We start from the raw sequence: 144,179 nt of genomic DNA on the forward strand, positions 1-144,179 counted from the left end.
GCTGCCGGCGGCTCCCGCCCTCCCTCCTCGGCGGCGGTTTCGGCGGGGTTCGGCAGGACAAGAGTGGCACCCAGCGGCTGGTGACTCCATCACAGGGATGCTCCCCTCGGCCCGGCCCCGGGCCGCGGAGGAGGGCGACCGGCGGCCAGCGCTGCCCGGGCTGGGCTCCGCGGCGGAGCGGGACACGGCCGGGGCCACCGCCGGGCTGGAGGTGGGTCTCCGGCCCAGGACTCCCAGCCTTGGGAAGGACTTGTAAACTGCCCTTTTTTTTTTTTTAATAGGAAGCACACACACGAAGGAGTGGCAGAGGCCCGAGGACGCCGGCGGGAAGGTCTGGGCTTGCTGTGCTGTGGTGGGCTGGGGAGGAAGGGAGCTACACGCGTTGGGACCTTTCTCTTGCTATTGCCAACATCAGAGAGCAGGGTTTCTCCACCCGCCAGTCCTGTCCTGAGGTAGTCCTCCCAAGATGGCGACAGCGGTGCTCCAGGGCTGGATTGCATGAGGCAAACCGCGACTTTCTCTGCCAAAAAGAGGACTGGAAGAGGAGATGGAAAGCTACCGGACTCGGCTCCAGTCCCAGCCAGTGGCGTTTCGGTGGAGTTGCTGGGCCCGCCGGAGCGCCTGGGTTGGGAGCACTGCACTGAAAAAGAGATTTTTTTTGGCAAAAATAATACAGTCCACCGCCTTAGAGTAACAAAGACTGCATTAATCGTGCCTAGCAAGTAATGGTCTGCATGCTCTTGTGAACCAGCCCCAAAGCCCACAGCGAGCATGGGTAGTGTCTGCTGCAATGCAGCCATGGACGCCCATGGGCCACCAAGCCCAGCCAGGAGCGATCAAACTGGAGAGCAGAAGCCAGCCTGTCACTCACCTTCCTCCTCCGGGTCTGATCCAGAAGACAGCTCCAACAGAAACAGTGCCAGGCTCTGCCGGTTTTACTCCAGCTGAACTCCTAGAGCGAGTGGATCTTAACCCTAGCCCTGTTTAGGGCATTGAACATTGCTGTCTGTAAGAAGAGGCTGTTGATAGGGATGATCCAACTGTGGTTTTGGAAATGTGATAAATAAATGGTGCTCAAGTGGCTGCATTTCAATAGAAGTAGAGTTTGGTGGAAAAAATATTTTAGGAAAAAAACCTGTATTTATTATTGTTTTTAATCCTTTTAGCATAATTACAGACCGGGTAGACAATCTACTTTTCTTGTGGTGTAAAAGAATCCTCCTAAATGAATAAAATATGGGATATGTTAGAACTCAGCTTAAAACCTAGAAAAAAGAGAAAAGAAAAAACCAGAGACAACACAGGCAATTCCCCGTCTCAGCTCTCACTGCCATCTGAGAATCCGTGGTTGGGATCCTATGAAAGAACAACCCCTGGTGGGACAAGAATTAAAATTAGAAGAAGAAGAAAAAAAAATGAAATACAAAGTGACCCATGAAACCTAGCCCAGAAAGAAGGAGGGCCACCAGAGGAAATGAAGTTAAGGGTATGTTTGGAGGGAGTTTGTTTTCTCAAAGCCTTCCGTTTCACTGCAGCTGATTTAAAATGAGGGTTGTGTTTCAGCAGCAGCAGTTGTAGGAGTGCAAGAAGGGAGCCTGATGCCTTGGCCTTTGCCGGCACGCTTTACATGGAGTTGTTTCTGGGCCCAGACTCAGAACTGTTCCTGGCACCAGACCCAGAGGAGAGGCTGCCCTTTCACTCCTGCGAACCAAGCAATGCCGCACAGGGGCATCAAGGGTGTCCCTTGGCCTGGCTGCAGACAAACATGCGAGTTTGCTGCCCAGCAGTTTTCCCTACTTGGAGAAATGGTCAGCAGTGATGCAGGCCAGTGCCTACCAACACAGTGATTTGAACAGTGCAAGAACTGAACCAGATTTCATGTGCTGAGGAGCTAGTGCCATGCCACACTTTCACATGATAAACACTTGCAGAGTCATCATTCACCCATCAGCTCAACTTCTTCCCTCTCAGATTAGGGCCTCACAAATATGCCCGTTTGCTTATTTTTTTACTTCTTGCCTTCATTGTAAAGACAGCAAATCACCAAAGAACACATCCTTTTTTTTTCAGGAGAATTCACCTATTCAGCTCACTTACTGTCTTGAAAACATCTCTGGAGGACACCTGAGGAAGCCTTCACAGAGCAGAGCTGACCTTGAGGTCCAATACCAAAAAATTAGCCCCAAGCTGCTGTTCAGCACAGCAAATTCCCACAAGGAGATTGGGGATGGAGGTAGGAGCAGAGAAGGGGTTTGCTCTGGAGGACATGGGCTCCCAGGGCAGAAAGCCAAGCATGCGGTGTGGTGGTGGTGGGGAGACAGCTCTACTCCTGGTAGTAACCTCAGTGCAGTCAAGATTTCCATGTTGTGGCTAAAGTGTTTTTTCTCCTCGTGGCCAAGTGTTTGTTAAGCAATGCCGTGATTGCCTGTTGCCTGACTCTCCTAAACACACCAGACAATGGGAGGGGCAAGACACGAAGCCAGGCTCAAAAATCATGTTTTAGCAAATTCAGTGAAAATTTCACTCCTTCTGCAAGCATACCCGGCCACGCAATGCCCTCCGTTCCCCCAGGCTGGCTGTTTTCTAAAGTCTGGGGAGTCACAAACTGCTAACAGCATCACTTTTCATCTCAAAGTGCTTCTCCAAGCGGGCCACATCTGGGCTGCCCTCCACCTCTGGGCACGGTCTCGATGTCCGTCACAAACCTGCTCTCCTCAGGGCAATCCCACTCCAGCCAGCAAAGCCTCGCTCCTCCGCAAGCTCCCTCTTTTACCTTCTTCTTAACCACAAAATGCTTCCCTTCTCTCTCCCCATCGAGAAACTCTGGGGACCGTGGCAAAAACAAATGACATCTGGAGATTTTGTAGGTCTTTGCTGGGTCAGGAGGCTTGGACTGAGAGATGGTCCTGCAGCGGTGGCTGGATGAAGGTGTGGTGGTGCCTGCAGCTCCATCTTTCCTGGTTGATGGCAGGAGCAGCCACCTTTGTTTCCTGGTGCCCCAAGCTCCAGCCCTCCTCAGGGGTGTGATGGGGGTCCATGATGTCCAGTGATGTCAACTGGAGGTTGCTGACACCATCAAGCAAACACATTTCAAGGGATGGTTTAAATAGATAAATTAAGGGGAAGTTCCTGCTTAGTAAGGGTCTTTACGCTTGAAATACTGGTACTAACTATGTCTGAAAGTAGCAGTGTGGATGGGGAAAAATAAATTACACTGCCAAAAGCTGAGCTGAGTAAATGCTGCAGCAGGGATGTTTCAAGTCCATTAGCTCTTTACAAAGCCATACTTATACCAAATCGAATAGAAAAATATCTCCAGCAAAGGGGGGTAATCCTGCCACCATGGTCCAGAGACCGAAGAGTCCAGTTGTCCCTTGCTGCAGCACAGGTGCCCAGGTGCTGAGCCACACTTTGGACCACAATGTCTAACTGCATGTCATGGCTGAGGACACTTTATTGCTTTCTGTCAACACCCTTGCACTGAGCTAGGAAGTAATATGTGCTTCTAGTGATGTGATCCCTCAGATGACATTTTAAATCAAGCTTCTGTCTGTGGGGAGGCATGAAAGATCCCATGACACCATTTTTATTTCAAGAAGAATAAATGCATTCATCTCCGCAACATTGGCTAAATTCACTGCCTTATCCCAATAGGGCATCTTCACATAAACAGCTGAATTAAACTGCTGTCTGGAATAGCAGTCAGGGGTAGGAAACTCAGGTCAGAAACTCAGGAAGTAATTCTACTTCTTCACTAAAGCTATCCATGTTTTATCACTCTGAAGGAGGGTAGCAGGCAGTTTGTAGTATGGCTTCCAAATAATGGCACCCTTTTTCCTCAGAGTCCAGAGTAATTTTTATTTGAATGCTGACGGCTGGTATTTATGTTTTCAAGCCCAGTTGTGGCCAAGAGTGTGAGAAGAAAATCAAAAGCAAGGTCCAACCCCTATTTTCAAGGAATCTGGCCAAGCTGTGGAGGTCAAATTGCAGTTTAAAGCTTTGAAATGCAGTTTTAGTTCTAAAAGGAGAAAGATCGCACTGACAGCCAAAAGACGAATGGTGATAACAATTTTAATATCAGTGGGGACAGCTGATTTGAATTAAGCCTTTTCTCTCAGGAGAGAGACAGCAGCCCTTATAAGGGCCACATCTCTGCCATGGTGGAGCTTTTCATGACCATTAATAGTCACGGCCCTCCCGAAAGCCATGTAAGCTTTGAAAACATTATCCCCATTTTACAGATGTGGGACTGTGGCCTAGGACTTGGCCCAAGACCTCTCCGAGGGCACTCAGCAATCCTGCAGTTGAGCCAGTACCGAAACTTGTGGGAGTCACTCCCATGCCCTGCTCACCTTCCTTGCCCTGTGCCAGAGTCCTCCAGGCTGGACCTCACCCCCTGCCCCTTGGGCTAATGAGAGCCCCTAGATGGACGTTCATGCCCTGGTGAAGATTGGCCCAGCCGACTGGCTCAGCTGCTTTGTGTGAGGGCAGAATAACCAGGAATCTTCTCTGGCCAGGCTGATTTCATTCTCAAAGCAGCAGAAAATAAAGATAAGGAGAAAAAAAAAAAATCAGTGTGAAGGGTAGAAAGCAAAGTCGATGAAGGATATAGGTATGTATACTCTCTGCAGTCTATGGTGTACTTGAATAACGTAGCAAGGATTTTAAAAATCCAATCTTGATCCTTTTATTTTAAAAGTAAGCATCACTTGTGACTATACATCTGGATAAGTTAATCATTGGTCTTATTTTTAGTTGATTTGTTTATGCATTTTGAAAGTTGCTTCAGCCTCAGTGGGTCTAACAACCCAAGAGGACAGGGAAATGTGAAACACGTTATTCTTGTATCTTTTCTCTTTTTTAGGTTTTGCATCAATTTGAATTTTTTTCAGGTCAGTTTATATTTCTGTTAGTTTGGATCTGGCTGTGTGCATTGCCACATTATAAAGATCCAAACCTGGAAAGCCACAATTCACAGATCATTGCTACTTTATAAGCATACATTTAAGAACCACTTAGAGTTTTTTCATCTCACCTTTTCACAGACTCAACAATTTCTGTTGTTGTTGGCAGCAGCTGGGGATAAAATGTCTAGATGAACTGCTTACAACATGATCTGCCCTATTCCCCTCATTGGATAGGACTTCTCTGCCTTCTCTCCACCTGCCCTTTGCAGGATTTTCCATGCAGCATCCATGTTTCTCCTGGCCCCCAGCAGGTCGAACTACTGGGGTAGGGGGAGAGCTCTCCTCTGTGCAACCACTTCTCCCTCCTCCCAAGCAACTCTGCTGGAGAGACACAGAGGTTTACCATCTCCCACCTGGCACCAGAGATGTTGATGTGAAATACCCTTTCTCCTTTTGTCCAGAAAGCTGCACCCCTCCCTCCCTCCCTCCCCAGGTCTGGGGTGACTCCTGAGGAGCAGAAATCCAACCCTGGGGCATCTCTGCTGCAGAAACTATACCTTGCTGGAGACAAGTTCTGCAGACGGCTGCAGCTGCTCAAGCCAACTGGGATGGCAGCCACCAGCCCCCACGCGCCAGCCCCATGGCTCAGGTGTCCTCAGGAAGGAGAGAATTAGCGAGGACTTTAATGCTGGATTAGGCTGCCCCAAGTTTTCCCTTTCTCTCCTACCACCAGCTCAGCCCGTGGAAGCGAGCGGGCGGTCTCCGGTGTGGGTTACAGCCTGGGACTACCCCTCGGGGTGGCCACGTCCTCTCCGTGATCCACAGCCCTGCTGCCTCTCCAAGCGTCTGGAGACAGCTGATGCCTGGGGGTGAGCCCCGGGATGCCCTGGGGGCATGGGGACAGGAGCTCCTTGGGGTTATGACTCACAACCCGCCCTGTCCTCTGCCCTGCAAAACCTGGGGCCAGAATGGAGCATTTTGCAAAAGGGTCCTCCCCACTCTGTGTCTGGGGTGGACATTAACTGGCTCCCAGGAGCCCGTCTTATTCAAAACCCGTCCACCAGACCACGGGTAGAGCCCTCTTTGCAGACAAAATGTTCTGCCCTGTGTTTTTAGGCATTTCCCTTCTCCACAAAACCTTTGGGATGTTTCACCAAGCTGCAGAGAAATCTACAGCAGTCCTGGCAGACCTTAATGGCCCTTTAGCCCTGGAGGACTGAGCAACACAGCGCTGTGGCCTTGCTTTCATGCCGCAGAGGAGTATGCACCATTCCCCCTGTGGTCAGGGTTGCAACCATTAATGTAACCACTAGGAAACTGGAGTTGACGTGACTTGTTGAGTGGTATTTGGTAGGCTTCCTGGCTGGATTTAGATAGCCTGGCAGGCTGCCCTTCCACAGCAGTCATGTGGAAAGCCACGGAGAAGATCTGGCTATTGCGATAATGCCATCTTTCTGAAAAGCCTGTTTAATGGCTGAATAAGCTCATGTGGATTCAGGACAAAAATCCCATAGTCATGCATCACAGAAATAAGAATTAAAAAAGATCTCATATATGATTTTTCCCTGGGACTTTCAGATTTGTCAAAACCACTGTGTGTCTAAAGCCGGGAGGACATATAAGGAGATCACTTTGCATTTACCCTGTTTCTCATCTTTCCTTGAACATCTGCTACTCGTTGTTGCTAGAGGGAGGTTTAGGATGAGGAGTCACACCAGATCTGACCCACTGTCATCATTCTTTTACTTTCTGCTATGTAGCGTTCATTTTTTAACTCCAGTTGACTTTGACAGCTCAGCAAGGCTCATCTGCCACCCTTCTTGGGAGCTGCTCTGCACCTTCTAAGAAGACCCAGTTGAGTAGTTTTCCTCCTGATAGTTCATCAGCATTTCCCAAAGGGTAGTTAAAAGGCTTTTGTTAAAAATATGTTGGGTCTGTCTTGCTGTATTGAACACACCTTGGAGGCATTAGCGTGCTGCATTGTGGATTACAATCGTGTCCGTGTCAAAAAGCCAGAGCATGATGATCTTGCTTTGGCTCTCAATTTCAGCAAAGGTGCCAGGTCCTGAGGAATCATATCTTGAAAGAGCAGATTCCTCCACTGTTTTGTGGTCTCAGGTAACCAGTACTGTCCTCTGGGTTCTAATGTCTGACATTAGAAGAGATAATCCCACTTCTGCAGACTGGAAGAAAGTCCCCTCATGTCTAAGTCAAAGGCAAAGCAGCAGAAAGAAATATAAGCTCCGTATTTCAGAGGTATCACACTCCTCCCGTCAAGTGTTGGGAAGAGTTGCCCATGCAAAATGGATATTTGGTCCTGGTTTGTCTCTTAAGCATAGTTCACTACCAGATCCTTTCCAGCCTCTGACCAGTGGTCCAACATGAGGAACTAAGTGCACCAAGTCACATTTTAATTTGCTGAGCAAGGGTCTAGGTACATGAGAAAGCAAGCTGAATCGCCTTCAGAAGGGCATGAAAACATGGCCAAACTACCTGTGCAGGTTATCACCACTCAATAAGTTCCCCTGGACATGTCATACATCCCCCTAGGGAGAAAACCAATCTAGCCAGGGACTGGGAAGAATGATACTTTATATTTTCTATGGGTAAAACCAGGCATAGAGGAATTAGCAGCATCAATGACAAACCAGAAGGAATTCAACTGGTGACCACTCTTTGTATAAACACAACCTTGAAAGACAAACCTCTGGCCCCAGAGGTTTGCTTTTAATTTGCTGCCCTGCAAGTGCAAACAGTTCAGTAGGGAAACCGCACCCAGGATGATGGCTCCTGACCCTCCTCCTGCTCAAGGTGTGAGGCAGCAGGAGCCTGAAAATCACGGTTGCAACACATCAACTAATTGGACTCCATCTACCACAGCAACTGCCGTACCCTGTGCAGCACCACTTGGCTGCTGGGATATGAAGGACAGCTGATGCAAATCTCATACTTTGGGAAGCTGGTGGAGCTTAAGGAGTCCATGCCAAAATGAATCAGTGTTTTTCACAATAAATATTTTGCAGTGAGCCCAACTCTCCTTCAACCAGGGTGAGTTATCCCTCAGTATTTTCAGTCTTGTCTAAACCAGGATTCTCTCAGGAAGTTTTCATTCCCAGCACACATTTTTCTTCATAGGACGAGTAAGAGGAGGTGGGACCATCTCATGGTACAGGCCCTGGGCTGAGCTACAGGGTACGCTGAGTCAATTCATAGCTCAGGCCACAGATCCTGTCTGCTTGTAATCATGCCCCTTGGAGCACAAATGGGGCACAAGTGTGTTTGGCTTCTGCTGAATGTGTCAGAAGCCCTGACACAGGATTTACACCAGTGCATGCTGTGGGCACGTGCTCTGTGTACCAGAACCCGCTGCACCGCATGCTGCCATGTTCTTGTTCCTCTGCCATATGCTCTGCAATGCTGCTGCTGCTGCTGCTGCTTGTGGGTAAATGCCTGAGGGTCTGGCCAAGGTCAGCCAACGCTGTGGAAAAAAACCTCGAGAAAAACATCCAGAGCTGGGCTCGCCCACACGGCTTTTTTTCTGCCTGAAGAGGTGATGCCAGACATCACGATGTTTGGGTCCAGCCTCCTTGGGTAAGCTTGGTGCCCCTCTTCAAGATGCTCAGCTGAGATGGACGTAGAGGCAAGTTTTCCTTGCACAAGCAAGTCAGCTTTTGGGAAGAGTTTTCATCAACTTTCAGAAGAAGTTGCCACGTATGGTCATAAAAATTCACAGAGTTTTTTTGGACTGAACACGAGGTGATCCTGTGACTCCTAGCGCTGACACAGGCCCATGCACTTTGGCAGTCACGTGGCTGACAAGACGCAGTTTGGTGGATGACCCCCCCCCCGACTCTGGTGGGAAGCGTGAGCCTGTGACAGCCTCCCCCAGATTGCTAAGAGCAAGATTTCGATCCCCAAAATAGCATTTCCCGCTCATGAGCAGTGTGGGGCTGCTGTGCCAAGGTGTGCTAAGCCAGTACATGCAGTGCTCAAGACCATGAAACCAGTTATCAGTCTTTGGGGCACTGCTGTCTGTGGGGTTCCTGGGAGCCCACAGGGGTCTTGATACCAACGTCCCCATCAGCTGAGGTCTGTGCAAGCCTCATGGGAATGGCACCCCCTGAGCCCCTACATCCTTCCCTGGGGCTGCATGTGGTCTGGCACCCAGGGATTTTATTTCTGATGTCCCAGAACTGGATCTGGGGGAGTGAGGGGGAGGTGCATTGGCATCTATAGTTCTAGCAAGAATTGATCAGTATGAAGAATAAAAAAAATAATCAGTGGATCCCATTTTACAAAACGCAGGTCAACAGGGTGCAAGTGCATTAAACCTGCAGTCTCATAACACTGCCTCACCTTTCCTCCACCAGGTCACGTAGGATGTTTTGGAGACGATGGCCCACATACATCCTTTTGGACTGCGAGCAGGGGTGCCTGCTGTCTAGAGACACCTTACAGGTTTGAAGACACTCACGGCCATGAACTTTCTTGTGTCAGCTGGGAGTGCTAAGAGCTCATGCAACAGCCGATGTCTCCAGGTACCACTTAGCATCACCAGCTGGGCTGAGACAGTCTCCTACAGAAACTTTTTCATCAGTTTGCATGGCAGATCCCATCTGAGACAGGGAAACTTCCTATTCTAAGGGCTTGGTTTTATTTTTTTTAAAGCAGCTCTTTGATTTATTTGCCAAGCTAAAGTTTTTCAAGGATCCTGAGGCAAATCCCGCCTTGGATGGCGGATCCTGGTATTGCAGATAAAGCAAATAACCAGTAAAAATGACATGTGCCAGGTTTTCCACACATCATTACAGAGGAAGCCACATGCCAAGAATAGATTTAAAATGTACAGAAGCAGAAAAATGCAGGAGTAATGAATATTTTAAAGCAGAGAATATGCCTGTTTAGTAGGTATTTCTTCTTGTGTAAAGAAAAAGGGGTATCATTCTGAATATACCCTTTCAGAATGATTTTCTAGTATTAACATTTTGGATTTTACACAAGTTATCAACTATATTGAGGATACATATTATATTTATACTGATATATTGATCTATTGTATTAATATAATAAAAACATTTAGTTGAAAAGCAAAACAAACCGATCCTGTGCTCATCAGCTGCAAATTCAGTTCTAACTCGTCAGCTTCTTCACTGTTTTTAATTCTTGTTTTCCACTGCCTCTTCTTATACAAGATAACTGTTTTATTTACTCATTCTCACGATAAACTTATGCAGAACTTCATTCAGCTTTAGCACAATGGCGGGAGAGGATGGGGGCAGCTCTGTAGGATGCAAATGCGGAGCTGAGGCCTCAGCAGGGGGAAAGGGATTTGTGTGGGGACCTGAGCCTTGGCAGGAGTAAGCAAAAGGGGAAATTTGGCGAGACCCGCCCCGTGCATCCGTCTGGGACACTATCTGCTGGCAGGATGGCTTGTGCAAAGCGTGCGCACAGCTACTTGCTGCTCCTGCAAAACAGTTATTTTCTGTACGACAGCCACCACCTCCCCGTGTGCCACAGTTATTTTGGGCAAGGTTGGGTGGACTGGCATGGAGACAACCTGCTTTGAAATCCTCCGCTGTTCTTTATAAGGAAGGATCCCAGGTATGCAGGATGCAGGAGGAGGGCTGAGGCGTGGGCAAGTGAGAGGGAAGTGCTGGGGACGTGGCGGCTGGAGCTTTTTAGGATAGATGCAGGGGAGAAGGACAAAGCGAGGGGACAGCAAAGCGCTGAAGACAGAGTGCTACAGTGCTGAATATTTCAAGTGGTTAAAATAACGATTCACACCTCAGAAACGTTGAGGTTTATTTAATATGTCATTTTTTTTGCCCTCTTGCCCCCAGCCCTGGAGATGAGTAAGCAGCAGCCCTTTGCCTGCCCAGCAGAGAGCGAGGGGCTCTCCTCCCACGCCGATGCTGTGTGGCATCCCCAGAAACACAGACCCCCCCCTCCCCTCTGGAGAAGAAACATGTTATTGGAGCTTTGCCTGCAGCGATCACGCTCCAGCAGATCCTACATCCACAGGCACCAGCCAGCACACGGTGCAGACTTTGTCTGCCCCTGGGATGCACAGAGCTGAAAGCACCCAAGGATCCGGTTTGCTGCACTATTACATTCTCCTGCTGCAAGAAAATCAGACTATTGAGTAAAATGCTCCCGGTAGGAAACATGACGACCTGCAAATGGAGAACCCAGAGTGGGTTTTTATTACTGTACCAGCCCAGTACACACTGATAAACGGTGAAATATGGTGTCTTCTGCTGCAGCTTTCATAAATGCAGACTGCTGGGGCAGACTTGGTGCTGGCAGAGACAGAGGATACTCAAAGTGGCTTTTTGGTTCGACCCTGAGAGTGGACATGTGCTCTTCACTGCACCAAAAGGAAAGATAAGGCAAAGCATGAATCCTGAGTCATGCCTGCACAGAGCACATATACATTAAAAACAATTATCCAACATTTTCAGAAGTTATTTGAGCAGCAGAAAAGCAAAGGAGGATGGAGGCATTTCTCACCAGATGGGAAAAATGAGACCGTAATTGCAAAGTCACCATTACCTCTGCCTTTCCCACTCTGGGTCTTGAGTTCTCAGTATGAAACGCACCACGTTATTCTCTTATGATTTCAATAAAATCAAACAGAGCTGCGTGGCCACGCAGGCCATCTGTGGAAACCCAACACTTGCGGGCTCGTGAACAGAAAATGCTGGGTGCCTCCCTGCGCCCACCTGGCACGGAGCGGGGCTCAAGCACCCCCAAAATCAATGCGGCTCTGGCAGGAGTCGCGGCAGAGCGGGTCGGCCCCGTGAGGCGACCACAGCAAGGAGCCAGGGATGGAGCCCTGGGTGCCCACCGGTGCTTTTCTCCAGGTGAGGAAGGAGCCGGTCACAGGCGGCAGGAAGGCGGACGGGGAGGGATGAAAAGGAAGAACCCCCCGACCAGAGGCCACAGCTGATGGCCGTGCCCAGGGCACGCGCCCCAGCCGCTTCTGGTCCGGAAACGCCGGCAGGAGGCCCAGCGAAGGCGAGCCACGCCGGGAGAAAAGCAGCCTCGGAGCACGTCTAAGGTCGTGACACTCGACCTTTTCATTTCTTTTCCTCTTTGAAACCTGATTACATCTATTTTTAGGCCCGTGCTTGGGGAAGGAGTGGGGGCAGGGGTGACCTGACCCTGCCCGATAGCACAGCTCTGCTGCTTTCCCTCCCCTGTGCGTGCCCCCATTTGCACATCGCAGCGATGGCCCCGGGTGCCCATGCACGCTCCGAGTCGCCGAGCGAGCTGGTTTGGTACTGGGGCTGCTTTCACCACCCCAAATCCCCTGCAGATGGACGTCCGCCCCGTCCGCTCGGCATGTGCGAAGAGGAGGAGCACGTGCCCCAGCTGGCTCAGACAGGCAGCGGCGCTCAGCCATGAGGAGCTTCCAAGGGGATTTGCTCTTGGAAAGGCAAGGTTTGGTGCAAAGGAGTGCGGCTACTGCCAGATGTCTGTTCCCTATTGAGATAGCCCCACGTGCACTGCTGGTGAGCGAGGGAGGGACTGTCGGAAAGGTACCGGAGCGGAGGAGGGACTTCGGGGTGTCAGAGGCAGAACACAGAAATCATTGATTTAGAGGCTGATTATTGCAAACCAACGTACGCTCTGGGTTTTTTCCATTTAAGACGGACAAAATCATGCTTGCAGAAACAAGGAAAAGGGGTGAAATAACCATGGGTGGTGATAGCAAAGCTGGGTCCCAAGACAACACCCCCTTCACCAAGCATAACATCTTATTTTATTTTACCATTTTAGCTTAACTGAGCAATAAGAAAATACCCCCCCCCCCCCAACCTTCTGGCAGACTGTTCTGCCAGGCAGACACCGGTTTTCTCCCACTCCAGCTACCCAAGTGCCAGGAGCACAAAGGGGGAAAGCCAGGAGCTGAGCAGGACCTGTCGGCGTGGGGGTGTCCCCAGGCAGGGCTGGGCTCTCCCTTCCCTCCCCAGGGGCAGCAGCCGGGGCTGCTGGGACCTGGTGAGCGGGTGTTACTTCACCCAGTATGAGTTTTGCATCTTGCCTTTCCCACAGCTCTGGCCAAAAGCAAGCCAGGAGCAGTGCCGGTGGGAATGAGGGGGGGGGGGCTCTCTGGTGCTTTGCGCTGTTTTGTACATCAGCATTTTTAAAAAACTAATGCTGAAGGCCACTTTGGTGACAGTGACTGGGAGAAGAGGGACTTGGATCCCCAGGAATTGGTCCCCGTGATCATCAGCACACAGCTTTTCAGGGGGATGCAAGATCACACCCTAAAGGGACCTTTCAAAACCCGAGAAAGTGCTGCTTGGCCTTGCTGACATGGCAGAATATTTCTCTTTCTCCCTCTCTTTATTTTAAAGCAAGGGTTATCCTGTCCACCCAAGGCCTGACTTGTTTCAAATCACCCATGCAGCAGCATCTCACAAACACATTCAACAAAAAGAAATACTGGGGCTCTGTATGCTAATATGATATTTACACGTTATTTCATATGCCCCTAACACAAACACACAGAGCTTTCTGCTTGGTTTTTTTTTACTGCTGTTGTTTCTTTTTTTTTTAAAAGGCCCAGGGTATGGTCAACCAATTCTCTTGGCTGCTTAGCAACAGGCAATTGAGACTGCCTATCAATTCTCAGTTTATAATAACCTGAGGCAGACCTAGATTTTTGTTTTCCCTTGAGCTTTTGTCTTCCCTCTATAATAAATACCAGAAACATAGGGGCAGCGTGTGTCAGAAATCCCCTGGTGGAATATCTTTCATCGTGCTGGCGGGGCTGCTCCTCTGGCAGGACAGAGCTCTGGGTCTCACACACACCCTCTTCCCCTTTGTTAGAACATTTTAGAGATTCATTCTGTACTAGACCACACCGCACAGTAGATTTATCTTTAAAATAGATTTATCTTTAAAATAGATAAGTTAAAAATGGACATTTTCTGTTTTGTGTTAAAAAGAAGACGCAAAGTGTTCACCTGGACAGACAGACTGAACGCAACCCTCAAAATACACAAATAACCTGGATATTCATGTCTTTGAATGTGCTGTAAAAAAAGACAGAACATAATTCGTTTTACCAGCTAATGGAGCCCTAAACAGCGCATCCTGCACTGCAACTTAAGGGGCTGGAGCTGAGGGGCCCAGCCCTGCTCCCGGGGGGATGCGGCGGTGGCAGTGCACGAAGGTGGTGGGAGCACGGTGCTGTGCCCCGGCGAGTGCCGGGGAGCTGCTGCCTCGTGTTCGAGGAGGGCAGCCCGTGGCGACGATGGAGAGGTGGGGTACTCAGCCCACCCTGAGAGGTGCTTGATGGGCAGCGGAGAAGCGTGGCGGGGTCCCTACGGCCAGCCTTGCTGCTACAGCATGCTTTCCCTGAAACCCTTTTGTCCTCCACTGGGAGCACCTTTGGGATGCTGCTTGCTGACTATCGCTGCTCTTAGGAAGGAAAAGCAACCTGTAATGCCTGGAGGTAAGGCAAAACTATGGAGATAAAGCGTGAGCAAATGGGGGGAGCCTGCTCACCCCCTTCTGCCCCACAAGCAGCCCCATCCCCAGAGCTTGGGGCAGCTTCAGGCTGGTGGGGACTGCGTGGTCTTTTCAGGTGTGACCCCTCCATACTGGGACGACTACAATTCTCATAGTTACCCTGTACCAGACCTAAGCATTTCTATTATAAGAAGCATTTCCAGGAGACTGACACATGGTTTTTACAAGCGGTGAGCAGGAGGAGCCCAGCCACCCCACGTGCCTTGGATCACCCTAGCAAGGGAGTCACATCCCTGGCACTGGTCCACAGTCCTCGGCTTCATCAGGGCCGCAGATCTCCTGCTCACCCAGTGCGGCGCAAAGCAGCCGTCTGCAGCCCTTCTGCCGGCAGCTGCCTGCAGCCGTGCTGCGCTCCCTGCCCGCGGTGGCCCCTGCCCCATCTCCAGGCAGGCTCCAGCTCTCCTGGCTGGGCTCCCCGCAGAGGACGAGCGTTTTCCCCCATGTGGGGAGAGGTTTCACACCAGCCAGCCCCTCACCCCACCAAGACATACCTGCTCACTGCGGGGCCCCGGGCTCCCGTGCTCCCCAGGCATCGCTGGCCCGTGACCCTCAGCAGCAGCAGAGGTAACAGCAGGTACAGCATCCTAATTGCAGGTGACCAACGTGACCAGCAAGCAGCACTGTCCCTCGCAGCCAGGCTGCCTGAAGGGGACCTGCAAACCAACTGCTGCAGGGACGACTGAAATGCTCTGCTTTCATTGAGATCTCCACAAATCCCGCAGGCAGACTCTGATCCTTACCTGGTCTCCACCGTATGCACGTCACAGGACCAAGCACTGTTTCTCCACAGAGCTCATGACCTGAATTGATGGCCAGAAACCGCCAGCAATGCCTTTTCTTTCTTGATCTTTCTGTGCAGATGAACGGGTCCTTCAGATGCTGGTTCATGCTGTTCCCGGAGGTGGCAGAGATGGTGGAGACTGGGAAATCCAATAATAAGCATGAATCCTCTCCCACAAGGAGACTGAAGGATCATCAGAACCTTGCCCTTGCAGCAAGAACGGTGGGGCCGGGGAAGGAGGACTGGGCGTCCCCACGGTCCCAGCGCAGCCTGTGTACTCACTCACAGCCCTTCCCTCCGGCTCTGGGCTGCCGGATCACCTAATACCATCACTCGTCTTGCATTTGCTGGGAATTTAGCAGAGGATCCAGCTATTTACAAATCAGAAGGCCTGGAAACAAATCATAGGCAGGGTATACGTAGGGACTGGTCTAGGTGTTCACTTAACCCAAGGGCCCTGCTGTCCCCGCAGAGACCACTCAGCAGCTTTCCTCACCTTGAGTGGTAGGAGCATGCTGTGTGCACGTGTTGCCCCACTGGCATGGCTTTGTAAGGTACGATTAGCAAATAAATACACACATATTCACGCATGCCTAGAATACAAGGGCACATCTAGAAAATGCGTCTGTGGAAAAGCAGTACGCTTGATGCTCCACTTGATCTAAAAATGACGTTTTTACCTCAAAATGGGTTAATGAATTAATCACAAGTAAAGCAAGTACAGGAACTGTCATTAGCAGGACATTGACCATCCCAGGAGGTGGTAAGTGTCCCTATACAAAGGGCAGGAGCATTTCTAAAGCTGGAAGGGGCAGAGTCTGGCCGGGAAGATTAACAGGTCCTTCCCAATTTAAAAAGATGCAGGTGGGAGGTGGTGGTGGGGGGGTTGTCTTGCATCATACCAACGTCAAATACAAATCTGGCTTATCAAACAAATATGGGTCCAGAAATCCAGAGCTTGTCCCAGCAAATCCACCTAAGCAAGTTAACCAGGAACCACACCAGCACTATCTCTGGCGGCTCGAGGTCCCCGCCGGCTGCTGGGGGAGGCTGCAGCGTGCCATTGACCCAACCCTCCCGCCTTCGCACCGATGAAGACAGCGGTTGATCAGCTCCCCTCAAGCCTGCGACACAGCGTCACCAGTCGCTCACCCTCCAGGTCACACACGTGCCACTGGGAAAGGAGGGGGTGCTGGCACGTACCCGCAGGGCTGCAGCTGAGCTGGTTTTGGAGGCATCGGGGAGCGAATACCCAGAGCAGACACAAAGGGAAAGGGCTGCCTTCTGTGTTCGCCTGTCGCGAGCTCTTCTGCCACAGAATTAGCACATCCCTGGGAACACGAGCGGCCGGGACCTTTCTCCAAGAGAAATCCTGCATGAAAGCCACGTCTCTGCACAATGAAAACACAGAGCTGAGTGACTGCCAAGGTTTCCAACACCAGTGCCAGCCTTCACAGCGGGATTTTGCCAGTGTCAAGTTTGTGGTACGGTATTCTGCACCTTCTTACAGTGGGAGGGAAAAGTCACATTGCTTTTCTTGAAAGTTCAGTTATAACTGTGTTGAAAATTGTACCAATCTATCTTCTGCCTACATACCTCTCCCTATGCTCTGCCCTCCTGTTAGGAAAGTAAAATTACAGGAGAAAGCAAGCTCTACCGTCCAAAATAAGATGTTAAGGGGAAAAAAATGTTTCTCACAAAATCTGTGCATTTGACCTGTTCATAGCAGGAATTAAAAAATCTACAAAAAGAAATGCAGGACACTTGGTGCACTGTTGTTTGAACAGCCATTTCTGGATGCAAAGCATCCAACAGGGATTACAGAAACATCGAACTCCAATGCAATCCTTTAGGAATGGGGAAATATTTTAAAACAGATCAGCTGCGGTATAAATCAGAAACAGCTTCACTGAAGCCACGCAAGAGCTTGTCATCACAAAAGCGATAGCATTATAAGCGTACATTTAACTTATGGTAACTCTGGTGTAATTCTCCACTGGGAACTTACTTCTGGAACAGTTAATATACTTTTTAAAGTTTACTTATGGCTAAGAGTATATGTTTAAGGAAATACAACAACCAAAAAGAAAATGAAATACTGGAACAAGTATCCACACAAGAGGTTATGCTATTTTAACCACCCTGAATTCAACTCTGGTTCTCAAACGTGACATTTTCCCAGATACACCCTTCCCATAGAGCCTTGTACATTTGTGCAACTGTACATCTGGTGCATGAGGCAGAATGAGGCCCTTTCCCAGAGCATGGATGCAGCACTGGCAGCTCCATAATTAAGCAGTTTCTTTGAGGAAAACAGGTTTGCTTTAAAAAAAAAAAAAAAAAAAAAAAAAAAAAAGAATTGGCAACAACTAGAAAGTCCAAACCAGAATAATATCAAAGATAGAAGAACAGTAACTGGGAGTGCAAGCTGCTGAGAAAACGGCTCTAGTGTACAAGAAAGTTACCCATACTAATGCTGTGTAATTTGTGTGTTGAACTATTTATTATGTTCACACACATGGTGATATATTAAAATTCTTGTTGGCAAAACGTCCATTGAAAATTAAATGATGCTTTAGCCTCACCACCAGGATTTCTCACAAACCAAGTCATGTTTGTAATAAACTTTATTAAATGCGATAAATTATTGCACAGTTCAAACGAGAAACCCAACAGGGAAATCATGTCCATTTCTGTTAAACTAAGTAGCAGAGCTTTGTTGCTGGCATTAGGAGAACAGCTTTAAGCTTCACTAGAGATATGTTCTAGAAAATCCCCATAGTTCTTAATGAATAATTGAAGACAATATATAACTGAGATGCTTGTTTGCTACCTCCAGAGTTGGATCCTAGAGGACCATTAAATTAATTTTTAATAATGTATGCTATGGTTAAAGTTATGGGACACAAAATTTGACTCTAAATATGCTCATCGTATAAAGAATAATCCCAAGGTTATAACCCGGGTAGCAGGAGGTTTATAATGACTAATAAAGCAGAAAGGGAAACATTAGGAGAGCTCACAGCTACTCCAAATTGTTTTTCACATATCATTTGTTTATGCCTCTTACCTAAAGACATATTCTGTGACTTTAACAGTGCACCATGATGATAATGCTCAAACTCTCCAGCACAGTTCTCACTTACAGTCAAGTTGCCCGCCCCCCCCGAAGCTAGGAATTGTGCAGGCCTTTCAAGTGTGCAGGATCTGTGCAAGAGCCTATCCATTTTAGTTATTTGTCATACATGGTCAGTGAGGAGGCAATTTCTGCTTCTGCCTCAGGGTGATGTTGAAAATGCCTCACAAATTCATTATCCAAGAATAATTCAGTATAGTAAGTTGTCTGCAAAAAAAATTTGTACAGAACAAAGTAATCATTAGGAAATCCAGCCCATTTTAAGTAATTGCTAACTGCATCTAGGCTTCCATTAATCGCTGCATAATAGTGTTTCACCTAGTATTAACTCGGTCCTCAAGAAAGGCTGGTTTATCTTTGGAATAAATGAACATTATAAAGGAAGGTAACAACGACAGAATGACAAAACCAGGACAAACTTTAAAGCAAGAAAGAACAGAGGAGTTACCAAATATCCTGTGCCATGGATGACTCAGTATTTGTACAAAATCTCTACAGACTACCACTGAGATAAGCAACATGCTAGAACATATCTGAATGCAGGTAGAGTACATTTTGTAACGCTATGATGGAGCATGAGGATGTAAGACAGAGCGACAGCCTGTACCCAGCAATGCTTTTATTTCATCGGAAGCAGAAAGAAGTTTTGGAAACCCTGGATTGTTATTTCTTGACAAACTCTTTGTCACCATCACAGCCAATGGTCCATGTTCACTCAAGGTGGAAAAGCCCAATGGCACGAGTGCTTGAGACAACAAATGGAGGAGATGGAGGAGGAAGACAGATGTGCTCAACACCAAATCCCTTCATGCTTAACCACTTTTGAACACAGGCATTTAGAATAAACCGGTCTGTCATTTGTACCTACCAAGAATAACCTGATGAAGGAGAAATTCAGGACATTCATACCTAGCCAGAACAACAGTCCTTTTCTCTGAAAGAAACTTCTAGTGCCAACCAGCCACACAGACACACTACGCTCACCATACAGCCTTATACAGCTTTACTTGGATGAGAGAGTATCTTTTCACAAGAGATTTTTCAAATTAAGACATAATTAAGTTTCAAGGCTTCTAAGAGAGACCTGTGAGCTGAGAAGGTCTGTTAGGACTTGTTGAAGACCTCTGAAGATACCTGCAAAGGCAATAAGGTCTCCAAGGCTTTCAAAGGGCTGCCACCCAGGTAGTGACATGCTACTAAATTATACCTAGAAATCTCAGTTGGAACCTGCTCTTAAGATCAGCCATTCAGTGTTGGCCACGACAAACTACATTACGAAGGAGGTAGGCAAAAACTGTAAGCACCAAGCTGTGCAATCCTAAACCTTGTTGTTCCTTTCCGCATTTTTATACCAGAGCATAAATTGTAGATGAAATGTGGTTCTTGCCAGATTACAGTTAACGGTTTCCATACCCAGCAAAGATGGAAAGAACCATACAGTAGCAAGAAAGATATATAATTTTCTTTTTTAAGTCCTGATCTTGGCCAGGAGGGGTTCAGACCTGCAGGGCCTTCTGTTCCACTTTTCACCATCTCAAAATCAAGATAGGGGATCTTGGGCTTCAGCACAGATTTCTGGCTAAAACCAGAATGCATATACATCCCCCAGTTTACAGCACAGCTTGTTTTCCCTCCAAAGTCTGTCATACCAGGACAGCAAAGATCTGAGAAGTGAAAAAACATTTGCAACCATACAGGCTTCTAAATTCTGATTAATTAATTTGATTTTTTTTGGTGGTAATAAAGAGTGCAAGAGACCCAGGTATTCCAGGCATCATACAACTACTGACCAAGACAAGATTCCCTGTTGCCAAAACCTTTGTGAACTGGTTAGTCACATTTAGATGAACCCTTTGTGACCTTTGGAGAAAGGTCTCACAAGCTTCAAGACTAAACAGAGAGGAATATGCATCTAATCTCGCAATACACCAACAGCCCTGTGTTTAAATATCACCTGGCTAGAGGGATTGTCCATACTGAAGACAGCATCATCATCCTCCAGGAATCTTCCCTTATTTGAAATGTGCAAAACTGCACCAGAGAATTGGCTTGTAACACCATGAGCTGCTACTCTCTCAACACTGCTGCAAAACCAGGTATCAGTTTCAGAAAGGCCATTCCTCGCTTGTTTTTGTGGAGGTTTTTTTGTTTGGTTGGTTTGTGTTTTTTGGGTGTTTTTTCTTTTCTTTAAAATGAGCAGGGCTCCTCAGGCTACCCCACTTGGAGAGGTTGCTGCAATCAGATGTCCTCCCCTGGGGCTGCACAGGCAGTGCTGATGAAGACAGCATTGACTCACCCTTGGTAGCTCTGCTTCTCTGAGCCAATACTGCCTTTGCAGATCCCGGCTAGCAGGGTGAGCCCCAAATCATGCAGACTCTGTACAAGGCTGCCCTGGCTGCAGATCGGTGAGAGAAAGCAAATTAAAGTTAGATGTAGTGCTTATCGTTAAGTACTTTCTAGGAATTTTAGTTAAGTGTGAAATTGAGGGATTTGCGTTTAGATTTTTTTTTGAGCATTGTGTGATTGTGTAGAAGTTAGAGCTCTATCTCGATGGACTGTCAGAAATCAATGCAAGTTGAAAACAGGTTACCCATGCCCTTGAACTATAACACAAGCAGGATTCAAAATCTCAGGCTACAACTATGACCCGCTGACTCAATGAACTTGAAACATCCCATTAAAAAAACAACCCTGAACGAGAGGTTCCCAGGAGCATGACAAACTGATGGGTAAAATAACGTGTGGGTTGGACAAAGCACTATCAAAGAAACGCCTTGATCTTGAACTGTGGCCGCCAGATCACAGAGCAGTCTTGAAGGAGGACATCAGGTTCTCATCCGATTGCTGCTTTTAGTAAATGGTCCCAGAATATCCCATTACAGAGAGAGGGTGCACACAGCTACCACAGGCATTAGCTGACTGCTCAACTATGCCCCTGCAACATATAAAAATCAAATGACAAAGCAGATGATTAAAGAGAAATAATCAAAAAGAAATTAAAGCTGACTGGTATCTTAAGCTACATCAAATTCCCTTCTGTTCTCCTGAGCAGCTAGGTAGGGATGTTGGAACTAAATTAAGAAGAAAATTATAACCCTGCTCTTTTTATCTAAGCTCTATGTTAAACACTATTTCACATTGTCATCGCAGCCGTTACATTTGGCACAAACTCTGGCCACTCTCATTTTTCTGAAATCTTATTCCCTGTTAAAATCCAAGAGAAATTTACAAGGAGCTTAAGCAGCTCCATTTAAGGCATGTCTGGGCAGTCTGTAGTTAGTACAGTCCACAGCATAGATAGGGCCAATTTAAACCTATGTTCTTTCGGCAGACATGTTAAGAAAAGCAAAAAGGTTAAAAAAACCTAAACATTTAAACTTGCTAAAATATGGAGCCACACAATAGCCAAAAGCTATGGAAATAGAAGATCACAGAAAAGACACTTTCAGAATATAAAAGCTGGCAAGAAATATTAAATTTCAGCTCTACTAAATAAAATATCTTCAAAAGCTTTTTTGAAGACATTACTGAGATCATAATCAATCAAGTCTGGCTACTTAGACACAGAGCGCCCCATCAGAGAATTTAGCAAAAATGAAGTACTAAATTATTCAGCATTTAAGCAATCGTGTAAGGAATATGTAGCTGGAAAGGACAAACTGCAAAACAAGATTATTCTTCTGTTACTTCAGTATATACTGTAGTTTTAATAGGGCCTTCCAGGGAGATATCTAAACATTTTTTCCACGCACAGAATTGAGATCCCAGTTTTTAATCTTGTACTTATAAGTCAAATCATTTTAGTATTTATATGCAACAGAAAAGCATGATCTCCATCTCTGAACTTTTTAAACTAACATTTTTACTGTATTTACAAGCTATGTTTTCTCCTTCTCAGCTAGGTTGCCATTTTTTTTAAACTGCCCTACTCTATTACAAGTCTTTGGACACATGTACTACACACATATAGGACATGCATATGTCCAAGAAATCACACAGATAACTGTTCAGATGAATACTATATTCTCAGAATGACAAATTTAAATTAATAAGCTCTAGAATTTCACAGTTTCCTCAGGAAGTTTTTTTTAGCTGTAAAGTATACAAACTAGAGGGGATTTATGCTCTCCATGAAAAGTTCTGATGAATTTTGGATATGCTTTGATAAATTGGCTCTAATATTCCAGAAGATCTTCCCTTTTTAAGTCTTTCTCAAGATTCTTTATCAACATTTTGAATGTCTTACAAAACATGAATACAAGCCTATTAGTCCCTAGAGACTGTATCACAGCAGTTAAGAGCCAAAAGAACAATGACAAAATGGGCACTATTTCACACAATTTCATACAATTTTCATATACAGCTCAAAGAATAAAAATCACATATCAAGCTATTAAAACACAGGCAGGAGCCCGTGGCACTGGAATTCATACAGAACTGATACTGTAAAAGATTATGCTGACACCTGACAAAATGGAAATTGCTGTTTACCAATGCACGCGTCTCAAGGTCACAGTATTAAACAGCATCAAAAATAACTCGTTAAGGTGATAAATTTTGTCTTGAGTCCCATCTCTTTTATTCTAGCATTGACTCTAGCATTGAATTTCCTTCTGGCAGCTGCACTAAAATACTAAACCATTCTCAGAGACTGAATGACACGATCTAGGCATCACGGTTTATTGACTCATGACAGATGACGAGCACACATTTAGTCTTTGATCACTGGTAGAGATTCTTACTTATCTTTCAAATGTTTATTGCAAATTTCTAAACAGGACAAGAAAAACTCAAATCTAAGCCAAACAATAATGATTAAAACAGCAAGACATCAACTCTACCTAATTTAATATTAGGATTTGTTTTTAAAGAGAACACTTTTTGAAACTTCATACCAAGCATGTTTTCGGTTGTTGGCCCCAGAGCAAGCACGAATTCTGTACTGAATAAACTATAGTAGATGTTAATACTCATTCAAATCTATTTCTATAATGAGTTGATAGCAGTCTGTTGAACAGAATTTGAGGTGTTATGCACAGTTTAAAAACAGACAAAAGTTTCCATCATTGTCCATTTCCACCCTGCCATTGTGACAAAAGGCCTTCAGAAGTTCTAAACCTTTTTTTTTTCCCCCATCTCTTTAAAAAGTTGGGAAGTAAAATGTAATTCTGACAGATTTAACCCATACACATCTACCTAAATGGACAATTCTCCATTACTTTTGGGACAGTCTTCAAAGTCAGTCAAACCTGTCAAAATGAATACCTACAAACACTAAGTTTATCCTTTTGTTTTTTTCTGCTGCTTTTCTAAGTATGTTAAAAAATGTTGGGAGGCCCATATGTGTTTGTACAGTCAACTCAACCATTCCGCAGTAAAACTAATTTACAGAAAATGCACTACAAAATAACTCTAAGACCCAGACCTATATACAACCTTAATTTTTATATTGCTTGACTTTTGAGCAGTTTTAAGAGATTTTGACATGCATCTCCTTTAGAACTCAGGAAAACAAACCCCAAAACCTAACAGAAAAGGAAAGAGCCACCCCCACAGCACTTGAGCTGACCAGCTCTCTGGTGGGACAGCAGCAGGACTGGAACTCCATCTTATTGCACAGACCTGAGACCCCAGCCTGGAGGTAACTGTCAGAAAAACAGACTGCCATGCCACATTTTTGGGGGCTGACACATTTTGCCAGATGATTTTCGCTACTTCCCCTTAGAAGGAATGGTGAGAATCTTCAGATCTATCCCAGGCTGGAAACATTTAACAACTATTTTCACCGCTTCCACATTTAAACTCAGTCCTGCTCCCTCCTGCCTGCCTTTGCCTACTGTGATCCACATTCCAAGTCAGGGTCTCCACTGCCCCATTTTACTTGCAGAAATATCCCATGCTCTATTTCATAAAGGCTTTTACAGCTTATGTTTCCTCCTCCAGCCAGTTCTAGTCATCTTCTCTACGCCACAAAGAGAAGGTCCTTAGGTCTAGTCACTGCTTTCTGCAGCATTAGCATCAGTCCTTACAGAATTGCATCAGGCTCTTGATTTGAGTCTACTCACCTTCCCTCAGACTTTTTTTTTTTTTTTATCTCCTCTACAGTCAAACTGGACAGCTGCTTCTTGCCTGAAGACCTGTAAGGAGTCATTCAATTCAAGCAGGGAAAAAAAAATTACTACTCTCAGCTTTTATTCCTGAAGACATCCTACTTCCAAAGAGCTGTTACAGGGAATATTGCTGGGCTACAACTGACAGGACTGGATCACTTGCTTAGCACAACTGGGACACAGACAGTATCATCAATGCCAGATGGAGCGACGGGAAGTAATGTGCAATGGAAGTTAACTACTTAGAAGAAACTATCAACTAATCTTCAGAACCTATACAGGAATTTGGCTGAATTAAAGGCCTGAGAAAGTCACAGCTTTGTCTCAATGTTTTAAAACGGACATGCTTGAGATCACACTGGCGGGGGTGGGGGGGATGGGGGGACAGGGCACAGGCAGTGGTGGTGGTGGTGTTTGTTTTACGTTTGGCAACATAATAAACAACTTGACACCTAGCCTTTTAACAGGGGAAAACAGAGAACCACAACAATTTCCCTGCCTAATACAAATATAAATACAAGGCAAGTAAGCATTTGACAACTTTTTTTTTTTCTTTTTTTCTTTTTGCCAGTTGTTATAGGTGAATTCAAGTCCAGAAACATGTTGGTTCTTCTCCAAGGGTATTTTGCAAAGTAGTAAACCAAACACAAAATGCATCTTGGCATGTATTACAATGAAAAAGTGTTGACATACATTCACACTTTAATTCATTTTTTTCAAGGAATAAAGTACCAGTAAAGATCCATGCATTTGCCTTACTGCAAACTCCTTGCTCTCACTGAGAAGTACTTACTCTTGTAGACAATCCCACACAAATCAATGCTTCCTTTTCCTCAGATGTCACATTAATCTACACAGGTTTCAAGTGTTGTGAATGCAATTTGCAACCTGTTATAGTGTAGGTAAAGAGGATTGTCTGTATTTATGGAGCAAATGCCGGAAAACAAAAAGAGAACAACATCTCCTTTAAAGTAACTGCAGACAGTACAACTGGCATATTTTGAAATTTTAAGGCAACAATATTGGACCAGCATATGAAACTCTACTGTAGAGACCAAGTTAATGAACCTCTTTCTTCTGCAAAGTAGAAATACTCTGACGTTTTTTCCTTTGTCTTTTTTTTTTTTTTTTTTAACTCAGTAAGAGGTAGCAATATGAAATGCCAATATTGCCACCAGGTAACTCATGTACTCAACTTCTGCATTCAGTGAATCCCTTAAAATGACATGTAATGTCTGGTTTGAGTCGTACACTCTATTTAAGAAGATCTTTCTGGCAATATCCATGTATATCAAAAATACACATGCACATTTTTGCAGACTTGTAATTTAATATATTTTTGTAATTCACTACAAAAATGCGGTTTCACAACTGCTACCATACACTGGGACTCCTACAGTAGTATGGAGAATGTACAGATATCTTTCCCAGAACTGGCAACACTGCGCATTGTGCAAATTGTCTAGGACTCCAATCCTTTTTGAGCAGCAGTTAGAAGAAAATTTGTGGGTTGAATACTGATATCAAAATACAGATTTAAATAATTTACTCTTAAAAACATTCATATTTATAGCCTCTTACAGAAAATAAACAATTCATCTGATTATCAGATATGTCCTCAGTTTTTCCAGTTCCAAGGTATACACAGGTCTCCATCCTGCAGCACAGAGTAGAAATGTGAAATGCAAAGGTGCATGCCTTGTAGGTATGGCAACGATTCTTCTAGCAGTCGCTTACAACAATCTATCATCTGTGCACTGGAAACACTGGGTTCTTTATACAGCCGATCCAAAGAAAATTTTTCAGTGGAAGTATCGATTAGCTCTTTTTCTGTAATCATCATCCTAGCAAATGAAGACAACATACAGTGACAAAATTAGAACTTAATTTCTTAAAAAAATCCTTGAAATAAGTATATTTGTAGGTTATATGCATGTAAGCAGAGGGGCCACTTCATGTACAGCTACGGTACAGCTGAGATTTTTTGTGCGGGTTGATACCCATGTCCACCTCAGAGGCTAGACTGAATGAACATGCTTCCATGACTACGGGCAACAGCATGCCTATGCAGGGTCACATTCGATAGCCTGCACCATGACATTCTTTTGCCCACAAGGTAATGGGCAAAAATACTAAAATAATCCCATGCGGCTGCATTTTTACTGCAAGGGATGGAAGTACTTAAATAACCTTGGAAGTGTAAGCTTTAAGAATAAAACCATGTTAGTAACTACTCTGTCTTCTTAACTAAGACCAGTACTCTGCAAGTCATCAAAACCAACAGATGACAGGTACAGTCACCTGATGCATATTAAACGTGTTAATAACTTACTAATTGCAGGAAGTATATGGAATATTGAATTCATAGCTTGCAGATGATTTTTTCCCTTCACCCCAGACAAAGAGTGGTAAGACACCACCTGACAAACTCAAGCTACTTTGAAATAATGTGTAGAATTAATTAAGAGTTACTGGAACTGTGGATCATCTGATGCAGACAAAGTTCAGGTTCAGCAAGCCTTACTACCTCAGGCACTGTGTCACATTAACATAGCTATACTTCTTCCAGAGCCAGCTTGGTTACAGAAACAGCACCATCGCTGCCCTACAACACAGACCCTGTGCTAAACAGGGGAGGAACTACAAAGCAGCAGCACATTTGCAGAGCCACTGGGATGTGAATCTGCCCAAGCTAAGCACGGACACACCCACTATTTGACTTGGGTAAAAACAGTACTGAGGGCCTCAACACCACTCTTTCCAGAGCTCCGTATGGGATCTGCATGTTCTTGCATGGCACTACCCGGTGCTGGGGCACTCAGATTGCTCTACGAGAACCCAGCCCAGCTCTGGCAGTGAGGGAGTTAACCTGGAGCAAGCCTGTCCTCTCTACTGGTTGTATCCACACCACACTCCTGAGCACATTCTCTATTACCTGAGTGCCAAGCTTTCCTGTTCTGTGAAACCTCAGGCTCCCTTGAACAATATAAAGTTAGCTGCACATAGTGAGAACTGCAGGTTTATTTTTAGTCACTTCCACAACGAGGCTCACACCTCTATCACAATACAAAACTGATACTTTACAAACGCAAGGGAAGGAGAAGTAGATTCATACTAAATCCTCCATTACTAGAAGACTGACATTATCCACACAGATAAGACAATTTTCTAGAGCAGCAGCGTCTGAACTCCCCAGTGCACCAGGTCATAAAGAATTCCAGCTATGCTATGCTGTTTACTGCATGTAAAACATTCATCTGCATGTGCAAAGTAAATCCAGTACATCTCAAAATATTTTCCTTTATCTCAGGGCCCCTTAACAACCACAGGAGGCTAAGGAAAATCAGAAGTACAGAACGGGTTCTGTTCAAAGCAGCATTACGTGGAAAAGGATTTTTCAGCTTCAATAAAAAGACAACTAAGGGGAAATATGACATAACCACAAAAAAACCCAAAAACTTGAGGTGACAGATACAGAACGACTGTTTTGTATTTTCTACAGCACAGGAGAATAACAGTTGAAGTCATCAGGCCATGGGTCTATAAAACAAAGGACACCTCTTCCCTCCTTCATGTACACACACTACATGTAATTCAACTGTGCAATTTGCTGCCATGGGATATTTTGGAGCCACAAAGTGTAAATCATCCCCCAAAATAACTGGACAATTAAGAGGGGAAAAAAAGATGATCTACTGAACACTCTTAACATGAGCTAATGTTTCCAGCTTCAAATATTTTTGAGTGCAGTCAAACTGAGAAGGAGCACAGAATAAAAAAAAACCACCACATTTTTTGCCCCATTCATACAGCCTTTCTGTAAGCTAATAGATGATGGGGACAGACCTTCAATATGACCCAGTACAGTTGTTCTTTACTATTTTATACAAACCAGCACATTGTCCAACACACAACAGAAGAGCTGAGATATTTAGTTTGGGTCTTACATGCTTACAACACAGCTGCTTATACTGACAGGGGCCCCACATTTTTCCTGGATAAGTGCCTTTATAATGTGGGGTAGTGTGATGTTTTTGGAGAGTGAGTTACACAGATGCAAATTGATACATTTGCTACAACATCCCTCTGAACCTCTACAGACAATACTTTCCCACCTGTCACATACGGACAGCTACACAGAGAGCTATTAAGCAGTTACAACTCATATGGCAAAAAAAAATAATCTAACTTCAAAGCTGGACTAAGGTTATAAAAAAATTCCAACAAACCTCCATGTTTTACCAAAGTCCACCTCCAAAATATGTTCTCCCAAGTAACCAGGTCTTAACAGAGCTAAAACCATAAAGCCTTCAGTAAGACTCATGCCTAAAATAACCTTCACAAAAAAATATCTGGATCTATACATCATGTATACACTCATGACAGTGTGATATTTCAACAATTCATTAAAAGCTTTCCCAAGCAGAAAAATAAACTTGCAGTAACAACCTCTAAAAGGACAGTAACACCCAGTTACCTATCACAGTATTTTATTCAAAATAAAACCAGTATCCCTACCTTATGCTCTTAATCCTCAAAGACACATATAGCATAGGAGGTCAAGAAGAAAATGTACAGTTCTGATGGATATTACAAGTCATGGACTTAAGTATGGTACTGTGACTTACCACTGTCATCTCTCTCATCTCACTCGCATCTGTGAAAGAGTACCAAGGAGATATTTCTCTCATCATTCTACCCCTATTATTTTTAAGTGCTAACTAGAAATAATAATTCTCTAGTTGGTCTCAGTTATTTTTAGTTTAGATTTTACTGTTTTTTTGTCACAATGTAAGTAACATTAATAGAAGTTTGTTGCTTTTCTTACTCAATAAAATGGTCTCTTCCTTAAAAAAACCCCATCTCTCCTTTGGGGAAGTAATTGTAAAAAGATTATGCAATTTTGTCCTGTAAGCAAAGATCTTTTATTTCTGAATAAAGTACAACTGTTCCTACAAGGTGGAGGAGGGGTATTTTCCAACAACTGTGTTCACTGAACATTGAAATTTTTAACTTCGTAAAGCCGATGAGTAAAGTTCTATTTTATAAACAGAAGTTTCTTCCACCAAAAGAACAGGAATACGTTCTTCAGAGTTCTCCTCCTCCTCCAAATAAAACATATGACATGCAAAGATTTTCATGAGCTAAATGCATCAAGTCACAAGAATACTTACTCCTCCTTTCTTTTCAGATTCTCTCTTGCCTCCTGTGCTTTAGCAAAAATAAACCATTGAAGGGTTGCTGGATCACAGACCGTTGGGATTGTAAAGTGTCCAAATTCATGTAAGCTTGGTGCGTATCTGTCACTAATGAAACGATGGAAGCAAAAAACTAGGTATCTTTTTTTTAATGCTAGCATTTAAATGAATTACTTTCAGAATGAATTCTGAAGATAAAAGAACATCAATTAATCACAATCAGAATAATTGGTAAAAAATTAATCACATTCAGATCATGAGAATAGAGAAGCATCATATATAAAGCTTTTTTAGAATTACATTTCAAAAGCAACTGTCAACAATACTCAAAAAATATAAACAGAAGCACCATCATACACCACTGAGTGTTGACCTGACAGCACAAAACCTTTGATTTAACCCAGCACAACATTGTAAGATAAAGACAGAACGGAGTCTAACTTGAACAAAATAAGCAGGATTTTCTTCAATCTCATTCCTTCTTAACCCATAAAAAGGCGCTTTAAACCTTTAGAAACAAAAAGACTTTGACATAATGAAAATCCAAGAAAACATTAGTTTTCTTCTTAGCAAGAGCAATAATCAGTGTAACGAAACCCCCAAAAAACTAAAAAAAAAAAAAAAAAAAACAGAACAAAAAACCCGCCCAACCAAAACACTAAAAAACCCCAAAACAAAACAAAGAGTAAAAGCTCTAAAAGGAAGAAACTTTTCCTGCAAATACCTACCTTTCCAGAATCATTTGCAAGCCTCGCAGACTGCGAGGATGAAAAGGTAGTCTACTGTCACGCAATTTATTATAGAAAGAGTCCAGAGTCTCGTAGTACTCTTCCAGAGTCAACAGGGGTTGCAGTTCTTCAATATATATTACTTGTATGCCTCCCAGAAGCTGGCTTATCCGATCTTCCAAGAACAGCAGCCTTTTTTGAAGTTTATAATAATTTGGCAATCTCTCAAAAATCTGTGCACACACACAAACATTTCCTATGTTACAAAGCACAAAACTTAAAGAAATGAAAAAAAAAATAAAAAGCAGCTATAAGCAGCTATAACAACACAAACATGGAACCCAAGGGGGAAAAAAAAAAATTGAATACCAAAAATCAGAAATACCAAGTATATATATTTTGGGGCAAGATAGAACAGTAAGTATTTTCAGTATTTATACTATAAAGGCACCAAAAGGCTGTAACAAGATTGATAGATGTCCTCTTTTCCCTATATATCCAGAAATTAATTAATTAATAATTAATCCAGATTAAAAAAAAAGTAAGAAAATCTGACATCTACATAAAATGTTTATCACCACAGTTTGCCAGCCTAATTTATACCAATTCTCAAAAAAGAGAAGTCTCTGTGCCTGCAACTAGTTCTTTCCAAAGGTTTGGATGATAACCTGCTCATCCTGAGTCTGAAGGGAGAGGAGAAAGGAGGAAGGTACCAGATCTCTAATTTACAAAACCTATACCAGAAAAGGTTAAAAAACGATCAGACTTGTGAGTTGAGACACAGAAGGTATGATAGGGAGATGGCTGGAACAGGGCAACAAGTGAAAGAGGAAAGTCTGTAGTAATAGTCACTGCTTACCATCTACCCAGTTATTACTAGAACACGGTTTTCCATACAAAAAAGTACTGCTGCTGGAACAAGTCAAGTGAAATCAGAATAATCTCTTCAGAAATCCAAGACAGTAGTAGAATCAGAACAGCTTTTGGCACAATAAAATCCCTTGGTTCAGCATTTCCATTTATTATGGAGAAAAATGGCAAAAATCCTCTAAATACTGTGCCTCTGACCAAGCATTCTACAGCCTGACTTGGACACTACTCTACTGCTTCCTTTTTCTATGAGAAACAAAAGTACTAGCACTTAGGACTGCTTTCTAAAATGGGTTAGAACTGGGAAAAAAAATTCTGCTCTCTAAAAAAACAAGTGGCTAACCAATCTCATTAATATTTTCAGACTTTTTCTGTGTGTCACTTAACATAACCTTCGGTGCATTTTAAAACAAAAAGCCCCTGACTTCAGGTTTAAATACCTCTCCTCTGTCTTCCAAAGCAAATACCATCACCACAACCAACTCTACACATTGTTCCATTTGCACAAAGTATTCTTTAGAAAACCCCTTGGCAAAAGCTAGAAAGAGGCAGCATTTCTCTTTTCAAGGAACTAAGTGGGTTTTTTAGTATTAATCAGAAGTACAGTTTTACTCCAATGACTATCAACACTTGCAAATCTGAGAGTAGAAAGTTTTGCGTTAAATTCTAGTTTCTCAGTTTAAGTTCTTTGTAAATCATTCACATTAACAAATCACATTTTGTATTCTGCCTCAGTGAAACATATATAAGAGAAAGATTTGGATTGAGTGCTAAATTTTTGTATTATTAACTGATTGGAATATAGAATATTATGATATTCCTGCTATATTCCCAACTATGAAATTCCACTGATATTTCCTTTATAAAGAAATCTTTTTTTGATAGAACTATCAACAACATTTCAGTAACCAAGATTCAAGAAAACTTCCTTAAGTGACATGCTGATATTGCTATATACTGTGTGGTTCTTTGCATATAATACTTTATCATTCAGGATGCCAGAAAGCTTGTTAACTCCAAACTTTACACAAACAGCAGCAGAATTTGCATGGTCACTAAATATAAATTTCTGCAACATCCACCTTATCTGCCTAAAAGAACAAAGTGGAGTGACAGGGTTGGTTAGCAGCCATTGACTGAAATGACCACTTCACAACTACCTTTATGTCCCATTTTTATGAAAAAGCTGAATAAAATTCCTAAATTCTTCATGGGAATGAGCTCTTTATGGATAATGCAATATTCTGCCAGTGCTCATTGCATAGACTGGAACACTGCATAACAAATTAGTTTTCTTTGTATCTAATCAGGGGTAGGACTGATTTGTTAGTGAAAGCAGCAGTAAAGATCTGACAAAGATTGTTGTTAGGAACAGTGTATCACAGGATTAAATTTAGAATGCAATGTACACAGTTATGCTAAATATAGCAGCTATGTGTTTGCTTTACTCATCAGTCATCTGCATCAATTAATATTTTGGTTATAGTTTGAAAAAGGATGTCATGAACAAGAGGCATTATCATTTACTTTGAAATCTTCTTACTTTGGTCCAGTGATGGTGAACATCCATGGTCCCCAGCATTATGTGGCCTGCTGCACTCATACCTGAACGGTCTGTAAATACCACCGTGCGTCCTAAAGGTCAAACAAAGCTCTTTACTAATCTGGGTTACTGCAATTATTCCCACAATTATTTTAGGCTGAACTATGCTACTAATGTCACAAGCAACACGCTTCTGCAGCACAAACACACACGAGTAGGTGTTTTCATTACTCTCAAAATTTGGAAGAGCGATTCTTGAAAACTCCAAGAATTTTTTTCATACAAACCTTACCTAGCATTTGCCTTCTCCTTGTTTAAACTTGATAGATTTTTAGTTAACTGGACTTTTTTCTTACAAAGGCTACTTTTAAAATAGGAGAAAATCTCAGCAGACAGCATATTCAAAGAACCTGTACAAATCACGTATACAATAGGATATATATGCTATATGCTTAAAGTATGTATCAGTAAGGTAAAGGTTGGTCAAAGAACTGTTAGCACAGCCATTCAACACTACTTCCACAGAACTCTAACACACAAGCTGTGATAAACACTTTCACATTAGGTTTTTGCTCTTTTTTTAAAGAAATAGAGACAACATAAAAGGATAATACTAGGTTTACTTTTGGGGGGACAAATCAGTTTTGAGTCCAAGTATGGGTTTTTTAAGTGAAGTACAATGATCCTCCAGAATTCTTTGGGGTAAAAGCACAGGCAACTATCAAAATAAGCTTCCACAAAAGTCTTCAGTGTGGTGTATTAAACTACAAGACAAGGCTTAAACAGAAGCGCTCTCTCTCAGAAATGTTTTCCAAAATCCTTAAGAAACAGTGTATTGGGTTTGTGTGGTGGGGTTTTGGTAGTGGGGGAGGGGTTGCAGGGGTGGGTCCTGTAAGAAGCTGCTAGAAGTTTCCCCAGCTCCAAGTCGGACCTGCCTCTGGCCAAGGCCGAGCCCATCAGTGACAGTGGTAGTGCCTCTGGGATAAAATTTTAAGAAGGGAAACCTGCAGCAGAGAGGGAAGTGGGATGTGAGAGGAACCCCTGTGCAGACAGCAAGGTCAGTGAAGAAGGAGGGGAGGAGGAGCTGGGGAGGAGGGGATGCCCCTGCAGCCCGTGGTGAGATGGCAGGCTGTCCCCCCCCAGCCCCTGGAGGGGAGCGGGGGAGCAGATGCCCACCCTGAAGATGGCCATGATCCATGGGAAAGTCTGCGCTGGAGCAGTCTGTGCCTGAAGAACAGCAGCCTGCAGGAAGGACCCACACTGGAGCAGTTCGTGAAGAACTGCAGCCTGTGGGAAGGACCCATGCAGGAAAAGTTCATGGAGGACTGTCTCCTGTGGGAGGGACCCCATGCTGGAGCAGGGGAAGAGTGAGGAGTCCTCCCCCTGAGGAGGAAGGAGCGGCAGAGACAACATGTGATGAACTGACCCCAACCCCCATTCCCCACCACCCTGCACCGCTGGGGGGTTGTAGTGAGAGAAACTGGGAGACGAGTTGAGCTGGGAAGGAGGGAGGTGTGTGGGGGAAGGTGTTCTAAGGTTTGGTTTTACTTCTCATTGTCCTGTTTCAATTTGATTGGTAACAAATTAAATTGATTTTGTCATTTTTTTCCCCAAGTCGAGTCTGTTTTTTGCCCATGACCATAACTGGTGAGTGATCCCTCCATGTCCTTGTCTCAACCCACCAGCTTTTCTTTGTATTTTCTTCTCCTCATCCCACCGGGGCCAGAGGGGGGAGTGAGTGAGTGGCTTCCTGGTGCTTTGTTACCAGCTGAGCTTAAACCATGACAGAGGGCAACGCTGACTTAGGCATCTAGTCCATCCTTGTACCCCAAGGCAAGACCAACTGTACCTGTATAATTACTGACAGGTATTTGTCCAGTACATTATTGAGGATCTTCAAAGATGGAGACTACAACAAGTTCACAAAACAGACTTCTCTAGCACTTTTAAGTCCTTGGTGTGCTTAGGTAAAGAAACTAATTTGAAACTTAATGCAATTTATAACTACTATTTATTGTCCTATCCCCTCTGTTTGACAAATGATTATGTTAACCCTCAAATGAAAGCCGCTTAGAACTGAGTATCTGCAGAAGGGCATAAAATGTGGAGTTACAATTAGAGCAAAGAGGTCAAACAGCTGTACGAGAAGAATGGTAGATCAGGTTTACAGAATTTTTTAGTTTTTCCTGAGAAAATACAGACTTTAATACAGGTATTTTATGGAACATGCATGATAAGAGAAGACAATACGATTTTAAAGGTATTCTAGCAAGCCCTCCTTATACTGGCTCTTTAGAGAGCTACTCGCATTTTTGGCTTAAATCTAGCATGGGTAACATTCCATTGCTACCTCTACCCTTTCAGAGATTCAGTATGGATTTTTTACTTTCATTCTTAGTACTAAGTCTAGCACCTTCAACTCACTCAGTTTGCACCTATTAAGAAGTAAAACAGAAACCAAGTGTAGCAAATACACTATAAGGAAATGTCACTTCGAAAAATACCCAGTAGCTTAAAATGTAAGTTCTCACCAGCTTTTCAGTAGCCTGGCAGGTTTGTTTTTGCAGTTATCAAAAGCATTCATGAAAAGAGTGAGAGCTCCCTTCCCACAGAATACTCATGCTCATCTTTGAATCAATACTCTATTAGGATATAAGAAACAAGCAACAGAAATACCTTTAACATTCTTTAATACTTCAGGTCTCTGCTGGACTAAGCGACCTAGACTGTGTAGTTGGCTGCAGCGGTGAGCAATACCCCAGCTTCTCTGCCACCTGAATGAAAATATAGTTGAAAGCATTTCATTCTCAACATTATTCAAAAAAAAAAAATCACAGAAGTTGAGATGCAGCTGAAAGCCTTATAACACAAACAACTCAAAATAGCACTCCAACAGTAATAAAAGCAAAAGCCTACTGAAAAGATGTGTCATATGCTATTTGAACAGATAAAAGCCTAAATAAAATGTCAGTCTTTCTTAAAGTGAGTGCCAAAAAAAAAAAGGAATAAAACCAGATATAGGAAAAATAAATGTAAAACCTAGTAGACAGAACAGAACTTGCAAATCTCTCCCCAAATAAGAAGGAGGTTAGTAAGTAAATCGCAAGACAACCCAGTATTTTGTTCAGTCATGTGGCACGCAGTTTCTGTCTGTACACTGTGTAATGTTTGTGTAGAGGAGCAAATACTGTATATAAGGACATTGCCTCTTTTTTTTTTTCCTTTTTCTCCTTTGAGTTCCAAGCCCAAAACATTACTATGATTCCAGTGGTAAGTTGCTATATATATTCATATTTCACAGTGGAATAATTTTTGTTAAACCATACAGGAGCCAGGTGTTAGTTACACCGGTGACTTTAATATACATAGTTTTGACACCTCTTCCATCACAGACAGATCAGAAACTCCTGACTAAATTTCTAAAAGCATTTAAACTGTAAAGTTGTCCCAGTGTATTGAAAAATTGCATCATTTTACCAACTTCTAGCTCATCTAAAACTGCCTCAAAATGGGAAGTTACCCTTCCCTCATTGTACTGGGTCTCTCTGGGATGGCGTTATTTTTCCTCACAGCACCCCTGTGTTTTTGTATTTTTTACTAAAACAGCGTTGAAGACACACCACTGTTTTGGCTATTGTGCAGTGCTGGCACAGTGCCCAGGTTTTTGCTTTTTCTTCCCACTCTGCCCACCTCGATCAGCGAGTAAGCTGGGATGGGCAAGAAGCTGGGAGGGGACACAGTCAGAACAGGTGACTCCAACTCACCAAGGAATATTCCAGACCATATGATGTCACGCTCATCAATAAATGCTCAGGGAAAGGAGGAGGAAAGGGAGACCCTCATAGTTATGGCATTTGTCTCCCCAAGCAAGCATTACACATACTGAGGTCCTGCTTTCCAGAAGGGGCTAAACACCTGCCTGCTGATGGGGAGTAGAGGATGAATTCCTCCTTCTGCTTTGCTTGAACGCCCAGCTTTGCTTCACTTCACCTACTGAACTTCTAACTTGATCCATGAGTTTTCTTGCTTTTGCTCTTCCTATTCTCTTCCTCCCATATCACTGGGGGTGCGTGAGCGAGCAGCTGTGTGGGTATTTAGCTGCTAGCTGGGGTCAACCCACATCATCTCATTTAGGGAAACCTAACTGGCAAAACCCCACTCTTTGGCACGCAGAGAATAGGTACTATGCCACAGCACTTATGAGGCAATTCAATCTATTCTAATGCAAGTCATTCTAATAACTATTTACTGTTACCTAGCAGTATCACTTTGCTTTCAGTAGCACCAGACAGGAATGTAAAAAGGTGGCTTATAGATCCTACCTTCTCTTCAACTGTCCTAAACTTAGCAATGGAATGAATAAAGCCAATGACCCTGTTATTTTTTCAAACCTCTGTGAACACTAGCATTAGGCTGCAGGATCACAAGCAGTAGTTTCTGATTAAGATACTTGCTTGTCAGATTTCTGACACTCACATTCTTTTCTGAATTACGACAATATAACTCTTGGAAGGTTAGTAACTCCTCATGGAATGCAATAGTTTTAGTGTATTTTAAAACAACAAACTACAAAAAAATTAAATAAAAGCCATGAATAAAACCAAACTTACGCATGTAATACTGAAGACTGTTTCAGAAACTTAAACCCCCCCACCACAGCACAGTTGCAGAGGATTAGAAATCGTGTTCAAAAAACCTGGTATCAGTTTAAAGGAAGCCAGGCTCTTTTACAGAGTGAAAGGAACAAAAGCATGACTTCAGAAGCTCCAACTCTCTCTTTCCTGGTTAAAAGAAGAACTGAACAGACTAGCCCTTGAAATAATCCCCAAAGTTTATTTTTCCATTGTTGAATACTCTCACTGCCATTTCCCATCCTGAATATCCCACTTCAGAATGTCCTCATTCAAAAGCACAAAATTTAAAAAAGAATCATAAATTATTTTCTGGAAAAATATTCTGACGAATCAAGATTACCAACTGTACTCAGTCCCTTCAAGCAAACAAATATCCTTCTCCTCTGGAGTATGGGAAATGAGACAGTAGAAAAACCAACATTTTTATTAAGCCTTCACAGGATGTCATCCATGTACCATGTGCAAAGTTGCATTTCATTGCCAATCCAGTTATCTTTGTAGACATTCACCTGACTTCAAGAAGAACAATTTTATCCAGCAAAACACCCAAACTAATGCATACACACATGTCCCATTTCAAGTGCTTATATGTTTGCCTCAACTGGAGCCTATGTTATCAGTTACAAATACTAGGTCTTTTTAAGCAAATTGTAACAGCAAACTTTTGCCCCGATAGAATTCTTCTAGAAAAATAGTGCAATAACACTTTTACATATGTGAAACATAGCTGTTTTGCTGGAATAAACCTTTAAAGCTCATGGTGTAGTATTACACAACACTTCCTTGCTTTGACTGTCTTAATGCTAAGTCCAGCTGATCTAATTTATTACCTGATATCTGAGAGCTCAAGTTGATGAGAGAGTTCAAATTTTAAACGTTCTAGTTCTTTTCTAAGTGGCAAACTCTTTTTCAGCTTTTTTACTGCACTTGCTTCATTACCATCTAGCCAGGATCTGAAAGAAGAGGAGAAAAAAACCCCAACAGTAGAGGCATGATGTATTATTATCTTTCAAGTAAACAGTACAGCTAACATAATTCTTACTGTTAACATTAATGTTTTATGTCAAATTATCAGGTAAAGGCATTTTTTAAAAGTAGAGGACAGAAACGGAAATTGCTAAATGCAAGATATCGACAAAGGAAAATCTGGCACTTAATGTCTTCGAGGGGGACTAGGGAATCAAATCAAGCCAAAAGACACCGGCAGTGTTACAACTGTAAGACTTAGAGGTGTGAAAGGTATAGAGCAGCAGATCAGTGTGATTTAGGGGGGCAGCTTCAGAGAACGTAGTGCTTTAGTAAAAGAAGTTCCCATACATATACCTTTAAAAAATAACAAAAACCAAACCACAAAAGTCATCATAGTAGACTATCAAATAAGGGAGGTGGTACCAAAGGACTAAGTTAGGTAACTCTTACAGAGCTGGAATGAACATAGATTAAGCAGGTCAAAGTTTTACAGTTCTTTTGTCAATAATCAGGCAAACATGACTCATGGAGTACATCTAAAATTTTCAATAAACAGGATCACTCTATATCTAGGAAAAAGCTAATCTAAGAGGTTTAGCCTTTGTTCATGGCATAAACTTATTTTCATACTCTTTGTTTTTACAAACAAGTACTTCCATTCTCATACTGTATTCTAACCAAAACAATTCGAAGTCAGAAGCAAAAAGAGAGGCCCATTGCCAAACAGCTAGGTATTAAAACCAGACTGTTAATATGTAACTGTTCACGGCACTTCTTGTAAATGTGTAAAAATAGGTAAAAATATTCTCTAGTGTTTTAAATCTCAATTAAGCGTTTTACAGTAGCATATAGTATAGTAGTTTTATTTGAGAGGTGCTAGGCAGGATGAGGGGTATTCTTTGCCCCAAAGATACCACTACAGCTCTGCGTTTATTTCAAATGGCACCTAATCCTCATTGTTACAAAAAAAATTTTTCAAGGCAGTATTTTACACCCTTCCCCAAAATGAGCACATGCAGATTTCATAAACAACCAACTTCTTATACACAACATGCTGCATTTAATGCAAGTACAGTGTTTATAATTGCGTCAATTTAAGTATTAGGGTTGGTATGCTGAACAACAAATCAGAGGCACAACACTAAGACATCTGGCAAATTAAAACATTCTAACCTTAGTTTTCATGTATTATCTCCCACCCCCAACAGAATGTGATAATGAAATATTAACAATAAAGTTAATAGTTTTGTGTTACAGAAGTCCTGTAAGAGGTAAGGAGCTATTTGGAGCAAGAAAAACTAGATTGACCAAATGTGAATGCTGGGCAAAGAGACAAGAATGCCTCAGCTTAGCTGGCACTATAGTTATCCCAGGAGCTCATTTGAAATCTCTTCAATTATAAAAAGCATGACAGAATTACATGTCGGACAATAAAGCTTTGTATTGTTCAGAATGTTTATTGATTGCCTTTCAAAAACTCAGCATTAGAATAAGACCAATTTAGGTTACAAAACACCAGTTAAATAAAAGCCTTACATACATTAAAGTTGTTTCCACTCTCTGGGCTTGTTCTAGTTCCTCCTCAGGATCCTTGAATCCAGTGAATGAATAGTAAGTCTTATCCCATTTGATAGGTCTGTTCACTGCGCTTTTTGCTTCCTTGTGGGTCTGAGAGTTCACATTCAAACTCTGAATATGCTCCGTAGATAAACTGCAGGAGTTGAGAATATCTAATACTGTGCTCAGGAGATCCCTAGTATGTAACGTAAAACTGACTGCTCGAAATCCTATAAAATACAAGTCCCACACAATTAGTATTATTTAATCAAAATTATTTAAAATGCATTTACATTTCTCTCATCTTACAAGAACCAAACAAGGCGTACCTAGCTGGAAATTATGATGATATTGTAATTTCAACACTCACTACAAAATTCACGTGCAGTTTAACTTTTAAAACTGTTATGTGTCCAAAAATATAAACAGAGCTGTTTTAAATATCTGAATCATTGGACAAACTGGAAACCTACCTACAGATGCAGTGTAACCGAAAAAAGGATGCTTTTGCTTTAGCAGTAGCAGTTTTGTCCAACGCCTCTAAAGAATTCACATCATTACTGATCATCATGTTGGATATAACTTACTGTAGAAATGCAGCACTACAGCAGCTCTTCACAGGCTATGAACAGAACAAACCATTACACTTGCACACCACCTAAAACTAAGTCCCATCACTTAGCTATCGGGCCTAACTGCCCCATTAGAAACCAAGCAAGTATTAGACTCAACAGCAGAACACAGGCTGCCAGTTCAACTGTTATTTTAAGTAGACTGGACATAACGCTATATTTTCTTGAAAAACAGTATGATTTTGTTTTCTAGCACTAGGGTCCCTCACAATTTTCTCAAGTGTTTTGACTAGCAGGATATAGAACATAAAACTCATCTGTTAGATAAGGCATATTGGTACACCAGAGACAAATACGTAGAATAAAATTAATCAAACCAAATATTCCAAACTTGGCAATATTTTCTGTAGTCTCAAGGCTAAGAGACAATGCGGTAAACTGAAGTTCCAGATATTATATAACTTCTGCTTCCAGACTAAATTCCTACTAATCCTACAATCACCCTGACATTGTGTACTGCACATTATCTGCAATGAAAACAAGGACCCAACTGTTGTTCCAGTGAAACATGACAACAGTATTAAAAGCAGAAAAATTATCATTTATATCAACCTATGTTTTTTACTGCCTCATACTGTAACTTGACCTCAACTTTGTTATTTCTCATTCTTTCAATACTTTTTAAAGCTTAAGATGTTTAATTACTTGGGAAGGTCCTGTCTGACCTAATACATATTTTCATGGATTGAGAGGATTTTATTCAGTTGAAAAGTCATTATGACTACACAAGGCCAAGTAATGGTCTGAAAGAATTTAAATACAGGAAGATACATTCTGCGCAATATAAAAGCACCTGAAGCACTGAAGGATTCTTGAACATCAGAAGAGTTTGGTTCTCTTTCTCTTACATAAAAAGTAAGCTGAGTTGGCTTAAAGGAGCGAAATCCTGGTTTCTGTAGATTCTCCAAGTAGCCATTTAACCTCTTCAGAGAGTTTTCATTTACTTCCTGTTTAAAAAAGAAAAAAACCCAAAACATTACAGATTATTAATTTGGCCATTTTTCATCTAAACCTTTTGAATCTTACATCCAGAATTAGTTTTTACAAACTGCCGGCTGCTTTTAACAAGTAGTAATATAGTTCATATTCTCAGTGTAAATGAATAATTATCTTGCATGAATAAATTCTATGATGTACATACTTGTACATTCCTGTACGTTCCAAAACACCACTTTTAAGGCTTTCAAGCTTAAAGAAATCCATTCATTCAAATATAATGCACAGCATTTCAATGTGACAAAGCAAGTAATATGTATTATAAATTAGTCTGGAAGGATTCTGTATTTTCTTTTTAACAATTAAACAGAAAATATGACTAATAAATAATGGATGTTTAAGAGACCTATCCTTGTTAAAAATAAAGTGTGTATTTTTGTCCTCTGGTAACAACCATATTCAATTCTAATACTACTTTTTTTAACGTGACAGCAGGAAAACTAGAAAATTTCCATCCTTGATATAGGACACACTTACAAAGAAAGCATACTAAAAGATTTTTACCCTCTCTTTGGGATGCTGGCCAAAGAAATCTGGATGCACAGCAAAATAGAAAGGTCTGAGAGCATTGATGGCATCAGCTCCTGACAAAGTTCTTGACTGAAGAATGCACTGTACCAATATCTTCTCCAGACATAACCTAATAAAGTAATAAAATGTTTATGTATGATGCAACCAATCAAGTGACAAACTGATATAAATTACTTTAGAATGTGACAGAATGGAGTAAACATTCACAGTTGCAAGTATAACCATTTAAAACTGGTATTAGAAGTCCGAGTTCTGGATTTTTCCCCTTCACACTCACAGAGCTGTATTTATACAGAGCAAATCCAACAGGTTCGAGAGATGGTGGACGCTAACAGCTGATTAAAGACATGTAAATAAGTACAATAACTTTTCCCTCTACTTTCTCAAAGCAGGCTCAAATAAAAATTCTCCACTCAAGTAGTTCAAACAATGAAGACTGGCTTTAGTGGTATTTTTTTGTAGCTATTGCTGAAGCTGCTCTTAAAAGCCAACTCTTACATACTTTTTGAACCTTCAAGTTAAAAAGCCAAACCCACTATTTTTCAAGCAGTGCCAAAAGAATAGTAAATTTTACCCAGGAATAATAATCACTGTTCAATCAAATGAAGCTCTGCATTAGTCTCTGAGGTCCACATACTTGTGTCCATTTAAAAAAAAACAAACCAACAACCTACTTTCCCAAACATACTCTTCTATAGAAGGCATCAAGTAAAAAACCAGTACGTTTTTGCCCTTTGATCTTCACTGAAATAGAAGAAAACAAGGACTAAAAGAAATTTCAGTGGTGGGAAAAGAAGATTGTTTCACCTAAGATCAAAAGGAAAAGTTAAGTTGAAGAAGTTCTAGGAAGTTCAGAAAGTACAAAAGATTGAATACCTCCAATTACGCATAAATTAAACTACAGTTCTGCAATGAGCACACTTGTGTAACAGAAGACCGAAATGGAAGGAAAAACAAGTTCTGAATTAAAGACCACCATAATTTCCTGCCATAGCTCAAAGTTGATATTCAGGTTAGCAAACTGATTACCAAAAGACAGTATATATAAAAGCAGCAAGAAAATGTGAATTGGTAAATATTTAATAATAGATTTCTCCTTCAGCTGGTTTCACAGGCTAACAAATTCAATGGGCCAACCGTTTTCTCTGTGATTAATGTTCATTTTAGTTAGCAACTCAGAAGGCTAGGGATTCTGCTCTGTTAAGCAATACAATGCTGTTTTACTCCTCACAGTATCATTCAAACTGTGAGCCCCAAATAAGAAAATATATGGCAGATTGAGGCAAAGCTGCTTCCAATTCACTAATAACTTTATTAATAATAGTGAGCAAGACTGTTTTACAAAGCTATTTGTTCAGCATCCTAGACCAAATAATTGCCCTGGACACAGAAACATGTGACACTATTTCCTGGATGCTTTCATTAATTAAAAAGGAAAAAAAATCCCCAAATTTCTGCTCAGACAATAAGCAATATTTTTCATTTTGGCAAATGGTAGAGTAAATGACGACAACTGAGTTGTCAAGCAGACGCAGTGACCCTTACTTTACCTTTTTTCCTGTCAACCTTTCCAGCTCTTCAATTAGAAACATGAAAGCAATTAAAGCTAATGCATTCTGCCTAAGAGGTGGGCAAATATTTAATTAGTAGGTCTTAAAAGTCAGCTTGCTGAAAACAGGATAAGTTTTCATAGAAAAGTGGGATGGAAGACTTGTAATGGAAGATGACTGATGAAATTTCAAACCGTTATGACTAAAACCAATTTTCATGTGCATTAATTAAATGGAGGATTAAAAAAAACAAACCATAAAATGTACTACTGGCAAACACTTCTACCTCCTTGCTGGCTGCACCTCAGAAAGACTCTGAAGACTACTTATCACGATAGCCCATGATCCTACTCAAAATAGCAGGAAACGGTGAAGTACCACAGCAATATCATGTTTTTATGGAGAGCAAAAGCTCTCAATGACAAGAACATGCCAGAGTTGCTCAGTGACACATGAAAAAACCCTCTACCTGACCTGGTAAGAAAGGAAGGAAAGCACACTGGATAAAAGTCTACTTGGTCATATGGTATACCATTTTGGATCTAGAAACACCAAAATAATTGTCTTGCTGAGAAAAAAAAATAGCAGAAATTTTCTCCCCCTCCCCCCCTTTTTTTTTAGCAAGTGGACACAAAGCAGTGAAAAAGAAAAAAAATTCTTTCCAACAAAGGAAAAAGTAAATTAATCAGCTACCTATCTGATAGCAGTTTTGACAAACAGCCTTGCAAGAAACCCACATCCGTCTGGACCCAGCTGCTAGGAGGAAGTAAGGAGCGCAATTCTCTCCCCTTATTCGTACACCATTTCCCACATACACTCTTGAGCTACATTATTGCATGCCGTTTCCAGTAGTTAGGAAAAAAAGTTCCAACATACCTGGAAACTATTAAGCATACTTCCAAGTTTATTAATCATAAACTTCCATCTGGTATTCTACAAGAAAAACAGCCAAGTATGGTTAACTTTAGTTCCCTTGTTTTGTATCTAAACAACACTGTCATGCTAGTAGGAAGGCTGAGGATTCCAGCCAAAAGTCTATTTTGAACTTGCTTAAAAGAGAAACGCTCAAAGGCCAAAATTAGTCTGCGTGACAGAAGGAAGAATTCATTCACTGAAGGTGAAAGACAGAACTCTGAGGCATCCTTCAAGTGACAAAATAAATGAATTAAAATGAATTTGGAGAGAGAAAATGCAAGAAAGATGCTTATGGCTTCACTCACAAGGAGCAAGGATTGTTCCAAGAGCTTCATTCAGATTTGAAGAGCAGAGAAAGGCTTCATGTTAAAATCAAGGTCATAACCAGTTTGAGGGCAGCCGTCTCCACTTCATGAAAGATAGGAAACACAATCTCCACTAGAACACATTATGCAACAGTACTCTAGGACCGATTTAATTTATTGATTAAATAATTCCCTTCAGCTTTCTTTTTACTTTTTCTTCAGATATCTCTGAAGTTTAACTTTTTGGCTTATAGCTTTGACACTGAAAAGCTTTGTTAAATTAAGCTCATTATTACAGATATATTCACTCATTTTGAAACACTGAGTTTTAATAACTCAATAATGCAGTAATATATTGGACATCATATTCAGATTTAGACGACCACTTTCTCATAATTAAGCTATTTTAAAACCCTTGTTTTGTTGAGAGCTTTTTTTAGTGTCTCACTCGAGGATAGGCATATGGCTTTTGGGGATTTTCAACTGTGGATGCTTTGTTGAAAGCTTCAAGCTGTAAAGATGAGAGAGCCAAAGAAATAAGCATTAAACAAAAAAACTGAACCAGTTTTACATATATGCAAGTCATAAGCAAACACTTAAACACATGCTAAAGGTAAATAAGGTCAGCAACACACCATACCTTCGCACGGCTCTCAAGCAGCAAAACATTTCAGCAACTCAATGGTCAAGCCAACTTTCAGCCATCCACTAACTCACTTAAAAAAAGAAAAAAATATCCTGTTTAGTAAGGGCACAAGTATTTTCCCCTGTTACTTATCAGTGCATTCTCTAAATCCTAGGTGATAACTTTTAAAGTCACAACTGTAATATAAAATTGAGAAATCCACATAAAACCTAAAGCTTTGCACAAGAATGTTTTCAGTTTCCTCTACTAACAGCGAGTCTTACAAACATTAATAGTTGTTATCATATTTAGATTTGAAGATGAGTAAAGATATTACCAAAAAAACCACCTAAAAAATTATTTATTGAAAATGTTTCCCGCTCTTCCCCATGTTCAGTTTTTGTCTTGAAGTATAGAAACAAAACAACAGAAGCTTTCTTTAAGCATTAACGCATACCAGCTTGTGGAATTCCACGTAAATTTTTACTCTGCCATGTCAAAAACTTCCGAACAAATGATAATACTTTAAAATTTATGTGCCAACTATTTTATGCAAGCACGATATAAAACCAAAGGGAAAGACACTGTCATACAACAATGCCTGGAAATCTTTTATCAAAACTTTGCGGGCATCATAAAAATAAATTAGCAATTTTTATTAGTAACTTCTGCACTATGCAACTGTAATTGAGAGTTTTCCAACAGGAGATAAACCACTTAGCACATCAGAGTGCAAACGTATACCTAATTATTTGGTATTATGAGGGAAGGTCCCTATTCCTCATATGTTTTCATGCACTTTTTAAAAAAATATATTTTTCTTTGCACTTTTCAAAATAACATGTTCCCACTAAGTATGCCATTTTAAAGCACCTGGGATGAGCACTTATCAGAGAAATACCATCCCTGTTCCAATACAGCATGATAGTTCCTATGACTATTTTGCAAAACACTGGAAGTTTTAGAAGTGCATCTTACTAATAAAAAATACTTAACTAAGAACGTAACTTGTTTACCAAGTATTTCACTAGAGGCGAATAGGGTGAGAAAAAGATATGCTGAGCTAAAATATCCCCAAAATACTTTATAATTCTTGTCTTCTGATTTTCAACTGGGTGAGCAAGACAGTAGTAATTTCATTTTTAGTGTCCCTAACAACAATCCTAATCATAAACTATCTTAAATACATTAACAAACTCTCTGGCAATAAAACAGTTTTCTCTCTCTGTAATTCTAGCTTCAGGGATTTGGACAGAGGATGGAAAAACCCAACAGTCTCACTAATCTGTGGTGACACTTTATATAACCAGACAAAAGCATCATTGTTTCTTGTTTTAAAAGGTCTACTAACCTCTTACAAATTGTTACATTGCTTAGTTAAAAAATAAAATCTCCTGGTTTTAAGTTTCACCTGCACCCCACCTCAAAGCCACGCTTGTAACACAAAACAAAATATTAATTACATTGCAGTCATTTTGCAAAAGCCTTTGGAAACATGACATTGCATGCTGCTACCTCACCACTCGAGCCGAGATTATTATCTATTTCAGGTGTTTACCTACGCTCGACCCCTAAGGTAGTACGCAGAAGGCAGAATGAAAACAAACAAGATGACAATGCCCAGAAAATAAACCTGGGTGAAACCGGTTCGCTCACTGCTGGAAAGAAAACGAGCTCTAGTGACCCAACCACTAACAGTTTTAACGATTTAGAGCAGACCCCTGAGAGAATTCACCTCAGAAGTCACTACAGGTAAGTAAGGTCTTTCCCGCAGCTCCTCAGCGGCACAGCCGCTCGTGATGTGTGTCACGGCCGCCCCTCACTCCCCCCCGCCATTAAAAAGGCGCGGAATAACGGGCAACCCCGCCCGCCGGCAGCGCCTCTCGGGCACGTCGATGCTGACCCTGCGCCTCGGGACTCGGCTACCGGAGAACGACGGCGCCCCGGCGGCGACGGGCGCTCGGATGAGCTGGCGCCTGCCCCGCCGCCTCCCCAAGGCGGCCTACGGAGACTGCGCCACCGGAGGAGCCGAGCGAGGCGGCCCCGCCGGACACCTGCCGGGCCCGCCCCGCCGCCGCCGCCGCTGCGGACGGCCGCCCCGCCCGTGCCCCCGCGCACGGAGCCGCCACCGCGCGCACTCTGTCGCGGGCAGCCTCCGCCAGAGCGGCGGCGGGCAGCTGCCCCTCGCCCGGCCCCCGGCCCGCCGGCGGCGGGAGCGACAGAGCCCGGCCCGGCTTCAGCGCAGAACACCCGCTCCCCCCCCGCCTCTCTACGCCCGGGCTCGGCCTCGCACCGTCCTCCGACGCCGGCGGGGGCCGAGCCGCCCCCCCGCGCAGGAGAGGAGCGGCGGGGTCGCGCCGCCGCCGCCTCCTCCCCAACGTGTCCCCCACTCGCGGAGGAGCCCGGCCCCGCTTACCGCCACGGCCGGACGGCGCCCGCCGGGGCTCGGTCCCCATCGCCTGGCGCAGCCACCGCCGCCGCCGGCCCCAGTAGACGGCGGGAGGGGGGATTCCCGCCGGGGGCGGGGCCGGGGGCGGCGGGGGCAGCGCGCGCCTGCGCTCCCGGCCCCGCCGGTTTCTCCGCGAGCTGCCGCTCCGCCGCTGCCTCCCCGCGCCCCGCCCCCCGGAGCTCACGTGGCGGCCGCGCCCCCCCCCCCCCCCCCGCGCAGGCGCAGTCGGCCGCCGCCCGCCGGCAGTTCCTCGGGGCCGCGGACGGACCCCCCCCCCCGAGGGCGCTCCGGGGCGGGGTGGGGGCCCGCGGCCGCGGGAGCGGCTTCGTAGGTGAAACAAACCCGTAATAGCTATAGATTTCGTGCTTGAGGTGTTGCTGCTGCCCGTGGCTGCGAAGCGCGCCCCGTCTTGCGAAGCGGCGCGGTGGGACCGGGGGCGTCTCTGAGAGGCCTGTAACACACGACGGGGAGAAGCAGCCCCGTCTCCTCCAGCCAGAGTACGTCCGCAGCCGCCACGCGGGGACGCGGAAGGGGAACGCCTCGCACAAGAAACCCCTGCTTTTTGGCAAAGAGGGTGGAAGGGGTTTCTCCAAACGCTAGCACCGGCTTCACGTTTCCTTTGTTCCGCAGAAAAGAAAAGAAACGGGCGAAGAACCAACCGTGAGCTCTGCAGTCCCAAGGGGAAAAGCAAACGCTGTTCTGCAGTTGCAAACGGTCGATGGACACGTACATTTATTTATACGTCCGTTTTTCTTCCAAGGTAGTCGGTGTCAAGGAGCAGCTGATGCAGAGACGTGCAACCTCAGAGCAAAAACGTCTATTGCTGATCGAGTTTCAGAACAAAGGGAGATTAACTGTTAGGGATTGGAGTTATTTTGCATACAGTCTATTGCATTTCCAGGCAGAAAAGGTTAAAAAGAGGACTGACGTGGTTTAGGAACTATCTGTAGCTCAGTGAAGCTTTAAATCAAGTTAACGCTCTCACAGCCCTTGGGGGATTTGCATAATTTCCATAATGTGCAGCATGTTTTTTGCTTCCCAATAGAAACCATCAGTTATGTAAGCAAATTGGTTGCATAATTAATGGAAAAATAAATTTAATTGATTCAACAGAAAAGCGTGCTGTTCATTTCACCTGGGATTTCTTTTAACTCTGTGAGGAATAAAATAAATTGGGAGAGGTAATCAGCAGGTGACACTGCCAGATACCAGCTCCACTGCATCAGGTATGTATTTTGAAACAGAGCCAGAGCACCCCCCCCCCCCCCCCCCAAGCACAGGAATGAATTCCTGCTTTTTAGCTAAAGGTCTCAAAACTTACTGTTCATGAATATCACCGCAATATTCCATGGGAGTAGTGTTGTGGCTTTATCTGGTCTCATTATTCCTTATCAGTTCCCAGAATACATCCCACTGGCTGAGCAAGAGCGGCACAGACACTTCCGAATGGAAAGCTTGTTTTATACCAGATAAAATTAACATCTCAAAAAGTTTGTATTTTGACTACCTCTTGTCCCCTAACAGATGGAGAATTTTAAGCACCACAATAAAGTTGCTACAAGCAGCAACTGAGCCATTTTCTCTTTGCTCCCTTGTTTCGATTCTGGTCCTTGGTCTGAAGATGGTCAAAAAGTGGCATCAGTTCCTCCAGTCCCAGAACACTCGATGGCACAGGAGCTCTGAGGCCAATGATGTCAGCATTAATTTTTGATGCTACTCATCATACTGGTCATTTTAGAAAAGGGTTATGCATGTGAACTAGTAATTGCTCTTAATGTAGCCATATTTTACTAAGCTGAGGAGCATGGCATTAAGATTTTGGTAATTAAAAGTTTGATTACTACGCCAGGGACATTTAATTTTACTACTTCTCCTTATGTGAAACTCTCACTAGCATCCACTACAGTTCTTCAGTGAATTGAGCACAGCCCATAGGCCTAGCTGTAGCCTCCACTTGAGTCTGTAGTTAAAACTGGAAGCTGGCCACTTCCACAGCTGGGAGTGTCAGTCCAATTTATTTGTAAGCATTTGCTACATTATGTGCTATGGCGTAGTGAAAAACTGCATAGTCTGACTGATTTCACACATTCTTAACCTCCTCGTGCAGCACACCATGCTCTAGATTCTTGTAGTAGTTATGAGATATTAAAGTCTCCGTGTCTACTTTGCCATTTGCCTATCCTCCTGCATACCTAAGAATATTAATTACAGGGATCTGAACAGAATTAAATAATTTAATGACAATAATGACTCACAGATACTTTGGATACTTCATATCAAGAATAAAAAACATTTATTAACATCTTAACAACTCCTCCAAAATTATCCCCCCAATTGCTCTTTATAAAACATTGTAAAACTATCAAGCTTCTATTTCCAGCTTCTCACTTCTGTTCCCAATGTGGGTTAAGGAACTCTCAAAATTTTCAATGCTTTGAAATAGATTTGTGCTACATCTTCCCAACAACATTATTCTGTTTTAGTTACAAGAGACTGTCCATACCTCACAAAAGTAATCTTCCAAGAGCATACCTTGTACTCAGTGAAAACTGCAGAAAGATTTTCACAAAGGGAATTTCTCATGCATCTAACAACATACTGAAGGAACACAGCATTGTCTAAACCTAGCTACTCAGCACAGCATAGGAAAGTTTTTTTGCACATTTTTCTGCCTCTCTCTGCAAACAGGTAAACATACATTTTATTTCCTATATGAAAAATTAAATATATCAAACGAGTTGCTTAATCTCAAACACAGAAGTTCTTTCAGCTACTAAGAAACAGTAACTTATACCTGGGGAAAAGCAAAAATATGGATATTGTCTACTGAGTGGCTGGCTCTGCAAAACTGCATTGTCTCTGTTGTACTTAACTTTATCCTTTGGAACATTTTTTCATTTTTCCAGGCTCATTTCCATTTCGCATTGGAGTTTTGTCCTGTTTAGCACATGGAATTTCTGTCACCAAAACGGTACTCAGAATGTTGCTCGAGAAACCTTTTTGGCATTTTGATACACATCAAAATGACCAGATTTGTGTGGTATTTCAAGTGGACCCAGACAGTACAAAAACGTGAAATACAGGACTTAACGGTCAAGTTGTTTAAATTGCCTGCTGGTTTATCATGGTGATAGTGAGAAACACTGTATTGATGGAAACACCAGATGCACCAGTTGTAACAAAACTTCTGAGCAATGATGTGGGGAGTTTGCTTTGCTCGTTAATATAAACCATGAGTGAGACTGCATCCTATCAGCTGAAGATGATACTCAGGAGATGGAGCCAAAACATTGCACAAATTTTACACAGTTCCAAGTTAAGCTAGAAAGTCAATGATTAACCTCTGTCTGCAAAATAAAGCAACATTTTGGATTTTTTTCTGGGGATGATCTAAGTGAAAATTCAAGGTTGCTTATAATGGAAAAAATGATGCTGTCTCTAGAACATCCCAAGCTTTGAAGCCATACAGATTACGAAGAGAATTTTGTCCTTCTGTGTCTCTCAAACACAGTATTAGCCACATCTGGTACCGCTTACAGAAATGTGGGATTTAGCTGAGGTTCAGATAGCCTCTGTCTAATTCCAAGGGAGATTAAGCTACAAAGGATCTTACAAGAAGTAATTAGCAAAAACGACTTAGTTTCTCACTGCCAGTTTCAGTTTGTTGAAACCTTCCAAAATTGCTCTTGCCACTAATGCTGGAGTGGCTGGAAGAATATCAGTTTAGATCCCTCATTTGAAACGTGATCACTTCTTATCCAGGCTTTCAGCTACTGGGTTTGACCAGGTGGATAGCCGTACAAATGGCAGAGCCATCTCGGTGAATACCAGTGGTGGAACCCGAAGTCTGTTTGAACTAGTCCCAACTGTTCTTTAAGAGAAATTTTGAGGTAAAGGGATTTTAAAGAAATGCCATCTGATTGTTAGTACTGAATCTACCATTTTTTAGAAGGAAAGCAGATGAGATCCCTACAGAAGAATGATACCCTGTGAAAACACAAGAGCCTGTATCCTTGCATTTTTCTGCGCAGGTGACACAGGAGGAAGGCAGTGATTGTGGTGGTCATCAGATTCAATCCTCTCTCTTCCAGTAGCAACTCCCAGACAGACTGGATGAACAGTGGTATTGAAAAGGGTCAGAATCTGACCCTGAAGAGGGTCAGGAATGTAATAACTGTTGATCAGATTAATGACATCAGATTAATGGCATGAACCTCTAGACTGGAGTGGCCCCCCCCCCCCCCCCCCCAACAAAAAAACCACCGGCACCCCTCCAAAACCCTCCACAACCATCCAGTGCTAAGATCATGATGGCTTTCATGATTCAGAGGCACAAAGGACACCTGCAATAATGCTGCTGGAACTGGGAAGACACTCATGCTGCCCAAAAGGAGGGAAAGATTTTTCAAACATTGAGGGCTAATGCCACCATCTTGATCTCACTTACGATGGAACAGCCTTAAAAACCCCATAAACTACTATACCCAAGAGAGCAGGAATTTTTAGCACAAAAAGCTCTGAAGCAGATGCAGAACAGGGCAAAAGAGCTGTATTATTGGCTTGTTTGTGATGGTACTGGACATCTAAACTAACACCACAGAAGTGGGGAGCTCAGGCAAGTATCAGCCTTGACAAGAGGTCTCACTGATTTGCCATGAGAGTTTTCTGATATGAAATGTTTCGTTCTTCTTACTCAGGCTGCAGATCAGTAGATGAAGTGTGACTTAAGCAATTCATACTCCAAATCTGATTCAGGATTTGCAGGTGGGAAAAAGAATTCCTGAAGAACCAGGAATCCTAGAACGAGCTTGCTAGAAGCCTCCAGCTCATCATGCAGTTGGCAGAAACTAAAAAATGGAGCAAACCCACTTCCCTCCAAGAGCACAATCAAGGACAAAAGCAAGTTCTCCTTTTCAGTGGGACTATGCATATATACAAATATGAAGTCATATACAAGTCATTAGCAAGACACAACTAAACCTTCAGCTGTGAGCAACTTATGTAGACCCTCTCAGTTCTGTTAAGGACGGTATCCTAAGTCAGGCACGTCTCAAGTGATTTTGAAGTTATTTTATTCTCCGTGCTTTTTACTGGGGTTTTGGAGTAAGGAAATTGAGATCTAAGGGCACACAGATGGGACAATACCCTCACAAGATATTGTGAGGAAGACAAAAGGAAACATATTAATTCTACAAACTATGAAGCAATGTGGAAAATGTCTCACTCAAGAACAGTAGGTACAGTCAGTCAATGCACTTATATCACCTGCTGGGAGAAGAGTAACAGTGCTAGATTCTCTGTAAAAAAGGAGAATGTAGGTTCTGAGGCTGCAGCTTCCTCATTATCTAATGATGCCATTACAAAACATCTATGTAAGTCAGTGTGACAATCTACATAGTTAGGGAAAAAAATGACTCTTTCTGTGCTACTATCTGCATCATCATCTATATAAGTATTGAAAAAACCCCTTGAGTTCAAAGTCTCAAGTTATAAGTAAGGCACAGTCTGAACACAGTGGGAACTGCCTTTATTAATATTATTTTCAGCAATAATCGCTTTAACCATTAAAAACCAAAAGTCTTTACAATTGACTGCTGAAACAGCCAGACCTTCCCAGCCCATTTCATATTCTCCTGAAGCCATTTTAGAGCAGATGTAAGCTCCAGGCTGTAAACTTCTTCCATATTGACATTCATTGTCATATGCTTAAGAAAAAGCTTTGGATCAGATAAACGAGCAGCCAGGATCAGTCTCTCCACTGCTGCTTGATAGACACTGTTATTCTGAACTGTCTGATCTTCACATCTGTAAGTGAATTTTCACAAATACAAAATTAGGTACCATACAGGCCCTGCATCGCTTGCCTGACACTTCATACTGGCAACAAGATTACAAAAGCATTAAAATAGTGCCTTGTGTTCACTTAACTTATAATAGATTATGTTAATTTCTAGACAAGTTTTAGCTGATTATTCTGAAGAATTAAAAAGTTAGAAAAAGTGTATTTTTAACATACTTTATGGTAATGAAAAGTAATAGGATTTAATGCCAGTGCAAAGTAGGTCTGCAATATTCACAGGACGCTTCATGAAGAAATGTTCGACTCTGGGCTGGAAAACTCAGTACAGGAATGTAAACCATTTTATGAACTGGATATAGCAAGAATTCTTCTATGTGCTTGAATCCAAAAGGATTACTCATTTTTGGCATGTAATCACTTTTGGAATAAGGATGTGACTAAGTGACATGTCTATGTTTTTGCAAGAGCAGAACTTATTCTCTGAGCAAACAAGCAGAGGTACAATACCATACACATGAAAACAAGAGATAAAAAAATTCTCATTTATCAAAAGAACAAAATTACAAGATGTATTCCTTGGGAAGGGTAGAGGGGAAGGAAGACAGAGTACTCAAGTTTGAGATGCCCCTGTTCATCCTTCTTAACAAATGTAGCTTTTCTATGCAGCTTCATATTTTGATGCTGAGCCACTCAATCTCAGAGAAAATGGGGTCTTGAAAAATAAATTTTAGGTATAATCTAGTGACAGTGGTTGGTGGTTTATGGACAAAAGGAAAAAGCAACAAAACACATTTTTATCTGAAGGTGTTAAGTCTCACAGAGAGGGGAAAACAAATTTAATATTAAGATATCCCCTATAAAGAGAATCATGCACTTCCCAAAAAACAGCCAAGAAATGTTGCTTTTTGAAAGGAGTAACATTTTGACTGTGCCCTTCTACTCCACTGCTTAACCGCAACACAAGAATCTAAACACCAGGATATCAAGCTATCCTGTTTTTGAAAATACAGTACACTCTTAGTGTGGTAGACACGTTCAGTTAGGAAACACAGGCCAATATCAGTCTGGAACAATTACATTTCTGCTACACACATGTAAAAACTACTACTACTACTAATAATAATACCCCCAAACATGTAGTGTGCTATAACCAGTTTAGAAACAAGGATTAAAAACAAGTTTAAAACCAAGCATTCTCTTTCCCAGCCAATGGAAAATAATATCTCTCATTAATTACATGATCACATGGATAATACAATAAAAATGGTACGTATCTGACAACAAACCTTTTCAGTATTATTTGAAGAGTCTGACTAGTAGCCATTGGACTTTGAATATCACTGGCATTTGAAACAAGGAACATTTCAATGGCCAACAGCATCTCAACCTCAGACAAGTAAGATGGAATTGTCAAAAGTTTGTGATATAAATTTCCTTGCAGTGGTGGGTAGCAACCCAATGATAAAGCACCTGAGAGTAAATGCAGAAACGTAAGGAGTTAGGATTACCAATACTGAACATAGATCTGTTTTCTTCAGTATATGGCTAAGAATGTGGGAAAAAAAACCCCAAACTCTTAATGGATTTTGCTATTTCACCTGTGAAATGGCCTGATTTGAGAACACAGCAAATAGTATTCACTCATAATATGCACTGTTGTAAAATGTTATTTTTATCAATGAGTATTATCAATGATGATTAAAAAGCTCTGTCAGAAATATGTGGACTCCAAGTGCGTAATAACGCCAAGTACAATTTAGGACATGTCAGAGAAAAACTTTGTTAACTATGATCACAGTGAGAGGACATTTGAACACCATCTCCCCCTTTGCTCCCCCGTCTTCTGCCAAGTGATCCCAGAGACTCAACCTATATAGCATTTCAGAAAAAAAAAGAGGTGAGGAAAAACAATCACTTCAATGTTAAAAGAGCCAAGTGTCCATCCCGGGAGGGGTGGACTCCTTAAGTAGCTTGCTAACCGCCACAATTCTAAGATGGAATCAAACAGTAAATACTGTGACAATATGGAGAAATGGCTCTTGGTGGATCCTATCAGAGTGGCACACCTGGTATTATCTTAGCTCAGAAATGTGGAGTTGTAAACAATCACAGACTGTTAGCTTTTAGTTGAAAGGAATTTTCTTTTAGTAAGGATAAACTTCTTAGCCAGACCTCTGAAATCTTAAATTTTAGTAATTTTACCACCACGGCTCTAAACAAGTATAAAGAAATCTAATTTGCCTAGATGAAAAAGTGAAGATGATGCACTTTTTAACCATTTCAGCGTTCACATTTTTGAAATTCTGAAATTTAGTGTAAAAAATTAATTTTATCAGAATTTATTTCATGCCAGGTAGTATGCACTGATTCATAATTTCCACTGTCACTATTTCCCAATAAACATTTTGGTTACAAATAAATTCCTGCTAGCAGCACAGAAAGTGCTGTTTTCTTTATACAAAGTACACTCTTACCCATTTCTCCCCAACATACTGAGCTGTTATGAGCATATGTTATTCAAAGAACATAAGGGAAGGATATTGTTTAAGAAGGTACTTACTTTTGTAATAGGACCTAGCTTTAGACCACAAAGAACTTCTTCCCAAAGCTGTGATTAATCCTCTCAGTAAAAAAAAATCAATAGCTATGTTTTTTGAAAGCATGAAGTCTACTGCACGAGATGAGACCCCAAGGTTCTTGCTCTCAAAACAGGCATTTATCAGCTTGTTAAAAAGGCAGCTGTAGTGAGAAACATCTACAGTATCTGAAATGAAACGAAGAATATTAACTCCTAAATTAAGTCAAATGCAAATCTAATTGAAGAATCACTTCTCAATCAAAACCTAAATCAGGACTCTTGCTTCTATTAGCAAAATGGAACAAGGTTTAGATAACTTATGATAATGCTTTATTCATCAAAAGTCTTTCCATACAGTTAGTTCATTCACTAATGTTCTAGTGAAACTCTAGTTCTAGAAACTAATGTTTCACTTTTAGTTGTGAAAGTGAAGTGTTAAGGTCCAAGTAGTAATTTGCTGCCTAAACCAACAAGATCAGATAAAAACATATTCACTTGCTCAAGCCTATAAGTACAATCTTCACCTGATCTCTCAGACTTAAAATTTGCACCAATCAAAATCAACTTGGTGCTTCAAGTTCTGCTTCTACCCTAACTTTGAACTGTTCACTTCCTCTCAACCGTCCCCTGCTTGGCAGGACTGAGCAGTCTTTATCTACTTCATGACCCAAAGGACTAGATCCTTTTAGAACTCTCTAAGTAGATGGTCTTCCAACTAAGCTCTCCTAACATACCTAAAAGCACACACTGGCAATAGGACTGAGACCTACATACAGGAATCAGCTGACGTTTCCCCAGTGGAGCATAAGTAACTACACATCACATCTTGGAAATACACATCCAAAATTTGTCAGGTAAATTGAACTGAAAAGAGCACTCAGTTCTTAACATGGTATGTAAAAGAAGCCTCGGTTAGCTAGCTCAGTTATAGAAAACAACACGTTCATCTGAAGTTAAGATAAAATCAATTGCCCCAATGATATCCCTATTTTATGTTATTGTATAGAGTACGTATGATTCTTAAAAATTTAGTGGGTCTTTCCTGTTGCCCTGTCTAACTGAGCCAACTGGAAGAAGAGGATAGGTGTATAAACTCTGTGTGTGTGCATGTACGTGCATGTGTGTGTGGCAAAAGCTGCAGAGTACAATACATATTTTATCTGACACTACACTCTGGAAAAAAAAAAGGGCTTGTCTAAAACCATCTTACTTCTTCAACAAATTTTAGCCGGAAAACAAACAAAATGAACAGTACAGAATCATCTGTTAAATTTTTAGCTCTTAACACAGTACTTTTTTCTTTACTTACCAGAATGATTTTGAAAACCTGGCAAGTTCTGCAGAACTTCAAATGCCTGCTTGTATAAACTCTTCCTCAAGTAGTTGTGCACTAGTGTGGATAACAGATTATGTCGACTGAGGATGTCCATTTTATCACAGGGCCACGATGGTGCATTTGTGGTCCACTCTGACTCTGTGGCAAACAACAGTGCAGCGTTATTTCTATGAACTGAAACTGCTGGACGCTGAGTCTTTTAGCCATTGAGAATACACTGCAAACTGTAGCAGAAAACAAATTTCAGAATTTCACAGAAAATGCAGTTCTAGTTATTAATAATTCATTCCTTATCACCAATACTTCTCTGATGGATTCTCTGAACCTTTATATAGTAAATAACCCCTTTTATTAACTATCATGGTAGTAAAATGGACTATCAGTGGTATATGTATGTATAAGTATGTATATATCTATATACATATATGAACTTGAATAGCAAATTTTAGATCCTCAGTATTACTTTGTAGAACGCCTTCTATTGTTGTTTATACTTCTGAGTTTCTTCTCGTTTCAGCAGATCAGAATTCCAAAAAGCCAGTAATTACATGTTATTTAATTGCAGAAATATGGTACTATTCTAAAGCTATTTTACTAAATGTGGATACTGTGAAGGGTAAAGAAACACTGCATTGACCCAAGCCTGAAATTTTTTTGACACTGAATGTCACCTGGCTTAAAGGAAATCTACATGGGGCAGGGTCACTTTCCATGCTGCACCCCTGCCTTTTTATGGCAGGCTTTTGAGTAGAATGGTGTTGATGGCAGACTACTGTGAAAACTTTCCTGAAAAAAAATTTAGTATTAGTCATAATATTTCTTACACATATCAAGAATAATACTAACCAGTAAGATGGATCACATTTTATTTTTGTTGTCCCAGTGTCATTAACTTTATTTAATAACATAGACCAGCTTGTAACTTTTATCTGAAATCTGTCACAGGTGGGGACTGTTCAAATTTAAGTCAAAACTTAGCTATTTATAAGACAAGCTTACCTCTTAATACCCATGTCGCTCCATTCAAACTTCCAGTTTTAAGAAAAATTTCTGCAGCTTTATTAACAATTTGACATCTTGATGCTAACCTCTCTGTACCTATAAGTCCTTTCAAGACTGTAAAATGTATCTGTAACTCATGCAATTTATCCAAAACCTTCCTTCCCTAGCATAAGCAGGAGGAGGGAAAGGGGGAAGGTCAGAGAAAACAACGACATCAGTGAACACAGTATATTTACACAAAATAAGCAGATTTGATTCGATGATACAGATTTATAGGCATCAGTTTAGTTATCCAAACTAAGTAGAGAAAAAAAATGCGTAGGCAAAAAACCTCCACCAACCCACTGTCAAACAGTTCCCAGCACACTATTCCCCATAACATTATTTCTACTATATAATGTTCCTATATAGTATTTTTAAGATACTTTGTAATTAATTTATATTTGCTTACTTTAGTATATTTCTACTCTTTTGATTCCATTCAGCACTACACAACCTATAAAATTCTAATCATACAGAGAACTTTCATTTTGCAGCAGAGGCATAATCATTAAACTGAAATAATTACTCCAACATAAGCCAAAAAAACCAGATAGTTGTACCCAGCAGGACAGTAAGATGAAAAAAGTTGGGCCTATCTGGCCAACAGCATAACAACCAAAAACTTTATCATACTCCAGGTTGATATTTAGACTGGTTTCCTACAGAAGCTTCTTCTTAACAACTTTTTGGTTGGCCTTTTCAGTCAAAGATGGAAGAAAGGTAGCAGTCTCAAAGATAATTAAGATCTGACCAATCTAGAAAAGATGATGATTGCGTCAAGGTGAGATATCAAATTAATGTCCCCAGTAAGGCAAGGACAGGCAGGATTCACCCCTTGTCCTGTCTGGCTGCATGTTGCTGGTGAAGCAACATGAACAAAACTCCAAACTAGACATGTTTCAGTTCTTGCTTAGTGGGTGCATCGATGAGGAGGTGGCTTATTAAAAACTGCGGTCATGTGTGTGCACACATTGTGGTGGTGCAACAAGGGTTGTGGAGGTAGAGGGAAAGGGAGGTTTAGGAGAACAGACAAGTTGACAGAAAATGAAACTTACTTATTAGGAAGCTCGTTTTTTGAATATGCTTTATGCATATGCAGATACATACTGTGGACTGACATATGCTCAAAACTGGAGACTTGAAGGCCTACAGGTATCTGCAATGGTTTATCTCAGCATAACCCATAAAAGAATACTAACTACATCATTGCAGTTAACATTTAAGGTGTAAAGAACCCATTCAACTGTAGATGTATGTGGTTGAAGGGAAAAAATATACACCAGAAAGACTCAGGTGAAACTTTGACAGCAAAATAGATACTTGAAGTTTAAGTGCAAACCAGAAACAAAATACAAAATTAAGGAGGATCTGCATCTATTCTATCCTTCTAGCAAAAGGAAGGGCTACTAAGTGGGTCTTTATAGAAAGATGGAAAGCATGCAGCTATAAACACACATGATCTGTAAAGGAAGGGCACCCAATTAAAATGCAGTTGTGGAATGAGATCCTTAATTGGACAAGAACCTCTGACCAATCCTCTGAAAATAAGGTTGGGCAAAAATAAACCATAGCAAAGTTCCTCAAGATAGGAAATATTAGAAATAGGAAGTGGATGAAATAGTTGCCAAAGGAGCGTTAATGTTGCAGGATTCTCTACAAGTAAATATCCAGAAAGTAGACTAGTGTTGCTTGAAGAGCTGTCTTCATGGAAGACCTATTCACATGTTTCAAATTTGCATGTTTATTCTAAGTAAGTACATCTGTTTTATGAACTTTCCTTAGCTCTTATAAAGAACAGTCTCTTCAGGACCAAGAAGCGTATGTATTTTACCCCTGAGAACCACCAAGCATCAAAGCTATGTGCTAAAGAAGTTTAATGTTCACACAGGGAAAGTGATCTGAAAAGCATATCTAGAGCTTTAGGCAGTCCAACACATTTGTAAAATGGCGTAGGGCATGTCCTAAAGCCAAAATTACTTTGGGCACAGCAGGAAGAACAAATCCATCACTATTTTATTTTCTGGACCACTTTTTGGAAGAAATAAGACATGGGATCAAGCAGATAATTAGCCCATAATCACAGGATTAGGGACTTACCCAATACATATAATGAAGTGATGCTGGTTGCAGAGAAGTAGGAATGACCATTCTAGTTCATCCCTGAAGCAGAGATCAATTTGGGATCCGCCAGTTCTGATAAAAATCATTCAGAGCACAGCCTCATTCACACTCCCATATGGTCAACATAGGTTGTCTACAAGGCTATTTGAGGATCTTGGTGAGCAGTCTGTTGAGAGGTGGGTCTGATACCTAACACAACATTCTCAAAGAAGCAATGATCTTTTGCTCTAGACATGAAAAAAAATCATAGTATCGTAAGAACTGTGTACTTTTAGTAACTCTTGTTATACAAGGGAAACGTTACACATGCTTTTGACACCTTGCACCTCTGAAATTAGGACATGAAGATGAACGTCCTTGGAATATCAGAGGTCCTGGAACCGGAATATCAGGATCTCCCTTAAGATGAATCTGGAAAATAGCTAAAATGAAGGCATTTCCCTACAAACACTGAATATATGGTGTCTCTGCTGAAGAAGACAGCCAAAACCCAAGTCAAACTAAGCTCTTTGATGTGAGCGTGTGAGCACTGACTGCTCCTCAATGCCAAAAATTTAGACTACCTCTTCTATGGCCAGGAATATCTTAACTGTTCTAACTGCTGAGTTTTGTGGAACAAAAATGCTTAGAAAAGTTCTAGTGCAGTACTACAAAAGTGCTAATGCAAAGACCCTCTTCTCCTTCCCTTTATTCCTAAACAGTACCACACTGTGCTGCAGCTTGACAGGGACATGCTAAAGACCACTCAACTCAACAAGGTGATGGTGCAAAATTAATGATTCATCAAAACGGGTGTATTGCCTCTAGACTAAGCACCTCTATCAAATATCTCCTGTGTCTTGGGTTGACCTTGGAAACAGACTGAGCAGTGCACAGGTTTTACATAACAGAATTCCTGAAGGTTATCCCCTAGAGACAATAGTACAAAAGACATTTTAATCCTTTGATGCAAACTAGAAAGGGTTCCTCGACAATAATTCTCAAAAAAACCCCAAGAGACAAAAGGGGACAAGGAGAGTGTTTGCTTTTGTTCATAAAAATACATGCTGGAAGTCATCTTGCATGGGATGAGGAACATCCCACTACAGCATAGTTAGTTCTAAGATCAGGCCCATTGACACAAAGGTAAGTTCAGAATGCGATCACTGACAAAAATACACTCCAAAGTCATTGGTGATTTATCTGATTTCTTATGTTGTCACTGGTCATGTTGCATTGTATATGAGATCCAGCTTGGTATACACTACTTCCTTCCAGGAACAAAAAGACAAATTTAACATTGAAATGGATCTTGCTGCAGTGAACTTATGATCAAAACTGCATGATCAGGCCTCGCACTCATGCCTAAAGAACGTAAAACATCCAGTGAAACGTCTAGTTTCTTAACCCTGGCCGTTTGTAATATTTGACAGCAAAGAAAGGATTGTAAAGGGTGTTTCTTTGTGAGGTCCAAGTCTTTGCAAGATTCACAGAACTTAGAACCCTAGACTCAATGAAAGAAAACCACTTCTAGTGATGTTCTAAGGAATGAGCAGTTCACCAAGTACAATAGCAGCCTTGCTATGCTTCTCTTCTATCTTCCTGGCCTTATCCATTCTATTTGACATCAGGTTCAGAAGGATCAGTGCAGGAAAGGGCCCACTCGAACTTCTGTAAATGTTGCTTGAGTTGGGAGGTCTCAGAATACAGCAGTATTGCCAGATGGAAGAAAGTGACATTTCTGGGAAACAATCCCATCAGCACCTCACCTCAGAATCTCAGGAAGACTGCCTCCTAATCCAGATTCGTCCTTAGCTCAGAAAAATCAAAAGCTGAACTTGAACAATCAAGTTTCTAGGTTGCAAAACAAAGTTACAATGGGTTCCACAGAAGACTACTGCTCAGAAAAGCACAATAAAATGCTTTGATCCAGCCGGACAATTAAGAAGTACTAAGATGGTGGGGAGGCAGGAAGCACATCCAGCCATTGAACTAGAGAAACACAGTTTAACATCTAGAAAAGAAATGAGTCATTCATTTTCTTCCAGTCAGGTTTTTATAGTCCAGTATACCTTTATCCACTGTAGTGCTTTGTGATAAGAATACATTACGCTTATCCCACTCCTTCCAATGAAAATTCTGTCTGCTTCATTATGTTGTGAATTTTTTATTACTGGAAAGAAAAAAAATATTTTTTTTTTTAAATTTTACATGTAAATGAAGTTTTCAAGAAATTACACACTTGAAAAACACAGTCATTGTGAAAAAATTAAATATACTTTCTGAAATATTTGCCATTAAATGTAGTAACTTCCTAGGTATTAACATCAGAAGTAGGGTAAATAACTATAGTTTATTCAGTTTATTTCACAGTAGTCTAATTCATCCATAAGACGCTTGAACATGTAATGGCATAATTTAGTAACAACCTTATTTGTAAAGTAAGGTTTGCATTTTCTGGCACCATGAAGAAATGTTGGCAATAACAGAACTGAGTAATTACAAGTTTTTCCAACCATATTATACAACCACTTTGGAAGCACTGTTGGTATTCTAGAGCTGTGGTCTCTGAAGTGGGGTGTGAGCACAACAATCCATTCAGGTGTGGGAAGAAAGTATTTTTTGTACCATTAAAAAAAAAAAAATCGAAACATTATAAAAAGTAGTGTTTATTTAATCTTTACCTCATCTTTTTAATTTCTGTTTTTGTGTATGTTTTATAATGTACTTAATGTATTAGTGCAGTAGTACATGTATTAAATAAATAAATAAATAGGGGGCAAGTGCTTAGAAATTTTTTACTGATAGAGGTGTCTATCAGTTTGGAGACCACTGCTCTATGGAAGACAAAGTTCCAAGCCCTGCCAAAGTCTTCTGTCTGTCACAACTGGAAACTGTGATACCTGTTTTATAACATGAAAGTCTGTGGTCAGAAATGTCATGTCACATACCTGGAATATATTCATCATGTTTTAGTAGTTAATACAGGTTGAAAAAGATCTGAGTCATCCATTATAAAATGCTTTAATAACCCACTGACACCTCACTGAGCCTCAGTTTTCTGCAAACTTACTGGGAAGAATGATACAGATATGTAAATGAAGGGGCATAGGGAGGAAAGGGGTAAGAAAACCTGCCAGAACTATTAAAAAACTAGAAGGTGTTTTGTGGACCCAGTCCTTGCAGAAATTCTTGGTTCTTTAGAAAATAAAATAATTCTGAAAATCCAAATTACTAAAAAAAAAGTACAAATGATATATATGATGTAACCCTGTTCAATGTGTTTTGAAATATATGAGTATATATATAGCTGTATTTACAGCTCTAAAGTTTATTTATGCTATTAAGAGTGTGACACTTCACATGGCAATACTTACATACGTTTGCCTTTGTCCTGAGAACAGGACATTCTTATTAAAAGACCACCAATTCTGGTTTCTCTTCTTGATTTCACAAAGCTCAAATGTTCTTCCTTCAGAACTTTCTTTAAGTACAAGCACTATGGATTTTACTTCTACAAGAAAATGGCTTCTATTGAGTGTTTTAGCTGACTGTATTTTCACCTCAAGAAATCATGAATATTGTAACATGTAAAATTAACTAACATTCAGAAAACAGTATATGAATTTGTTTTTTTACTTCTTTTAAAAACTTTACAAAGAATAGGGATGAACAAAAATCTTAATTTTACCTGCATCAGCAAAATCACAAAAAGGAACTCCTGGTCTGTCTGTCTCTGAATCTCTAGTTAGTATTTCAACAATACATAAAGACAGTTTCTGAAGATCATCAAAATGTTCACATCCAGTTCTCGCATAAACATACAAGGATCCTAGTTTGGTCCAATCACTTTTTTCCTTGCAATGCTGCGAAGAAGGCAAGGGATAAATATTAACGAACCTGTTTCCAGAATACCAAGCAGAAAATACATTGAAATTCGAGAGATACACCTAGGATAGACTTAAAGCAGAAAAAAGATGCAGATGAAACACTACTGCCAAGAACTCCATGTTCAATATGGCACAGTTACATGTTGCCTGACTTGCATGGACTGCTAATCACTTTTGTCCCTCAAGAAATTGGAATCCTTTTTCCATTTATGTCACGACCCCAATTGGGGAGGCTCATAACTTATTCATCCTATTTAAGAACTGGCATTCATCCACTATTTTACTATCTTTTTTTTGCATGATGCATGCCAAATGGATGGTTATTTTCTATATTAATTAGTCTTTTGCTTGCCAGATCCCTTGATGACTTTGGTTTTAAAGGAGTAAAAAATTGGTCCTGGTTCTTCCCTTCTTAAATTTTGGTCTCAGGAACTGTGCAGTAAGTGTGATAATATGTAAACTATATTATAATTGTGCATAATAAGTAATCTGTCCTTGAATATGAAAAATGCAAGTGTCCAATTAAAGAATTTTTTATACTATTTTCCTAGTCTTTAAAATACCTGTTTAGTGTTGCCAATTACAGCATTTTACAATTGCACCTTTTTATACTAGATATGAATTCTATCTGCTAAACAATATAATTTTAAATAATTATATAATAAATAATAATTAAATAATTTTTCAGCGAGGAATGATGTACCACTACCAATTACAAGCATAACAAATGTAAGGCATAGGAAATAATTGCTTAAACCTATAAAATCTTTGAATTAGATGCAAAACTAAGATAAAATCTACAAGTATGTAAATTAAAATACTGACATTACAGAAAAGCCAAAGATAGTTTTCCCCTGCATGTTAATCTTTCCCAAACATGGCTTTGCATAAAAATATTTTATCATAATCTCGATATGGTTAATAATAATAACCACTAATTTTAAGTTCTGTAGAAATTGCTATTTCTTCTAGGTTTAAAAGAAGTCATGGTTTCAGTATTCCAACATGCTTGAAGAATGCACGTACTGTACCTGAATTTCAGCCACTGCCAAGTTAAAGTCAAAAAGCCAGTTCTTTTCAAAATGTCTTTCCTGAAATCTTCCATAAGAAAGAAATATTAATACTTAACACATCCTATTGAACTAACCTATGCACCAGCAGAAGGCAATCAACAAATTATCATATATGAATTAAAAAAATGATGTGATTTTTGATCCTATTTACTACACACTATGCAAACTGGACACTGAAAACAGACATTTACAATCATGCCAAGGGAAGTCAGTACATGTATTAAGCAAATAACTGGGCAGAGCTATTTTCACAGAAAATATTCCTTTGTCTCAGTAGAAATGTAACTGAAAAGGTAGGAATAAGACTTGCAATCCATTAAGTAAATGCAGAACTGTATGGTATGTATTTCTGACATAAAGGTAAAAAAAAAAGTTAATTACATAAAAGAAAGTGCTATGCATCTTCAAATAGCTAGGAGCATAATACTTTATTCTGATGCTGCCACTGAAACAATGGATACATCCACCCAGTGTGATGCTATCATGTAGGGATACATAACCTACACATGAATGTGCTAACACAAGTAGTACAGCTGCTCAGTCTTCATAGATACAGACTGTTTCTCAGTTTGTGCTGAAAACACATACATACTGAGGCAACCTGGAAGGGGTCATTCCTTTGTGAATCAGATTCCTGATCTGAAAAGTGATAAAAATTACCTCCAACATGTGTGGTAAGTTGCACTGGTAAAACACTGAGATCCATGGCTGAAAGGTACTCTATGGGAAAAGTATGAAAAGCAGCAAATAATTTCTACAGTGCTTTCACTTGAAACAGTGATGGCTTGTTTTCACACCATAGATGCTGCATATTTGGTTTCCTCTAAGAATCAAAGGTTGCTTTATGAATCGCAAGTTTAGTTTCTCAACTTGTGTGTGTGAGTATGATGCAGATGAGGAAAAGGAGACATCAACAGTTTTGGAACAGATTTGGACTGTGATTTCACATTTTGTCCAGCATAATGCAGCAGTACTTAAAAAATGACCCTCCTGCCTAGTTCTGTTGGCACAAGTGTTTATACAGTTGCACAAGAAATGAAAATAGAAAACTACTTCAGATTATAACTAATCTTCTTATTGCCTAGAAGAGTTCATTGCAGAAGTACTGTTTGCTTATGCAGGCCTAAAAGATCTATTTAACTATGATGCTTCTAATTTGACTACAGTTATATAAACTTGTAGCACAGCTGGGAACAGATTATACAATGATGATCAATATGGAAAAAATTAATCATAACTGTGGTCAGAATCTAAGCTTTGACTTAACAATCCTTGATTTTTAAAGCACAACAGATTGACAGCACTTTAAAATACAATTAGGCACAATATGATAGTATTTTCATCCAAAACACTAAATTCGCATTTTCTAATTGCCTTTTAAAGTTTTAAAATAAATTTATAAAAATAGAACCTGAGGAAGGAACTAGACAGATATAATTATAAAATAGCTCCTTAAAGACATACCTGGATTTTATGTTCAAAACAGTATTTATTTCCTGACTGGAAACTTGCAGTTGGTGAAGGAACTTAATAATATAGTCAAAATGTTCAAACTCAAGGAACATACCTGCATCAATGAGCTGTAATATCAAACAGGGGGAAGAAAAGTAAGCATACAAAAAATTGTGATCACTTACACGTTTCCAGAGGCAAGTGGCAATCAACAGTGGGAAAAACATGTCAGAGTGAATCTCAGTCAAAAAATAAGGAATAAATGGAAACCTGTACCACAAATTCAGCTAGTTACAATGTAACTTTTAAAAAATAGTACTGAAATAATATTAAAGTGATATGTTTGAGTTTTAAAACAGGCAAGGTATTTCAGAAATTCCAACAAGTAGCAGTAGTACAATCAAACTCATACCTTACAAAAAGTATTGATTAATGTAGGCACAGCATCTCTTATATTCAAAGCAGCCACATGCTCAAAAACTTTCAGAAGAACATCTACAGCTGGCTAATTTAGACAAAAAAGCACAATCAGTTTTGCAACTCTGTTCAATTAGAAAGCTTAGAGTTTTTATAATAGTAACTTTTTAATTGCTCTCCCCCCCCACTCCCTGCCCCAAGATTTGGGTACCAGAGTAAAAATGAACATATTACTACAAATGGCATAGTACTCAAAAAACTAAGAAACTATGGATCAAAGATTTAAAAAATACTACAAGGTCACCTACCAGTGTATTGATTTGTGCAGTTACATTCAATATCTTAAATACTTCCTGCAATAAACAGTTCTTGAGCAAAGAAATGAGAAGATCATTCAGTACTTGAGAAACAAAATCCACACCAGGAGTAACTTCTCTGTAATATTTCACAAATATTTGGACTGAAAAAAAAATTAAATTTATTTCACTTGGGGTAATTGATGCTAACTATTTAAACAAATTATTTCCTTAAATTTTAAATGCAGTGTAACAACCCTTGATTATCCAGGACATTATGGGACAGGGATATTGAAAAAAATGGGTGAAAGGATCCAGTTTGAATACAGTGTTAACCTTACTAGACCCAGACTGACTATTCTGAAATGTCTCATGTCATGGAGCTGAACACTATAAGCCCTGTAGATTTCAAGAAAGCTTAGCTCATTTGGTGCAGCACAAGAAAAATGCACAAAAACAGGTTAGATTTGGTAAGTGCATCAAGATAGTAAAGCCTGACATAAAGCTCTAGAAAGTCAAGCGCAGTGTTATTATGGTAGGTGGTCTTACAACCTGTTCTAGTGCTAGCCTTGATAGACACATACTGTAGCCTGCTGGTACCCAGTTTTACCTGCATTACAATGCTCAGTATTTCAGCATGGGAACATTACTACACAGGGTGCAACTGGATCCCACGTTCACATTGTGCTACACTCTAATAAGCTTTCAAAAACTTACGAGTGCACAGGACAGGTACAAAAGGAATGACTGCCCAGAGTAAAATTTATCCCTTTCTGACTGAACTCAAAAGCTCAGATGTATCTGAATCAACTACAGTCCCTAAAATGTGTTAATCATAATTGTTTGCATATATTGTAATGTGAAAGGACTAAACTAAAGCTGTTTGGGTGCTGTAACAGCACTTCATTTCAAGAGCTTAATTCTAAAATTTTTGGATTTGTGATGTTTGGCCAGGGTGTTCAAAAGTGCCTTAAGAAAATCTTGGTTCTGTTAAAGCTCCCCCCTGCCCCAGTTACTCGTTTCTACTCTCAAGTCTAGTTACATTCAGGCTAAGTTCATTTCCCATGGAAGTACGATTTGTAACAACCTCCTGAGATAACTGCACATGTAAATACCTAGCCTCAATGGGAAACTAGAACATGAAAATACATGGACTGAATGTACTCCTCTGAAATCAGAACTTTTTATTCGCTGTTGAAGTGGCACCTATTTCTCTCCTGACAGCCCATTTAATTTGGTTTAAATAAGCTAAGTATCAAAGATACATCAAAAGCTACTACTATATCGTACCTGCACGTTTTAGAAGGCCTGATTCATTGATACTAGCGTATGCCCTAAGTATTGCCATGCAAATCTAGAAAAAGAGGAAAAAAAAGAAATCCATAGCAAAATGTTACTTCTGTTTATGCCAAACAAAAGAACTACCTACAAACATGAGTTCTAGAAGGAAACGAGCTTTACATTGCTTCTATTTAACCCATACAATCTGACAAACGGTATAAGAAGGTAATTGGGTCTGTAGGCAAAGACTCTGTCAAAAGGACAGCAAATCAAGTAGAAAAATAATGTAGATTAAATGTTTGGGAAAGGAGCTGCTGCATGCATGTGTGTGTATATACTCATAGCAAACAATGAATTTGAAAATACAGTTACTTTGGAATTAGTATAAACGTGGGAGACTGTAAACAGAGAAAGGGAAGCAGAAAGGTGAAAGTGAAAACATGATAAACAAATATTACATGAATGTACCAACTAGGAAGTAAAAAAATCACCTAGAAATGAAGTTGGGAACAGTGATTATCACAGGGAATCACTCATAAGGACATAGAAGAAAAAACTCAGAACTAATTTGATTTAATGAACCACTTCACCCCAGACCCACTTGGTTAAAAAAAAAAATCCACACCCTAGATATTTTAATATGTTATTTGGTATTGGAACATTCTTGTCTTAACATCTTAAGCTGTCAGCTTTGTGATACACATTTTGTTCCATCTCTGCAGATGAAGAAATAAAGACTACTGAGATTAAATCTTAGAATGCCAAGTTAGGAAAAAAACCACCCACCCTTTCAGATACCCTTTGTCACTTCTGGAGCATTTACAGTCTTTCTGCACAACAATGTAAAGGGGTCATATTTATTACCATTTTGTGAAATAATGAAAAAAAACAAGAGACAGAAAATGCCCTAAATTAGTAGTCACGTTATTACAGAACTGAGTTGGATTTATTTTTACATGCAACTTCAAAAATAGACAAGATCCACTCATGGAGTTTGTTACACAGCAAATGAATTATCATGAAAGCAGAAGATACTGGCTTGTGGTCAAGATATCTTTCTTTTTTTAAAACCATTAACCTGTTCTGGTCATCAGTCAAAGAAACCAAAAATTGTACATGTAAATATGTTGAACATAAATAAAGCTTATTGTTTTTATTTTGAAACAGTGTCATAATGTTGTTGAACTATAGTCTAAGATATACCTTTCAGAAAATCATGTAGAATATTTGATCGTTAATATATATGCAGTGTCACTTGGCATTGGGCTAACTCATTTAATCCAAATCTACAATCCCAGGTGGCTGAGGGCATTTCCAAAACAAACTTTAGCACATGCTTACAGTATGTAAATTAGTTTGCTTTCTTTTAGAATGTTTTCCTCCTTCTTTGGACTGACTCCCAAAAAAAGCCAAGACTGCATCTGGAGCTCTGACTGTTCCAACTATTAGTGAAATTGCTTGGAAAATCCAGTTGTAGTAGTATTTAATCATGGGACATGTTACATTACATTCATAAAAGAAACTAAATGTGCTACTCATTTACAGCTTCTAGGAGGCTTCAGCTGATTTAGTTGTACAGACCACGTAAAAATGTGAGAATCTCTAAATTTTGAGTTAACCATAATAGATTTCAAATGAAGATACATGAAAGAGACAATTCCCATTTTTCTGTCACCTAATAGTTGATTCCACAACTCATTTAACATGATAGTTTTATAAAAAACATAACAAAGGGCTGTGTATCTTATACAAGCAACCAACTGTCCAGTAAAACACAGTTGTACTACAGTTACACAGAGGTGCTTAAATCAGAAGAACAAGCACCAGAATTTATGAAATATTTCAGCATCTCCCAGTCAGTGTGCACTCTGATGTTTAACAAGGGGGAAAACCCCATACTGCAGCTCTTTGCTAAGTAAGATCAAAATGAGGATCCTTTTTACAGGAGGTTCCGTTCATGAAACCTGTGGCATGTTTGAGACACACACTCCATATTAAATGTGGCTGAAACTGACCAATGGGTTAAAAAATTATTTAAAGGTGGTTGGAGACAGTAATAAAAGGACAGTGCAACTTTAAGTCTGATTTCTTTAGGAAGCCAGATTTAAAAAAACCCAACAAAACACAACAGAAGCATTCACCCAAGACCCTGAAGTTGCAAGACAACATTAACGAAGACAGAAACCTTCCTACTTTATACCCTGTTTGTTTCCAGTTAGAGGTTCATAAGATCAAGGGAAAAACCAGTAAGAAGTCACAAGAAGTAAATATTTCTTTAGTGCATATGAGTCCAAAAAAGTTAATGAGTAAGGTGCAGAAAGCTAAAATAAAATCAGAGAAATACAGTTTGCATAAAGACATGTTTTCAAACCACTTATTTAACTGTGCAGTTATTATCTATGCTAGTCTGAAGTGTCATTCAAGCCAAACTGAATTTCCTGTAATTTCAATTTATGCCCACTGTCTCTTGTCCTTTCACTGGGCACCACTAAGAAGAGTCCAGCTTCATCTTCTTACCCTGCCCCCCCCCCCCCCCCCAATCAGATACTGATACACATTGTTAAGATCCCCTCACCCCTTTAAATACTTTGGGGAGTATTTAAAACACAGTCTTAATAGTTTTGTTTACTTTGCCTAATACAAAAGAGATTTCACTGTTTGAAATTAAAGGCATCTTTTAAAAAAAAGAAAAACTGGTAACTTGTAGAACTTGCTGAGCTCAAGAGTATGCTGATTTTCAAAACATATGATGTTTTTATGAATTAAATTATTGCTGTGTTGTGTGATCAACGACAACTGTGAAGAGTGTTAAATCCTAGTCAGTTATGCCTTAAAGCATGTCCATGAATGAAAAGGAAGGAATATCCATTATGGGGAAAGGTATTTCTCTTCAAAAAATCTGGTAATGATCAACACTGAAAACATAGTACTAAGCAAGTGGACTACCAGTCTGCATAACAGTTCCTAAAGAGATTTACTTCCTCTGTGTTTGACTAGATTACTTTGTTGCTGCTTTACCTGTCTTCCATTCATGTACTTTGGTGCCACCATGAGGTGCTCGGCCTATTATCATTTTTAAAAGGGACAGTTCTAAAAAAAAAATAATAAATACACAAACAAACAAGCCCCAAAGTATACTTCCAGACTACCAAGAAAGTTAGACTAGGTTTGTCAGACAGAACAGTAAGTGTGCTGGAGTGCTGCGCCTCAAGTAAAATCAAATGGAATTTTTTTTAATAGTTTTAGGCAAGTAATTTAATTCTTTAATATGTCTGTATACAATGAAGCACTACAAACCATGATAATTCATACAAAAGAGCTGAAAATTACTGATATTCACTACAGTATGCCAAAGATATTTCACAACTGAGGAAAAGGGAAAATGTCCCATACAAAATTACTCTCAAATGATCTTAGTATTTTTAAGCTGTCATATAAATTTTCAAAGGGGTTACAAAGCATTAGAAAAAACCCCCAGTTCTTTTTTGAGACATAAAAAGGAAAGGAGAAAACATTAAGAAAAATAAAATCAAATTACACTGATGTATTTTAAAAATTCTGACACAGTATATTTAAGATATCAAGGAGATGGATAAGGTCCTTTAAATGCTACCTTTTTTTATTTTATTTATGTCTCACAGGTTCATCAAAAGTTATTTTTTTACATTTTGATTCTGTAATTTCTTACTTACTGACACCAACGATAAAACTGTACTCATACCAATGAGATGGTAGATCTGATGAGGGCAAGTTTAGGCATTTGTCTTTTTTTAGTTGTTTTAATGTTTTTGTTTGCTTCCAAGTGACTTACAGAAACACGTAAGTCTTGCTTTTGTACAGCCAATTCCAAAATCTTATTACATGATAGCACAATTAGCTTGCCTTGTACAGTTCTTAGAAGTATTACAGATTCATAATTTCTTTGCTAAATGGTCTGAAAACTCATCTACTTTGCCCACCACTGGAAAAGTATTTTTGCTTGCAAATATTATGAGAATTGTTGCTCCATTTAAGGACATTACAGCATCTTTAAATAAACATGCCCCTGTTGCACAAAACTTGCAGAAAGTAATATACCACAGATGGCATTGCAATTTAAGAATACATATGAAGTCTGGGTTTGCTTACAGGTCTCTGATGCTTGGGTTAAAAATGTCTCAGAATCTCCCCGTTCTACTACTCTTTATTCATACAGCCTAATTCTTGCTCTTTTTGCTGATGTCTGTTCTCTTAAAAAGTCTACTGGTTCAAAATTTTACCATTTTTTAAAAAAGAACTTTAAAAGACCTTGAGAGGAAGAATTTCTGAACATTTTTTTTTGATCTATCAATCTCTGAAATTTACTGCCTTTCCATATATAGATGAATAAAAGAGATGTCATTTTGCATTTAAGAAGTGTTCACACTTACAATCTGTTCCTTTGTTCAATAAATCTCTTTACCTTTTCATCCCCTTGTTCAGGAACATGCCAAAACCAACATTTTGCTCTTTCACACCCACGCAAAGTTGTGAAATAAAATTTGCAATATTTACGGGGCAACTCAATCATCTCAAGGATCCGTTGGACTGAATAAGAATCCTAAAATAAAATGAAATTAAAATAAAATGAAATTAAAAGAAGCAGAAAAAAAACAACAGATAATGTTTTTTGAAAGCAAACAGGCTCATTTTTTTGAGAATTTCAAAATACCTACAAATTATAAACAAAAGCAAAAAATATGTGATCTACAACTAAACCTTTGAAACAACCCTCATCTCTATACTGTATTTGCAGCATTTCAAAGCAGACCAAGATCAGTCCCTTGCCATGTCAGGTTAGTGTCTAACACAACAAAAATCTGTCTTGAAAACCACAGAGAGAATGCAAGAACTGCTAAATGAGACGGACAATGAGTAGAGAGGAGGAAGAAAGGTGACAAACTCCTGCATGGCTCTGGATAACAGTCTGAGAATTCTGGGGCATCAATTTCCTTTATGCTTTTTTAGTGCCCAGCACAATGGATAATGCTATCTTAAATATGTGAAACTGTGTCTGCTTTTCAGTTTTACAAAAACAATAAAGCAAAAAGCATTATTTGATTTTGCTTAAGCTGGAAATAGAAATCAACAAAGTTCCACTGTAATAGCTATCCCCTCACCATTGATTTTATTCTCAGAAATTGTATTTACTCAGTGATAACATCTTTAGAGGAGCAGAAACATAAATATGCATAGATTCATAATTTCTGACTAACAAAATTAGTGCCAAAGGATCAGAAATCATTAAAGATTTAACAACTCACCATTGCATTTTTTTCCACCTTCCATGGCTCAAAACCTCCAGAATTCTGCAATGGAAGTAAAGGACTTTTTCCTGAAAATCTGTAATCTAAAAATTAGGATGAGGGCAATAAATGGATCATGTACTAAAACGAATCATACTGAAACCACTCTCATTTATCTTATTTCCCTTTATATTTATAGTTCCTTCAAGTCACAGCAATGATTAATGAAAATTTGATTAATACAATCTAAAGCCAGTAATTTAAGTTAGTTTTCTAAATTATCCTAAAACTGAGACTTCACACAAACTTAAAGAGTAAGCACATTTAAATTAAAAGCTTCACTACTTTATCCAAGGTTTCTAATCTAATTTACAGAGATAAGAAAAGAAATGGAATAAAAATATCCAGAAGTTTTAATTTAAAGAGGACCCCCCCCCTTTATCAGTAATCTGCATTCCCACATCACTAGCTATAAATGTACACTATTTTTCCAGAACTGAAATAAAACCTTTGATGCTCTGTGTTTTAAGCAGTGCAATATCAAGCTTAAGCCCAATGTAAGTTACTGGTTTCTTGACCATGAAACTTAGGTTTAGAACTTTAATTATTACTGATAACAGATTTCCTTCTCTGAAAAATGAATAATGTTAATGGAAGATAAAAGTTCAAATTTTCAACTCCATATCTAAAGAGAAATAAGGGCTTTGGAATGCCTTGCTTTCTAGGGTTCCCATCTGGCCCCTTGAAAGAACTGGGTATTCAAAAGGCAGGGTGCTTAGCCGTTTCCGACAAACTATAGTTACTGAAGAGCATCCAATAATGACACATGTTTGTCCTGGTTTCAGCTGGGATAGAGTTAACTGTCTTCCTAGTAGCTGGTAGGTGCTATGTTTTGAGTTCAGTATACGAAGAATGTTGATTACACTGATGTTTTCAGTTGTTGCTAAGTAGTGTTTAGACTAAAGTCAAGGATTTTTCAGCTTCTCATCCCCAGTCAGCGAGAAAGCTGGAGGGGCACAAGAAGTTGGCACAGGACACAGCCAGGGCACCTGACCCAAGCCGGCCAAAGGGGTATTCCACACCATGGGACGTCACATCTAGTTTAGGAACTAGGAAGTGGGGGTGGGGAATCGCTGCTCGGGGACTGGCTGGGTGTTGGTCAGCGGGTGGTGAGCAATTGCCCTGCGCATCATTTATACATTCCAATGCTTTTATTACTACTGTTGTCATTTTATTAGTGTTATCATTATCATTATTAGTTTCTTCTTTTCTGTTCTATTAAACCGTTCTTATCTCAACCCATGGGTTTTGCTTCTTTTCTCCCGATTTTCTCCCCCATCCCACTGGGTGGGTGGGGAGTGAGTGAGCAGCTGCGTGGTGCTTAGTTGCTGGCTGGGGTTAAACCACGACAATGTTCTACTAGAGGCTTGCACTAGGTACATGGTTCTTACTCTGCATGTCTTTCTAAACAGGCAGGACTATCACAGGATAGGAAGGAGAAATGTAATGTAGAACAATTAAATATCTAAATGTTACGTACTATCACAGCTGCATAATTTTGTGCAGTGATGGTGGACAATTTGGTAAATTCAGGATTGGATAAATTTTGTGACAGGAAAAAGACCGGGAAAATGGTCAACCACTAGCTGCAGAAAAATGCCACTGGGAACTTGAGCTCAGAAGTCTTTCCTCCAGATTCTTGCCATCCCCACAGCACAGAATTTCTGACCAGCTCCTTTCAAGAGTTTGTACTCTCCCTGTTGACTGTTTGACAAATTTGTAGGGGACCAGGCACTAAAATGAAATAGCCAATCCCACCTGCACAGTTCTGAGGAAAAAAAAGGCTGATTTGCCCTCTCCTAGCACAGAAACTCTTGCTTTGGCAACCGTTTCAAATGATTTTAAGAAGATTGATTTAGAAGAACTCTTCAGAAGGTGTATATACTTTTAAGGCCAAAGACATGAGCAACTTCAAACTACTGTAGTCTAGAGATGTATTTCGCAGTTGCTTTTTATAGCATCTATGTTTCTTGAACTTCCTGAAAATATTGTTAAATGACTTGGTGGTAAAATCATTCTGCAAGCTCAGACTGGAAGTATAATTTGAAACTAAGCAAGAACCTCTGCCACTGATCTCAATTCAGGAAATCCATGCTTATAAACATCCATATTAACCAATAACTGTAAAAATATTAATTCCCAAAACAGCTGTTGCAAAGAAACAGAATGCAGTATCTATCCATAAGTAATCAATTCCTGTTTTTGCTGTATCTTGTACGCCAAAAAACCCTATGCATTTATATAAGGCTAAATGTCAAGAGTTGTTATGTGCAGAGAAAAAGAGAAGGAAACTTTGACTACAGTTCCATTTCATTATGATTTCTCTGGTGGTAGAGACACTTATGAGGTACCTGTCCCAGGTGTGACAGATACCAGGTCAAAACAAAGTGCTGCTTTTTAAACCCAGATAATTTCCTTGATCCAGTCTAGTGAATGCCTCACAAACAATTGAATTGGCATAAACAAAAACGTTCTGACCTTCGGCAAGGTAGGAAGTCCCTTAGCCAAGTTTTGCCGACAGGTAACAACCAACCAAGAAAATCTGCAGTCACATTCTCTGACCACAAATAAAGAAAAACAAGTTATTTGCCAATAACATGGCTTAAACACAATGTGTCAAAATACTAAGAATGCAGGCATTGTTGTACCATTGAAGTATCTGAGAACCATAAATACCAAGACAGAATGATTGCTATTTGACCCTACCAAATAGGATTTTGCTAAAAAACCCCACCCAACCCCCAAACCCTCACTAATCTTATCACAAGAGCTTGCATTTTTGCTTCTGTGTATGCAAACTAAAACAAATTCCAGCCAAGGCCTTCAGGAATTGAAGAAATTCCTTAATATTTTATAGGCAAATAAAACAAACGTAAAAATAAATTCTGGAGGGTTCACCAGTACAGCATACAATACCATTTGTCCGGGGTTTCATCACTGTGGCTTCACTGAGGGCATTTACTTTCGGGGCATGCAATGGCAATCCTGATAGCAATTCACAGTTCACAAGATCTTTGTCTATACAGTCACTGTTGAGTATTAAAAAAAAAAAAACAAACAAAAATTTGTTTAACTAAATTAAACAGGTGCTTCTCCCATATACTAAACACCTAAAAAGGGAGATAAAGTGTATAAAAGATGAGAATTTCAACAATTTACACAACATTTGAAAACTTGCTGTAAATTTAAAGAGCTAGCAGTCCCAACAACTTTACTTTCATTACTCTTATTGCCTGGTCCAATCTGATTATGATTTTAGCTGAGATTATTCTGTCCTAAAGTGTAACTATATGAAATTCAACAAATAAGTAGAAAAGGCACCTGTGAACCACTTCTATTTTTTTTCACTATGCTGACAGGTAGACTGAGACGATTTCTGTCACCTCTGAAGAAGCATCTACTTTTCAGTAGTCTGTTATGTAGTATCTTCCAGAGAAGTAATCCTCAAAGCTTTTGAAATTACATTTGAAGAGCCAACTGTTTTCTTTCGTAAGAAGAAAAACTGACTCTACTTGGCAAAAGATTCAGGTGATTTCAAAGGGAACTCCAATTAAAGACTGTTCTGCCTTTAACTATTCCCAAATATGTACATTCCAGATACTTAAGCTACTAAAATGTGACGTTTTCCAAAATAAGCTACAAATATTGCTAGCAAAATACTTAGTGATCTCTTTCTTATTTGTAAATAAAGCCACAGAAAAAAATTATCCCCTTTTATGAGATCTTCCTCCTCTCCCCCCTTCGATTAAGAATCTAAGTTCAGTACAAAGGACATTTCAGCCTGCTTGCTGTTTGGAGACAGAAATAGACTTGCTATCCCCTATGAGGGGCACATTCTAGCTATTTAGTACTTCTCATAGCCAGGATAATTCAAATCTTTCCTAAATTGCAGGCCATTTTTAACACAGTTTGAAATAAAAATGCTACAGCAAATAAGAATAAATTCTAGCTAATAACCCCAAATTCCTCAATATCAATCTTTGTTTTTATTCTAGGCAATGTATTGTATTGGTCTCCAGAGAAAAAAAGTCTGCAGATCTAGTTACTCAGAATTTTCAAATTACCATGTAGAATTTTTTTATGCTTTGTGATGACAGCCTCAGATCTGACACAACAGGATTTTCATAGCAGCTTATCTTCAGGATAATAAATCTCAGCTCTCTTTTTAATCTAGACATGAAACTACGCACAATTTTGCCAGGAACTGTAAACTATATAGCTCTACAATAAATTTCTTTTTTTTAAGTAACAGCACCACTAGAAGCAGAGTTTGCTAAATAAGAACAGTAACTATGTTTTCTTCTAGATGAAACTTTGCAATGGTAACATTTTTGAGTAAATTAGAGAAAACAGTTTGACTCCAAATGAAGGAATAAATGCCTCTTCTCTAACTGCAGAGTGTGCTGCATTTCAACTAAGGAAGTGAAGTAATGCGGTATTACTTGCACATATTTTATCCAGCATAATCTACTTATTCTAGAGCATAAAGAACTATTTATGCTACTAAGGTAAATTTAAATGGGTATTTTACCAGAAGGAGGAGCTTGGAGCTTTCTAGTTGATTAATGAAAAGATGCAATATTCTCCATTTAACGGACTTCTGGTACACTTCAAGTCTGTCACAGAACTGTGAATGGTGCTGGAAAAAAGCAACCCCTTCTTCTATGCCAGCTAAGGTTTCTTGATTATTGTGAAAATGACTCTGAAATATCTGTTATTTCTCTTCTAATTACTTAACTATTCCATCAGTTAAGTATACTTTTTCTACAAAGTCTTATTCTGCTTCATTTTTGGGCTGATGTTGAATGGAAGTTTCTTAGTCTGACATTTGAAGTCATATGTACTATAAACACTGTAAGCATAGCTTGAAGCTAGCAGAACAGTAAAGCATGTGCTTAGCTCCACATGCCATGTTTTTAAGTGCCTTTTTCTATTGCTGTTCAAGTATTTGTCAGCCTGAATTTGAATGAGATCTTTCACTTCTTTTATCAGTTTAGAAAGTCCCAAGAGGCAGAAAAGAAAGCTGAAAGTTTCATTGATTTTTTTTTTTTTTTTAAAGTTCTGGTAACTGCTATTGCAGCTGGAAATGTATCTTATGCTATACTCACATTGAGATGCCAAGGTGAGACACGGGCATAAAGTGGATATATTTCATCACCAGCCAGAGGACAAAATAACCTCTATTGTCCTGTCAGGCTATGACTATACTTGTCTTGTACTTTGCACAGTGAAATTATATTATTTCACATACTTATTTTCTTAATCACATAGTCACAATAACATAGAAAAATTGAATTAAAATGCTGATGGTGTTTCAGTAAAAACATCACATTTCATTAGTACAGCAACTGGGGAACATCACAGGTTGCATGAAGGACACAGATATATACCTTTTTTCAGCTTCACCCTTTTTTTCTTGTTTAACATCAGGCACTCCATCTGCAAACCTGGACTGTGAAGATATTTAAAATGTATTTTTAGATACAGCAAAGCACTACTAAGCCTGTTACACTTTACACTACAGACTTAAAACTGTTAGTGGTTGTTGGAAGGTGTGATAATACAGTCTTGACTGTAAAAACTGTAATTTGGACTGCAGAGTTACTCTTACACCATCTTTTAAAATGGACACACTGCCATTATATTCTGTGATCTTTAAAATAGTGATTTTTAATTGGAAAAAAGGGTAACATGATTGTCTTCACTTCTCTTTGCTCCCACTGATAATCCCAGCAATTTTTAGACCCACTGCCCAATTTTAACTGCGTCTGACAGATGTGTAGAAACCCCCAAAAGACATTCCATCAAGTTCAATGAAAATTTAAAGCTGTATTGAGGAGAAATCTAAGGCTTCTGCTCAGCTGTGCACCATGGTGTGTAGGTAAAAAATCCTCAAAGATATGGAGAAAAAAGACAGCACCTAACATATTTGGGGATGAGAATTTAAAGGACTGTTATAGAACAAAGTCATGGAATCCTGGCTTTGTTTTGGGTGTTATTCATGAAGTAATTTGAACTTCACGTTATATCACAAATTTATGATAGCCAAAGAATTAGAGATGGATATGCTCTCATCAGACTTCCAAACTTCATTTTACCAGTTCCCCAAATATTTTTAGGGTTTTCTCCATGGTCTCTCACATCATTATTAGTTGGAAAAGCCATCAAAAAAACCAAACGCCTAAAATCACCCCAAATGGTAGATACTTGCAACATGTGTTCTGCCATTCCACTCCCTCCACAGGTCTGCACAGCTAGTTTTCCATCCACATAGAGGAATAGGTTTAGGGCTGTAGCATGTATTTTATGGCATAACTTTGGTTAAATTTGAAGTTTGGGTGAGATTAGTTATACATATTCACTGTTATCCAACACAGCAAAGAAAAGCAAACTTTAGGACACTGATTTTATAAAGCTACAACACTACAAAGTAGTCCAACTGGGATTGACCTGGCAATATTGCAACAAGTACTACACCTCCAGCAACCTATATGATTTGACAGACTCTTTTATCTTCTCTAAGAAGTCAGGGAACAAAATGGCACTGTTCACTTCACGAATCAGATGTTAGCAGCCCCAATTCCATTGCTAAAGGAAATGTTTCTATTCTGCTTTTAAATAATGATTTTGCCAAGGAAACTGATTCCCTACTGTTTGATTAACTTATCAATTACCTACCAGTTTTTAGCCATGTGAATTTTACAGTTTAACTTATCCAGTTAAAACCATTATCCACTCTTGAAGTAGTGGAAAATAGTAAATGCTATCAGCAGCTATGTCTGAGTGGCAGCGAGGTGTAAATTCCAAACCATTATCAAAGAAGTAAATAGTATAAAACTTCAAGTCTTAAAAGACCTAGACTTCCTATCTAGAGGAAGGAGGACAGAGAGAGTAGAAAGGTCAGATAAAGTCAGTGAGCATGAAAATGGCTTAACGTTCCCTCTGAACTGCCAGGAAGTCAGTATGTTAATGTAATGGCCCTTCTGCCCAAGTAATGAGCCACAGAATGATCCTCCTGGGATGCATGATGGCTGTGCAGCTCCCCAACTTTCCAACACTACCCCATCCTTCTGAGACTGTGTGGTTACAAGCACTTAATACCAACTTTTAAAACTAGGTGTGTTATGTAAAAATGTCACATATGCACAGTAGTACACTTAGGTGTTCACTGGAACAGTAATTTTCATACAGTTGGTAATACAGAGTTACTGTAAGACCTGATATAAAAATATTTTAATTCATGTTCAAATCTGAAATGAAACATTAGCGGCAAGGTAAAAAAACCAAGTTCTGTCAAGCAAAACTTAGGCTGTCAATAGTACAGTAATCTATGAAATGCTAATATTCTTTTTATTACAGGAAATTGAAAATTTTGTTGACAAAACAGCATTAGTAATTAAAATTATCCAATCATATAGACTAATTTCTTAAACTATTTAGTGACAGAAAGCACGATTTCTCAGTACCTTTTCATCCATGTCAAAACTCTTTAAAAGTTCATCTAGTTCTCTCAGTTGCCCATCTTCAAGAAAGTCTTCAGTAACACCTCTCAAAGGACTGCTTCCTCTGGAGGAGTTGTGGGTTTTAATATCTTTAGCTGGAAATGTATAAACACATTACTTTATGTGTTTCCCATGCTACAAGACAACAAAGTTTTTATTTCCAAAATATTACAAAGCCTTAATACTAATGACATTTAAGAACTCCTAGGACTTACTAAATGTGAAATTTATATGTAAAATTATTTCACCTTTAAAGCACGAACCATTTCAAATAAATATTAAACTGAATCTGCAATTAAAATTCTATCCAAACTGTATGTTCCGTAATAGTCCCTGTAGAACAGTACAACAGGTTTATTTATGTAATTCAATATTCTAGAAATAAATTCAGTTAAACTTTGTTATTAAAACAGAACCAAAGATATTTATGGTAATTTGCTATGCAAATAAATACTTAGTCTTTTCTGGAGAAGGAGGTAAGTTGATTGTAATGACATGATGCAACCCTGAACTAAATACAGATAGCTCTGAGAAACTCTAAATTCCTATAATACAGTAAACTCAATGAGAATGCAGTGTCAGGAAATTTCAACACCTTTTGCAGATGCCACAGGAAATGAACAGAACACCCGACTGGGGCTTTCTGAAGCAGCTGTTTATGGACAAGAGAACAACTCTGCATAGAAAAGAAACTCACTATTTCATTGGATCACATGAATGAATTTCAGCTGCACTGTGTTGTCTAGATACAGGAAGAAAGAATCAGATTATGATTGGAAAGGCTTTTATCTTATAGTCACTGGTGTCCGTATCATCATCCGTACAAGACACATCTGCTTGAAGATAATGTACACAAGATTTCCACTTGAAAGGTGAAGAGGATTGATGTCATCCAGAATACCTTAACTGTAGTATTTGTCGCCCTTCTTAGACTGTGAAGCCACTGAGATGAGCAGCCATGACCTCACTACATAACACAAGACACCAAAGCAGTAATACATATTTCTAAATAAATACATAAATTGTCAGTAATTATCAAAACCAGGCACCTTTCTTGATCTGTACAGATCTTTTTAAAAAGTCATACAATCAAACATAAGTTACCATGTGCATATTAATCCAAGAGTGTGATGTGATCCTAAGCTTCTCAGATCTGGGAAGAAGGACCTACTTAAACCTTTTTCTTTATTTTAAGCACCACAAAAAGACCCAAAGACTTTTAGCCTCAAACTTCATTAGAACATGAAGTAAAACAAGAAACAGTCTAAGAAAATGCAGAAGTTACTAAGTAGTACAGGACTTGTTCCCAGGTTTGGCTGCAGTCACCTCAGTACTGCAGATGCCATGGCACAGGCCCCTCTGGCTCTTTACATCACCAGAGCCCTAACTGTGTACTTACTCCCTATTCCTCCTCGGGGAACTTATGTCTATTTCTTGGTGTCTGAGCTCTTAAACCCTCATTACCTTTTATTCTGCCTTCTAATCACTGAAGCCTGAAACTCTCTCCCACAAATAGTCACTATTCAATCCTTTTTCTCCAGGAGGCTACATCTGTCCAAACCACTCACTCTACATGAACACAACATATGAATATGAAAAAACAGCACAAGAGCTACCGTCACAGACACTTTTCAAGCCTGCAACAAAATCAATACATAATGGCAGAGTGTCAGATTAACAGCAAGCTGACAAACTGACAACAGAAAGGGAAACACCAAGAACCTTCAAAACCAGCCTCAGCACTCTGTGCCTTCTCCAGTGTGTCAGTAATGGACTTCTGTTTAAAGTCAAAATCCTGTTTCTCCAACCTAAGAGAAACTTCCACATCAGACGTACCTTGCATAGTAGGTCTGTATGCAAGCTGTAGAAAACAGAACAAATCACATTCAGATGCTGCCTAGTTGGGACTGTTCTGCTTAAAATAGGAAGAAAAAACCATTAAGTCGGAAGTATCCTTCTCTAAAAAAAAAATAAGCATTCTTAAAAACCAAAACAGTTTGTCAAAGCAATGGGCATAGCATCTGCAAAAAACAGAAGTACAACCTGGAAAAAAAACTATTATAAAATTCTGTCTGCTGATGAACACAAGAGAACGACCAAGTGACATTATGAGTCAGACTCCAAAGCAGTATCACAGTACTTGGTGTCTTACTATCACCTCATCAACTAACAGAATTCCTTGCCTTGTATCAGAGAGATGTCAAAAAACCCACAACCAAAACAAAAAAAAAAACCAGTACTACCAACAGACAAGTACAACAGAGAAGTAGATGTTCCCTATGAGGCTCAATTTTGTACCATTTCAAAAGACATCCATTTTATATGCATTAGGAAACAAAATGCTGTTACAATAAAAAGTATTACTGAACTGACAAGTTCTCATTCTATGTGGAAAGTAGAAAGCCTAGGTTTTCCCACTGAACATCTTTGTGGTTACTTTCTTCTCTTGATCACAAAAATCAGCAAAAATCTCCAAAGACTCTTACCTTTCAGCACCCAATCACAGGAATTTTCAGTATCATTTTCAGTATCATTTGACATTCCAGATTCTTGTATGGTAATATATCTGTTTTGAATAAAAAGTGTATTTAAGATTTCCACCTTGCACAAAAGCAGAATTAATCTAACCAGTCCCATAAAATTAAAGTTCTCAGTAATACTTTTAGCTATAGACAGAATCCTTACATACAACACACTGTTCTAAGACTGTTCTTAATTCTTCTTTCGGCTTTCTTATGTCCATCCCTACAGGTACACACCTAAACACAATAAGTAAAACCAAAATATTTCAAATCCCAAAATTTATCAGTAAATGCTCATTATCTCAATTCACCTTTGCCTAAAATACTGAGAAGGGAAAATCTCTGTACAGCAAATTATGGAAATACTGTGCTAATGAGCCAATTCATCAGTTTCTACAAAGTGTGATTTATAGTAATTTTATATTCAAGACAATTTGCATAAAAATGAATCTCAAAAGAGAGTAACAAAAACATTTGTTCATAGAAAGATACTTCACCTCTTTTAAAGATAAGTTGGGAAAAAAATAAATATTTCTCCTTATAAAAGCTCAGAAGATAAAAATACATATTAAAATATTATATATAGAATATATAAATCAACAATGTCATCACCAAAGATTTTGGAAGCTCACACCTGGTGAATGACACCAAGTATAATGACAGCAAGCTGCCTAGTAAAATGGAACGATGAAAATCTGCAACAATCTAGTGGAAATTAAAGTTCCCCAGCATGTGTAACTTGGAACTATACAAACGTTCAGGCACAGGTATCTATGTATATACGCAAGATACATTAAGAAGCAGAGTTTAATAAGTTACAGCAAGTTTGCAGAGATGAGAGGGATTTTTATTAGAGGCAGGCTCTCTGTAGGCTCATTTCCGCTCTCCCCAACATTTTATGTGAAATGCAAAGTTTGAGTGATTTTGCCTACAACAACAATTGACTTTTTTTTTGGTAAAACTGCAGTGCAGACAGTTCCAGAAAGCTGTCATCTTCATAAACACTGCTTAAAACTGAAAATATTTAACAGATGAAGAGACTGAAATCTTCATGTTCAGGTCAAAAGCCACTTCCAAATCTTTACCAGATTCTGCTAATTGTGTAGTGTGAAATAGTTACAGAAACACTTTATAAGTTCTTGTAAAGAAGGTGCCTAAAACACATACAGAAAACTACATTTATTACAGTACTTGGCATTTGCTCACCAGCTGACAAGTCTAGGAGCAGTGACACGAACCAGAAGTCAGCCCATTTTAGAGATGTAGAAATGGAGACAGACTAGACCATCTCAGAACGCAGGATGCTCTTGTATGCTGCTGCTAAGTTTAAACAAATCTCTCTTTACAGCACAAGTTACAGAAACCACAGTGTTCAGTTTGCTATTCTGGATATGAAAAATGGATTCAAGTTTAGGTTTTCTATTCAAAAGGAAAACAGTAAAATACATAGGTCTCCTAAAAGCAAGAATGGCTGCTGATGCGCTTTCAGAGGTATCCACTGAACCTACTAATTCTGTTGGGATGAAAAGACATACTGGATGCCACTTAAGAGTAAATGTTTAGGTACCCTACATGAGAGGAAAGAATGATGATTGATTAAAAAACCTGCGCTGTTGGGAGTCACATAAGGGTAGGCAATAGAAAATGGCAAACAGAAGTGAATGTGAAAACTGAGTTTCACTGCCCCACTCAGGCTGCAGGGCCAGAATCCTTTCCTGATGACTGGCAATTAATCCCTGGAAGTGACCAGCACTCTTCTTAAAACGCAACCACCAGAGGAGTAACCAGTCCTACTTATCCTAAAGGTCAGAGCATGCTAACTGAATCAAACCATTCAGGACATACACACACAGAGCCTTTTCTGAATTTTCCTGGGGATTAAGAGACAGTACCTGCTTGTCCTACTTAAATCTACTTGTTCAGAGACATCAGTTCTGGGCACATGCACAAGCACAATTACAGTAGTTAGGAAACTTTAAGTTAGAGATGTGTAGCAATGTTAGGTGCCTCTTTGGTTGTTGGGTGCTTTGTTAGTTTGCTTAAAAACCCAACCAACCAAAGAAAAAAGCCCTATTTGAATTTTGGACCTCAATCACTGTTGTGACCTGTATGTTCTGCTTTTCAAGGACACGCGCTCTCATTATCTGAAATTTGGAAGCCAAAAATTATTATCCTTGAATTTTTGTAACTAAAAATACCCTTCCAGCTTTTAAGGTCACAGTCAAAGATGAAAAGTGTCATTGGCTAAACACATCTTGTGTTTAAATTGAAAGCTCAAACAAAATGGACCCACAGTGGCTAATAGTTACACATCCACAGTGGCTAAGAGTTGCCACTGAACACTTGTCAGTTACTCAGTCAATCTGGTACATCCTTCACACAGTTTCAGTGCTTTGGTTTCACAATGAAACTTGAATAAAAAGTATTACTTCATTATAGCAACTGACATTTTGACAAGCTGCTAGATCTCAGACTTTTGTAGCTGGAAGAACACCACAAATTAAGGCACCAATCGTTTCCTTTACAATTACAATTTAAATTCTATTAAACTCTTAAGTAACACTCGACACATTTTTAAAAGCTTTTTAACAACCCAGCTATACTTTCAGAATAACTTGCTGCTAGCAGAAATACAGTTCTTACTGCTCCATACCAATGCCAGACTAAAATATCAGTACACAAGAAGTAACGTACTGAAGTCCATCCCCATGCATACGTGCACTAAAGTAGTTTTAGCAAAGATCCAGATTCTCTCATCATCTGCCTGCTCTTACTAATCTGAAGGGAAATCGTAACAAAAGCTATGTACTGATACAGTTAAAACATTCAGCAACAACCACCATGTGCAGGCATTAAGTGCTTACATTGCTCTTCTACCTAAAATCACCTAGATTACATTCATCTAGAGTGTAATGGCTAACATTAACCAAATATTAAACAAAACATGCATATAAATTAATATTTATACAAGTTAGAGATAGTTTACAGTAGCGCAGTTCTGACTCGCTGTTCTATGTGGACAGACTAAAGTGGCATTACAAACTAATACTGCAATGAAGCTGTCCTGGTTTTGGCTGGGATAGAGTTAACTGTCTTCCTAGTAGCTGGTAGGTGCTATGTTTTGAGTTCAGTATGTGAAGAATGTTGATAACACTGATGATTTCAGTTGCTGCTCAGTAGTGTTTAGACTATAGTCAAGGATTTTTCAGCTTCTCATGCCCAGCCAGGGCACCTGACCCAAACTGGCCAACGGTGTATTCCATACCATGTGACGTCCCATCTAGTTTAGGAACTGGGAAGTGGGGGCGGGGAATCGTCGCTCGGGGACTGGCTGGGTGTCGGTCGGCGGGTGGTGAGCAATTGCCCTGTGCATCATTTGTACATTCCAATCCTTTTATTACTACTGTTGTCATTTTATTAGTGTTATCATTATCATTATTAGTTTCTTCTTTTCTGTTCTGTTAAACCGTTCTTATCTCAACCCATGAGTTTTACTTCTTTTCCCGATTTTCTCCCCCATCCCACTGGATGGGTGGGGAGCCAGTGAGCAGCTGCGTGGTGCTTAGTTGCTGGCTGGGGTTAAACCACAACAGAAGCAAAACTGAGTATACATAAAATAAGAAGCCAAACAAGAAAACATTGACAATACTCTAGAATATCTCTAAAGAAAAAAGACATTAACAGAAAAATATTTTATTTTAAAATATGTAGTATGACGTGAGCATAACTCTACCAGCATAATCACCTTTTTGGGTTGGCCAAACAAAGTTGAAGTCCCAGCTGTATCTGGTAAATACTAACAAAATAAAAACCAACAGTATGAACTAGCCATTATCTGGTATTATCTGGTGATATCATAAATTACCTGATAAAACTGTGGCAAGGTCTATTGCCTTATTTTAATATTCTCATATTCAGTTCATAAGTATGCTCCTGACCGTTACCATGTATGATTAGTCACTGTCTAATGATCTTTGCATCAAACTATGGAAGGTAAAAAGCAAAACCAGACAATTTTGCTTGCTTCTTTAGTAAATTAAGGGGAAATTCTAAGAAATAAGAACCATGCATTTTTATTTTCCTTGGCTGATGGCAAGCAAATTCAGTAGATACCAGGAAGAAAGTTGAAATATGACTTCAAACAAGTTCAGTTTTCACCTATCTAATGGTTGTGATAAATGTTACTCTAACTCAATGTCATTACTAATTAAAGGGAATATTTGTCCTCCCTACAAAGTACTTACAAGATCCAATAAAATTTTCAGTTAGTATTTATGTAAATAACAAACTTTACTACCATAACCAACACATAAGTGTAAAGGGCTGAGAAGTTCTGGTCTTCCACTCTGGGCAACAGCTGTCTGGACTGTCAGCTGGAAACTGTCTCTGAAGAGCCACTATTACCCTGGGGTAATACACAGTGAATACTCACTCTGTTAAACAGTGTATATAAGATATAATACACACTGTACACAAAATGAATACTCATTCTAATAAACTTACTATGATACAGCCTAGCTGCTTCTTAAGTTGGATGCTCCTACTATAGACTTGCCCTGTTCTCCAGAGGCTTGTTTTGGCAGAAGTTCTATTCTGTTAACATCTGAAAGTTTTACATTCTCATGTCTAAAAAACTGTTCAGCACCTTAGCGAAGATTCCTTCCTCTTGCACATTGGTTTAATGAAGAAGAAAGGATAAGGAGAGCAAAGAGTAAAAAAAAAAAAGAATGCAGTTATAAGATGGTCCCATGTTGAAAATAATTAAAACATTATTTAAAATAAGGATAACATAAAGCCACATAGAAAGAGCAGAGGAAGAAAATTAAAACACTCCTCCCAATAAAAAAAACTAATCTTCAGAGGAAAATCTTGTACTATCTCTACCTAAGCTTTATTCGTAAGCTAAAAAGTTTAATCTTAAAACTCATTTATTGAATACAAGTATCGAAGCTTAGAGAGAAAACAGACTAGACAGTTGATGAGTTCCATCTATTCCACGAAGGACTACTACCTCTTTCACAAAAGTTTGTTTCTACTTTAAACTCCTCTTCCCCCTTCAGTGACTTTTATCATCTCAAAACCCAGAAAAACATAAATGCCTAATAATTTACACCAGGAACATGCTGAATGAAGATGCAAGATCATAAACATCTACAACGTGTTAGTCAAATTACAGATCTGAAAACTATTCACATGCCTGGGGATAGCAGAAAAGCAGGGAAAGAGAATGGCAGAATGGAATACTACTGTAGAGATAACCATTTACTCATACAGATCCAGCAAAAGAATAAGCTAAACCTAGAAAGCAAAAAGTATTTCTAAGTATTATCACAGAATCCTAGAATGGTTTGGGCTGGAAGGGACCTTAAAGATCATCTAGTTCCAACCCCCTTGCCATGGGCAGAGACCCCTTCCACTAGAGCAGGTTGCTCACTTTACAACTAAAAACTACCCTTAAAGAGGTATCTGCTCTCTCAAATCAAGTTAGATACTTAAAAATATTAAGTTATTTATTAAGAATATTACTCTTAATTAGCTTTGTTGATACTTTTGTATTTCACTTCACTTGGTCTAAACCAGTTCTTCAGGACTATGTTTTCCTTTGATTCAGAGTTTATCCTAGTTCTTATGAAGAACAAATTAATTTATTTGCATTCAGTATACTGTCATACCTCAGTCAAATTCTGACAATTAACATCAACCCAGAAATTAGTGAAATTTTGTAAGGAAGTCTGACCACTACAACCAACGTATACTTGTATGAGAACAAAGTACTTAGGATTATTGTAATAAAAAGAATAATATGCATACCTGAAATTATCCTCTACTGAATCTCCATTTTCTGAGGTAACAGGATACTTGGGCTTAAGATCCTGCTTTTCATCTTTAATGCAGGTGCTAGTACCGGATGCCTTCACAGGACACCTTTCACAGTCTGCAGGTGCGAGCTCCTCTTTGTTATTGGTTCCAAAAAGGTCAGGGTCATCCTGAATCACATCAATGACAAGAACATCTTCTTTGTAAGCTTCAAGAATATCTGGAAAATTTTGACTTTTGTGTTGTGAAAGATTCCCTCTTGATTTGCTATCACCATTTATTTCTAATGCAACAGGGTGGTCAACTGCATTCCAAGAATCATCAGGAAAATGAGATTTTAGTACACATTCAGTACCACGGAAATCAGGCACAGATGACTCTAGTTGTCCATCAAGAAAAGGATGGGGATATAAAGAAAAATGTTCAGGGAGCGCAGACATCTCATTTGAAATGTTTTCAGAGCTATTATGCTGAAAGTCCTTACTGTTGATCTCATCTGCTTTTTTCCTCATGGAAGCTGTAGACATAGCATCACTCGCAACAGGAAGAGGCTGCTGCTTGGAATTTACCAAAAAAGTCTCTTCACCTGTTTTCTGCCTTCTTGAAACACTAGTGCTGTCAAGAAGCTCTAGTGGACTACAGGATTTTCTTTCAAATGAATGGACAGATTCCAATTTCCTGGATTCAGGTTTGTTTCTGCATAAAGGAATTTTGAATTTTGTCAGGTTTCCAGTGTTTAATAGTTTCATTAGCTTTAAATCAGAAGATGTCTGGTTCACTACTGATGCTTCACGGCTGAAGTTTATTCTGTTTCTGTTACTTGTAGATGTGCCATTCTGGACTGTCACAGACAGGTTTCTTTTCATTACAGTTCCTTTATCTTTTTGCTTTGTTGTAAAATTCAAGGTTGCTTTAACTTCTTGCACATCATCATGGTTAAGCGCCACGGCACTTCTATCCATATTAAGTGGTAATTCTGCATTTTCATTGCTCTTTCTTGGTGTCTCATAAATATCCACAGAAGAGGATTCTGGTGTTTCAAGTGAAGTCAGACATTCAGTATTTGGATCTATTATTTTATGTGTAGATTCTTTGTTAACTTCTACCGATGATGTATGCAAATCCAACTGTCTCAAATTCCCAGTCACGGCACTGTCTGCTACAGCTTTAACACTGCTTTTATCAGAGGATTCCTCAAAGGCAGCCCTTAAAAGTCTTTTTTCTTCTGAGATGGACCCATGACTTTTACGAACCCTTTCAGAAGTCCTGGCACAAGAGTTGAAAGGCCAAACATTTTTACCAGTCATGGGTACTGCTCTTTGACAGGTAAACTGCTGCATTTTTTTATGAACTTTCTTCAATTTTTCATCTGTCTTGCTTCTGTGACAATTAGAAACATCACAGCCCTCAGCTAGCACTCTCAGGCTATCTGAGGCAGCAGAATGATGTGCCACGCTGTCTGAATTTTCTCCTTTTGCTATTACAGAGAGCTCAGATGTCTTCCTAAAGCCATCTTCAAATGCAAGTAATTTGGTACTATTCTTTCTCCAGACTGATATAGTTTGTGCTTCATGACTATTTTTTCCTATATGAAGATTTGATGTATGATCACATGAAGCTGACAGAGTAATTTCTTTATGATTTAGTCCTAATTCTGCAAAGGAACTTGACATGGCAACTGCCACTTCTGTTTGTAACTCAGACTCACTGCATTCATTAGCCGTGTCTGCGAAAATATTCTCTACTGCTGATTTCTCAGTGATTTTCATCTTTTTTCTAGGCTTTCTACCAATATTCCACTTTTTTCCCCTTAAACACTTATTGTTTTCACTCTGACAGCATGAAAAACACCCTTCTCCATTTTGAGTTTTTTCTTTATTGAACAATAAACCACCTCTTATGGGCGATCTCTCATTTTGCATTCTATTAGTGCTGCAATTCCTATCACTCTGTTCTACAGTACCATGAGGAAAAACATGCTTTGTTTTATCCTGGGCTACATGGAAGAATCCACTTAATCTATAACTGCTGGTAGTTCCACTAGCTGAAGACTTCACAAACGTATTGATGTAACTACAGGCCTCTAATCTCACAAATGGATTCTTTTCTGTTGCACAGAGCAAGCCATTACAATGGTTTAGGGCATTTCTGCAACATTCAGCATCACATTTTGCAGACACATTTCTCATTTTTTCAGCTGTAGTCACACTAAAACTTTGCAAGCACTTGATTTGATCAATTCTGGGTTTACTTTTTTTATACTGCACACCAGGCTTTTTTGTTACAGGATGGCATAGAAAGCTCTTGCCTTGAGTCCCACCTGAAGTAGCAACCATGAGAGATTTAGAGTAGTGAGGTTCCTTTTCCTTGGAAGCTTCTGATCTGTTTCGATTTGTCTTAAGCTTCTTCACAGCCTGTGTACCAGGGTCCCCCTCAATTGCTTTCCATTTTTTCTTTGCTGATTGAAAAACAAAGAAGTGTCATTATTGCAATATTTTATAAAGAGAGCAAAAAACATTCAAGGCTACAGAAGAACGTGGCACTGTATAAGGCTAAAACATTTCTGTAAAGCCAGCAGACCCTAGCTCTTATCTCTAGATTTCTTAAGTTAACTTAGCAGCTAGCCACACTAAGAGTCACTTTGAGATAGGGTACAGGCCACTCTTTCCTGCCCCCATGACTTTGTCCCACACAGACACAACTGCAGAAGAAAAATTATCTTGTTTTTTCACTTTTTAATGAGGTCTTACCGCAGCACCAGTCCTGGAAGCCCAAATTCTGCACCTATACTTCTACAATGGGGCACAAGTGCTTACCACTTTCCCCCAGGCTGTCTGCTCCTTTCTGAGGGCTTGAGCTCTGCTGCTCTTCTTTCATGCAACGCTTGTACATTTTTCCTCTGGTTGTTGGTTGTTCTTGGAGACTTATGCCCTGTAGCTGCTGTGACATCAGTGTGCTTCTGTCCCTCTTCCTCAGAATCACAGCTCCTTTCTTGGACTCTGGATACTGTGTATGCAGTTCTAGCAAGGCAGATCTACCCCTCTCTTTGGGACCTTGTAGTTTTGCTTTCATCAAAGATGTACTGCCTTTCTTGCTCAAGCATCTCTTTCCTTCCTCCTCTGTCCTTGGCTTTCTTGATCCAATTAAAGAACACCCATCCAACTTCTCTGGTGTATCTAGCTCTTCCTGAGGTTTTGGTTCAGACAAGGATTCCTGAATCCCCAAATTCTTCTTAAGACCTGGGATTTGCATCTTCAGCATCATTATGGAGTCAGTGCTTTTCATTTCATTACATGTGCCCTTTCTGGGTTGCAGCACCCCTGGTTCTGGCAAACAGGAAATGCCATGTCTCTCTGTGCTCTCAATTTCCTCTTCTAAGGATGGGATTTGTAATTTTATTTCCATAAAGGAATATTTGCCTTTTTTTCCTGACCTCCCTGAACTCTCCTGGAAACCTGAGAGGTTCAGTCCTTCTGAGCTATGTTCTCTCGTTTCAATCCCTGCTGAGAGTTTATTTTGCAAAGTAGTTCCTGAGAAAAATAGCTGTTGACCTTGTCCTATCCCTCTCCTTACAGTCTCTTCTCGGCAGGTCGCTGCAGCCATGGTCACTGCCTCCCAACCTTCACGTACAGCAGTGTCTGAAATTGGCAAAGCTACAGCCTTGTTGCTTCTGACAGCCCTCCTGCACTGTATCCCCTTGGTTTTTTTACCTGGGGGTCTCTGGCTACTCTCACCTTGTTCCTTCTGCATGGGCACAAGAGGAGCAAACTGCTCACAGGAATTGCTGGGGAGCATGGCAGGTTGCAGACAGGAGGATAAGGGCTGCTCAGGTTTTCTCTTTGGTGCCAGGTGAGGACGCTGCTTGACTAACAACTTTTTCCCTGGCTCACGACCCACCCCTGCACCCAGAGAGCTTGGGCTGGTGACCATCCCGTCAGCTGACTTCACCTCGCTGGCAGCTACCACTTTCCCTGACCTTAACTGCGGCATCACAGGAGCCTAGAGACAGCAACAAAATCCACTCACCAGCGCACCTTTAACAGCACCCCAGCTAGCCCGGCACCCAAGGCGGGCACAGGCCCGGCCGGGGGGGAGCACAACCTCCCTCAGGCCAGCGCCGCAGGGGTCACCCCGGGGGAGCCCAGCATGACAGAAAGCAAGCCCAGGCCGCCTGGGGAAAGCCCACGGCCACCAGCGAGCCCCCACCACAGCCCCCCCCCAGCCCCGAGCAGCCCCTCACCGCGGACGGGGGAGGAGGAAGCAGCCCCGCACCTCCCCCGCCTCAAGGACCGCGCCGCGGCCGCCCATGCGACGCAGCCCGCCGCCTCCCTCCCACGCAACCCTCCCTCTCCCCTCGCCCCGTCTGTCGTTCACCGATCCGTCCCTCGACGCTTCGTCTAAGCCCCGCCAGCGCCGCCTGCCCGCAACGAGCCGCTCGCAGAGAGAGGCGGGCGCCCGCCGCGGGCGGTAATGGCGGCGCGGCCAGTGGAGGAGCAGGGCGGGAGGCGCCGAGGCGGGCCCGTGCGCGGCCGACACTCACGGGCTGGAGGAGGGGGGCGCCGCCGCCTCGCCCTGCTCGTCCCCTTGCCGGGTCAACGGTGCCGCCTTCATGGCGGAAACCCCTTTCCTGAGGCGTGGCCGAGCACGGGGGTGGCGAACGCTGCCCCTCAGGGCGGCGGAGCTGGCCCGGCGATGGTTTCTTGGTTTCGGCTGGGGAGCCTTCGTGCTGCTCCCCTGTCGCCTGAATCCCCGTGTCGCAGCGGCCGCGGGGTGAGAGGCCGCCAGGCCCTGCCACGGCCGCAGCCGCGGGCTCGGGGGTGGCCCAAGGTACTGGGGTCCCGCGTAGAACAACCAGGCCTGCAAAGTGCCAAATGGCAGCAAACGTTCAGCTTGCCCAGAGCTGAGAGTCGGGTAGACAAAACCCAGAGTGCCCGGCTCGCTGGTTTCTTCAGGTGTTCTACCCACCCGAACGAAGCAGCTTTACGTCGTTTGCCATAGCACTTCAGAAGCTCTCCAAAATTGAGGGGTGATAATGCTTGGTTCCATAACTGTAGCTTACGTAAACTTTGTATTTCAAATAACGCAGTTTCTCAGGACTGGAGTTAGGAAAAAATAGCTCAAATAGTTAGACTGTATAGTCAGAAAACAGCAAAAATTGGTGTTTGGGCTTCAAATGTGGTGATAGTTTCAATCCAAATGGAGGACACCAAAGCTTCAGGACCATTCACTGCATGATAATGTGAACAGGTAGAAATTAGCTTACAAAAACAATGTTGTACAAAGATTGAATCTAAATGGCGAGTGCTATGAAAATCATAAATGATTAAACTTAATAAGGTGATACTTTAATGCCAACAGTGCGATCAGCAAAGCTGCACGTGGTTGGTAAATGACTGTGTCCTTACAAGCTGACCCTTTCTGTTCACAGGTGGTCTCTGAGGGATGAAGTGCCTTATTCAAATTCATTTCACCCTGACTTAGTACTTGGTGGTGTTCGTGTTTCGTGCGTCCTACTTTGAGACCCATGCACAGAAATAAAGCTTTTTGTGCCACTATTTTCTGGAAGTGCAGTACTGTGGATGCAAAAGAGTAGTTGAAGAGTAAAGGCATATTTTACCATCTGACGTTGGCTCATTATGTGACCTTAGCTCGTGTTACTCACTTTCTCTCTGTTTCTCTATCTATAGGTGGAGGTAATACATTGCTGTCCAAATAAAGACAGAGAACACTGGATTTTCAGCAAAAGCTCTCCATAGATGAGGAAAGAACAGGCAGGCTGGGAAGCCGTTAGCTTTCTTTTGCTTGTCATCTTCTTAGGTTGCATGTACGTGCTTAAGTACAACAAAAAAGTCAGTGAGCGGCTAACTAAAGCTAATCAAAGCAGAAAATACAGATTTCTTAGGCAGTTTCTCCCCTGGCTCAGTATTGTACTTCAGGTCCTTGGGACAGAAAGAACCCAATAAAAGGGAGTCAACTGCACAGCATTTATCATCGTCGGTGTTCTGCAAGGCTTGTATTACATAAAACATTCAGCTCTAGCAAAATTTAACCTTCTCCAGTTCAAATATAACCTTCTCCAGTGTGTAACATAGTCTTTCAAGTTTGACAGCAAGACAAGAAAGAAAAAGATATGCCAAAAAGCAGTAGTAAAGGAAATCTGGAAGAACAATGTATGAATTATCTTACTGGTCTTCGGTATCATTTTCAAGATTTGAGTATTTAGTCAGTTATTTACAATGATGAGAACTCTCCTCAGACCAGATTTGTATGAAATGAATAAAAAATGTACTTGAAATGAATACTAATTAAAGACATTCTTTATGAAAGTCCTTTGAAAAAAGGGCTAGAGCCTCAGAAAGGACATTTTAAAGCAGCTGTGGATTATGTTAAAAAAGAGATTGCATTCAGTTTACAATGCTGCTAAAAAGAGATTATAAACATTGTCTTGTAAAGTGGATCAATTTAGCCATCTTTTAAAAATACTTGAAAGAAGAGAGAATTTTAATACACAGACATATTATTTAAAGAAATTCTGTGTCAAGTGTTTATTAAAACTGTAGGTTATTAAAGTGGAAATAACTCTAAAAAAATCATATAAACAGCTTAAGGGGGGAAAATGAGTTATATTCACATTCCAACAACATTTGAATTAGTAATACTACAATAAAACTTTATTTTAAAATTATATGTTGTTTGGAAATAAAGACAAATGCTTGTTTCTTTTGCGTTTTGTAAGTCCTCTATCTCAATGCCATATCTAAATTTTAGGACTAATTCAGCTTTTGCTGATCTGTTGTTTTGTTTCACTGGTTTCTTGTTCATCCTAGACACTTAGACACAATAGAAATATGAGGTACCAAGTAAAAAGGGAATCCTGATGCCTAAAAACATTTTTTTCCAGAATAATCAGTACACTCAGTGATGCCTGGCAATTTCCAAGAAGGAAAAAGGAGCTTGTGTGACTACATTTGTGTAAAGTCCATGAAATTACTATTTCTCTCTTCTCTCAGATGAGTGAGTGTGTGCGCTTAGCCCCCCAGCTAATGTAGTTTACATTACTAGTGTGGAGAAATCGTGGCTGCAGATCTAACAATGATACATTTGAGTAACCTTCCAAAAGTTTTTGAAGGATTGAAATTTATAAACACATAAACCAGCTACATAGGTGAGCAAGTCATATAAATTTTTTACTGGGTTGTATTTTAGACTTTGCTAATACACTCACCTAGCAACAGGAATTAGTTCTTTTTTAGCTAGGGAACTGAAAAGAATTAACTTGAAAATGAATTGGTTTTTTTGTGAGGCAATGTGAAAAATGTCCCCCTGGAATACTTCTTTTTGCACTGCTTACATCTTCATGCTTGGCTGAGGGATAGATTTGTTATCTCTAGCAAACCATAGTGGAAAGAGTTTGGCTTTGCTGTAATAACTGAGACTGAGCTCTGAATAATACACGTAGTCTGTTACATTCTTAAAATGCGCCAAATTAATCCCTTACGTAATACAACTAAAATAAAACAGGGAAGAGTTTTAGTCCAGTAGGTCTAAGAAAGTATCCTTTTATAACCCCAAGGATTTATTTATTAACAGTTCTGAGCTATTGGTTTTGCAAAGGTAGCACCCCAAAGATAGTAAACAGATATGATTTTTAAGTAATTTCTTTACCCCCTGCCTTCTGTTCAAATACATGGATGTTTTGGAAATAGGTGTATTGCTAATCTGTTGAACTAAGGCATTTTGTCTCAAGCCATTCATGTATATCCTTCCAAAACTGCCTTTGCTTTCCATTCCCAGGCACTTAATGCAGGAGCCACCTTTGACATGACATCTAATGAGAATCATGCTAACTGCCCTTGTTAGGCTTGAGGTACAATGTATGCATTCAACTCGTGTCCTTGGTAGCTCAGCTGTATAGGTGTTGATCCATTTTATACTAACAGCTGTTTGTCTGCTTGTCTATCCTGACACTATGAACTTGGTTAGACAGGGGCCAGTATGGTGCTGAGAGCAGAGGTACCTCAGTGGAAGTGTATGATCTGTTTTGTGAAGTAGCTGGGTGATTACACTACATGGCATCATGATGATAGACTAGGTGAATCCATTGAGTAGCTGGATATTTCAACCTTCATTTTGGTATCTGTTTTTATTATAGGGCTGTACAGGGTAGATTAAAGTAACTTCATTTTCCACCAGTTTAAAATGAGACATTGGAGGGAAAAGGACAGCTGGTATATTTCATAATGAACCATCTGGCATTTCTTGGTAGTTCCTCTGATTCCTAATTTACTACTGAATTGTGACAGCGTGAAAATCAAAATTATTGATTGTGTGGAATCAGTGTTTCCCTCTGGCACATTTTATGCTCCTTCAGTTTCTGTCAAAGGATGGTCATAGGAGGGATAAGGACCTCTCACATGGAGCTTTGCAAAGCTTGAAAGTAATCTATACCATTTGCCTTTTTTTTGGTAATCATGCTGCTTGACGTTTATTCTGGAAGACCAGCTTTCCAGATGATCACATCTGATCTGAACCTTACAGAAAGTGGCACTAATTGTTTTTAAGGTTCCACGAGGGAACTCCTGTTAGGTTTGTATTCTGTTTAGTCCCTTTAATTTATTGCTCTTTTTTAAACCTCCACTGCTAGGAGCTTAAGAAACAAACTAACTAGCTAGCTGGAATTTGAGATTAAAAAAATACAGATGCAGTAGAGGATTAACTAGTCAAATAGGAGACTACATATTCAGTCTCAATTTGTTTTAAAATTCTCTAAATAAAGCATATCTTTGCTTTAACTAGATAGTACATAGCCATGTTCCTACCACTAAATCTGCCTTTGGAATCAACTTCTTTTAGTGGCTGGATGAAAAAGATGTTGGACTTATGAGGAAAGCATCTGCACACCAGCAAGTACATGACACCTCCATCTCACTGCCAGAAAAGATTATGAAATGTGGTTCCTAAATGAGAATATTAAAAAAGAAAGGAAAAGAGGAAATGGAAGTTGAATAAATCGGAGCTAGAACAGTCATAGGATTAGAAACGGTAGGGGTGGGGTAGGGTATAGGCAGAATGTAATAAAACAGTAGATAAACAGGGAAAACAGTGACAGAAATCAGACCAAAAAAAAAAAAGGCAAATTGCTTCAGAAAATCACCCTTAAGAAAAGAAAGGAGAGGTGAAGACAAAACACAGTAATGGGAAACTTCTCTGTGGTTCAGGCTGACTGAAGAAACAGTGGAGGATCATCTTCAGCAGTGCTCCTAGGAAAAGTAAATAGAGCCTTGAACTTTGAATGGTGACAGTGATCAATCACAAACTAGAATCCAAATCTGAATCCTAATTAATCTTGCTGTTGGGCATTGAACAGTGACTGGCTCCTAGGTTCAATTTCTTGTGCTGTGGTCATCCATTAACGCCTTACATCTCTCTCTGCTTAATAGTGTCAAGGTGGCTGACATACAAAGTGTGGAGCCTCAGAATAACTTTCTGTGTCTTTTCTTCCTTGGGTGATTCATCCATAAGCATCAGATCACTCCACATCCCCCAATATATTATATAGTTTGTATATATAGTTTTGAACCTGAGGAGTGCATTTGCAGTTACTGTATGTTTTCAGAACTTGAAGGTGAGTTTTTTAGAGCTGTGGACTTAGGAAATAGCTACTGTTTACCTTTTTTTTTTTTTTTTTTTTTTTTTTTGAGACAGTATTATTCTCTAGCAATGAAATGACCTTTTGCAATTGATGAAACATAATTGTTTCAGCCATGGTGACTGTATTGAGCACTGGACTGACTATAAAGCTTCTCCTAAGCAAAGCAGTATACAACCATTTTAAAACATGTGCTGACTTTACCACTGAACGTTTTCCCACTGGCATATTCAGGGTACTCCATGGGAAGAGTTGCATGAAGGTTGACATTATTGGTGCATGTGTGCAACAAATTGCTGTTTAGGAAAGGGGAGAGGAGACCAGAGATTTACCTACTTTTGCATTCATCTGCTTACTTCCTCATATGTAATTAATTATGCTATTTGAAAACAACAGAAAATGATCTTCAGATAAACCAGGTGCATACTAGGTGCTGTAGTGAGGGTTTGAGGTAAAATTCATTGATGCTGAGTCAAAGCAAGGCACCGTTCAGCAGGGAGTTGCATCCAGCATAAATTCTTCAGTTAATATCAACATCACTTGCATATTTTCATACTTTGATGAGTTGAGTGGCTGGGTCATAACCTCTAAGTGGTATCTCAGCTGTTTGTATTCTGCATATGAGAAGATAGGTTCATTTAAAATCTAAATACTCCTTGCCTGTACACTCTGCTGCTTAACCAACATTTGGGGAATGCATAATTTCTTTTTCATCTCTTCACCTAGATAAATATTTTTCTAATCAGCAAGAGTATTGTTGATGTGCTTGTGATGGCCCAGGTTCCATACTGTGTTAACTGCAAGAGTGTCCACTATTGTGCTTGGCTGTCATCCAGTGGGTCAGACTGAGCACGTAAGTAATTATGGCAAGTGTTATTTCTGGAGTCCATGTCCCACAAACAGCAACTCTGTGACTGACTGCAGAGAGCTGATCAGAATGTCTCTGTACCTGTCAGGTGTAGACAAATAGGTAATTACTGAAGAAATTAGATGTTTCACTGTTAAAGAAGGAATTATCTGCTGGACTGCCCTTCAGCCATGCCACTTTCTAGAACAATTCCTTTGGCTCTAAATAAAGAAAAACTCCTTTAATGATATAATACTCACAACAGCTCTAAACCCCCATTATAAGTCATGACTCCACTGTAGGCTTTCTGCACAAGTAGAATCCTAAACCGAGTAATTATATTCCTGGTGCCCAGGCCAGTCAGCTGAGGATGGTTGAATGAGCCATCTCAAGTGCTGGTTTCATGAAGACTTTCTGAGCAGAGACTGTACACGGATGGTTTAAAGACTTTTATTCATGATGATAATTAAAACTATAGTTTCACTGCTTATTTGGCATGCTGCTCAACATGAGAATTGGAGTGCTTTGCATTAATCATATTGTGATGATTGGGTGAGAAGTGAGGGTACACATTTGCACGGCATAGGGTACAGAAATCAAGAAGAGTAGGTGTCCTCTGATGTTACTGTATCTATGCAGAAGTACCTTCCTTGCAGCTTGGGAGCCTCTCTTTGAAAAGCTGTAATAAGGCTGGCAGTAAGTGATAATTCTCAATTAATAGCAATGTTGTTGTCATCATTCAACAGACAAGTCAGAACAGCAAGGCGGTCTGTTTCCTTCTTGGCTGCAATGATGGTGTTGCACTCACTGTTTGTGCGCCTGCTTATGTCAGTCATTCCCTCCTGGCCTCTGAGTAAGTATCAAACATTGGGCAATTTTGTCTAAATTTGACTGTGATGGGACAGAGACCACAGAGCTATTAAGTTCCTGCATATTTCCTGAAGATGGACATCCACGTAGATGAGAAATTGTTCATGGAAAGAAAGGCTCACCCTTTATTAAACATCAGAGAATCCACAGAAAAAAAGAGATGTCGGATACCAGGTCTTGTCCTACTGCTTACGGAGCTACTGATAACAGCGTTTCAGGCAGGACTTGCCGTCAGGGGACATGTTGCTTATGAGAAGACCTGCTGGAGGGGAGAGAGCTTCCATGGGAATTACACTCGCTAGCAGAGCTTCATGACCAGAAGGCCCTAAATGTTGCTCTTGAGCGTTTCTGAAAGTTGGGGCACACAGGCTAGTAGCTGCAAAGCAGTATTAATCCATACGTGGATTAATATATTTCCATATGTGGTGCATCTGAATGATTTTTCAGGACTGTTCCAGTAAATAAGCCTCTTCCTTGGTCCATGTGAATTTACAGCAAAATCATTTTTATATATGGTTTATGTTGTGTAATAGAACTGTAAATAATGTAAATAAATGATATCTTTATTTACATTAAAAGTATATAAGTTGCTCTTGTAAATATGCAAATAGTTATTTATCTTTGCAGCCTATGCTTGCGTTTCCTATTCTGTTTTGAACCTTGAAAAGAGACAGGTAATAATTTGTATTCATTTTGCATCCCCAGCAGTCTGAAAAGAGACAAGTGAAATCAGTCAGTTGCCTTCTGTGGGCTAAGAATGATGCCTTCAGGGATTCAAGTGATCAGGGCTAAGCAAATGCTGAACTGAAACCTCTACGGGTGGTGCAGGATACACTTGGTACCTTGTCTTTTCCCCACCATCCCATAACGTTAACATTTCATCTTCAGGTAGTGGTTTGTCACATAAACCTACATTGTGGTCTTCCTGGGGGGTTACCTTGTTGTTCCTGGCCATTGAGGAAATTAAAAGATGTAACCAAAGACAAATAATTATTTCTAACCAGGAATCTGTTTGGATATTTTTAACTAACATCTTCCCTTTGGTGTAGTTACAGACTTCTGTGAATACAATATGTTCCCTTACTTTATAGGCTGTATTTATTAAAACAAAAAGATGAATTAACAAATTGCTGCCTCATTAAAAAAGTCAGGCACTATGTACAGCTTTTATTTTTGATGCTGCTTTTTCAGAGATCTGTTTTCTGATACCCTCATCCTCCTCTTCTCTTTTCCTAAATAAATGTTTTCCATGAAGTGAGATGGAAAGGAGGTTATTGTAAATAGTTCAGGGGCTGCACCGAGTCCTTACGTTCACTTTGGAATTTGTCATTGCAGCTGGACGTACCGCACTGCCACGAGGCTATGCATGGGGTCGTGTAGAGCTCTGTGATGGGGTTTTTTGGTATTGCTTAACTCCAGAGAAATATCAAGGAAGTGGTCCTGTGCCAGTCGCTGCCTGATCTCTGAGTAAAACATCCTTGTGCTCCGGTATGCTCTTTTGTCCCCAGGAGTCCTGAGCAGTGAATGCTAGGCAGAGACTGTAATTTCAGTTCGATTCAACTGGATATTATTAGCAGGACAAAACCCAACACGAGTGTTGCTAAAATGTAAAAACGAGGCAGGATGCTCCGGCACCTGTTTCTGGCAGGCACAGCCTTCTGGTGCTAGCCTGGGGGCTGCTAGGAAGCTCTGCTCTCGCTTCTGCAGAGCAGTGGCCTCAGGCTTTGAAGCCTTAGCTGATGTTTTAGCTGACCCTTCATTTTGTATGACTGTCCACGTTCCTGGCATTTGACCACGTTTTTCTCTCAATAAAGTGATGTAAGGATTTAAAGGTGGCCTGAAAGCTGTTTGAAATCAATGGCTGGCCAACAATTTCCCTGACACCTACGTCTTCCTCTTTTATGTGTGAGTAGATGCTAAGGGCATACCTCAGTGTCAATGAAAACTAGTATTCATACAACAAATCCCTCCATGCCAGAACCAGTACGCTTGAACCCTCACCGTGGGTTTTGTATCTGTTATTCTCCTTCAGAGTGACAGCTGACCTCCTCAGCCAGCGTGGGCTGGCCCCGCGAGCTGCAGTTTGTGCTCTGCTACCATGGCCAGACTTCATGCACATACAAACCTCTGTGTTTTGGGAGAAGAAAAAGGAGAAGCAGGAGACTTTGGACAGAGAAATACTGGCATGCTCTGTGAGGAGGCTGCCATTTCTTTTCCCTCCTCTGCTTCCTGCTCCACCATGCATGAAGGCTTCAAGCTATATAATATGAATTAGTACATGGCCTATGTGAAAGAAAAGCAAACTAAAACAGCACGCCTCATTAGTTGGGTGGAGATTCAGAGATACTGTTCGGAGAAGGAATTATATGCACTGCAATAGCATACACTAGCATGCACAACCTATACATTTTTGTTGTCTCCTCTCATATAACCCCCTCATTTATGTCACCCTTTTGGGGAGACTTGCCTTTGAAATTGCAGGCTTTTGGGTTAGAGACCATTATTCTGGGTGTCTTTGACTCGCAGAGTTGAGGCACCAGCTGGTAGAGCCTGCAAGTTGCTGCTGTGCACTGTACACATGAGATAACAGCAATAACGTTTGCAGGGGCAACTGAACGAAGAATTTTATCATATATGGCCTTTAAATATTGACTAATTGATTTAGCACTTGAAAAATATTTGGGGCTTGTGGATTTGTCTACTAAAACTGTAAATAGCTACTGCTAGCAGTCTCCAGCTGGATTCAGAGAACACTGTTGGTCACAGTGACCTTCCCTCCTGTTCATTTTTTGTTACTAAAAGTAGTTGGAAAAAGAATTAATCAGGAATGCCATTCAGATTATTCAAACTATAGTAATCTTTATGTTAAAATGTACCTTTTGTGAAATAAAACCATTTTTATGAGGAGGAAACTAAACTATGTTGAATTAAAGTGCCAGATGTTGTTACAGTTAGGTATTTATATAGATTTATATGCTCAATTTTCCATGCTATTTTATGAAATTCTCGTGATAGAAATTGTTTTCCAAAATCATAAAATGTTTTAGGAGAAATATAGGTTGCGGGTAGTAGATTGGATTTTTCAGGAGTGAATGGCTGCTCTGCTTGCAAATACCATTGTGGGGCAAATGACACAGCAGCATAGTGAATTTGCAAAGCTGTAGACAGTGATAAAAGCCTAGTAATATTTTGATACATTAATATCTGTAAACAGGAAGCATTTATTTGAAAACCATAATGGGTGGCCCTTTTTTGATTGTTAACCTATGATGATACTCTCAGTAAATACAAAGTTAGGTCTTGCTGAAACTCTGCACACACAAGCAGATTTGCCTGTGCTAACTCTGTCCACTGGGATTACCAATAAGAGTGGAAAAGAGTTTCTTTAACGATCTAGATGAATTGGCTCTCCTAAGTGCATCTGGTCTCTAAGTCTCTGATATATTTTGTCATCTTGAACCACTTTATGGCATGCACAACTGGTTAGCTGATACCGAATAAAGCTTACAACTCTGTCAGGGGTTCCTGGGTGTCTTTTCTATATCTTTTACTCAATGTAAAGTTTATACCTTAAGATAATATCATGTAGTTCAACTCATTCTTACCTACATCTTACTAAGGGATCCTTAGCTCTTGGAGGTTTTGTTTTGCTTTTAAAGGAGATCTAAGAATTAAGGTTTTGCCAAAAAAGCCCCACCCCAAAACCACAAAACCCTCAGGAGTATCACTGAATAGAGTATTTCCTTCTGCAAGCAAAAAGTTTGGACATTTTTCAGTAATGTCTTTCTGTCCCTGCCAGTGCCACACAACAAGATGGGGTGAGGAGATCCCTGAGGCCAAATTGAGATATTTCCCAAAGGTCCAGCAGTACGGTTGTCTCAGCGTGTTGCCCATACCCCTAATCAGCCCTTCTGAGGTTGCAGAAATTCTGTCCTGAAGTACCCTTTCAGGGTGAAAGCTTTCTGATTTCCATCAAAGGTTCTGACTCCTCCAATGGATGTTTTTCTGAGCAGAAAAAAAATTCTGAGAGAAAAAAAAGCCTGCCAAAATTTTCCAGCTGGCTCTTGCTGTTAATGTGGGGAGGATGCATGGTGTTTTTCATAGCTAGTGAAGATGTTGATGTCCTACTTTATAATGAAGCTTAGTTTTGACTGTGGAAATGTGACTAATTCTACCACAGATTTAGTGCTGGCAAAATAATGAAGTCCGTGCTATGCTCACTAGCTTAGATCTCTCACCTAGCAGCACCTTCTGCTGAATTAACCTTTGCCTTTTCTGTCTCACTTCTGAACGTCTGAAACCAGTCTCCTCGGAAGGGTTGAACACCCAAAACCATTGCTCAGCACAAGGGGGCCCTGCCTCAGCTTCCCAGGTTCATTTTGGCATCACTAGCCTGTCCCAGGCCCTTGAAGACGCCTCCCTGTGAAGTTAGCCTGCAGAGATTAGAGACGACCGTAACAAAATGACTTCTTGGATAGGACCTTAAAATGCAAACTTTCTGCAGGCTGCACTGTGCTTTTTGCCAAGCCCTCTGAGCTGCCAATTGCTCAAGTAACAATCTGATTAACTTGCAGTGATGAATCAGTTCATCTCCGCTGAAAAGGAGGGCAAAGAACCAGAGAGATGGAAATTTTCCGGGTGTCTTGTGTTTAAGAAGATGGGTCGTGACAAACGCTGGTGCTGGAAAGGTTTGTCCAAAATGTGCGTGTTCCCAGCAGATGGTGCTGCGCTGGTGGCCATGAGCGAGGGACGTGCCTCGGACTGCTCCTCGTCCTGCTACCAGCTCTTCTCCAGCACTTTGTGATACGCAACTTGAGATTCAACCTTTTTGGAGGGAAAGGGATCCCGAAGACGCTGGAAACTGCCATCGTGCAATGTGGAAGTGGTCTGTTTATGCATATGCCTAGGTGCTACACAGTCTGAATTTCCCCTTGTCGTGTTTCGTTATGTTTGCGTTAATCTTTAGTTCGTTTGCACTGTTGGCTTTGTATTGTATTGCCTCAAGGTTTGCATAATTTATATAAATATACAGCATACTTCTGGGGCTAGAAATAATGTGCACCCTCATTTCATTAGTCCTCTTAGATGGGCAGTGCTCCTCTTACAGTCTTAATTAAAGAATTATTAAGCCTTTTGGTAAAAAAAGAAAAAAAAATATCTTTGGATCACCTCGTACTCTAGTATTTTGGAGTGATGCATAAATGTGAAAAGCACTTAGCAGTTAGGTAAGCAAAACCGCAATTTTTATGTTTTATTTATAAAATCACATTTTTGCTATTGTAGTCGCAAGCACTGTGGTCAGGAATTGACACTAAAAATGTGAGTGTTCACTAAGCTCTGGCTTGTGTTTCTCGAACAGGAAGACATGGGCAGCAGTCAGAAACAATTTTGCTGACGTCCTCCTACCTTATGGAGGACCAGTTGCTTGTGGGGCATGGAGTGACTGATAGGGGATCAAGGTTCCTGAGCAATGGGGAAGGGACCCCATAAGTAACCTCATAGCTGGTAAGACCAGACCAAGCAATAGTAACTTTTTAATATCAAATTCTTCCCACAGAGTATGTCTAACAATCTGAGCAGATAAACTTTTTAGGGCAGCCTTCATATCATTAGCATATTTTGTGCCTCATCTAGACACATTCCATAGTGCTTAAGTGGTGTATTGTAAGTATGTGGAAGGAAAACAAAGTACATGCGAAATGCTATGGATTACCCCGTGCTTTGAAATACCACCTGATTTTTAAAGGCATTATTACAAAGGTCATAATAACAATGTATTAGAACCCTTATCATTATTTAGTAGGAAATTTTTCACCCTGGAGTCGAAAGACCTGATTATCAACATTGAGTGTAATCAAGTAGAATGATCATATAAGAAATCTTCACAAGCAACACCACAAAGCAGCTTAATGTTGTTTCCCTTGCAAGGCCATGGCCTTTTCATCACATTGACTGTGCAGATATAGCAGGGCTTGCAGTATTTTCTTCCTTGCCTTTGTGATTATCACCAAGCAACTGGCCCCTCACTGTTTCTCTGCTCAGAACTGGTTTAGAGAGATTTGCATCATTTTGAACTTTTTCTTTTTTAGAAACTTTATCACAAATTAATGGACTAAAAGGAAAGGGCCTTGGGTGAGTGGCATTTCTTTGTTGAAGAACTGTGGATTACATTATCTTCTCCAGCCCTCTATGGAGAGAACATGAAAAGTGTCTCTGCAGCCCCCACAGCACCCTACTGCTGTTGATATCTTGTGGTTTTGGAGAAGGTGAATTTTGGAGGTGCCTACAAACAATATATCAAATGTATGTGCTTGCCCATAAATGTCCTAGTTCTGCAGTTGAGTAAATCATTCTCTGTCAATGCAATTCAGATGGTTTGCTAGATTGCAGCACAAGACACAGGATATTTCTATGCAGAGATCCGATTTATATAGCCTGTTTCCCCTCTGAAGATGAAATCTATTGCAAAAAAATCTTTCTCTACTGCTTCTTGTAGGTCATTTTCTGGGAGAGGGGAGCTCTATAATCAAAGAGGTTGAACTGGGCTGGTACATAACCAATATACCTTTCTGGCCCACTCCCAACATGTGTTGCAGACACTAGAACATCATATGTTAGCTACGGGAGAAATAACTTTTAGAGGTACTTCTAGATTTTCATTCTAAACACTGGGCATAAAAATGAGTGCAACAAGAAGTGTGTGTTTGTACAGTAGCTCTATCCCATGCGCACTGAATCTGCTTAAAAAGAGTGGTAGCTTTTCCCAGAGATGATAAACTCTTAGAAGCTGTGTCACAGATTGCTTAGGATATCATCTGAGTAAAGCCTTTTTGTTAGTTTCAATTTGGTATCAACAAAGGGAGACGACAGAAAAGGATGTCCTGAAGACTTCCCAGTGCAGACTTTGTCCCTTTTTATTCCACCATGAAATGAAGAGACATCCCTGAAGGTACCACACATTTCTGATACAAGAAGCATTGAGATGCTTTGTAGTAAAGCAGCAAGATGCAAAAAATTATGTGCAACTCTGTCATTAGGAAATGACATACATGTGGTGTTTATAAAATGGCTGTTGCTGACATGAGTTACCTGGTTAGTTCCTGGGAGAAGCTGACCACCTTCAGTGTCAAATATCTTCAGGGAACAAAGGAAAATCAAATGACTCTCAGCTACTCCTTTTTTTGTGCTTTAATCCACTACTAAATATCATGGAAATGTGGGTTGGTGTGTAGTGAAAGTCTGTATTTTTAATTCAGGTTTTAATTCCATAAACGATCAGGATTTTTGGTTCATCCTTCTAGTGGACTTTCATTAATAAGTAGTAGGTGATTATCTGAGAAACTCCATTGCTTGATACAGATGATTATGGCAAGTTAATCGCTGGTTCAGAACTGCCCGCCTATGATTAAAGTTTCAGAGAGCCTGATGACACAACTATGGGACACTGCTTTTCTTCGAGATTAGCTGTCTTTAATGAAAGACTAGTTTTACAACTTCTGGTATTGGATGTTTCGTTTGAAGAAACTTCATTTTTCCATGTGGATAAGAGCCATTCTGCTCCCTCCGTTGAGACTGTATGGAAGGGGGGCATACTGTCTTGCGAAGACGGTATGAAAAATCCCATTTCTGGACTACAGGCAGAATAGGAAATGCCATTCCCACACTCTGCAGAAACTCCAGGGGAAGCATGCTCCTGCCCCAGACAATCAAACCTTTAATCGTAAGGCTAATGAAGATTTATTGCAGCCTGCAACATGATTTTTTTTCCCTGGCACTTACTCAGAATAGCCAGGTCTCTCCCCTTTCCCTCTTGCTGTTCCCCGTGCATGGCATACACGGTGGACTAAGGTAGCTGCGCTCATGCCTGGAGTCGCAAAACTTCCCCTTCCAGCAGCGCAGCAAGCTACCATTTATTTTTAATTGCTCCCCACCGTGTAGGCCAATTAAGGATGAAGCCAGCAGGGCAAGGATCACTGGCAAAGCCTTTGAAGGGAGCAGACCCAGCATTTGCTTCGCCGGAAGGCTGCCATTCACACATTTGTGCAAGAATGCAAACAATTGGGCTCACTCAGTGGGATCAAGTGCTATCTAGTTCAGTCTGAACCACTTTCTAGTGCAGATGGCAGTGAGAGTGGCAGCACCACTCAATATTATCCCCGGGGTTAGAAACTTTCCAAATGAGATTTACATTTGCGACCCTCCCCGTTTCAGCAGGAAACACCTGCTAAAGCAGCTTTAGGAAATGCCTCTCATTAGCAGCTTCTGTTTGAGCTCAGGTTTTTGTAGCCATTGGATTCAGCAGGCTTAACAACTTGATCTTTTGATAATATGAAAGGGAAAATATTAGAGGATAGTAGGTACAGGCTCCATTTATGGCTCATATTTCCTGCTACCTTAATTTTTCTCTTAAAATGCTCGTTTGACACATTTATTTTCCTAGCTTTTGAACCACCTCCCCAGAAAAGAGGACTGCTGGATATCATAAATGGTTTGGTCATTTCCAGGAAATCCTGGATGGAGGGTTTGCTGGGTAGATTGGAATTAGCAACCAAATATTTTAGACGCTTTGGGACAGGAGCGAGTCTGCAAATTTAGTCAGGAGTGTTGTGAGTGGTCTGTGCTTTCCTGCTTCTGTGGAAGAGAGCTGGCATTTATGTCTGGTTTCACTCAGAACTGGGAAATGTCAGTGTACATGAAACAAAAAAGTACTGGGGAAAATTAGGAAACCAAAATGGAGGAAACCCAGTTTTATCCTGGGAAAAGTTTTGTACTGCCTCATTCCAGGATGGCTCGCTGTTCCTTGCGGTGGGCTTGTACAAATGCCAGCTGTGGCTCACACATCGGCATCGTGTCTGCTCAGTGGTAGGGACAGAGAGACCCTGTGCTCAGGAGAGGTTTGGTGTCTCCTGATATCTGAACGCACATCATGCAGGTGAATTGTAGACAAAGTAAGCCCAAGTTCTCGCTTTGTTCTTCGTCCATGTGTTGCACAAGGAACCTGCTGGGGTTTCCACGAGCTAGTCCCCCGGGGAAGCCTCCCAATTACACACTGGTCAGGATGGTGAAAGCAGCTAGTGCAGCCAGTCTCTCTGGTTAATGACACCGTCCTTCCCTGCTGTTTGTCTGTGCATCTCAGTGATGCCAATTCCACAGTTTTCAGCCTTTTTTTAATATTTAATTTATAAATCCCTCTGGTTTTTCCAGTGGAGAGGAAGGCCCTACATGAGAAATCTTAGATTATTAACAACTGGCATTTTGTGAATCACTTAAAAATTCTGGCCACAGTTCTTGTCTGTGCATGGGGGTCTTTTCCAGACAAAGATAGTCTCCAAAATACTCGTTACACCTCTTACCTAGGCATTTGTTTAGTCATCTATCTGGGGAAGCCCTGTATGTCTAAAAGGGCTGATGTCAGGTTTTAAATGCTATTCTTTATACAGCAGCAATAGGAAATGATGCAGCTGAATCAAGACTGCAATTCCATCGAGTGTAGGCAGGTTTAATTTCACATGTATGCCATGTAGCCTGATTTCGCACATTATAGAAAAGGGGCACTCTCTGGCTTCTCTGTAAATCGGATTTTCCCTGCAGAAACTCCTGCAAACACCTGTAAGGCAGAAGGCCAGCACGGTTTGGGTTATTCCCAGGTGCTCGCCGCCTCCCCGGGCCCCCGCCGCGCATCTCCCCGCTCTGCTCCCTGAGCTGCACCGCCAGCGCAGTAACTGCAGCCCAGCCAGCGGAAAAGAGGAGGAATTTCCTGACACACGCTGAGCCCCAGGAGTGCCTGCTCCCCGAGCTGCCCAGCTCTCGCTGACGAGGCTCCGCGAGGAAATGTCGATGTTGCAGATGAGAGAAGGACTGGCACGCCTCTAAGGCTAAAAAAAAATAATGGAGCTTCTGGGGTTACTTTTGTTCTGATCCTGGTTTATCTCTCACTGTGTGACTGCTTTTTAAAATTTCCCTGCATGTAGACTTCTGGGGATACTGCGGCTTTCTGTGCCACATGAAGTAATTGTGAGGATCAGTTATTGATGGCTGTTAAAGCAAGCTGGCTATTAACGTTACTAAGTGTATTCTTTTTTTGTGACATTAAATGTATTTCAGCAGTAATGTAAAATTTTAATTAAGTTTCATCCTCTGTGATGCCAAGAAAAGCACTGTTATTTTACAAAATGCTCACTTCTCTGATAGGTGTAACTTTGTCCTCATTTTTAAGAATCTAATAATTCTATACAAAATATGTGTAAAATTAATTGCTGCATTTGTTTTTTTCCTTTAGATACCTGTAACATTACTATATTATAAAGATGGAAATTCTCAGTCAGTCTCTTCTAGAAGGAAATACAACTTCTTAAAACCATATAAATAATATCTGAAAGGAGATATATTTGTGCTCTTCTGATAATGAAATAATATGGTGCCTGTGTTTATTTTAATCTGGCATTCGGTGATTGTACGGCATGGTGATATAACAGTCTTCAGATTTCAGAGCCTGGATTCAGCGGTAGATGCAAAATTGTTTTCAACATGGTAGAGATTTGTAGCGAGGGAAGAGACAAAGCTGTTCAGTGTTAGGCAAGGGTTTCTCTCTCTGATTGCCAGTAGTGCATGTTTTGTAAGTTAGGGTATGACCAAGTATCGGTTTATATGGCTGTTATAGAAATACATGTGTGTGTGTTTGGAACACGATTTTTCAATAGCAAGCTGGATGTGCACTCCTGTATGTAGTTAAACATTTTACTATGATGCTTATGTCATGAAAGCTCAACAGTTGTGCTACAAAAACCCCAATTTTATGATTGTTTGTCTTGTTTTCCACATGACTGATAAATTCTCGGTGCATCAATACATCAAAAGCAAGTTTATATACTAAAACAGGAACCTGCCATATCAGAGGAAAACAAAAACATTAGATAAAAGGAAACCGCTAACTTGTATTCATAAGGACCTATCAGCATTAATAAGGCAGCATCCAATTCAGACTAAAAGCCATATCCTACCTTGTATCGACTATGTTATCTCAGGCTGGGGATTTGACTTGTTATATTTGCTTCCCATGTTTTTGCAGTCAGAAAGTCTTTGAAAGAAAACTTTTGTTCTGATTTCTTACTGAGATGAGAATCACGTTTCAGTCGATAGAGAGTGGCTGGGTCTGCAGTTGCTGCAGTAGTTTGGGTATTTTTAGTAAGAGAAAAAAGCTTGTGCTTGTGGTCTAGAAAGTGCTCTACTGCTTCTCCTTAGCCTGAATATGTGTTAGAGCAGCTGAAATGAGAAGGCAGAGAGGCAGCCTACCATGACTATCCATGCTGCTAAAACAGCGTGAGGCAAACACAGCAGGCGTTGGAGGCATTAGGTATTGCACCCATAGCGACTGAGTCACCACTCGCTAGGGAGGGAGGATGGTCGCGGGAGTAGAGGCAGGGGTCAGCATGGAGAGAGGATGACCAAGCTGCCGGGAAGCAGGTGCAGATGGAAAGAACGATCAGACTTTGGAAACAAGTGATGGGAAGAAAAGATGGCTTTAGCTGAAATTGTGAGCTGAGACCTCGAGGACCTGGGTTCAGTATTCACTTTGGCTTGGGCTCCCTGTGTCATAGTGAGTAAAACAGCTTCAGTATTTCTGTCTTTCAGTGGCCCATGGGCACCTAAGAGGTAGCAGCGTATCTGCATGCAGTACCAAATGGATGAGGAGTTATGTGTAGTTGCAAATACAAGTCAAGGTGCCCCTCAAGAACATCTCTCCTTAAGATGATCGTAGTGTAGAAAGACTTTCGGTCAACAAGCTCCAACTACACCTTAGTGTAGTTCTTTGTTTAGAGATATTTCCCTGGGAATTTCCCCAGCAGGGTTCCGGCCAGTTCAAGCCTCTACCACCTTTCCAGAAGCTGTCTGTTGTTTTCAAAAGAGAGGTTTGTCCTGACAGGGCACAAATATTTGCCTTTCAGTTTTCATCTGATTTCGATATAGGGGCAACACCCACTATTCAAGAAATGTATGTTTTCTGTTGCTTGAGGGATTGCTTTTCTTTCCCCTCTTGACATCAATCACAGGAGCAAACATCTTCATGACACCATGCTTGGGTTATGAAGCTGCAAAACCAGCAGTGCAAAGAAGCTAGCACCAACCTAAGCCTGTGTTGACTCAAACAACCAGAGAGGAAGTCTTCCACCTCTCTTTTGCATCCATACTGAGGGGAGAGAGCACAAAACTGGAATTACGGCATCTCAGCAAGTACCTGGAATAGCACAAATGAGGACGTGTGTTTCAGAGAAGATCTGGACACCTAAAGCTCCAGTTTGTTTAAGATGTATCCATCTTTCATGGTCATACTGAGAAGCAGTTGTACAGCACATGGTCAGTTGTGTGCTACAAGAACAGTCCTGTAAGACTTTTTTTTTTTGTCTGTGTATTTCAAATCCACACTTTTATCACATAAAGACTAAAATTACAAATGTCCTCTCAAAAATCATTATGCCCCAAATGTTAGCAAAAATTACTTTTTAACCAAAATTATGGTGCATTTTATTCTCCTAGTGCAGCCTAGTGTCTATCTTATTAGCCCAAATTTGCATTTGATGAAACTGCATGCCACAGATTTTGTCACCAATTATCATTCTTTTCAAGGGAGGATGTTTGTGATTTGGGCTGAAATATGCTAATTACTGAAAACCATCGACACGTGAAGAACTCAGTATTTCAGCCTACTCCCCATACCACCAAGAGCAGTGAATGTGAAATACCACCTGTCAGGCACTTGCAGCAGATACGATATACATTCTGCAGTGTCCTATGGAGTAAGAGAGGCGTGAGAAATAGAAGTGCTGGAGGATGCGATGCTATTGCTTGCCTCTGCGATTTGTACACGGAGCAGCCTGGCAGTGTGGCGTGGCAGGAATTCCTCAGCTGAGTACAAAAGGCAGCATCGCAGCGAGCTGCTGAGCTTGGTAATGTGTCCCATACCACAGGGGAAAAGTTTGCATGGGGATTTTTTTGTTACTTTAAAAATCCATACTTGCAAACTATCAAGTTACACATAAGAATAAGACTGAGGATTATTTTGAAAGTGCTTTAAAAAGATTGAGAGAGAAGGGGACTGCTGATTGTTCAGAGCAAGGCAAAGCTGTTGCTGCTTATTCATTTCATTCATCCTAAATACCCAGTCACAGTTTAATTCCTAGATGTACTGTATGCCCTTTCGTATATAATCAGCCTAATTTGTCTTCAGCTGCAAGCAAGTGAACCAAGATTCATTTAGTTAAGCAAGCTAAGCAAAAACATTCTTTGCTCACAGATGGGTAAGCCAGCCGATATCTTAAGATAAATGAAGGGAATTTTGTTTTCTTTTCTTAGCTACTGTAAGGAGTCCTACAGACAGAAGAATGACCAAACAAATTCTGTCCCTCCATGTTTTTAATTAGTTAAACAGAGAAAGATTAATAGATCTCATCCTGGAATCTGGAATCCTAATTTGCAATATTGGACGTTGTTTTGACTTCAACTGGCACTTTTAACAAATAGACTTTTCACTAGAGGTTTTCAGAAAGACCGCGTGTAATATTAGATGAGAGGTACTTAATTAATGTAGGAAAGTGCCAACAAACTATCAGCCAGCACTGACTTGTCTTGGATTTGAAATAAAAGGTATTTGCTCTGTGCTGCCTGCCTAGCAATTACCATTAAATGTGTGTGGATTTAGGCCAATTCTTAATGAAAAAGGGGCCAGCTCACAACAAATGTCACCCATGTTGTCTTGGGTTATGCTGATAGTGTGGTGAATGAATCAAACAAAATGCAAACATTAAATCTGGCTGACCTTAGGACAACCAGGGGAAGGCAGAGATCGGCTACGACCTTCCTTATCCTTGTGCCCTATCTGAGGGTACAAGGCAATAGCCAAATCTGCCCATCACACCCTTCTCCCAGATGGCTAAAAGATTTGCAAAATAGCTGCAATAGGACACTGTGTTGTCAAAAGAAGGTGTACACAGAGGAGAGTGTTGAAAATCAAAACCCTTTTAATCCCAGCAATCATGCTGAATAGTAGCAGGACTTGCTACTAAGAGAACTGTACGACCATTTTTCAGACGTATCTTCCTCCTGACTGCATGCAGGTGAAAGCAGACAGGGAGGGGAGAAAAGTGTACCTTCCCAGGCTCTGGCATTTTCTTGGTAGAGGCGCAAAGTTCAGGACAAGTTGCAAGTGTCTCAGCCCTGCGCCTCAGCGTTGCACCCTCACAGGGTCAGAGAAGAAGTGAGCATGAACAACCCTTGCTGCTCATCTCTGTCTTCCCGGGAGAGATTCAGGAAGGTGCAGGAGCAAGGGAGGATGTGTCCTGTTCTGCCCTCTGGCACCAAGGGGGCAGTGACCCCCTCTAACTGGGGCTGCAGGGGAAAGAGGCATGCTTTGCTCTACAGCCAGTGGAGAAGGAAACTCTGCACTGAAGAGGTTAGTTTAGGAAAGAGGAGACTAGATCTCCCCAAGACTATATAGGGAACCCAAAGATTGCAAAAACTGCAGAAGTCCTGCCAGCCTTGGTGAATAGATTTTGCTCGTCAGAAGGCAGGGTGATTGGCTTGGGACCGGTAACAAACCAGGGAGCTGGATCCCCCTTTTCTGTCTCCCACTCCCTATCGTCGTGACCTGCCACTGTGAAGGGCAGCTCCCCAATTTCTCAGCCGTGTGCGCCCAATGGGCAGCAGGGAGCAGGTGGGCAGCTCCCATGAACTTCAACATACAGCAGAGGTAAAAAATCTGCTAATTCCCTGGCCTAAGGTCTCTTGTCATCATCATTACCTTCCTTCTCTTCTGTTTGAAAAGTTTCCGCATGGCAGCTTAAGGTAAGGATTTTCTCTGCCACTGTCCTACCATCTTTCCTCTGTCCTCTCCCTGTCTCCACCTGCTCTTGTTTCTGTTTCTACAAGAGACACTTTGTGCACATGCATATGTTTTTTTCTAATTCCAGCACTGTGCAAAATGGGTTTTAACCCTGCCTGGGGCCAGCTCTCCACACACCTTGCTGGTGGATAGAGCCTCTTCTCCATTTCAAGCTCCTTTGGGTCTTCGAGCTCCTCTTGGAGCACCTGAAAGCCAAAGCGTGCCCTGTATATTGCTCCCCCCGACACCAGCACTACCTGAGCCTGCTCAGAAGGGAATTCAAGGAGGTAGCGGTGGGCTGGCAGTGCACACCCTGAGAGCCAGTGCAGGGAAGCTTGGCCTCAGCTTCCTGAGCAGCGACTCGTGCGATGGTTGCATCAGTTTGGTCTGGCCATTCTGCGGGACTGCTGTCCCTTTTTCTTGTCTCTCTTTTGTCTGTTTCTTGTGATAACCACTGAGGTTTTCTGACAAGTGACATTACTGGCCCCAAACAAGAGCAAAGCGAACTGTGAGTTTCTGTTTTGGGATGCGAAAGGGAGCTTCTGGCTCCTTGCAAGTCATTCGCACTATGCTTCTATAGGTACCTTCTGAAATCTAGAGGTCTCATCAATAGAAAGTTAGTGTCCCAGGAAGAACAGTGGGTGCTTAGCACTTTCCTTTCTCCCACCTGTTTCTTTTGGGGATATCAGGTTGCTCCAAGGCAGGTGGGCTCTTGGAGGAGATGGTGAGTGAGTCCACTTTGCGTGCGGTCCATGGGAATTGTCTGGGCTCATCCTGAAGCATATCAAGGTATCTGCTTGGAAAATAAATTCTGTTTAGAGAACTTGCTATTTCTTTAGGTTAGCAGGACACAGCAGCCAAATGAGGATTTTCCTCATAATCTTCAGAGCAGAAATGTGGAATAAGCCACAGTTATCTGGGAAGGGACGATCATAATTTGCACTGGCCGCTCATCGGTGTAATCACACATTCAGTTTTGTAGGCCTCAGCTTTTCTGTGGTAGTGGTGCTCAGCAAGTCTTTCTCTTCCCAACCAACTTCAGATGCACCGAGGGAGCAACCTTCGGTACCCATCCGCAGCACTGGTTGCCTCCCATTAATCCCCTCTGGCCTCCCGCCATTTGGATGGGCAAACTGCTGTTCTTTCTGTTATTACATTTTTTTTTTTCCAAAAAAGCTATCAAACTCATAATATATTGAATTACTTTTTTCAGCTACCTGGTTGTGTGCGTAATTGAAGGAAGTGGTTAATTTTTGAGCACAGTGGGTTATTCACAGCACTAAAATTAGTTTTGCTTTTGTTAGACCAGAGATCCATTTGCCGCTAACATAGTTAAGGCACAAACCAGTATTTATACAAGAGATGAAAAATGCATTGATTGACCAAAACCTTCTGTGCCACTGAACACTGTGCAGTGATCTAACTAGCAGTGAAACAAATAACTTATCACAGCATTGGAATTACATGCACGTAGCAGGAAATTCTCTTTTTTTTTTTGTTCACAAAAGGACTTGATCACATGCCATTATTCAGAGAGTAGCTGAAATCTCTGCAGGCCTTTGCTCTGTAATCTAAAAAGCCCTTTGCTTTTTACTATCATAGGCTTTGGCAGCTACAAGAAAATGCAAAATGATGGCTGTGCTTGTATCGATTATCATCCTAATTCTGCTTCCAGTGAAGTCCATCACAAACCTGCCACAGCCTCCCGTGGGAGTGGATGCAGGCTGTGTATAATTGCAGTTACTTTAATACAAATTTACTTATTTGACACTTGAGATTCTGCATTCTTGCTGCACTTATGCTGTGAGCAGCATTAAATTAACTGACTGCTATAAAAAGGCTCTTGCTCACCTGTACTCCTATTTTCTGCGGGAGGAGTGACAGCCCCCTGCCTGCAGCAGGTCCTGTAGCAGCACAGGGCTTTTTTCTGCTTCCCCTGGTCACCTGTGAGATTCCTCCAACATACTATGTCTTTGTGATGGATGCGCTGCCCACTGGCAATTGCTCATTTTGATGCTCTGCGTGACGTCTCTGCTTCACGTCTGGCTCCTTATCTCGTTATTTATTTTATGACCTCTCTACCCATTCTGATCTTCAGTCACTCCAAATTCTCTTTGCTGCCTACTTCTCCTGCTCAGTTTGCTCAGTCAGTGGCCCTGTGTCTGGTTTTTGGGTCACAGGGAATGAACAGGCTCTGGCTGAACGCCTCCTTCTTCAGGTGGAGAAGAAGGTGACATCTTCTAATAGTTCTAAAGCTGTTCAGTGCCTTTTATCAGTTCTTTGCTTTGTCCGAACTCAGTACATATAGCCATTTAGCTTTGCCAATAGGGCACCTTCAGTGATAGCTTTAATTCAGTCTGCACAAGAGGGAGTCACGAGGCCATGGCTTTATCCAGAGTCTATTTTAGGTTTGTGGACTGGGCGGAGAAGCAGAAATTGAGCAGTTTCTACCATCTCTTTAAGAGGTGCAGTGTAAACCTGGACAACCCTGATGCTGTTTTATGCAGAGGAGTCAGCACCGGGGAAGAATGACTCCCTCCCAGCTGCTCTATAAGTGTGTGCTTGGAGCAAAGCCTCTTGACAATAACCCTTGAATTACGTGCTTCTGCTGTGAGCCTGGGCAAGGTTAGGACCCTGATTTAACCTCATATTAGATCCTAGGTGCCTCCATGCACCCACTTTTTGCATACGAGAATCAGCAACCTATGTTACTTAAAAACTGGCTGTTACTGCTGCCTGCAGTTCACCAGCTGCCTGTCAGTGTTACATCCAGATTCTGCAGAGACCTGCTAAGGGAAGAGGCAGAGCAATGTATCATAGCTGACTTGGGTTTCCTTTCAGGGAAATCTCTCTGCCCTAAAAGAACTGGAATATTTCAAAGCATCATTTGCAAATGTTAATATGGAGAATGCTGGGTAGCAAAATGGGTGCAGGCATCCAGATTAAGTCTTTACAAAATGACTGTCCCAAAAGTGGAGAAGTCTCAGATTTGTGTTTTAGTATCTATCATCTGCCCTATTTCACTTCTGACCTGTTTCAAATAAATAAATAAATACGTTAAAGGTCTCCATCTAAATATCAGCAAGTTACACCTAGCCCTGCAAAATCTTAGGGACTCCATGACTGGTTTGGGGGAGGACTATGCAAGCCCAGCTGGTAAGACTGTTCAAAACTGTGACCTTGCGATGGGCCTCTGGTTCCCTGGGTCAAGTCTGTACCGCACGGGCTTGGTGGATGTAGCTGAAGATGAGGACTGTTCATATAGCCGATCTCTTCATGGCCCACATATGAATAGACCTGATCCCATACATCAAAGATCCAATGGTCCTCTCCACAGAAATCCTCTGTGCTTTCACACCGATGGGATGTGGCTATAGTCCATATAATTCTTTTGCCTTCTGCTGAAGAAATTGTGAATTGGAGCCGAGGCAATCGCGTTGCCTCCTGGGAGCTTCCTGGATGACCGGAGCAAAGAGCAAGGCTTGGGAGGAGTTTAGAAATGGTGCTCGCACAGAGACTTTACTTCGCCACATCTCCTCCAGCTTGGGAGCAAAGACCACTGGCTAGTTAGGCTGGAGGCAGCTCTGTAGTAGGAGTTGTGCTAAAAACTGATTTAAACAAGGAGAACACAGGGCATAATTTGCACCAAACCTTTTTTATCTCCTATGATTGTAGGCTCAATCATCCTGCAAAACAGAGCTTCCAACTTTGCAGGTTCAGAAGCAGAGCCCCATGAAGATGCAGAATACATCTGGTTTGCACCCTGGACTGGTCCCACCATGTGTTACACCAGCACACACTGACATGCACTTCATGGTAGTCCATGAAAACTAACCTAGAGATGTCCTTTCCTTCCTATACCTTTATTCTCCCCTTGCAGGTGATCAAACACATGTATTAATTTGACAAGACACTGCTTAAATCTGACAGGAGAAAAAAAAATTTGAGAGCAGGTACCAGCCTTACTGGGGCAAGTTACAGGCAGCTTCTGGTTGGTGGCTGAGCCTTGGCGGCTGCAGGAGGCTTATGATGACATGCTGTAGGGCTCTGTCCCAGTAGACAACCAGGAAAAGAGGAGGGATGTGCATATGGATGTATGAAACTTGGTGCCTCTATGAGCAGGCTGGGGAGTTTTTCATGTGTGGCTAAGAAGTTGTACTGAATCCATCCATGCTTATATCTGTTGCAAATGAGTGATTGTACAAAGCACTCAGTGAAACGTAGGCCATGACTTTTTTCCGCACCCATCATGAAATAAAATTAAGGAAGTGCCAAAAGACACCAGCTGAAATACCATGGGAAGGACCTGGCTGCTGGCTGCCTGCACTAAGGAACGAGGTAAGGGCCCGGGGCCGCATGGGCTTATATGAGCACTGGTCCCCAGTTCCTGCTCAGCTGAGATGTCTACAGGCTTGCAGTTGACCACTGTAGAAACTATGGATGCTTCTGTGGTGGTTCCAGAGGCAGCACATTTTATTCTTCTTCTGAAGTGGGCTACAGACTTCATTTTACCTGGCAATTGCAAGTAGGCAGGGAATTTAATTTGAGAGAACGATCTCCCAGTTGCGAGTTTTTCCTCCCTCCCAAAGCAGCATGCTTGAGGACCAGTGTCCCAGCCCTCTCTTCCCCAAAGTTCAGGCACTGACTCATCTGCAAAAGCTGAGGCTGGAAGCACAGCTGATCATCTGTTGAGTCTGGAGAAACTTTTTGTGGTTGAGACTTTCGGGTTTTGTTCAGCTGACAAACAGGAGTTACTCGAAACTCATTTACATTGCAAGTGTGCATTAAAATGCATGAGGCGTGTAAGGCTGGGGCTGGTGGAAGAAAAATGCGTGCAATTTGTGGAAACTGTGGATTGTTATGACTCCTGAATTGGCATATTTATATGCTTCATTGTTCTTAGATTTGGGATTTTCTGTTTGTCAAATCTAGCGTGTGTGACATACATACCATGACAGACTTTTCTTTTTCTTTCACTGAAGACCTTTCAATGCAACCGATGTCATAGCATAGCCATGGCTACTGGGCGATAGGCTAGATGACCCATGAGAGATACCAGCCTGAATCATTCTTTTCCAGGAATACACTTGCCAGGCTAAGATATTTCTTGAGAATTCATTGCGCTACAAATCACAGCTGGGGAATGAATACAAATCCTGTGTGATGTCTCCAGCTGAGACAGTATTTTTAATCCTTCTTTCTCAGTTGTCTAAACGCAGTAAAATTGAAGGCAGGATTAAGACCTGTTATGAAAAGGATCAAAAAATCTTTTTTGAGACATAACATTAAGAGGTGTTTTTTGATTTGGGGATCCCAAATGTTTTCCAGCAGAGGTGCAGAGCCCTTTGGGACTGTAATATATGCAGAAATATATTGAATAACAGATAAGCTTGTTTATCTTAGTCCTCTTTTGCAGGACACTTGGAGGAACTTCATAGATCCTTGCAGGTGGAAAAATTACTGGTGTTAAAGAGAACAGATTTTAAACTCTTAACCACTTTTGATATGCTGCTGTATGGGACCAAGAAGTCATAAAATGTCATAGCATGTAAAACCTTATGTCACCTATTATATAAATTGCATTTCTTCCAGTCTAACAAATAAACAAGAGAAAGTTATGAGAATATATCACGAGCTGGGTATTCCCACATGGTAGATATTACTTCTCCATTAGATGTATTCAGCATTCCTCTCAGGGTACAGATTTACTAGACAAGGTCCTTTTGACCCCCAGAATGGTGCTGAGCAGCCTCACCATCACCTCCATGAGCTCTGCAGACCTCCACTGTTCAAACGTGCCTGTTGCAAGACACCTGGGTCATTGTCAAGACTTGCACCATGGGGCGATGATGTGGGTTACGACACACGTCTCCAGTCCCGTGCAGAGAACGAGCTTATTGGCAGCACAAACGAAGTGCCAGAGGAAAAGAAGAAAGAAATTTAACATCTTGTAGTTCTTATCCTACAAGCAATGGGACAAGCTGCCAAAGGAAGCATTGATTGACCACCGCTGGTGCTGTCTAATGCTGGACTTGGACTTCAGTAGCCAGGAATATGGTAGGTGCATGGGAGCTGTGGATGGATGGGGAAAAGGGGGAGCCAGGGAAGTCCCTTTTGTTCAGAGCTGCTCCGAGGAAGAGGCCAGAAAACTGGCATCCTATGGTGTTGACAGAGGTGGTGATAGAAAAGCCCCATTTCTCATGAGGGGTAATACAAAGAGAAGTGGTACAGCTTCAGGCAAGTACAAGCTATCCCTGAAAAAAACAGGGAAAAATACAGTGTATTTCTAATGTTTGTGTGGCACTTTGAAGCTGGAAATTGTTATGAGTGCTAAATATTATGTTCCCTAATGTGTAAAACGGTGACTAATACTATTACATTCTGTCATACAGAAGCCCTTGGGATGCAAATTCAAAGAGGCACAATAAATAACCATAAAATAAAAAAAAAAAAAGGAAAAGGAGAACAAAACCCTGTTTCCCATTTCAGTGAGAATGTGCTGATTGACAGCAGACTTGCGGCGACATTTCTCCTCCCGGCTTGGGCTGCAGAGCCCAGACCCAGCACAGGGAGAAGAGGGATGCTTGCTGAAGGAGTAGCGAGAAAATGGGTCTGGCTGGCTGCTGCCTCGCAGAGCAGCTGTGGGTGGGCACTGCCGGGGAGCAGGTACCCTCAGCCTGCACAGAACCGATGGTTACAGACCCGACTCTTTTCCCCCATCGCTTTGGAACTGGTGAACATAAGCAGCCGCGCTGCCCGAGCTGTACGCCTCCGAGCCGTTAATGCAAAGCTCTCGGTGGCTTTTTGAGAGCCCATCAGCAGCTTTTTCTACAATAGCTCTGCTTCAAAACTGCTGCTTGGGGAAAGTGGCATCTCACTGCCTCCCACTCTCCTGACTCCCGCTGGACACCGCCAGCGCTCTGCAGTCAAGGATAGGGCCCTCCTTCCTCCTACGCTTTGCCCGCATTAATTTTTTTCCCCGAGTTTTTGCATCATTTGTGTGTGCCATTGTCAAATGAAATTACCGATCTGTAATTGGTAAGGGGGGGAAGCAGGATCATGCCCAACCAGATTGCTTGCTGCTGCGAGGTGAGATGACAGCCTTGGCGGCCGGGGGATGGCGGTGGATGCCGTTTCTCCCTACTTTAGCGAGGGTTTTGCCACAATACCCCATAGTATCCTTGTAGCCAAATTGGTGAGATGTGGTTTGGTTCTTAGGGGGTCAGTTCTGGGGCTGGGCAGAGTTTAATGTTTTTACCATTGAGCCGGGCAAGGGTCAGAGCACACCTGTGACAAGTCCCCGATGGCACTCTGGCAGCTGTCAATCTTTACAGGCTCTGGCTCAGGGACAGTCCCAGCTCAGCCCCCTCTAATGCCCCGTGCCGTTGGTGATGCCTTCCGAAGCCCCAAACAGGTCGCAGCCACGGACGTGCCTGTGGGTCCCGCTGGTCACTGCCGCCAGCTCGGCAGAGGGGCAGGGTGCTGGAGGCAACGTGCGGTGGGAAAACCCCACCCAGTAAGAGAGAAAAAAAGCCATGGGTTTGTTTCCCTAAACCCAGCTATAATAAGCGGAGCTTGATGAAATGTGCTGGGTGAGTGCATCTTGTATGCGGCTGTTTCTAGGGGAGCAATTTTTTTCTTTTTGCTTTTAATTAGCCAGGCTTAAATTAGCAGCATCTACTGTTGATATTCCTCCATGAACAGCTAGAAGACTTTCAATCAGGGGCCTTATTAGCATGCAAAAAAGTGATTTGTTTTGATTTCAGTCTGGAAGGGTTTTTTTACCCCCCAAGTTTCCATTTCAGTATCTTCTGCTCTAAACAAAGGCGAAATTACTGTGTCATGGCCATATAAGAGAGCTTGGGTTATCTGGGGAAAGAGGAAAGACTTGATGGAGAGTTTCAGAAACTCTCACCTGGTTTGGTATTTTTTCTGCTGCATTTTACTATGCTGAATCAACACCCTGCTGTGGGATCATAGGAGACTCACCCAGGCTGCTGTGCTCCCACACGGGGTAATTAAAATGAACACAATATAACTTTTTTTGCTTCCCAAAGGCACTATGACTCTTCCCAGCTATCTCCTCCTCTCCCAACCTACAGTTTTGGACAGGAGGAAGGTACAAGGTTTTTTATGCCCTAATTCCTGAATCGCTTCATCAGTATATTTGCATTACTACATTCACACTGCAGGTGACTGATGCTGGTCTATGCAGAGAAACGCGCCCCCAACAAGCCTCCCACATGGCAGAGGGTTTCCTTGGATCTTGTTAAGAACACCAGGTCCAAGGTCTGTTTCCTTGCTACAAAGTTTTCGGGCTGATGTGGCAGCAAACTTAATTTGTTCACTTCCCCAATCTGGAAGTCTTTGGAGAGGTGCGGACATCAAGATTGAAACTGAGCCAAAATGGTGATGTGGGTGGTTGCGACCCAGTTTTGGGCTGTAGAGCATCAGAAGTCTCCTCCCCACCTTGCAACAGGGTGGTGGGATTTTGTCAGCCTCTTTGTAGGCTCTGTCCCTGTCTGTAGACCATGAGGTCTTTAAATCCGTTTCTATGAGACACCCAGACGGGGATGGTCAGGGCTTTTTATTATTACTTGTACAAGTGTTTAGAAAACCTTGCTGTGTGTCATAACCCCACTGTGCTACATGCAATGCCTACACAGAGAAAGCTGGGGAAATGCTGAAGGAAAATCTCAAAGGGACCAAATTTCTTGGCCTTTTAAGCCCCCTTGGCACAGCAGGGGTGGTAGAAGAGCTGTGCCTGTCCATCCTACGCTCTTGAAGGAGGCACTCAGGGCACCCAGACCCTTGCCACTGCGCTGTGGGGGAGGATGGTGTGGGCAGAAGTTTTGCTCTCCCCCACTTAATGCCGATTTTTCTAGGAAAAATTGCATTTTGAAGTGGTTTGGATTTTTTTTTTCCCTCTGAGAAAATCCTGGAGTTTTTCACTCTTAATCTGGGTTATGTTCAATAACAGAGTGTCTGACTTTTTCAATTAAACTGTTTCCAAATATGGATTTTTCCTTCTATGAATGTATGGGGAAAACTCAATTTTTTTCCTGACCAGATCTAATTATGAGACTCAGTGGATTCCATTCATATGCTTATATAAGAAGAAGAGACCCGATTCTTCAGATGTAAGTTAAACTGATTGATGTCGGGTTTGAACAAAGCAGATGATTGTGAAAAGCAGTGACTTACACAGCATAAATCATCTGGTCTGGCACTATTTGCCTTAGGCCGGTTGTGTAATTACAAGTGTTGAGTAACAGGAGCACCTCAAGCCTTATCTGATGTTCATACCAGCTCCCCAATCAGGTACACCTGCCAGAGGGGTATGTGGGGATATAAACTCAAGAAGAGAAAGGAGGATATCCCAAATGAGAGTGAGAAGAGGACCTTAGGGAAAAGCTCCCCATGCTCCCCAAGCAAGGGGTGATGCCTTCAGCTGGGGACCTGCCTGTGAGGCCACGAGCCGGGCAGAAAGTCAGTCACCGAAGTGAAGTTTTGAGTAACCTGGAGGCAGGACTAAGGCAGACTGATGGACTGACGGACAGATGGACAGGGGCTGTGGGACCAGCACACAGCGTGCCAGGGTGCTACAGCCCTGACTGCGGTCTGTGCTCGGGGACCACCTCCTCTTCAAAAAGCCTGAGAAGGAAGGGACTTGGATTCCCAAATATTGCCTTCAAAAGGAAGAGTCTTGTGACTGAGGGGCATAACAGCAATGCCTCTGAATGACATTTGCTTCTGCAGGTTGGAAGGACAGACTCTTGATGTGTGTTTTCAGTGTGCCTTTCTTTGACTGCAATTCCTCCTGTGTCCAGGGAATTGGAGCCCTGCGTGTCCCTGGAAATTAAAACAAAAACTGGCTTCAGTGGTATTTCCTGAAATGCGTTTTCATCTCATTGAATCTGTCCTAACAGCAGCCCTGAAGCATCCGATATTTCATTTTCAGCTAGTAGTGATCAAAAGCAACATCAGCAAGGAATAAGTACACAAAGCCATGCTGTAGGGATATTAATTCACATGACAAGGCAATGCAGTTTGCTTTATTAAAAAAGAAAGCTCACGTGAGGTTTTTCTTGGTCACTGACTATTTCTGTCACTATGAAACATCTGTATTTTGCAATCTGGTATTTTTCTGGAGCTTAGCTTTGAGGGAGTAAGGCTTCAGCTCCTGTGAACAAAGCTGCAGCCCCGGTGAAGGTGCCTGAATTTGTGGCGTGCGTGGGACAGGGGCAGCCAAGGGCAGGGGCTGAGCAGGGAGCTCGGCTGCGCTGTGCCGGAGGCATCTGTGTTAACGGTATTGGGCTGCTGGAAAGCTGTTCACTCATCCCGGCAGGGACGGGGAGGCTTTTTGGTGAACATCGCCCCTTTCCTCAGCACAAATGTAGCTACTTTGTTTACAAAGGCAAAAAACCCAGCCCCAACTAGGTGGGCTTTCTTTCACAGGGGTTAAAACAAGCCAACTCCACCCAAAGCTGCCCAGGACTGAGCCGCCTGTTGAAGTCCAGAGCATGGAAAGCTCATTTTGGCTGCCCTGGCGCTGGGGTTATTCTCACCTCGGTGCCAGGGCATGCACCACCTCCCACTGCAGGCAGCTGCCTGCATGCTCACCGTCGCGTTGCTGGGGGGGGGGCTGTGGGATTTCTAGGTTACTTTTCCCTGACAGCAGACACTTCTGCCCCGATGACAGGATGAGTGATGCTGTTCCCTCGGCACATACTGTTGGGAGCAGTCACCAGCTCCCCTTCCCTTCCCTTGTCATTAAGCAGCAAAGACATTGCCATTTTGAATTCAAAGCTTGAAGACAGTATGCTTTTAATTCAAGTGATGAAACTAGAAGGGCTTTTTCAGCAAGGCAGCCACCAGAATGCTATTCAATACTTTGGGGTTTAGACTAGCTGAAAGTGGGAAGAGATCAAAAACCATTCCTGGAGGAAAAGAGCCGCTGCTTTTCACCAGAGAGTTATCGCACACTGCAGCTGACGTGGGAGATGCTGCCATTGTGTTACGGGTCTCTCTGGAGGTCCCTAAGGTAGAACAACAACAAAAGTTTATTTGGAACAATAAAATAATAAACTAGATATATTAAAATCTAGCAAAGGGAGAGGTTATGGAGAGCAGGAGTGCTTCCCCTGGAAACACCCTGCTGATGTGCAGTGGTTCCCAGGGCACGTGGGGATTTTTATTCTCCGAGCGTCTTCTGCAGCATATCTCCAGAGCTGGGTAAGTGCTGGCCCACATGGCTGTTACTATGGAAACTAGTATTTTTACATCATAAAAAATAGTCATGTAAAACCCCTGTAGGTTGTCAGCGCTAAAGCCTTTTGCCATTTGGCGAGGAATATGGCCAGGTATCAGGCATGTGGAGAGAGCGGTGCCTTTTCCAGAAGACCATCCCGCTCTTCATCGGCTGAGGGTGGTGGGCACCTACATGCGTTTCGGTGGTCAGGGGAGGCTTTGGAGAGGGGAGCAGCTGGGTGGGTGCCCATCACTGCCCCCTCTCCCAGCAGGGCCCTGATTGCCACCTCGCTGCCTTTCCTGGCCTGCCCAAGGACTTTCTACGCCAGCTCACAGGGCCTGTTTTCTGGCACGATCCAAGCGCTTCTCCCTATCATAATGGGTGCAAGCTACAGGAATTTCTCAGCTTCTCCTGCAGAAATGTGCTTCAGCAGGGAGGGGTAAAACCAGCACAAAGAGCTGCCTCCTCGGACCTCCACCTGATCTGGCATCTCTGTGGCTATGAAATTCAGCCGGAGCTTTGGAAATGAAATGTAATTTGCAGCGTTATCAGCCACTTCAGTCCACGGCTGCTATTCACACAGAGGAGCCGCTGGCTTTCCTGGCGAGCCCAGGGACACATGTGCTACCCCAGCTACACATCCCAAATGGCAGGGAGACCAGGGTAGAAAGGGTTCAGGCCATAAGACCCCTATGCAAAGGAAGGAACTAAAATACAGGTTTAGTCATCTTAATAACCACTTCACTAAAGGCATACAGGGGACAATGTATTTGGATGTTGAGTTTTGACATATGCCAAAGAGTTCTCTAGAACTGGGCGTTTCTTCCCAAACTGCCAAAATTTTTAGCTGATGCCATGCACTCAAAATACTAATACAGACCTCAGGTCTCTTCCTCGTTCTGCTTTTTTGTGCTGTCCTAGCCCAGGAATGAACCAGCCCATCCCAAGCCCCTTCCCCAGACTCTGCGGACAGAGCAGCAGAGGGGGACAAAGCTGCAGTGGCACGGGGATGGGCGCCTGGTCCCAGCCTCCAGCATAGTGCCCATGTTCCTGCCTGGCATGAAGCAGGCAGCAGAGAGTGTCTGGCTGGGCTGTTCTGTACATCTTTTTCAAAATGGTCTCTGTGGTGGTGAGAGCTGCATGCATTAAGCTTGCACACGTGGGCAGCTCTTTCCTGCTACTGCATGGTTGGAGGACTAAGTCTAATCAAATGCAACGTAAAAACTCATTTACTGAGGCACGTGTAACTAGTCTTGTTAAAGAACAGAGGCAACCATTTGTCAAAGAAGCATCATAATTTTTGGAATATACATAAAGACAAGTCTCCGTTGCTTTGGCTTTTAAGCAGGGAGAATATCCTTAGAGAATGGGTTATAAAACTTCTCTGAGTAGTTTATGTGATCTTCAGAGACTGCTTACTCTCTTCTGTTGTTTACATCAACCTTTGAGTGAAATGGTTATTTAGCCTTACTTCATGATTTTTATGCTCTTTGTGGTGCCACTTCATTGCCCAATGGGGATGCTTTGGCCCCTTTTACGTGCATATTTGAGGCCTGACTGGGAGGACTCTGATTTTTCTAAAAATATGTATCTAATATATATAGACTTGCATTTGTGAACTGTAAAAAATCTGTCAGTCATTTACTACAGGGTGACCAAGCTAGGCATCACCAGGCACGCCTCACTGCAGAGCAATCACAGCAAATACATACAGGGCTATGGAAATCAAGTGCTGAAGTAGAACAATGCCTCTGCTGCCCAAGACCCACATTTCACAGCTGCTTCACCCACAGTGAGATAATGTCCACTCAGTGCCATCAGCTGAGCGGTGCTTGCTCTCCGGCTCACGCTTTTGCCGTTGCCTTGCTTGCTGCTGCTGCTGGTGGGGTGGGCAGCTGTAGTGAGGCACACCGGCAATGTCCCTTCCCTCCCAACTCCTTTTTGTTTGTTCGTTTTGCCTTTTTTTTTTCTGTTTTCCTGCTTTCTTTGCCACCGGCCATCTTTTTGCCATGTGCTGGATAAAGCACAAGTCCCACAGAAATTATTTCAAAGTGCCAAGCACAGAATAAACAGTCGGGAGTTTCACAGGTTATTTAATCTGATCAGCCTTCCTATCAAAATCCTACTTTGGTTTTTAAAACAGTAGCTGTGAACAAGCCCCTTTTCCTCCTCCTTAGCGTCACCTCTTGCTCACTGTGTTAAGATGCCTGAAGACTGTTTCTGTATTTTCTCCCTCCTATTGAGAAGCTTTTATAGCACTGAAATAAAACCTGACTCAGGTTTGTGGGTACCAAAATTCAGTCCCACCTACTGTTTGCTTTGCAATGCTGCCTGAAATAGCATTTTAATTTCATATTAGTTGTTTGCCAAAGAGGAAGCCCAATTAAAGAGATGAAAAAGAAATCCGTTAATGACACTTTTCATGAGGAACCCCATGATAACAAAGCAGAGTGCGTGCGAACCCAGAAAGTGAAAGATGCTGAGCCCTACTGTGCTTGTCAGCTTGGCTTTTGCATGCAGGGGAAAGAGAACAAAATTTACAAGGATGCTACTCTCTGAAGTGCTATGTGCACTGCTGGTGAGCCCACGAAGGAAACAAAGACAGCCATTCAAAATAATTGAAGAACACCCGTAGTACTAAGTGGATGCACTGAGAAAATAAACCCATCAGATTTAGATTTTAAAGGGTTCAAGGGTGAAATGAAATATTATTTGCTTAAATACAAAAAGCACTTTCAGAATAACAACCCCTTAAAAATATCTCAGAAGAGATTACAGCCCAGCATTTCGGCTTTGATAGACTTTGCTCTTTTTTTTCTCCACTGCTGAGCACAGTGTTTTATTAGGATTATAAATTAGGCCTTTCAACAATTCTAATGGGGTATTTTGGGGGGTAAACTACCATTTTTTATAATAGTACACAAGAAGGAGAAAGGATCTCAAAAGCACCAGAAAGCTCTCCAGGCGTACCCACAGACTGCAAGGGCCTCCCGTTTTGGGGGCTGCCCAGAAACCCAGCGAACCCCTGTTTTTCCAGCTCAGCAGCCAGAACTGGGGTTGACATGAACATGAACTGTAAGCGCTTATTTAAGAATAACACTCACACAAATTTATAACTCATATTGAACTATTTATTTTGTGCATTCACCTTTCACTGCAGCACATGCTAACATCAAGTACTTCTAACTGCTGAAGGGAGCAAACAGAAATTGCTTCCATCACCTGAAGCTGATGGTTGGCTATTCAGCCTGCAATCCACCTCACAAAATGACACGATCAGGCTCCTTAATGACAAGCAGGAGTGCTTGACTTTCAGTAGCAGTGCTACATTATGGCATGCATTAATTTGCTAGGAAATCACTTTAGAAGAGCATAAAGTGTGATGGATTCAAGTTAGAAACAGGGAGTACAATAAATGCCCCCAAAGTACCTCCGAAGTGTGATGTTCCCAAGAAATTCTTTAACAAAGGGAACTGAAAATGACCTGTCTCCACATGTCATACTTGGAGAAGTATGGAAGTAGCCTATCAGGTCACCTGGCAGTGGATATTAAGCATTAACCTATTTCAAATGTTATGCGTATTTACCGACAGAAGCTGAGTAGGTGAAACAGGTTTCTGGCTCTCAATAGAAGATGAAATTGTGTTTAGTTCTATATATGAATAGCTGCTACATAAACCGGTGCGTACAGGTGTTACTGGGGTTATTTCATTGTTGCCTCCTGTTTCTAAAGAATTGTGTAATTTACCCCATGAAACAAACCCTGGAGTGAAAGGTATCGAGCTTTAAAACAAGGTTATAATGAACAATGAGACTACCACACAGAGCACACGGTTTGTGTTAGCAGAGAACAAGTTTAATAAAACAGACTTGCATGTTAGGTTGACAGATTCATACTCATCCTTGCCATAGTGCCTGAACTAGAAATACAGTCTTGCTTTTCCTCTAATCAATGAAAACAACCCAATGCTAGCCTGCATCAACAGGCTGCCCTCTCCTGATGTATGAGTGAGCCTCCCATACATCTCTCACGTTGCTGTGGACCTTTTGCTATGAAAGGAATTCAGGGTTACTTCTGTAGGAAGCCCACCTGAACAGAAAAATTAGGATGGGTCTAACGTAACCACCTTTGTCTCCTTTCATTTGCATTTCCAGGCTGTCCCATGCTATTTCTGGTCTTGTGTATATCCTGAATCTCCCCTACGTCTATCTCCCTGCCAGCAATCATACATCCAGGATAGCATTTAAGTCATTTTTACTGGCAGCTTCAATCAGATGAATTAGGATAATGAAGAAAACTTAAAAAATTCCCTCATCAGTTCTGTTACCTTGATTGTTTGCTTTCTGCATTTCTCCACTCTTTGCTTTAGACATTTCCAGTGTTTTATGTTATACAAGAGAGCAGCCAGCCAACACCCACCTAAGAGCATATAGCTACACTATCTTGGGGGGTGGGAGGAAGGGAAAACCTACCAGAGGAAACCCCATCCCAAGTCCAAGGGCAGATGGCTGCTTTCAGAGATCAAAACTGAACAGTGTTTCAGTTTGACTTAAGGGATTGTATACGGCCATCAGCTTTGTGCTGACCTCTGTGAACATGATCCGGGTTTGGTGGAAAGCACTCTGCTGTAACCCACTCCCTTTAAACTAACATCATGCTGGTGTTGCAGTGCAAGGGAAGAGGCAGGGAAGAGCCTGCGTTTCAGACCTGAAATGCATGGCATATGTTACAGGCCACTCCAGACAGGGTCAGTTTGAGTGTGCTTCGCTGTCCCTCTATGCCTAATGATTTATGAGGGGTTGCTTAAGCAATGCAAAATCAAACGTTTTCTCTATTTTAAGGACAGCAGCTGTTCATACCACTTCTGGACAATCCCACTGTTTATTTTTTGTGCTTTTTCATTCATTACAACACACCTAGGGCTGTTTTAGTGTCATTTCCAAGGAGTCTGGCTTTTTTCCTGGTATGTACAGCATCTTTTACAGAGAACATGTGATCAGGTGTCTAGATACGGAAGGGATCAGGACTAGTCACAGGCAAGGACCACAGACATGACTGTCAGGGAGAAATACACATGGAACACGCAAAGGGTTTTTGTTTGGGTTTTTTTTTTACTATTTGCCACAGCTTAATAAAAGTTACCCATTCCTTAACATTCACACCGCATGCAAACAGGCAGTGACCGTGTTGCTGACAGCACTGCCCCGTGCCTGCTGAAGCTCTGCTCTGCACTGCACAGCAAGGCAGGGTCTCGGGGCCAGACCCACAGAGATATTTAGGGGCCTAACTTCTATTTCAGACTTCAGTGGGAGGCTGGTGCCTAAATAGGAGTTGAGCACCTGATTACCTTTGCAGGTCTGGGCTTGGGCAGAGGCAGCCAGGAGGTGTTCCACATCCCCTGTCTGCCCGCGGGAACCTCTGCTCCTCTCTGGCCGGCAGTCGAACCGTGGTGCGGTGCGACCCTGGTGTTGTGAAGTAGCCGTTCTCCGACTGGTGACGGCCTGATTCACAACACCAGCTGCTGCACGGCACCTGAGGGGTCCCCCGGACGGGGTCCCTGCTGCCGGGCTCCTCCGTGCTCTGTCCTCCTCCGGGGTCCATCTTCCACACCACCGCGTGCTGGAAAGCAAAGTGACAGGGTTAGGTCCATCGATCCCACAGGTTATATACCCCTGCCTGTTTAAAATACAAAAGTGCGAAGGGTGTACGCCTCCAAGGAGAAAAAAAAAAAAGAAATAAAAGTGGCAAACTGGCTCTGCATTCAAGATCTACTGCTTCGTAGAGGTGGCCCCTGCAGAGCGATGCGGTAACGTGTACAGCTGCGCTCTTGCTATTCATTTCCTGCGCTCATCTCAGGAGGGTTGGAGGCTGGCAGGTGGGGGAAGCAACCTAGAAATTCAGCCAAGCCCTCAGAGACACAGGAGAAACAGGCTGCTTTTTCACAGATCCCAGAACGTTGTCAAAAGGAGAGCGGTGCCCCAGGGGCCGCGTGGCTTCCCGAGCACCATGCTGCCATTAACCCTCACGCCTGCACCCTGTGCGCTCCTCTGAGGCGGGTGAGACATCAGCACGTGCGTGGCCCGTTCCCAGAAGTTGCCCAGTGTGGGGGCATTCAGGAAGGTGCCCCCACCCCACAAAAGTCCTGCTGGGACCCCTGAATGTCCCAGTCTGCAGGCCCTTCGTTCCCCTCCGAGGCACCCATCCCTCAGGAGCTCGCAGAAGCTGAGGGACACAACCCGCTGCTGCCCAGGAAAGCTGATCCTCTTTTAAAGCCACACAGGGAGTTACGGATTCTGGGGCTTTTATATTGCTCAAGGGAAAAAAAAATCTCCCTCGCCTGCGTAGAGCTGACAGTGGTGAGCATGCTGACCACGGTAGCCTGCACGCAGCGTGCCTCTCGGGCAGCACGACAGAGTTCAGTGTTGCAGTGCTGCGGCACTACAGGAACGGCTCTGGGGAGAGCACAGGTCCAGGCAGTCCTGCAGCTTTTCAAGCAGACAAAAAAACGTGGAAGCGAACACAGGCTTCTCCCCAATTCCCCTCAGAATGCTGCACGGATGGTACAATGACCTGCTTGAAATAGTCAGGTCACTCTTAAGGGGTTACCAACAACTCCTTTTGGGGCTAATTCATCTAGGCACATGCAAAAAATAAGCAAATAATAAATTTCATCCTATGTAATACAGACTTTCCTCAGCAACCAAAACCTAAAAGAGTTTCTGTGAATCAGCTTGGAACTATCCTGGGATGAGGACCCATTGCAGGAGTCCTTAAGCAAACCGGACAAAAAAAAGTGATGCAAAGCCTAGCAAACCTCCAGGGAGAAACTGCTGGTTTTTAATAGTTCTCCTGAAATGGGTTAGATGTGGGGGCAAAACTTCTGACCTTGCTGACAAAGGAAGTGTCCCCCCAACCGTGCCCACTGCCCAATTTAATCCGAAGGAAACTTCATGCACTGTCTTCCCCTGCAGAGAAGGGAGACAAGGTCACATTTAGTCCCTGGGCAAAAGAGCGATTAACATATGCACTAACAGAAGACATCCCAGAGAGACAGGTTATACAATTTAGTCGCTGTAGGAAATGGAGCTAAATTTCTTGACACCTGTGCATGTGTGTACACTTGTAAAGTCTAAGTCATGTTGTACTACAGAGCTTTTATTTAAAGAGCAGTTTCTGGAATTTTAACACATTGAAAATACCAATGTATTTATATTTTATGCATATCTATTATTCAGCCTTCAACCCTGAAAGGAAGAGCCTGAAAGCTGAACTTGTGTTGTGGCTGGTGCTGATCAATGGTGACACGATAATGCCAGATGAAGGTGAATCGTCTCCCCTGAGCAGATCTTTCACCGTGTGTGGTGGCACTGAGTACACTTGACGAAGCACATTATGTCACACACAGAGTAATGCCAAATACTTTTTGTATGTTCTCTGTTCCCTGGGAACACTAAAGTCTGCCACCAGTACTGTGGGTGGGAAAAGAAAAACAAATGATACGAGCCTTTTTCAAGGTTGTTTAAATCCTTCTGAAACCTTTCATGCAATCTGTGCTGAAGTATATCAGACTACTTAAAAAAAGCAGGCTACTACTGTATATGTATTGCTTGCTCCCTGAAGAAGCCAATTTAAAAGCCTTTTCAAGTAAAAACCAGTATTATATGTTGTACAAGCGAGAAATGAGCACTTACTCTAAGGCTTTCTCTCCTCTTAATGTACCAGAGATGGAGGTTGGTTTTCTGCTTCTTTATGTCCTCAGCCAAAGAGTCTGATGTAGTCTTAGAGTATGTCTGAGCTGAAATTTTAATATTCTCCCATTTTTACTTAGTATGATTTTATTCACTCATCTATTGGCAATAGGTTTCATGTTCTTTAACACTTTGTGCTTTGAAAGCTTTCTTATGACACCTGAGTAACTAGCAGCTAGGGAACTGCATTCCCCCATGCCATCCCACCGGCTGGGTCTAGAAGCCCTGAGGAAAACCACCAAAACCAAATATTTATGTTAGGATGACACTAGTGCATCATGAGAAGAATCTCATCTCTTATAAATTGGAAAATAAACTTCTCAGTTTGGGGGAAAAAAAACCCCAAACCCACAAAAACCTCAATAATGCAGATAATCCTGCCTAGGAATTAGCATTTTTTTTATATTTAGAAACAGGAAAGTGCAACGAGAAACTGTGCCAACAAGCTGTTTTGAATTTCTGGGCAGTAAGCAGGACTCAGGTGCAGGGTCAGTGCAGGACTCGGGACATCAACTGCAACCCCACCCCACAAGGTTATTACTGCCCTTAATATCCCATGCAAATAGATTTCCTTGCTTTGGTCACAGCAGTCTATTAATTCAGCCCTCTTGTCTGGTACATCTTTATCCTCTGCAGGTTAATCCTGCCAAATTCCTTTGCTGTAGTACATGTCACACAGCATATAATATCCAACAATGCAATTTTGCTAATCCTGTTTTATCAGCTTTGTTGCCCTGTCTGGTCAATCCAATAGCGAAAAACTGCACATAAGGTTTTTGCCAAGATTTCCCTCTCTTTTGCCCCCTGCCCCCCCTTGTATGGTTTCAATTAAATGGTTTGAGAGCAGAACATAGCATTTGGATATCCGCCAATGTCCTTCAGAAGCAGAATGTCAAGGCATTTAATTATATAGGTCTCCCAATTCTTTCAGGCGCCCCACCTACCCGGTCAGCGAATTTACTAAATGCAAGTGTAAAAAATCAGCTCAAATCTCTTTTTAAAACACTCTCCACGCATTAAGGACTTGAAGATGGCTGAATAGCGATATATTTATCGCCCATTATCTTACTAAAAGATTAAACAAATGAGTAAAGACTGTCTCATTAACAGTTCTTTGTTGTCTTGTTTACTGTTTAGTGGACTCATTAACATTAATTATTAGAAGAGGAACACCAATTATTGCAATAACCTTTGTCAAGCCTAGGAAACTGACTGCTAAACAGCAAACAGATCCATGTTTATCAGGTAGGATCTGCATGATAGAAAGAAGAAAAAGTAAAGACCCCTGAAATCCTCGACGTTGCTCGAGACAGCAGAGATCCAGTGTCGCTTGTTAATTCTGGCATCAGCAGAACATCCTGTTCGAGACCTCTGGACAGAGAATAAAAGGGTAAGTAAATTCTGAGCTTAACTCCACAAGACTTGCTTACCCAGCTCTACGTGGCGAGATGTGAACAAAGGGATCCCTACGTCCTCTGGCGCTCACCAGGCTGTATTTATTACACTAATTATTTTAACGCAGGGAACAGCCCTTTCTCTCCCTCGTCATCAGCGCAGTGCATATGCTTGTATAAATATAACACAGACTGCAGTATCGATTTCAGGTTTCTCCGTCAACACGCTGCTAGAGCTGACTGCTTTACTGCCTCAGGTGAAGGGCATTTTTACACTGTTACAAGATATTATGGCTTGGGCTCCCCACTCCTCCTCCTCCTCCCTCAGATTTCTTTTTCCTTTTGAGAAAACCAATCCCAGGTGGAGATCTCCTCCTCCACCTGAGCAGAGATTCAATGCTGTATCAGTATTTTAAACACACCGTATATTTCAGCAGCTCTGGCAGGAGTTAAATATCAGCAGTAGTACATCCATTATTTAAAATACCGTGAGGAAGAAGGCTGAGTCACTTAGCTGGATCCGTCACCTCTGACACTGTTTCTTGGCCTAAATACAAGTGCCAGCCTGTGCCCAAAAATGAAATGAACCTTTTCAGAAGGACCCTGAGCCAAATCCAGGGCTCGTAAGATTATGTTTATATACAAATAGAAACAAGGGCAGCTAAGCGCTGCACTTTTTGCAGATGCTTCCACAGCCACATGCTGTGAGCTACTGAGAGCGAATACACAGATTGCTCCTTACACCAGCCAGGTTTTAAAGAAAAAGCCCTTGCAATTTCTGAAAAGCTGCCCTGCGACGGCTGCCCCGTGCTCAGCATCACCAGGAGCCTTCCTCCTCATCCCACAGCCCCACCAGCACGGTCCACCAACACCTTCCCCCCGTAGCACGTCGGCTCTGCCCAGATCTCCCTGCTAATTAAAATGTGAAACAATTAAGCTGTTTGCTAAATTGGTGATTCTGGCCCTACAGCCTCCTGGCCGGAGAGAGGTCCGCAGGGACGGTGTAGCCTGTTACTTCGGCATGAATTTGTGCTGACAGGACAGTCCATCCATCTTCACGTCTTTAGACAGCTGTGCTTACCTAGCAGAATGTAAACATCTCTGAACTTTGCTTACTGGATAAAAGGAAGCATTAGTTTCCTATTGCATTTCCTCCTACAAGATCAATCATACATGCGGGCTAGACACAGCATCCCTATGTTTGTAATTAATCTCGTAAAGGAAGAACATCTCCTCTCAATCGATTGCTGTATTTGTATGCAGCCTTCCTGCCAGAGATGGAGTAGAAGAAGAAAATAAAAGCCGGTAGCAGAATAATAATCAGCTGATCCCTTAATAAAGACTGCTACGTGCTATATATGCACAGCAAGATGCCTTTTTAGTGAGCTGATTCTCTGTTGGAAAAATCACCTTGTAATCAATGTTGATCATTAACACTGGGGACTTCAGGATTGCTTTTTAGATGTTCTGATAGAGGGACTCTCTTTCATCATGGTGAAATTCCAAAAGATTTTCTGGCTTTTTGCTGATGTTTTCACCAAAACAATACATGTGTACTTCAAAATATTCTTCCAGATGCTTTACTGTCTCTTCCTAAGTGTTACCGATTGCAGACAACAAAACTGACCACCACACGGTTTGTACACTGTCCTGTTTGCACACAGGAGACTCCTTCCCACCAACACACCTGCTCACCATGAAGGACATATCGTTCACATTTCCCTTACTGTCTGTGGGAATGTTTAAAATCCAGGCTAAGGAAATATTTGTTAAAAAAACAAACCAAACCCCCCACACCACAACCTGCTAGATCATCTACTTTATGAAGAATAATTTCTTGCCCTCTCAGGGAAAGAGGTGTGTGCAAAGTTACTGCTCTTCTGAGGCCAACTGAGACTCAAATTAGCGGGCAGTGCAACCCGAACGCAGAGTGCTTAAAAAAAAATAAAAGGGAAAGCAAGAGCTCTTCAGCTCAGTTCCTAGGACCCAGGCCTGACTTGCTGCTGTTTTAGATCTGTCCATTTCATTGCACAAAACGCATTGAGCTCACTGACATTTACATTGGGCCGCTATGTTCTTCATAATGAGAAAATAAATAGTCTCCAAGACATGTTTAGATGAAACGTACAGTTCTGATAGGCACTATACTAGTCTAGGGTGTCACTGTGCATTTTGATTTAAAGGAGTAATATGAAGATTTGCTTGCTGAATGCAATACTGAGACAAGTTGGAGCCTTTCCCCCACTAACTGAGTAGCAGCAGGACAGGGCTGCTACCATTCATGACCGACCTCACTCTGTGGTACTTCACACAACCTGCTTCACAGGCTTGGAGATTAGAGTCTAATGCTTATATGATCAAATATTCAGAAGTATTGAACTGTACAGGTCTGGGAGGAGGAAGAAAACCCCATACATTTTAAGGAACTGATTTACAACAATAGAGAACTGCGCAAGTAAAACAGCACTTTAAAATAAAATGCAGGCGTGGTATTATCTACCTGATTGCCAACACTACAGCCACATCGGCAGGGCCTGTGAAAACCTGGAAGTGTCCTTCTGCCCACCGGTATCCTGCCACTGGAGCAGGTAACAACGCGGTCCTTGCTAAATGCTCTGCTGCAGTACAGCCTCTTCAGGGACAGAGGCTGATGGTTTTTATTTTGTACTGTTCCTTTTTAATTTAAACACCTTTTAGCTCTAGAAAAATTAAAGTTTTGCCTCAAAGGAAAAAGGATCTAAAATATGCACAAAATACTTCAGTGTACCGTTTTCTGTCAGTGTACTTAAATAATGCAGCCTTCATTTAGATATATATGTGATTTTCATACAGAATTGGATGCCAACGTCTCCATTTTAGAAACTCTTTATCAGAAAATACTCACATCTACGTGATAATGAGCTGGTTTTCATCTGGGAAATCTATGGCCTGTTACCAGATTGCCTGTTTGTTGTTTAGAAGACTTACCAGCAAAACCAAGTGACAAATCACCAGTTTGAATCTTTCCTCCTCTATTTACCTGCCCCCTGTGGGACAGAGGCACAGCCCCTGGATTGATGGTGCCAACACCTAACCCAAAATGATGGGCACTTCAGGAAGAGCACTGGGGTGCCCGGCCCCTCGCCTCGTCCTCCCTCCTGGCTGCAGCGAAGGACATGCTCCCTCACCACCAGCACGGAGATTTCCGCAGCTGTGAGGTGAGCAGAGGCTCCGACACCTGCGTCGCTCTTTGGATGCTTCCTCTCTGGGCCTCCTTTATCAGAAAAGGCCTGGATGAAAAGCATAAAGGCGCAGCAATTCAGTAAGAAGCATCCCACCTCCCCCATGTTCTGTAATCCAGCACTACTGAGCATCATCCTCACTGATGGAGGAGGGAGCTGCTCCCCACTTTCCCTGCTTTGCTCAGTCCCTGGGTTGTGACAGTCCCAGGTGACACCCCCCCCCCCCCCCCGATTTATCACTAAAATTAAGGCGCTGTTCAAATGTACAATGTTTGATAAGGTGCAGAGAAGATACAGTCCAGCCAGAAACCACTGGCAATATAAAACACAAATGTGGTAAGTATTCAACTAAAGGGCAAATGGTAAGCCCAGGGCTGGGTACTGAGTGTTAACCCACGCTTTCTCTCTGTGCGTGTTTAACAGGGGACTTCAAGACACGTGGCTGACTTGGAAGTTTTGATGCCTCTCCAATTGCCTTCAGGCTGTAAATCTTAGAAGATGAGATTTTCCTGTGGCATTTGACTTTTCTGGCTGAAACCCAGAGAGCTCAGAGGAGCAGACAGAATGGACGTGAAAGTAACCCGTTAAAAAATTATAGTACACTCACCGCACCTTCTGAGTAAAACTTGTGTAGAGTGCAAAAGGAAAGGAATTTCCTTACTCGTATTTCCTCCATACCCGGGTGACCATCACTGTCCTTTGCTCCTATGTGTATTGCTCTCAAGTCTGGAAGACCAGTAAATGCAAACCCTTCTTCCGGCTGCAATTAATTTCTCAATCTTAATGTCTGAAGAGACAGTCCTTCTCCTCATCTCTCTCCTTTAATAAAACCAAATTTCCTCCCTCCTGCCCTCAGCCAAATGCCACAGGTACCTTCAACTCTTGTCCACTACACCTTTAACAGTCAAGTCATAGTCCAGGGATAGGGAGAGCTAACATAACATGATGGCCAGGTTAACAGATGGCCTAATAAAGCTGTAGGAATTTGAGATTTTCTTCAGTGCTATGGCATGGTGCCTCTCCTAAGGGAACACTGCTACAGTCTTCAGTGGATGGGAAGGATATTCAGAACTCAGGACAGGACCTCAATGATCAGCAAGGATGTCGTAGGTCAGGACAGAGATGCACCAGCAGAGTTTAGCGGGCAAGGTTTGCACAACGTACCATTTCTCCCTCCAGCCAGAGATACCAGCTGTCCATTACCATATGTGCAAGAGAACAACATATATGCATCAAAAGACTTAAATGAGAAATTAGGCTCTGTGACCTTACACAAATATACAGGCTTTGATTTTTTAGCGAAGGGGGTTAGACATGGTGGACACGGTAGAGCCTTACATGGATAAAAGGATGGAAGCGCATTCTTCACACACTTTCAAATCAAATTACACTGAGATCAGAAATATCAGAAAAGCTGACCAGGGGTCTTACAGTGCTCCTTCTCAGGAAAAAAAGACACCAAACTCCTGCAAATTCCATCTGCTGTTTGTTATGCTTCTTTCACAAGTAGCTACCCTTCTGTTCCCAGACCTACAGAGGCTGGAAACACACATTTCTCAAAGCAAGCAGGAAGATAACAGAATTATTCAGTTCTGTTGAAGCCAGATAAAAACCACAATCAGCATAAGAATTCAAAATTACAGCCCTAATGAAATGTAGTTTCTGGTTCCAGATATTTTTTCCTAAAAAAACCCAAACCCAAACCCAAAACATCCCCAAACAAACCAAAACAAAAAACCAGCCCAAAGCAGCTCTTAAGTATGCAAGAGCTTCCCTTTCCTTTGCAAAGACCACACTGCAATCTATGTTAGTGCAAGCCAGCCACACAAAGCCATCCCCCTCTTTTGTTACCAAACCAGTGAAAAAACATGAATCAAGTACAAATACTTCAGAGATTTCCCATTAAAGCTGCAAACTTGACAGAGAATCACATATGGTCAGTCGTACCACAAACGTGAAGCCACAGTCCTAAATTCAGCTGGTTTCCTTTATCACAACAGGATGCGTTTGTCTAGCAGTAGTCACCGAAAGAATGAGGCAATCTAGGATCTTGAAGGTAACAAGTTGGAAGGAGGCATGTTTGAAGATTTCAGTTTAATTAATAGCAATGAGTTTTATTATCCTCTGCCTCCAGTTTTGCTCTTAGTTATTTTTCAGATTTACTCGCCATTAATGAACAGAATATAATCAGGAAAACTAAGCATAAGAGAGTTCAACCATTTTTTAGAAAAACAAACAAACAAACAAAAACCAACCAATCAAACAAACCCTACACCAAAACCACCATGTATTTGGGGATTCTTACTATACAATATTCATGTCTTTACGTGTGCATGTTATTATGGCACTAATCTGTTTAACACAAACAAGCACAAATATCTGAAGATGAGAATCTGTACCTAAAGACATAGCTGACAAAACATACTCACATGTGCAAATAGGATGCTTGGGAATGAAGCTACGCTCGGGTTATTTGCACAAGTAAGGTGTTTTTTTTTCTTCCCCAGCAGAGCTGACAATAAAAGTACTCCTGTCATCATCACAGCCTCCTGCAATGTTAACATTGAATTTTTCTCTGTGTGTGCATGTGTGCAGGCAGCTTTTGTTAGCGTTTGTCTACAAAATTATAATAGGTGTCTTTCCTTGTGCACTGGCTTGTGTGATAGTGGTTCAAAAGACAAAATCAAGCCCTGTCTTTAATATAGTGTTATCAGAGGCATCTCCCTTGGGGAGGTGTTATGGCCATCTAGCAGACACCTAGATGAGATATGCGCTTCTTTGGAGAGATATTGCCACAAAGCATTTGAGAGAAAGAATGGATGCTTAGCTAATAGATGCGCATAATTACTAATCTGTGATGCTCCTTAATGGGAGATTTTGACAGGCAGTTTTGAGAGGTATCATAAAGACATGCAATAGTGCTGCTGAGTTTGTGACTCATTCCCCTGGAATCCTCCAAGCTTAACTTCTATTAGCTATAATTTTTTTTTTCCACCTTTAAGAAATATTTGGAGATCCCAGCCCATCGCTGCCCTCCCCTCCCAAAGAAACATGTCAGAACAGAAACGTGCATCCAGATTTCCCTCGTCTGCACGTGCTGGGCACGAGTGCTGCATCACAACCACGCAAAGATGCTTCTAGCAGAGGGGAACGCCGTTCCTGTTGTGAGAGAGGTTAACATAAAGAGGGCACTACAGAAATGAAATGGAGTTGCCCATATGGAAAATCAGTTCCTACCTAAGATGGAAAATTTAAGGGGAGACAGGATGTTGCCACAGAAACACATCTTGGGAGGCCAATCACCCTAACTCAGACTGGAAGTGCGGGGGACCATGTTTTGCTCTCAATAGTGGTGCTGCAAAACCATACATATGGGTTGGGTGTAATGGAAAAGACCTGAAACTCAGAGGTGAGTAACCGGCTGTACTTCCCGTGCCCTTCCTCTGCAACCCTGCATGCCAGCACAGCTGAGGCTGTACTTCCCGTGCCCTTCCTCTGCAACCCTGCATGCCAGCACAGCTGAGGGCAAGATTTCTGATTCTTGTTATTCCTGTCCTGGAGAGGCAGGGTGGCCTGATTCACTGCTCAGCTGGTTTTGCTCCTGTGATTTCAGGGGATGGCCTAGATGTGCTGCAAGGAATTAACCCCTCGCCCTCCTTCCTGCACTCGCCATTTGGTTGTGAAGTGCAATATCGAAAGAAACCACTATGATGACACATCTTGCTGTGGTAGGCACAAAGCACAAAATGTCCAAGCCCCGCTTGCAGACCATTTTGAGTATTTTAAAGCAGTGTACATTTGCCTTTTGTCCCTATCTTTCCTTTGCATTTCCCTCGTACCTGGCCACCCTCGCAGGAGGTGATCACTCTTGCTAAAATCCGTCATTTGCCTCACTGTCCATCCCAACATCAA

General features: G+C 41.4%; 2 protein-coding genes across 3 annotated transcripts; both read right to left on the reverse strand.

The window, feature by feature from the left end:
• Positions 1 to 23,098: 23,098 nt before the first annotated feature.
• TCAIM (T cell activation inhibitor, mitochondrial) lies at positions 23,099 to 48,089 on the reverse strand. Of its 2 annotated transcripts, XM_075053254.1 has the most exons (12): positions 47,947 to 48,089; positions 45,546 to 45,621; positions 42,109 to 42,244; positions 41,402 to 41,555; positions 39,960 to 40,206; positions 38,281 to 38,403; positions 35,493 to 35,590; positions 32,817 to 32,908; positions 30,404 to 30,636; positions 29,652 to 29,783; positions 29,106 to 29,134; positions 26,182 to 26,321 (listed from the first exon to the last, which is right to left on the reverse strand). In XM_075053254.1, the coding sequence occupies exons 2-11, from the start codon at positions 45,572 to 45,574 to the stop codon at positions 29,125 to 29,127; spliced, it is 1,254 nt and encodes a 417-aa protein (XP_074909355.1). In that variant the 5' UTR covers positions 45,575 to 45,621; positions 47,947 to 48,089; the 3' UTR covers positions 26,182 to 26,321; positions 29,106 to 29,124. The 2 variants fall into 2 exon arrangements, with proteins under 2 accessions (XP_074909345.1, XP_074909355.1); XM_075053244.1 differs by lacking the exon at positions 29,106 to 29,134 and having other exon boundaries at positions 23,099 to 26,321.
• Positions 48,090 to 53,543: 5,454 nt separating this feature from the next.
• On the reverse strand, positions 53,544 to 95,022 carry TOPAZ1 (testis and ovary specific TOPAZ 1). Its single transcript, XM_075022505.1, is given in 21 exon segments — positions 53,544 to 53,784; positions 55,066 to 55,249; positions 56,340 to 56,543; positions 57,667 to 57,831; positions 58,693 to 58,858; positions 62,910 to 63,010; positions 64,529 to 64,703; positions 65,759 to 65,825; positions 67,265 to 67,380; positions 67,665 to 67,757; positions 67,978 to 68,129; positions 69,256 to 69,319; positions 73,688 to 73,825; positions 74,529 to 74,614; positions 77,487 to 77,599; positions 79,961 to 80,022; positions 82,037 to 82,167; positions 84,559 to 84,638; positions 90,406 to 92,869; positions 93,228 to 94,410; positions 94,948 to 95,022. Coding segments are annotated over 21 exon segments (6,060 nt in total).
• Between the last annotated feature and the right edge of the window lie 49,157 nt (positions 95,023 to 144,179).

The sequence above is a fragment of the Buteo buteo genome, chromosome 2 (assembly GCF_964188355.1).
Source record: "Buteo buteo chromosome 2, bButBut1.hap1.1, whole genome shotgun sequence".
Classification (NCBI taxonomy): domain Eukaryota; kingdom Metazoa; phylum Chordata; class Aves; order Accipitriformes; family Accipitridae; genus Buteo; species Buteo buteo.

What these genes read in the sequence shown, in the direction of transcription:
- TCAIM (XM_075053244.1), bottom strand. Translation starts at nt 45,574, where the DNA reads ATGTTTTGCTGCTTGAGAGCCGTGCGAAG. An exon ending in TGCTTGAGAGCCGTGCGAAG is followed by an intron (nt 42,245 to 45,545) that starts GTATGGTGTGTT and finishes TTACTTTATTAG; the next exon opens with GTTATGTCTGGAGAAGATAT. An exon ending in GCCAGCATCCCAAAGAGAGG is followed by an intron (nt 41,556 to 42,108) that starts GTAAAAATCTTT and finishes TTTTTTAAACAG; the next exon opens with GAAGTAAATGAAAACTCTCT.